We start from the raw sequence: 121896 nt of genomic DNA, 5'->3' as shown, positions 1-121896 counted from the left end.
CTTTCCCGACCATAATTAGGCCACCCACATTCACCGTCATGCGCCTCAGATGGAGACTGTGTAAGGTTTTTAGACTTAACATGCTGAGAACATGTAATGATTTATAAGAGGAAACAAAGAAAGTTAAAACTATGGGCTGAATAAATAACTTGGTTGCGTGCAGAGTCCTAGCTGTATGTTTCATTCCCTGCTGTACTGTGTTATGGGTTTTATTTTATTTAAGCTTCATTTAATATACAAGTTATTGTTTTTTTTTTAATGATATAACAATTATAGCTTTTTAAAGTATTGAATTAGAAAAAGAAACCAGGATTTTGTTTCCACCTAAGTTTTCTGCAGATGCTCTCTGGAGTGCTTGTCTAGGATATCACATATAGTATAAAATGATATCATCTTTACATTTAGATTCTGCGAAAGCAATTCTCGTCGAGTGAGAGAGCAGATGCTGATAATAAGAACCAAAACGACTTGGGTTAGCATTTCGATTGCGTGCAGAAAGTTATGTAATTTCCATAGGTTTTTACATGCTGCGTGCAAGGAGTACATGGACGGGGGAGTGTTCGTCTCTAGCGAGAAGCTGATTGGCCAAATCGAGTGACGGTAGAGATTGACAGAGAAACGGACCAATGAGCGGCCATGCTTTGTCTTACCCCTTGTTGGCCGCAGAGGCGGCGTTGTAGGGAGCATTTTGTTCAGGACGACCCGAGAAACTGTGCCGTTATGTCGACGAAGCTGTGGTGCTGTTACAGTTTGTACTGTTCGTTAAACCGGATTTAAGCATAAGCGGTGGAGTTTTGTTTTCAACCGTGCAGTTAAAGGATGTGTTTAGGGCTGCTTTTTGTTGATAGTACTCCGCAACTGTGAAGTTTGACGAAGTGGGAAGCGTGGGAAGGACTGGTTGGATTCCCCTGTGGATCTATGCATGCTCGGTATGTCACGTACTCCCGTCCAAGCTCGCTAACTTAGCTCGCAAATGTTGGTGTTAAAAGTGCGAATTTAAGAAACCATGCAACTTGTTTGGTGGCTACATTTCGGTTTTGTCACGTTCGCTATGTTTTTACTTTATAGTTTTGTGTAAGTTGCATATTTATTTTCTTCCCCAAATTATTCTGCTATGTTCCAAAACTTTATCTTTACTTTAATGTTACTATAGACAAATGTTCTCTTGTTCATAAAAGGCAACACAGGGAAGAAACTTTTCGTAAGTGTAACTTACTAGTTGCTTTCAGCTAATTGACGCTAGCGTTTACCGATAACGTTAGCAAGTTGACGCTAGCTCACTTAGCTAACTGTTAACCATTCTGCTCCCTCGACATTTTTTCCAGCAATGCTACAGCGTTTGGCTCTTTAAAACTGAAAAAAAAAAACTGTTGCAAAAACTGCAGTAGTGCTTTCCATATTCACAAGCTTGCTCCCAACATGTTTTGCAAACATTCCAAAGATGTTGTTATTTCGTATTTCGTAAGTTTTGCAGCGTGGTGAATTTAAGCTGTCGCGGATAATGCTAATGTTAGCAACCATGGGTTGGATGAGCAGCCCTGAGGTTGACCCAGTGTGCCAGAAACTGTTAGTAACACTAAAAAAAAGAGTATATAATAAATAAGTAATAATAATGATTGATATTATTATTGATGTAAGAAAATAATGGAGTCAGATGTTTTTTTACTATTGTCATTTATTGTCATCTTGCACCAGTTGCTGTAAAGAGAAGTAGTGCAATTGATCATAAACTATTACATTACAAAATAATAAATAAAACATTAACCAACGGGTTTACTGTCACATTTAAATGAAAGGACCGCAAGAGCATCAACTCCAAAGAAAATATGAGCAGCCACAAACTTGCCAAATGCCTTACTAGAGGTACAATAGGTAGTATTTAGTGCTAACAGTATTTAAGTTCTTAAATAAAAATAACTTTTACAAAACGTGTGCATGCTGTAAATAATTGAGTAAAGGCAAATATGATGTAGGAACATAAATAAATCCACAGGCTTTTCTGCAGATCTGTCACTCTGTCTTGTAATATTTTATGTATGATTTTATCTTGTGAAGTTTAGTTCACATCTGAGTGTTGAGTGTCAGTAATATTGTAATTGTCTTATACAATATGTTGCAACTGGTCTTCACTCTCACCTTACAGGTCTGGATAGCATTCTCAAGATCACAGCTGCAGGCCATTCACTGATGGGTACATACTGTGAGGCAACGCATCAAGAGAACTGCAAATCATTCAGAAAAGACGGGAACTGTGAAAGAATGAAGACAAGCTAGATAGTTTTGTCTTCAAGGAACTGCCAGAGAATACACCTGCAACTATTTGAACTAACAAATGTGTACCTGGACTAAACACTAGTCTGAGAAACCTGAAAAGTGACTTGTTTGTTGAACTGTTGAATCTTCAAAGAGAACACCTTGACACCGAGTGATCAATATGAGTGCTGAAGGATATCAGTACAGAGCGCTTTATGACTACAAGAAAGAGAGGGAGGAGGACATCAATCTGCATGTGGGGGATATACTGTTGGTAAGCAAAGGAGCCCTGGTGGCTCTTGGGTACACTGAAGGACTGGAACAGAGGCCAGATGAGATTGGCTGGCTGCCAGGCTTCAATGAAACCACTCAGGAAAAAGGGGACTTCCCTGGGACATATGTCGAGTTCATTGGGAAGAAGTGGCTCTCTCCCCCAACACCCAAGCCAAGGCCCCTCAGACCCTTACCTGTTGCTCCAGGTGCCTTCAGGACAGAGGCAGACTCCGACTCAGAGCAAGGTGAGTGAAAACCCACTACACCACTGTACAGAACTTTAAATTAATATGACTGCAACTGAAGTATTACCTTCATCAAAGATTAATCTGACATTTTTTTTCTTGATTAATCATTTGGTCTATTAGATCTTAATAGTGAAAAATTGCCATCACATGTTCCCATAATGAGATTTTTATTTCTCCACTTATTTTTGTTTAAGACATTATTTAACCGTCCAGTGATTAAGATTTGGGGGGGATTTCATGGCATCTAGCAGTTTGCACCCAGTTGAAATGTCTCCCAGGTAGAATTCCATCTGTGTTCATCGTTTAAGAGGTTTTCAGCGGGAGCCAAATTATTCACAGATGTCTTTTCCTCTCCAAAACTAACAGACCTGGTGATTAAAACACTAAGTAAAGCAATTTCACGTTACAAATCAATGTTTTACGACACACCATCACAAAGGGGCTTCTAACTAACGTGGCCTACATGAAAATGCGAATGACTCTGACGAGCCAGTGTTTGTTTTGCTAGTTCTGGACTACATTAGAAACACGGCGTTATATAATATGGTTATCTCCATAGACAAGGATCTGTTCCTTAGGTAGATGTAAATAGTTCATTCTAAGGTAGCGAAAACACAATAATTTTAATTTTCAGGTCAATATATGCTAAAGAAAACATACTTATTCTCTTGTATTCCAATTCTGCCAATATATCCCCCTAAATCTAACACAGATTTCTTGCAGAATCATTTTATTACTTGAAACTTCCCCAGTGATGTTAAAATTGTGCCTCAGAAGTGTGTTGCAGGGTCTTAACCAATAATGCTTTGTAGCTGATAGGTACCTAATTTTTCTTCCAACAGTTTTCACACATTCAAACACTGCAGTATGTAGTTTGAAAGACATGTAGTTAGAAATTTGTCATTGTGGTTTATGTCTGATCCACAATGAAACAGTTTTTGACACAGATATTCGACTTCCTTGAGTAACGTTTAGCAAAAGCTATAGTTTCACAAATATTTTGGCAAATTATTCATTGTTCTGCTATGACTATGCACTATGACACATGAAGTTAGCCATATTTGAGAATTAGTGATAGCATTTATGTATTTCCATGAATTGGCTATTGTTGAATGAATTTGTATCATTTGTCACATCTCAGATTTCAATTTGTAAAGCTTACCTGCTTACATTTGCTTTTGCGTAAAACAACACTTAGTCTCGACATAGTGAGAATTTATGTAGCTTAAGGATCAAAATATTGCATATCAAGGTGATGGAGGACTGAAAAGAGCCGTGTCAGTGAACCATATTCAAGTTTTCAAATTGTTAATTAATAAGGGTGTCACGTGTCTCCAAATCCACGATTTGATGCATTGTTTATTTTAAGCTAATAATTTGATTCAATTTTCAGTTTCTTTTCTTTTTCTCTTTTTCTACCACTGACAGCTATGCCATTGTCAAGACTATCAACTCTTGAGTGGTTAAAATCAGCAGATCATAGGTTTCATGCCTTGACAGCTGTTATTTAGATTTTAGAATTCATCTTTTAAAAAGATTGGCGAAATGGTTTCCAAGCAGGATACAACTACCATATTGTTTTGGAAACTGTGTCACGCTTAGGCCATATGGTCAGTTTGGTCAAGCTACCAGATCCTTGCTTTACCTTCATTTGTGTAGCATAGCCCACAAACAGTATTTTTTCTGTCAACAACATGGTCTGTGTTCATATTAATCATTACAAAGGCAAAATGTTGTCACATTGCTGACCTCAGGGTAGGGGGAAGATTTTCCACTTCAGTTGTTTCTCACGTCATCTATGCTATGTAGTGTTTGAAGTGTTTTTTTTCCCTCTGATGTAAAAACCGAGAAAATCGCCAATCCTGATTTTAATGTTGATGATCGAAATTTCAATCTTATTTTGCTCGATTTTCCAGAGCTTTCAGCCACATCTTGTGGCCTTAAGCATTTAATAAAGTTATGGAGATTTTTATCATGCGACTTCAGTTGGGAATTTTGGTCACGTGATCACAAAACGGCTTGGATTAGGGTTACTAAAGTTTGAGAAAGATGCTGATTTTGCAGAACAGTTGCAGTCTTTGACAACAAGTGGCTTTGCCCTGAACTGTACAGCTGCACTGGATGTGAACCAAGCTGAGTCCCAGAGGACAATGTTGGCGTTTATCCAGGCTATAGTACACCAGAGCATCTCTTGCCAGCCATATGTTACCAGTGGATATTATCTGTGTTTCTCCACAAAGCCACATCTTTAGGGAATATGATTCCCTTGTCAGTGTTGAGAAAGATGATTAGATCATTATATACTGGCGATTAAGGCAAATTGCTCTGGAAGCCTTGGGGGGGAACAGCAAAAAATACCAGGGCCCAACAATATCCCTGATTACCTAGGGAAGGAAAAATGCCAGATCAGGATAGCTCTAGAAACTCAATAGGCCAATCAGGCAAGTGGTAGAAAAGAATTAAACACATCATTACGACAGGAACATGCACAATCGACACATTGCAAAAGCCTGCCAGAAATGTGAATCATATAGTTTAATTTTGTCTGAAATTAATGCCCGTCATGCTCCAAATGAGGGAGGTTTCTCACTTGGCGAGTAAATCTAACAAAGCTGTTCTACCACACTGGCTGGTAAATGTTAAACAAGGCTTAGAGTCTCTACCATGTTCTTGCGTCATTTATGGCTTTGTGCTGTCCGTCTGTGTTGGACAGGTGTCAGAGTTTGGAACAGGGACTTAATGGTACACTCAGGTGCCCTTTCTAAACTCTGAAATCTATGATGCTTTGTGCAACAAAGCAGGTTTGCACTACTATGTACTTCATGGGGTAATCAAGTGAATCGTGTAAACTCAATAATATATACCCAAATGGCCATGACAAGAAAGTTTAGAATGTTTAATCACTATGGCATTTTTAACAATGAGATTAAATCACGAAATTCTTAAAAAATGCGCAATATGCATATATTTTGGCCAGTAAAAGTATGCATGTTCAAAATAATTTATTTCGTTTTTTATTCAGTGGATATGGGCTCTTAAAATGCTTGGTCTCAGCAGTGTGCATATTAAAGCAAAAATAAATGACAAAAAAAACCCAAAACTGTATAGCAAATATGCACACTTAAGTATTTACGTATTTATTGTAAGTCATATTGTCCTCACATTATTGGACAATGTTATCAGATTTTCTACATATCTTGCAAGCTAGTTAAGAATTGAATTCTGATTTTGCGGTCCTATATATTTTACTTGTTTTAGTTAGCTTGTCATCAGTATCCTTGAGTTACCTGGGTTTTTGTACACAATAATGTTTCAACTAACTGAGGTGCACAGGAATTTTTGTGGTCAAGAAATACTTTGGCTCAAACACAAAACTACTTCTAAAACCACCAGGCCTATATTTTATATATTTACCTTAATATATACAATATACAGTGAGTAAATGTGCAAATGTGGTAAAGTTGGAGCTCTCAGAGTCTCCGTTTGCCGTTTTGACAGTTGTAGGCAAGTACTCTTACCCTACCTTAGTGAAACACTAAGCTAAACGTGATCAGTCTCTATAGCAGACACCAAGAGATCAAATCGATCTTTTATTCTGCTTTGTGTGAGATGACAAACAAGCTGAGAGTTGAACTGTTCCTTTACTGCACCTATAAGCAGTAAATGAGTGCTCTTTCCTGTAATTATAGTTATAGAGGGTTTTTTTTTCAGCAAGTGATGTAAGTAAGATGTATTTAGTTTGTTTCCATTGTCCCATTTGTCCAATGTCTGTGAATTTCAACACGGCCGCGTATAAAAGTTCCCCTTTTGAAATTCGAATCAGCGTTACTGCTCAGGCCGCAACTCTGAACTGCAATTAAAACATGCATCTTTTTAAAGACACTGCGGCTTGCACCAGTGTGCGCTTAAGGGCTTTCTGCTCACCTAAAGAGCAGCTGTAGTTGCCAGGTTTCTAGTTTCTGCCCTTTTGTGGTACGATTGTGAAATTCTTTGCTGTGGTTTGCAGGGTGAGTGAGGAGCTGTATGAAGGGGGCATGTGTTGAATAGCTGTGTTGTGGTTGAGTGGCAGCGCAGAGCCTGGAGCGAGTGTGAATGTAGCACTGGGAGAAGAAAAGTCTCTGTGTCCTGGGCTGTGGGAGACGCAGAGGGGAGGGGGGTGGAGAGAAGGGGCCCTGAGGTTGCGGGTAAGGGAGAGAGAGAGCCCCTGTGCTTGCTATAGGGTCTGTGCAACGGATAGTGTGCAAAGGGATCAGGACTGGAGCGGGGTTGGGGGCTTGACAGAGGGGCTGAAGCAGGCGTGGGGTGAAGGGGGGTAGGCATTGGGAGGGACTTGCATGCTCAAGGGGGCTTTGAAGAGGGGCTCCGCAATGGAGGCAGGGCTCTTGTTGCTCCCAGAGTGTTTGTGATTTATTGCCCACCACCAAGGGATCTCACTCCCTTCCTCCTACTTCTCAGCTTTTTTTTCTTCCGCCTCCCCCTCCTCCTTTTTCTTTTTTTAATGTTTTGATAGTTCCTACAGTCAGCTCTGGTAGGGGGAAAAGAGGTGGAGAATGGAGGGGCCTCTCCTCTCTCAGCCACAGGGGTTTACATGAGTGCAGCAGATGTGGAGAGGGTGAGGGAGAAAAAGAAAAGAAGAGAAGAGGGCCGGGCTGGGAAACTATTCTGCCTCATTCCAGCTCTCAGCTATTTTTTTTTAAACATTAAAGTGTTGCTCCTTTTCTGGGCCTCTCAGTTGAGAGAATATACATGTGTTTGGGCCCGCCAAGAGAAAGGAACTCAGAGAATGAAACCTTCTTCTTATAGCTCCATTTGATTAAAAGTTGCAATTTTAAGTACTTTTCATGTTTGTTGTATTGATACAAAACAAAGGTATAAGTTGATACTGTTCTCAGTTCCACTGGTAAAATTTTGACCATGTGAGATACGCATTAAAATTGCCAAGACGATGGCTCAACATGGTTAAACTGTTTTTTTCTGTGCATAATTGCCGATCTTCCGACAACCAGTCTCCAAGTGAACATTCTTCCAAATGTTTGAGATAAAAGTGTTAATAACTGGTTGTTACCCGGCATGCTCTCGCAAGGTTCAGCCTTACATGCTCGGACTTGTTTAAGGAAATATTTGATGCCATCAGGCTTCATATTCTCTCTTTGGCTGGGGCTTATCATTCTTTTCAGTCTGTGTAACACTGCATCACATTGTTAACTTAAATCCCACTAAAATCATATTTCAAAGCTTTTGAGTGAATATGACTGAAGTGCATTTCAAAAGCAGATTCTTTTAAGTAAACAAACTTACTTTTTCATCACCAATTAATGTGGATTTTATAATCATGTATTTGCGGAATAGACTATTTGGAAATTTTTAGATTGATGTGGTAGTTGTACATTTTAAGAAGTGCTACTGGAAGGAAGAGAGCAAGCTCTACAAAGGAGACAGTTGCAGGGAGAGTACTCTGCATAGCTGGAGATTGAGATAATGTAGCTCTCCTTCCTCGGGCCTCTTTAGTACTCAGGCTGACATCTGCTGTACTGAACACACTCTGACAGCACTGTTGATTTTCTCTGCTTAGAATACCCTTCTTTTTTAAAGTGAGCGTGTGGAAGCTTAAGTTCTGGTTTCAGATGCATGTCACTTTTTTCCAGAAAGGACAGTCACAGATGAGTACATGGACACAGGTCCCTGGCAGAATGAACACAGCAGCAGCACAGAAGTTTTTCTGATTTGCTTTTATTTACTGTGATGTTCCTCTGTGAGGCTAAAGGCAGCTGGGGCCAGGAATGTGTTGGCGCTTCTTTGGTGGAGGGCCGCGCACAGACTGCATGGTAGACTGATTTGTAGCTTTGTGATGAATCAGTATTGTGCTAAGTGCTGATTGCAGTAACTTGGTGCACAATGCAACCGGACAATAAATGGTTTGCACACTGAATAGGACCCCAGCGATCGCTGTTTTACACTGTCATTGTTATCGGTGTACATGCTGCTGGCATGAGGCTAATTTTACATATTTAGGTTTGCGTGACTTTTTGAATTAGTATATTATTACTAGGTTTAAAGTTCTGCTGTTGTAAAATAAGTTTTGTTGCATAATTATAGTTCGGAATATTCTCAGCATTAGTTGTTGGGAATGAGTGGCAGCGGCAAATCCACTTCCTGTGAACGTAATGCTAGATTTAAATATAGTTTGGCTTGTCATAGTTTCCAACATTGGACTGTGTCTCAGAGGAGTGGTCATTAAATATTTGTCATCTTCTTTGTTATCCCTTTTTAAACTAATGTATATTGCTCATTAGTTTTTCTATTTTTCTCTGTGTTAGCAACTTTTTCCATTGCTAAAATGATGACATAGACTCATCCTTCTCTTATTAATCCCAGCAAAAGCATTTGAAAAGGAACTGCTTACCTTCCACTCCAAGTGTTTTATTGTAGATTAGGGTAAAAAAAAATGGCTATCAAAGTATGCATTTTAAATAAAAACTGATGCTGTCTCATTTGGATTTATTATTTTGTCCAACTAACAGTCCATAACCTAAATATAAATTGGTAAGTGTCTCACAAGACAAAGAAAAATGAGAAATTACTCACATTTGAAAGGGTTAATTCCATAGAATATATATAGCATTTTTGCTTGACTGAAAACTGCTTAAACAGTTTTTCATCTCACCAGTTTTTCTGTAAAAAATGGTTTAACATGTCCAAGTATAGATTTAGACCACCTTTGGGTTAAAATGCAGTTTACTCTACACTAAACTAGTTTGAGTGAGTATAAAAAAACTAGTGACACATCCTCAACTGTTGTAATTATACACTTTTGAAAAAATGCCTTCATTCAGTGATGTGACTAAGAAAAAAGAGAAGTAATGTAATTTCAGGGCTCAATAAAATCAAATGTAATTAGATTTTTTTTTCTCCTCCAAACTCTGTTAGTGTATGTATCCAGTAAGACTTGTGTGCATGAAAGCGTGCATAACAGTTTCATTACTTGATTGTGTGCAAAGACTGAAGTCTGAATTGGCAAATCTTCTTTACTAGAGTCAGAGCATGTCTGCTAGCAGGATTAAGAAAGAGAGAGAGAGAGAGAGAGAGAGAGAGAGAGAGAGAGAGAGAGAGGTGGACTGATAGATAGAAGAAGTGGTGCAATAAGACAAGAGGTGAGATTAGAGAGGAAGACAATGTCAAGGGGACCAGAAAAGGTATTTGAAATATGGGATGTATTTGACAGGGAGGGGGACGAGGTGGACTAGCTAGTGTTGCTAGGTGCTGTGTGCAAGCCTCGTGCTCTGGAGGTGTGGTGTTACATAATGCTTTGAACAAGACAGGCTCCCTTTAAAAAGCCTAGGTTTATTTTCAACTTTTTCCCCCCATAGTTTTGGTCATAATGCTGGTTAGATACATTAAAAATAGAAGCGGTTACTTCACTTAAGAGCCTTCTTGTATCACGCTATGTGCATGGACTGAAACATCAAGGAAAAACAGCAGTTACAGCACACCCTTTCAGCGCAGAACACACATTGCAGTTATGCAACTTTTAACATATATCACTCATTAGAGGCGAAAGGTCAACATAATGCAAATGGGAAATAGTGACATAGAAACCACTGTTGTTACTGCCTTTCTCTGATACACTACAGAAATTATTTTACAGTTTCTGTCAGGATCACAGATGATTTTTTTTTTTCACATCTTGAATCTCTCTCTTACGTGTTTATTTTTGCTCTTAAATTACTTGTCAGGTAAAATACATGGAAATATTTGACCCCTCAAAACCTTTCCACATATTGTACTTGTAAATAAAACCTATCTATCTATCCAAAGTGAGACCAGTGTCATTGCAATGTGACTGACATTTTTCAGAAAATGGAAATATTTTCAGATGCTTTGTGGTTTTGCTGAAAAGACCTGTCCCTACAAATGAAAAGGACTATCAATCTAAAATCAATCTAGCATTGTGGCAAAATCCCAGAAAATAACACTGCATGTCTTCATTCTGAATGCCACTCACGTCTCCCAGTTAATACCATAAGACACATTTCAGGCACATTTTTTCTTAAAGTAGTATTTATGTAGTATGCACACTGGTATATGGTGGATTGATTCCACTGATTCAAAGTTAATTGCACATCAGGAAACTGTGGTTATTTGTGCAGGTGTTATAATTCACTAAAGGTCTGCTGTTTATAGGGTTAATTGTCAGGCTGTAGCAACAGTGTCCTCATTGGCTGTTGCTTAGCTTTTGCACTTCATCTTGCACCCTGCAGGAGGAGACATTGCCTGCCCTTTTGAAACTTACTCAGCTCAGTGCCTGTGTCATGGACTTGTGCTTCAACATGCTTGTATCATGCTTGAAATGTATTAATGAGAAATCTCAGCTTTTTTTGTATGATGTTGAAGGTCTGAATAATGCTTTATCAGCTGCATTCTTTTTCATGAATGCCGCTGTGCAGACGATCCACATTGGTATTAGGATGTGTAATGTACTTTTTATTATGATGCACTTATTAATCAATAATGTGCCGTCACGTGTGGTGTGGTGTGATGTACATTCCCTGGCTTATTAGTTTATACTGCTGTCCCTCAGCTCGACCTTTTCCAGACAAGAAGAAATGGTATAACCTGAAAATGCTGGTTACTTGAGTAGACCCTCTAAATATATCCAAAGTGTGGGCTATCTTTAGTGTGTTGGTGGTGCCCCATGCCTGTCCTGCCCACAGTCTGCAGTTCATTCGGTTCAGACATACAGTTTCGGTCGGGGAGATTGTCCCCCCTACACCACAGCAGCACCAGTGGCAGCTGTATGGACTTCCTTGACCTGCGGTTGACTAACTGACTACTGGCTGGCTGGGGCCTTTTGGGATATCATGAGAAGGTCTGGCAAGCATGCAGGCCTGTAGAGACATGTCCAAGGGGCCCCTGCCTCCTTACTCTCTCGCACAAGTTGCCACAGAAACCAACTTCCATTTAAAACTGTGATGTGTGTAGACCCTCAGCTGTTTCTAAACAGAGCAAGACTGTGGTAACACATTGTGTTATCACTGTCGTGACACTTTCATAATGCAAAGAGGATTATTTAGTGTGTCTCCTTCTTTGATTATGCTGCCAGGTACTATAATTTTACTACTAATGCAGGTGTTTCTAGATGTTTTCAGTCTCCAAAGTGAACCAGCGTTTCAGCTACAGTTGCAGAAAGTACATTCATCCCAATGCAAGATGTGGTCAAATCAGCCCCACCTGTTTTCTCGACAGCAGCAAAAGCTATCTAGTTATTGCCAGCAGTATTATCATGGCTTAAATGAGCAATAGCAAAAGTTATTGGTGTATATTTGTATGTGTTTCCATGGTCATTTGCTCTTGCCAGCAGGGGAAAGTTTTCCGCTTGATCTCACACCAAGGCATTCAAAAAATCATCACTGATAGCTCAAAAAATTTCTGCCATATCTTGCCTGCCACTTGATCCAATTCCATTGGCACTGAAACTATCGCGTCGTTGACAGTACCAAGAAGCAACTCTATCTGTAGGCTGACCCGTGTCACTCATAGGCCAGCCACAGACAGAGTAAATAAATACACGAAACCCTACTTTACTTTGAAGGGTCGTCTTGTTGTAGGGTTATCACCATGTTTCTGGAGACATGCAAGGAAGATGACTTCAAATCTATTGCTGCTCTTTCTTCCTAACATTTAAAACCTCTTATAAAGACATATGTTTGTCAGAAATGTTTTCTTAATAAAAAAAAACTAGCTTTTGGAATATTGTAGTTTTCATAGATATGAACATTTGGAGCGTGGGTGGGTTTAAATTTATTTCCAGGTTGTGAATTGCGTTTCCCAGAATAAGGTTGGCTTTAGAGTGGCATCTGTGTTAGATATCTTGTCTGGTAGAAAGGTTACACTTCCAAGGTGTGCGATGGCAGCACTGCGTGTCTCGATCTCTATTTAAGGAAACTCTGGTGTTCCATCTCAGAGTTCACTGCTTCTGAGAAAACCCCCCTCTCGCTTCGCAGTTCCAATAATGTCTTCCAGATGAACAGTTGTCCTACATGGAGTTTTGTGTGTTCTGTGGTTAGAAGGACTTTGGTAATCCAGTTTCTTCACACGCAACATGCCAGCCTGTGTGCTGCGCCGGCCAAAGAGGATGTGGATTTGGATGAAGTGGTTCATTATTTGCTTGATTGAACACTCTGTGGTAAAGGAGGGTAGCTCCTTTGGTAATGACTAGCGCGCATGCATCAGTGGCACTGGTGGATGTCCGATTCCAAAAAACTTGTAATAATTTTTTAAGGTAGAAAGAAAGAAAAATATGGTTACTAGAAAGGGTTCCATTCATAGTTTCTGAGCATTTTGAAACTGCAGACTCTGTGTTAAACAGTTGAGCCTTTCAGAAAAGTGCCCTTTCAAAATACGCCTTTGCAAATCCAAATAAAATCCCTGCCAACCCCTTCAACCTTTCATGTCCACACCTGGGTGCAAAGTTCTGAGGGAAAAATTGGGAAAAAACTCAGACCTGGCTTACCTCATATCACAGGGTATTTGCTTAGTTCCCTGGTCCACCAAACCCTAACTTGAGTGCTCAGCACCTCCTGTTCTTGAATCAGGCTGTTGTAAATAAAACTTTTACTTTTGATGGCAGTCCTTTGGTCTCGTACCTGCTTCCTTTTGAAGTTCTCAGTAGTTTGTAATTCATGCAGCTAATCAGCCTTTGCTGTTTGAAATGAATGGCAGCCATTGCCACATTTAACATCATATGAACAATTATCACAACCTCTGATGACTAGCAGATCATTTAATTTCTGTTTCACCTACATATACTTTCACTTTTTGTGCCTTGGTCCATTTCCTAAATGCGCTTATATGACTTTGAACTTACCTAAACTGTAAGGTTGAGTCGTATACCTGGATAAAATCCATTGCAGGTTGATGTACTTTTTACTGTTACGAATATCATCGGCATAAATTGAGTCCATATCCATACTTGTGATGAAGGAAAATCCTCATTTGGAGAGCAGCCTTTAATCTTATACTCGTGTGATCCTGAATGATCTGAAGCTCAACACTAATTTGGTTCTGTAAACGATACAAAAAAAAAAAACATTTAAAAAGGAATGCAGCAACTACTAATCAGCCCATATCAATTTTAAGCTAAAAATAACAAGTTCTTGTTAGGTCCCACCCACTTTAGATTTAAACTACACCTGTTTTCTCAAACCCCACCCATTCTGAGTATAGATACAGATGCAGATAATTTAGTTGGTTGAACAGATACAGATAAACATGTACTAGCTCCTTCCTACCAAATTATGTAAAAGAAATAGAGGCAGTCTTTGTCACCATTCTGTTCCAGAAAAAATGGGCCAAGTGAAATCCCCTTAGAGCGATTTGTGTTGTCTAAACTGCCAGAAGGATGAAACAATAGATTCTCTTAGCCATGATTATGTCACCATTCAGACAAAACACTTCTGTTTCATGCTAGATAGAGATATTCATGCATTTTGCATGTGTTGAAAAAAAGGCTCTTAGGTGTGGAGACAGGACATAAGCATCCATCAAAGGAATGCTTTAAAATAAACTGCCAAAACCACACAGCCTTGTATTGTAATTAGAGCTGAAATGAATAGTTGATCAAAAGAAAAAGAATTGACAATTATTTTGATAGTATTAATTAATCATTAAAGGTATTTTTCAAGTCAAAATACCGAATGTTGCATAATTCAAACTTTTCAGCTTTGCTTTTCTTCGTGTCATGTGATGATAAACTCACATCTGCCCTTTTCACTATTTTCTGACATTTTATAGAAAAACCCAGTGAATCAGTTAATCAAGAAAATGATTTTAGTTAGCTGTTATGTTATCTTTGCCATGCTAACAGTTGTTACACTTTCTATTTGCATACTTTTTAATGCAAGGTCAATTAATTCAGATGGGAGAACCTGTTAGGACTGCATTCTTTGGTAGCAGATAAATTGTGTGGTGGTGACAGTGACAGTAGATTTATAGTGATCATAATGTTTCACTGGCAGTTTTATCTAATAGTTTTAGGGTATATCTATTTGATTTTTAACAGAATGTGTCGCTAACCTAATTCCAGTGGGCAACATATGTATCACGTGCCTGAGAAAGTTTCATAAGATAAAGTGTTGACACAGCGAATAATTGGTAAAGAGCACTTTTTAACTGTTTAAATCTTGTCCTCCAGGCTTCTGTTTGCTGGACCTGACAGAGCAGTTCTCCCTCCCAGAGACCAGTCCACCCATGCTGGCCAGATTGCTGGAAGCTATTGAGAGGAAAGGTGAGCTTGACCGAGGAAAATTTTCAAGTCTTTCATCTTGACATGCATCTGCACTTGAGTTTTCAATTTGCCTGTTTGCGCTGACTGTCTTTTGTTAACCACATTGGACCGTGCATATGTGGCCTGTTACACAGAACCACATGAATGGAATTGTGTTAGTTTTCTCAGTCAATAAATGGAATGATTTATGTTTGACTGATCACTTGCAGGGCTGGATAACCCAACTTTATATCGAACATTTACCGCTGGTGGTGGACTGGAAATCAGACAGTATTTTGATTGTGGTGAGTAGCTTTTTTATCAGCCTTTTTGAGGCCAGTACATTTTAAATAGTTAATTGAGGGAGACGGAAAAAAAGATCCCTCAAATAGAAACGAAAAAAAATTACTGACGTAGATGGTGGTGACAAAGAGAGATAAATGTGTGAGGGGACTGAATATGATTTGTATGCGTGCGTATACCGTTTTTTTTAAACAAAGTACCATGGTTTCTGAAAGGTTTTTTTGCATCTATGGTTGCATCTCTACATATGCATGTTAAAGTTTTGCAAATTGAGCTAGAAAAAGATTTTACTTTGCAAAAAGTAGTTAAAGTATTTTGTGTCTCCATGCTGTTTTGCACTTCAGATCCACCCTCGCCAGACCTGGATCAGGTGGAACTTCCTGTCTTGTGTGATGGTCTGCGTAGGTACCTGCAGGATCTACCCCAGCCCATCATCCCCACTGCGATACACGCTCAGATGGTCCACACTGCCAAAGGTGAGAGCAGAAGATTCAAAAGCTTTTTTTTTTTTTTTACTGTACAGTAAAACAAGAGCTGACGTCATGTACACTCTGCTATTGAACGTTCAGTACTTTGAACACAAACCACAAGAGCTCGTCAGTTCCTCATGGCCCTTCAAGAAGACTTTTATATTTAAGTCTCTTCCCCTAGTGTTTATGTGCTTTTTTATTGTAACCAAAAAGTTCTAATTAATAGGGGGGTTATGTTTGATCACGGTCTTTTTTTATTGCTTTTCACATTATATAAGAGGTCCAAACAAGTCCAACAAAAGGAGAAAAATAGAAAAACCCCTGCCTCCCCATACCAATCATACACACATAAATCCATAAAAAGAAAGGGAATAACACGGATGAAGTGAAACAATGGATAAATTGGTTGCATTGTCATTCTGTCAGCTTCAATGATTTATGTATTTTGTCACTATATCTTAACCTACTTTCTTTCTGTCTTGCTTTCTCTGCAAGCACAGACCGACTTTTCACACCACACACCATTCTGTAGCACTGCATTCTCTTGCTGTCACATGGCCAGAAACAGGATATCTGTGGTTAATAGGAACTAAAACAAGCCTGAAAGTTTATCTCTAGCATCTCTAAGCAGCCAATCACCTGCCAGTGTACCTTACGCTCATTGTCAACCACACAATTGCTCTGCGGTTTCATAACCTAACTGCACATGACGTTTATTTTTCCATCTCTTCACTGTTTTAAAGAAACATCTTTCATTTCATGCTCCTGTTCGACTCAGGCAGGAACAGCTTTTTACATCTGTCTCACTGACCTCTGGGCCCGTTCTCATCTGTTTCAACAGAGGTGGTGAATCCTGAGGAATGTGCCCAGCTGCTACGTCGCATCGCCAGCACCCAGACCCTGCCTCCTCAATACTGGCTTACCCTCCACTGTCTGCTAAGGCATTTCTCTAGAGTGTGCCAAAACGGCTCCAAGAACCTGCTCAGTGCCAGAGCCCTGGGCGAGATCTTCAGCCCCGTGTTCTTCAGACAACAGACAACCAGGTGGGTGTCAGAGCAGCCGCAGCCGTGGCGACGACAGACACCCAGGCAGCAGACAGACAAGTGTGCAGGCTCAGTCATGCAACACCAAGACACACAGATTCTCACACACACACTCAAGCTCACACACCTACACACCGCGAGAGTGCAGGCTGTCATGCACTCATGGGTTTTAGCTGTACACGGATATAGGTTGGAGCTTTTCTACTTACCAGCTGTGCTGCGCAATTAAAGCAGCTAAGCCTGATAACCATCTGATTGAAACCAGCACAGAGCAAAGCAGAGCAGTAAAGGCTGTCACCTGGGCTGTGAAACTTTATTTAACTTGCCTTTTTTTTTTCCCTTCGCCCTCCTGCAGTTGTGAACCCAGCTCAGAAGCTCACATCAAGATCATTGAGGTTCTGGTGACCAGTGAATGGAGTGAAAGTCAGTCAGCTCCAGGTAGTTAAACTTTTTTTTTTACTTCAGTCATCCACAAGGTTTTAGATGCTGCAGGTTTACTGCTCATGATTGAATAATAAGCATTTAAAAAAATCCATGACTTTTTATCATTACATTGCATTCAGTTCTGTATCTACCATTGGCTATATGTTCTGCAGGAACCTAAACATTGCATGGACTGAACACCCTTAGACATGAACTATTAATAGCTCGGAAAGCTTGGAGGAAAGGTGTTGAGACTTGCAACTGCTGCACTTGTAGAGTGCCACGGGTACAAACTGGAGATGAAATTCTGACTTTATAGTTGTTGAGACTACTTTATCATGTACTGGTCAGTGGATACATGTGTTTCAACTTACACATTTTTCCTGCTGATCTTTGTTGCAGAACAGTGGAACTTTTTGAATTAGGGTTACATCATTTTTAAAGCTTTGGCTGCAGAGGATGTTGGTTGCAAATGACCTTGTTAGAAATAAACACAGCAGTCTGTTTTTACTTTAATAGTAGCAATACCATCTTGTATAAAGACTCTCTGTTACAAGTAAACGGCCTGCCTATAAGACTTAACTTAAGTAAAAGTGCAAAAGTATTTGCATAAAAATATACTTAAAGTACCAAACGTTGTCAAAGAAATGTAGTGGACTAAAAGTACTATATTTGCACCCAACGAGTAAATTATAAAGTAGCATAAAGTGGAAATACTAAAGCAAAGTACAAGTACCTTGAGTTTATACTTGAGTAAATGTACTTAGTTACACTGTTTTTTTATAGTTCATGACATGGCACAAGAGTTCAAAAGGAATTTGTCTGATACAGAGTACAACTGGGTGTGATTTTTGTGTCTGTAAGGCTTGCATTTAGATGAAGGTGATCACTGGTGAATTTCTGTTAAACATATGGCCTTGTAGGTGTCAGACAAGAAAACTGATAAAATCTTTTGGTTTTCTAATCACGGCATGGTTTTTTTTCCCTGATGTTATTAGTTGGTAATATGTCAAACACAGAACTGCACAGAGTCAGTTTCCAGTTTCCTGGCTGGTGCAGTGGTGGTCTGCATAGATGGAGCTAGTCTGCTGGTGTGTGTGTGAGTAGAGTGCATTGCGTGGCACAGTTATGTTTTTACAGTGCTAGTTAAAAGCACTGTCGTTGGCTGGCCCAGAGGCCTGGGACTGGCGGTGGCTGTTTAAACATTTTATTACCTGTTAGGTCTATTTATAATGTTCCTGTGCATGGACCACTCTCAGCTGTCAGTAATTTGCACCTGCGGGAGCACTTTGGTGCGGGGATGGATGGATGGATGGATGGATGGATGGATGGATGGGTGGATTGATTGAAGGGCAGCCAAGCAGCCGTGCATGACACAAACGCTGAAAACCTTTTTCTTTTTTTTAAGTTCTTTTTACACACATATCTAAACACAGGACAGAGTTGGACATACGACAAAGTTTAGAAGTGGCAAACTGTGTCAGTCGCCTGTCTTGTACAGAGAACAACAGGTTCACAAGAAAAGAGAGGAAGAATAGACTACTTTGTAAACACACATGTGTGTCTGTGAATGACTCGTGTGTGTGTGTGTGTGTGTGTGTGTGTGTGTGTGTGTGTGTGTGTGTGTGTGTCTCTCTCCTCCCAGTTACTGCGTGCCTATTTTAAGTAAGCGACAAAAGGCCCACTTAGATTTGGTTGGCTGGAAAGTCGGCCTGCTCCACAGAGCACTTCTTGTTAACTGAGGGCTGCTTCCAGTTTCTAGTGCCACTCTCCTCCCCCTCCCCTCCATCCTCCCTCCGCCTGGATCTCCACATGTCCTCTCTGCCTCAAAGTGCCCAGCTCAGCAAATATTTGAAACTTTGCAAGTTAATCATAAGACTGAACTCCCCCTGCCTCCTCCTTTACAAACACAGAGAAAAAGAGAGGGGGGTGACCCAAAGAGAGATAGAGAGATAGGGAGAGAGAGAGAGAGAGAGAGAGAGAGACGCACACACATGCAGCTGGCACGAGTGGCTGCTTTCAGAACAAGCAGCACTGACACCAGAGCAGCGACCGCTAATCATTAACTATCTGCCTCCATGCGAGCAGGCCTTGGCCTCGCTCTGCTCAGAAAGAGAGAGAGAGAGAGAGAGAGCCCTTTAGCACACTCACAGCAGGAACTCAGTCAGTCAGCGAGACAGTCGCATGTTGCACCTGCCTCACACCGAGCGGATTACCTGGATTTCATTAAGAAGCGCACAAAGCTGTTATCTTTTTGAGAATTAAAGAAAAAGGAAGCCACCTCCAGCTTTTCTCTGCGGCCTTAAACTATGAAATGGAGCTTTACTGGAGGACTTGAAAGTTGGTCTGTTGGATTTAATTTACCGATTGGGATTAAAAGAGAATCTCTAAAGGAGGAATCATCGATTCACCAAAACATGCACAACTTGCAACGTAAGTTTGAAGATTTGTTAGTTGATTCTGCTCCTTTTTTTTTTTTTTTTTTTTAAATGTGTCATATGAAAGTGTGCTTCTGCTGCTTCTTTGTCCAGGCTATGACGAAAAGGGCATGCGTAAAGATAAGACACAAATACCACAGCTTAAGAAAAGACGAACAAGAATAAGAGGTTTTTGTTTTCTTTAAGCCTTCAGTCAGAGCTGTCAGCGAACACTTTAGCCTTTGGCTGCTCCTCATGCTGTACAGTTATGAACTGTTCTCACAGAGTGCTTATAAAACTCTGCGTTGGTCTCAGGCAAGATGATAAATCTGAACAGCTGAGTGAAGATTTTCAGTTTGGACTTTATCCAGACAATCTCAACAGGTAGTGTAGGCCTCAGTGGAGAAAGGCAAGTTTAAATCAAATGATATTAAATACCTTACAGATGGTACTTGTGACAGGATTTTTCATACCATTAAATGGGCAATTTAGGTGACAGATTTTGACTTTTTTCTTATTTCAGTTGTTTGTATTTAACACGTTCATTTTTTTTTTTTTTTACTTCTCAAGTTAAGCACGCAGAGACCTAGCAACTGTTCCTCAGTTGAACCTAGCAGGACTGCGTTCCCCTTGAATCCTTCTACCTTCCCAAGAACTAGGTCTATTTTAATTTCACTTAGGAAATCGAGGGAGTTATCTCTGTCATGCCGAGTGTCACACTGTGGGATTACAGGCGTATTTCAGAGCTCTGGGTGCTGCTGACCGGGCCAAGCATTATAATTTAGCTGCGTACGTGCTGCTGCAGCAGAGCTGGCTTTGTCTGAGTGCCAGCAGTGGGCCGGACTAAACCTCCGCACGACACATGCAGAGAGGAGGGGCCGAGCAACCTGCAGGAGAGCGAGCAGCCAAGCTCGACAGAGAGAGAGAGAGGATGACAGAGGAAATGCATTGAAACAGGCAGCAGGTCCTTTTTCCCCCTGCTAGTGGAGCGATGCTGCACATTTGCTTTTAGGATGGATGCATATGAACGCTGGATGCTGCAGAGAGTTTTTTTTTTTCATTTAGCTGCAGTGTTGTAAAGAATTGAAGCAGGGAGCTAAATGGTAATGGGCTTTTAGAATGACCTCATCACTCTCAGGAAATGAAAGATGCAGGAGTGGTTGGTGACAGACCCCCCGTGTGATTGGCTGTGGTAAGTGATGTAACACGTTACTGAGCAGGCTGCTCTTAATGGCTTTTCAAATGGATCTTTAGGTGGCTGTATAAAAATCACTTTATGTGCCTCTGCAGAGATATTTTTGCAATCAATCAAATGTGCGAGCTGTCTTTTTGTAGAAATCTGTTGCCAAGCTGTTGTTAAGACTGCATTGTCCTCATGAGTGGGTTCAAGAATCAGAATTTTTCTGTGATCTTTGGAGGAAACATGATCAGTTTGGAAGGCAAACGTGCTGAGAAGTGCAGCGGAAACTACGAGCTGCAGTTGCGTTGGTAGGCTGCATTTTGATTGTAAAGCTTTTGCATTTTCTGCCATGTCACAATTGTAGCTGCCTGGCAAGTGAACAGTGCCTGCGGTCTCAATGAGCTGAGTCCTGCAAGGTCCATTGTGGCAGAAAGGGTGTTAATGCAGAGGGAGTGAACAAAGGCGGTGCAGATATGTGGGATAAAAATAGCCTGCTACCATGTAGCTGGGCTACAGCTAGCCCCACTGTGAAACTACCAGCTTGTGAGCAGCCACTGCAGGTTAAAGATTTTCAATCTAGGTCCACAGCAGCAGTTCCAATGTTCCATCACTTAATGAAAATTACCATAGACAGTAACAATGAAAATCTCACTCTTAGTGCTGTAGTAAAAGGAGATTTAATGTTCTGATCATGAGTCAGTGATAATTATCTAACAACATTTGCGAGGGGCAAAACATTAAAGTGGGGCTCTATGGTCATATTGGTGTTTGCATTAGGTTTCACAGTTTTATTCTAACATATATTCTAAATGTAATTTTTAACCTTTTGTTTTCCTGTTGTCCTGTTAAAAGAAAACCGTAATCCTGCTGGTGTAACAGAATCATGATGGGTATCATTTTTCCACATGAAAAAAAGGCCAAAGAACTGTATTTGTAACTTGGAATATTAATAGAAATCTTCTTTTCTTGAATGAAATTCATTCTCCCTGACTCATGCTTCAACTCTCCTCCCCCTGCCTTGCTGTTACCGCCTCTCTGCTTGAGAGGGGCAGCATTTTTTCATTCCTGTTTGATCAATGGGGAAAAAAAGATGAGTGAGAGAGTCACAGAGCTTGTGCGTGACTCCCAGCACTGAATTCAATGTGAATTTTGCATTAATTTTTTTTCAAAAGCAAAAAAAGTGTTTTGAATGCAGAGCGAGAGCCCCATTTACTGCGTCGTAACAAGCCAGAAAATCAATCGTCCAATTCAAGCTGAGAATCTGGTTAACGTTAATGGCAGCATGTAGAGACTGTGTTTCAGTACATGTACTTAAATTCTGAATTCGCTCTCCCAGCTCTACCTCCAAAGCCACCCAAACCCACATCTGTGACTAACAACGGTATGAACAACAACATGGCGCTACAAGACGCCGAATGGTACTGGGGAGACATCTCAAGGGAGGAAGTCAATGAGAAACTGAGGGACACTGCGGACGGTACATTTTTGGTGCGAGACGCCTCTACAAAAATGCACGGAGACTACACTCTGACTCTGAGGTAAGTTTGAAATCATTTCATCTTATCAGCCATGTCAGTTCTCGGCGCTGTTAGTTTAACCGGTTTTGTTGCTTTTTTTTTGTTTTGTCCACAGGAAAGGAGGCAACAACAAACTCATCAAGATATTCCACCGGGATGGGAAATACGGCTTCTCAGACCCACTGACCTTCAGCTCAGTCGTCGAGCTCATCAACCACTATCGCAACGAGTCACTGGCTCAGTACAACCCCAAGCTAGACGTCAAGCTGCTGTATCCAGTCTCCAAACACCAGCAGGTTAGACGCCAGCTTGTAGTCAAATCTAGCACATTTATAAATGCTTCTGTTGAGCAATTTAACCACAACTTTTTTTTCCTCTTGAATCTTTTTTCAGGATCAGGTGGTGAAAGAAGACAACATTGAAGCTGTGGGGAGGAAGCTCTGCGAGTACCACCAGCAGTACCAAGAGAAAAACAAAGAGTACGACCGTCTGTATGAAGAGTACACCAGAACATCACAAGTGAGTACCAGCCAGAGTCAAACTACCATAAATAATGTACCATAATATTTACATGACGCTCACGAACACTTCTGCTTCCAGGAAATCCAAATGAAAAGGACAGCTATTGAAGCTTTTAACGAAACGATAAAGATATTTGAGGAGCAATGCCAAACACAAGAGCGGTACAGCAAAGAGTATATTGAGAAATTTAGGAGAGAAGGCAACGAGAAGGAGATCCAGAGGTAAGATTAACGCATTAAAAGGGGGCCTTTTTTAGAAGCAACAGCAGCAGATAACAAACATTTACATTATGCTGAAATTAAATGTCTTTGTTGCTTTTAGGATAATGGGCAATTACGAGAAGTTGAAGTCCCGGATAAGCGAAATCGTGGATAGTAAGCGGCGACTGGAGGAAGATCTGAAGAAACAGGCAGCAGACTACAGAGAAATCGACAAGAGGATGAACAGCATCAAACCCGACCTCATCCAGCTGCGCAAGACCAGAGACCAGTATCTCATGTAAGTACAGCGCTCCAGCATCAGAGCCGAAGACGCTGCTCAAAGCTCAGGCTCCAGCTCTCTGGAGAAAAATCAAATCGGCTCTGCCCTGGTTTCTAACGGCTTCTCTCCTGCAGGTGGTTGACCCAGAAGGGAGTCAGACAGAAGAAACTCAACGAGTGGCTCGGAATCAAGAACGAGAACACAGAAGAGTGAGCATCCTTTTTTCTTTTAATTAAAAAATTAACATCGAAATGCAAACACTTTTTGCCTCACAGCTTACACGTGTGCACTTTGATTTTTCTAGTCAATATTCTATGGTGGACGATGACGAAGACCTTCCTCATCACGACGAGCGGTCATGGAAGCTGGGCAACATTAACAGACTACAGGCGGAGGCTCTCCTCCAGGGCAAGAGAGACGGAACATTCCTGGTTCGAGACAGCAGCAAAGCAGGATGCTACGCCTGCAGCGTTGTGTATGTATCACATCTTTTTACAAACAGCTGTTACAGGAGAGCTTTACAAATCATCAGGTGCACATATGAACAATGAAACAGGCTTCGTTCCTCTATTCCTTCTAAATGTGAAATACTTTCCAAACTTAATCTGAAGTAATGTGAGGCTTCAACAGTCTTGAGTTAGACAAATTAACTGGACTTCCCCCCAAAATTAGTCTTTCTAGCAAAAAATTCTTTTTGTTACTGCACAACAGGGAACAGTGTCTGGGAATGCATGGAGTAAATTAAATGCTAAAAATATTTGTGACTTTTGAAGATAAAGGCTTGATTTTTTTGACCTTTGAAACCTGGAAATGTGCAAAATGGCACTTATTAAACAAAGTGAAATGTTTCACAAATTGCAAGATTTAGAAAAATATTTTCAAAGATATTATACATATATTTTCATAACATGTTAAATTTATGCCAATTAACCACAGTTTCAGAAACTTAAAGCTAATCAGTTTTTAACAACTCAAAAGGATGGAAAATGTTCATTCCCTCCTCGTTGTGTCTGAGCCAGCTGAACTTTTCCAGCCATGGTGGGTCAAAACCACAGGCTCTGTGTTTATTGTGTTTATTAGATCTGGGAGGATGAATAAAAACTCATGGTAACACTAGAAGGGCCAGAATTCCATATCTACTAAAATTTTTTACATTATTTAGGTGGAGGCTCCAAATAAGTCCAGTGGGTTTTCTGTCTCTCCGTGTACTGAATGTCTTTTTCATTCTTGTGATTTTTCTTTTTTTTATTATTTTGCAAAAAATATAACAGAAAAGATGTAAACATTGCTGTTTGTTGAAGCCTCCGTCATAGTACTAGGTGACAAAATTTAAGAGACATACATTTTCAGCATGATATGGGCGCTCAAAGAGAAAGTGTTACAATCGTTCCCAGTTTCCCCTACTGCCTGTCCCTCACGGCAGCGCAGCTCGCTGCAGACACAGCGGAGCAGAGCTCACCGTCAGCCTCAGGCGGATCTGGATTATCGGTCTCTGATGAAAGTTGGCATTTTCTCTTCCTCTTTGGCATATTATAAGAATCACTTTCCAATGAGGATGAAACTTTCGCGGCCGCTCTCGAAGTTTAACTTTTGACAGAGAACATGACAGTCGCCAAGCAACCAAGATGCAACTGCCACTGTGCGGAAATCTATCAAATTGACCACGGTAAAAACTGTATGATTATTATGTTCACCTGTTGTTGAAACAGATAAAAAGGATCACTTTTTCCTTTTACCGTTTGTGTAATTTGTATAAATATCATCCATCTACTCCTTGCCTGGACTCCCCGACTCTCCTGCACTCTGCTGCTCCTCTCGGCCCCTCCTGTCTCTTGAGGGTGAGCTGCAATGTTTTCAGACCTGATAAATTAGCGCCTGAAACTAATGCTCTACGAACTGGAGGAAATTTCTCAGAGGAAACTAAAGTTTACTGGAGTATAGGAAGTGTTGAAGTTTACCTTGTTTCTCTGCTTCCAGTCAGTGATGTGGACAGTCAGGCACAGCGACAGCGCCGCGACTGCGGTCATTGCATTTAAAAAAAAAGAACTGATGAAGATGTGGAATGATTATACCGCGTTAGTTTTTGCCGACATTGACCATTTTAAGTAGTGACGGTCTGGAAATCGGCGTTGGTAGCCGCCACTAAAATTAATATGCAGGTAAAAACCTGACTTACCAGCAGTAAGAAAAAAATTATTTGTCCAAAAATTGGACATAAATATGGTTAAAATTGTCTTGAAAAGATCATAAAAAGCATGAAATGAAGTGTATGTAGACACCCTGCACAAAACAAGGACTCACTGAAAGCAAGCAAAGTCTGTTTCATTGTACCTATGGGTACCTGACTTGTTTTACTGGTCGATGAGGATGATTTTAATTAGCAAACACTTCAGTCTATAAAGAAGGAAATAGAGAGAAAGAAGACTTTTATTGGCTGCAGCCACAGGACAGACTGTGACCATTGTCCTCTCTTTGCAGTGTGGACGGCGAGGTGAAGCACTGCGTCATCAACAAGACCCCCTCAGGTTACGGCTTCGCCGAGCCGTACAACCTGTACAGCTCATTAAAAGAACTCGTACTTCACTACCAGCACACGTCTTTGGTCCAGCACAATGACTCTCTGAATGTGACGCTAGCATATCCAGTCTATGCCCAGCAGAGACGGTGAAGACGATGTTTCCACACGGACACAGAGAAAAGGCCTCATGGGGAGTTAGAGATCAATGTCCTCGGACTCCATGATTTAAAAACAAAAGAAGAGGCTCTGTTTGTCCCCAACTCAGACTTGAAATCGGAGGAAAAGACAAAATAAAGCCTGAAAGATTTCAGTGACTTTTGCCCAACTACGAGCCCGAGGCGAGTCTGAATGTAGATTTATTTCTCTTTTGCTTTTTGTGGGAGCACAGAATCAAGCGGAAACTGCTGAACTCTCCCACAGCGGAGGACATTCGAGGCCTTTTCCTAATGGTGCTTGTTCTTTTTCAAAGCTTTACCAGCCGGGAATGTCAAATCGCAACAGATAAACTCTTCAAATGGAACTGTACTCACCGGCCACAACTTTATTTTTCCACTTTTTTTTCCCTTTCATGTCGTGAGTGTGTGTGTGTGTGTGTGTGTGTGTGTTTGTGTGTTTGTGTGTTTGTGTTTGTTTCTTTGTTTGTGTTTCTGCACAAGTGTTTCTGTGTATGTGGCTGTGAGTGAGCGTGTGTGATTGTCGATGTGACCAAAACTCATAGAATCAGGAAAATGTGTGACGTTGGGGGGGAGGGTGGGCTGTGTAACACATTTGCTTGTGTTAACTGTTCAGTAGCAGACCATGGATCAGCTGATAAATGTAGCAAAATGGCACTTTTTAAACAAAGTTTAATTTTTTTGAAAAGACTCCTATGGACTTTTACGAGAAGAGCAGAGGACGAGCCGTCTGCGTCCTGCCTTCTGACTGTTAGTGCAGACGCAAACTTGATCTTTACTGTGGGCAGGTGAAACTATGAATGGACTTACTATTTCATGTACATATGTGAAAATGTGCAAAGTCATGAATCAAAGTGCACCATACCAAAAAGGATCAGTTCCTGTTTAGTTATATTCTGATCTGCTATGCAATCATTTCTCCATTATTTCTTCAGAATTGTGTTTTATTCTGTTGCAACCCACAATATAAGCTTGTTTTATTGCTTGAAAAGTATCTTTTCCTGTGTAAATATCCAAGAGGATATTTTGTGTCAAAATGCCAAGATACAGTAAAAAAAAAACTGCTTCTGATTTTTAAAAGATAATAATAGCAACTTACACTTTATTATAAATTACTTTAACAACTGGTAAAGATGGAAAAGATGAGTATTTTATTAGTCTTTTTTTTTTGCTTCAAACTAATGTTCTTCTCAGGCAGAGCCTTTTGAATATATGAGCTGCTTCAGTCACAAGTACTATTTCTTACAGAGCTACATGCAGTTCTTTGTTGAGACGGACAAAGAAAGCACTCAGAGAATGGGATGATGGGATTGTACAACCCTTATCTAACCATCACCACGAAAACAACAGTATAGATTTATTTTGTTATAAAATATATATGTTCCCAGATAAGAATATATCAAAGCAGACAGGTGTTTTCAGCTAATGGATATTGTTAAAGGATCAATATACATTGTCCACTTAGTATTTTTCTGTATCAGAAAATCACTGTGTTTACATGGGTGGATCGGCTCATTTCAGATAGTCTTTAATTTCATATTTCAAAAAGGACAACATGTGCCAGTGGAATCCTTGACAGAGAAAATAATAGCCACAGCTCAACTGTATTTTTGTTCCCTCCATCTATATTCTAGCTTTTAAAAGTCCAAGTGATCGGTACGAGTGTAAACCCAGTGGACTGGTATTACTTATTCAAAAACATATTTTAAACAAAGTCACCAGAACAACCAATGAATCACCCTTGTTAAGTCTAACTGATGTGAAACACAGATCACTCAGATGACAAAATGTCTGCCATTAATAATATATATTTTGCAATCATAGATCAACCTGCAAAAAAAAAGTATTTAGATGTGATATTTTTATTCCCAGCCTAAAATGTACTCAGCACAGCTGTCAAGTTAAACTGTTTAATACATCTTTGTGTAACAAATTAGTTGTAAAAGAAAAACTTAACCTAAGGTAATTTTGATTTTTTTGATTTTCACATTTGACTCTTAATTCTTGCCCTCTTTGGCACAACTTCTCTTTGTGGAAAATGTTAAATGGACTTAGCAAACTGTACTCCACTTGTGTCACTTCCTGTTAAACAAAGAAATGTGGACAATGAATTATGCATTTGATATTGGACATGAAGAAATTTGTCAGCTTACTAATGTCTTCAGTATTATTCTCCCCTCATGGCAGAACTGTTGACCAAGCTACTAAAATGTGTTTTAGATGTATTTGACCTGATTACTCCAAGATTACATTTTTAGCACATTGATAGTAACTGTCATTTAGTCTAAGTTTGATTGGTTCTTTCAAAGCATTTGTCATGGAAATTAGATCTGTCATAGATGACATTTATTTTACTAGATCTTATTTACCTACCCAACAGCTGCTGGAATGACCTATTTGTTTTGTCAGAAAGTATTTTCTTTTTTTAATAGTTCTTGGACAATATGCACATTATTTTCTTTGCCCTGATTCTGATAACTTAAGGTGTCTTTTTTTAATTTGAAGCTCATCTTTTTGTGGGTGTCCCAGACATGATGATTGGATTGAGATTTACCAGTGTTCCCCAGTTTTGCTTCAAATCTGTATTGGGCTTTGTTAAAAAGGAAATAAAACACTTCTTTTTAAGAAACGACTCTTCTATGAGTCTTATTATTGAAGCTAATGTAACTGTTGTGGATTGCCATTTGTCTTTGACATTTGTATTCCACAGATGTTGAGAGGGTGATTAATCCTAATTACTTTGCTGATTGCCTGACTTTTTCTCTTGCACCACAGTGATGTTGACATTTGAAGCTTTTAAGAAGCTAACTATTAGTTTCTTTATTGATTCATCAGCTAGTTGTTTTCTTTTTAAGAAAATGGTGAAAAAATGACAAACAAAATGTCATCATGTATTTTGTCATAAAAGTGCCATGTAGAATGCCAAAGTGTAGCATGTCATTAAAAATCCCGTACTATAGTATAAAATGTAATAGTATAGCAAGTTGTAAAAATACCACACATTTACTGTTTTTTTGACGACATACTTTACCATTACGGTTTTGACGACATACTATATACTATGATGTTTTTGACAGTTTTTTGACAACATTCTATACTGTAATGTTTTTGGCATGTTTTTGACGACATACTATACTATGATGGTTCTAGTAATATGCAGTTTTAAGCCGTACGTAATAGTATAACGTCAAAAAAGGGCAAAAACATCTTAATATAACAGGTCGAAAAGATGGCTGAAAACAAAATGTAATAACTTGTAGAAACACTTCATAGTAAAGCATGTCGAAAAAAAAGGCCAAAAAGGTTATAATGTATCATGTCGAAAAAATTGCTGAAAAACAACAAAGTATAATATGTCAAAAAAACTCTGAAAACCATGTATCGTAGCATATAGAGACACCTCATAGTATAGCATGTCAAAAGAAAGTCCAAAAATATCATGATATAACATGTCGAAAAAATTGGATGAAAACAACATGAACACCATAGTTTACCATGTTTAAAAAAGGCCGAAAATGACGTAATATAGCATCTTGAAGAAATGGCTGAAAATTATACTGTATAACATGTTAAAAAAATTCTCAAAATTTAACATGTTGAAAAAATTACTGAAAACGATGTCGAAATATATACAAACACTTCATACTATAGTATGGCGAAAAATCTCAGATTTTGACATGATCAAAAATGGCTGAAAAATGCTCATTCTAACTATTTTTGGGACATGTTGATTTTTGCAAAACTAAAGTATGCGATGTTTGGCCATTTTTTTCAATGAGCAATATTATAACTGAGGGTTTTTATTGGCCCTGTTTTCAACATGCTTTGCTATGGAATGCATCGATGAACTATAAAAAAAATGGTTTCCAGCCATTTTTGGGACATGTCAAAATCTGAGATTTTTGCCTTACTATAGAATGTGATTTTTCGCTATTTTTTCAACATGCTATATTATTTTGGGGCTTTTTTTTGGGCCCTGTTTTCAACATGCTACGCTATGGCGCGTCTATACGAGGTATAGTTACTATAGAATGTGATTTTTCGCTATTTTTTCAACATGCTATATTATTTTGGGGCTTTTTTTTGGGCCCTGTTTTCAACATGCTACGCTATGGCGCGTCTATACGAGATATAGTTTCCAGCCATTTTTGGAACATGTCAAAATTTGAGATTTTTGCCATATTATAGCATGCGATTCTTCGCCAGTTTTTCAATATGCTAAATTGTGACTTTTTAGGCTATTTTTGGCCCTGTTTAGGACATGCTACATTATGGCGCGTCTATACAAACTATTATGAGTGGTTTCCAGCCATTTTTGGGACGTGTCAAAATTTGAGATTTTTGCCATACTATAGCATGCGATTTTTCGCCAGTTTTTCAACATGCTAAATTTTGACTTTTTAGACTTTTTTTGGTCCTGTTTTCAACACGTTACGCTATGGCTCGTCTATACGAGCTATAACATGCAGTTTCCAGCCATTTTTGGGACGTGTCAAAATTTGAGATTTTTGCCATACTATAGCATGCGATTTTTTGCCAGTTTTTCAACATGCTAAATTGTGACTTTTTAGGCTTTTTTTGGCCCTGTTTTCAACACGCTACACTATGGCGCGTCTATACGAGGTATAATAAGCACTTTCCAGCCATTTTTGGGCCATGTCAAAATTTGAGATTTTTGCCATACTATAGCATGCGATTTTTTGCCAGTTTTTCAACATGCTAAATTGTGACTTTTTAGGCTTTTTTTGGCCCTGTTTTCAACACGTTACACTATGGTACGTCTATACGAGCTATAATAAGCAGTTTCCATCCATTTTTGGGACATGTCAAAATTTGAGATTTTTGCCATACTATAGCATGCAATTTTTCGCCAGTTTTTCAACATGCTAAAATATGATTTTTAGGCTTTTTTGGCCCTGTTTTCAACACGCTACGCTATGACGCGTCTATAAGAGCTATAATAAGCAGTTTCCAGCCATTTTTGGGACATGTCAAAATTTGAGACTTTTGCCATACTTTGCATGCGATTTTTTGCCAGTTTTTCAACATGCTAAATTGTGACTTTTTAGGCTTTTTTGGCCCTGTTTTCAACACGCTACGTTATGGCGCGTCTATACGAGCTATAATAAATGGTTTCCAGCCATTTTTGGGACATGTCAAAATTTGAGATTTTTGCCATACTATAGCATGCGAGTTTTCGCTGGTTTTTGAAAATGCTAAATTGTGACTGTTTTAGGACGTGCTTTCGACATGCTATGCTATGGCGCGTGTTTAAGAACTATAATAAGCGCTTTCCAGCCATTTTTGGGACATGTCAAAATTTGACATTTTTGCCTTACTATAGTATGCGATTTAAGTCATTTTTTCAACAAGCGATATCATGACTTTTTGGGCTTTTTTTTGGCACTTTTTTTAACATGCTATGCTATGGTGCGTCTCTCGGAGCTATAACAAGCAATTTCCAACCAATTTTGGGACATGTCAAAATTTGAGATTTTTACCTTACTAAAGTATGCGATTTTTGGTCAGTTTTTCAACGTGCTATATTATGACTTTTTGGGCTTTTTTTGGCCGTGCTTTCGACTTGCTATGCTATGGCGCGTCTCTAGGAGTTATAAAAAGCGGTTTCCAGCAATTTTCGGGACATGTCAAAATTTGAGATTTTTGCCTTACTATAGTATGCAATTTTTGGTCAATTTTTCAACGTGCTATATTATGACTTTTTGGGCTTTCTTGGCCCTGTTTTCAACATGCTATGCTATGGCGTGTCTTTAAGAGCAATAATAAGCACTTTCCAGCCATTTTTGGGACATGTCAAAATTTGAGATTTTTGCCTTACTATAGCATGCGATTTTTGGTCATTTTTCAACAAGCGATTTTATAACTTTTTGGGCTTTCTTTGGCACTTTTTTCAACATGCTATGCTATGGCACGTCTCAAGGAGATATAATAAGATGTTTACAGCCATTTTTGGGACATGTCAAAATTTGAAATTTTTGCCATACTATAGTATGCGATTTTTGGTCAGTTTTTCAATGTGCTATATTATGACTTTTGGGGCTTTTTTTGGCCCTGTTTCCAACTTTCTATGCTATGGCGCGTCTTTAAGAGCTATAATAAGCACTTTCCAGCCATTTTTGGGACATGTCAAAATTTGAGATTTTTGCCTTACTATAGTATGCAATTTTTGGTCAGTTTTTCAACAAGCAATATTATGACTTTTTGGGCTTTCTTTGGCACTTTTTTCAACATGCTATGCTATGGCGCGTCTCGAGTAGCTATAATAAGCGGTTTCCAGCCATTTTTGGGACATGTCAGAATTTGAGATTTTTGCCTTACTATAGTATGTGAATTTTGGTCAGTTTTTCAACGTGCTATATTATTACTTTTTGGGCTTTTTTTGGCCCTGCTTTTGACTTGCTATGCTATGGCGCGTCTTTAAGAGCTATAATAAGCACTTTCCAGCCATTTTTGGGACATGTCAAAATTTGAGATTTTTGCCTTACTATAGTATGCGATTTTGGGTCATTTTTTCAACATGCTATATTATGACTTTTTGGGCTTTTTTTTGCCCTTTTTTCAAAAAGCTATGCTATGGCGTGTCTCTAGGAGCTATAATGAGCGGTTTCCAGCCATTTTTGAGACGTCAAAATTTGAGATTTTTTCCTTACTATAGTATGCGATTTTTGGTCAATTTTTCAACGTTCTATATTATGACTTTTTGGCCTTTTTTTGGCCCTGCTTTCAACTTGCTATGCTATGGCGCGTCTTTAAGAGCTATAATGAGGACTGTCCAGCCATTTTTGGGACATGACAAAATTTGAGATTTTTGCAATTTTGGGTCATTTTTTCAACAAGCGATATCATGACTTTTTTGGGCTTTTTTTGGCCCTGTTTTCAACTTGCTATGCTATGGCGCGTCTTTAAGAGCTATAATAAGTGGTTTACAGCCATTTTTGGAACATGTCAAAATTTGAGATTTTTGCCTTACTATAAGTTTGCGATTTATGGCCATTTTTTCAAAATGCTATGAGATGACTTATTGGCTTTTTAGTGCCCCTTTTGCAACATGCAATGGTATGGCTAGTCTCTGTGACTTATAATAAGCGGGTTTTGGACACATCAAAATTTGAGATTTTTCAATATATGGGCTTTTTTGCCTTTTTTTCCAACATGCTATATTTTGACTTTTTGAGCTTTTACTGCCAATTCTTTGACATGCTACACTATGGCGTGTCTCCACAAGCTATAATAAGCAGTTTTAAGCCATATTTTGGACAAAATTTGAGATCTTTCGCCATACTATAGTATGCAGTTTTTGGCAGTTTTTTCAAAATGCTATATTATGACTTTTGGCCCTTTTTTGGCCCTTTTTTTTAACATGCTATTCTATGATGCATCTCTACAAACAATACTAAGCGGTTTTCAGCCATTTTTTGGACATGTCAAAATTTGACATTTGACATCAATCATTCAATCAATCAAACTTTATTTATAGAGTACTTTTCATACAAAGAATGTAGCACAAAGTGCCTCACACATTGAAAATGTAAAACAACACCCCCAACCCTAAACACCCCTTCTCTCCCAGCTCCACCACAACCCCTGCCCAAACACCATGAAACACCATGGGCGGGAGCCATGGAGGGGTCAGGACAGACCCGAGAGAGCACAGAGAGACGACATAAAAAGGCCCTGAACAGAATAGCCTTGGATAAAAAACACATGGCTGAGCACAGATGAGGATAAAATGAGGAAACACCATCATGGAGGGCAGTTTGGACCAGGAGCTGACCATAGCTCACAGAGACACTGCCACAGAAATCACCGTGCCCCAGGCAGACAGAGGAGTCCAGGCCAGAACCATGAATGTGGACAGGATCCCCCCATCCAACCGGGACAGGGCAACCCCCCCGACGGCATCCCCACAGCCAGAGCCAATCACAGCTCCCAATGCGAAAGGTCCTCAGAGAGGAAACACCAGAGGTTGAATAAATAACTAAAAACAAAATAAATAAACAATAAACTATATTTAAGACTAAAAGGTCAATATGTTGAAATGAAATTACAACACCAGTATAACAACATAAGAATCTAAATAAATAGTAAATAAATAGGTACATAAACAAATAAATAATAAAGATTAGTTAAAAGCGAGATTAAAAAAGTGGGTCTTGAGCCTGTATTTAAAAATATCAATGCTCTCAGCAGCTCTCAGGTCCTCCAGCAGGCTGTTCCACAGACTACATACTATACCATGCGGTTTTTGGCCATTCTTTCCGAAACGCTATATTACAACGTTTTTTTGGCCTTTTTTGGCCTTTTTCGACATGCTATACTATGACGCGTCTCCATGAGCTATAATGATTATTTTTCAGTTTTTATTCATTTTTAGTGGTCAAGTCAAAATTTTTTGCCATACTCCATACATATGGAGTTCTTGGATATTTTTTTAACATGATCTAACATGACGTTTTGGGCCTTTTTTTGATGTGCTATATAATGACGTTTTGGGTCCTTTTTTCGACATGCTATACTATAGTGTGTCCCTACATGCAATAATATGTGGTTTTCAGCCTTTTTGTTTTTTGACATTTCAAAATTTGAGATTTTTTGCCATTCTATGTGGCTATTTTTTTAACATGCTATATCATGACAGTTTTGGCCTTTTTTACGACATGCTATACTATGGCGTGTCTCTACACTCTATAATATAAGTTTTTCAGCCATTTTTAGGACATGTCAAAATTTGAGACTTTTGGCCGTAGAATACAATGTGGTTTGGGACATTTTTTTGACCTACTATATTTTGACGTTCTTGGCCTATATTTAGACAAGCTAAACTACGGTGTGTCTCCTGGGACCCGGCCCATTAAACTCATGTCCTCTGGACATTTAGTTCACAGGCTTGTCCTTTCATTCTTGCTACTCTAACACTTCCTGTTTTACATTAAAAAGGACATCCAGGGCTTTCCAGTGATGTCATAGACTGGGATACTGGGAATTTTCTTCTTCTTTTCCTCCAAAATGGCTGCCACAGAAGTGAGCACATTTTATTTGAAGAGAAAAGGTAAGTCAGATATTTTGTATAAAGTGTTTTTATTACTGTGATAATAGTATATCTACTTGTTTATTAACATGTTAGGAAATGTGCATTTGGTTATAAAATTAGTTTAAGAATTTCTGTTTTAAAATAGTGGCCTTTTTATGAACGTCAATTATAGTGGACATCAAGATCATATTCATGTAACTACAGCTTTCTAGGAGACAGAACTGAGGCAGCGTGAAACCTTTATGATATAGCTAAGGGAGTCTCAGATCTGGACTTGTCAGATGATGACAGAGATGAGTTTGAACCTGTGATAGAAGAAGATGGTGAAGAAGAAGATGACAAAGCAGAAGGTACAGAATCAGACTGCCAGTGATGAGGAGCAAAGACGTTGTCCTTTGTGAATCAAGAGTGACATGTATGTTTAGTTCCAGGATAGTGTTCAGTTTCAGCAGTCAGACTCTTTTCATATTTTTTCATTGTGTAGCCTAAAATAAAATATATTTTGAAGTCGTAAATAGGTGATGCCATAAGATGTATGTAATGCATGTGCACGTGTTGTGCATTCATGTTACATTTAAATATTATCATCCCATGGTCTGGGCGAACACACTTTACTCTTTGTTCAACAAGTGTGCATCACAACCATTTAACGCACACGTAGTTCGACTCAAGCTTAATCACTGCTCATAATTATGAGCATAATCATGCTTTACTATGATGTGTCTCTACAAGTGGTTTTTAGCCATTTTTGGGACATGTCAAAATTTGAGATTTGAGAATGTTTTTGATGACATACTATATACTATGATGATCTCGACCCGTTGGTGACCACATACTATATCATTGACGACTTTGGCCCATTTTTGACGACATATTATAGTATGACCTTTTTGCCGAATTACGACGACATACTATTCTATGAAGTTTTGGTGCCATTTTGACGACATACTATACTATGACTTTATTGACACATTTTTGATGATGATACTACATCATGCATTCATCATAGTATAGTATGTTGTCAAAAATGGGTCAAATTCTTCATAGTATAGTATGTCATCAAATCTTTGTCAAAAACTTAATAGTATAGAATGTAGTCAAAATTGGGTCAAAAATATTATTGTGGGGCGCCCGGCAGCTCAGTTGGAGAGCAGGCGCCTCATGTATGGAGGCTGTGTGTCACAGTGTTCGCAGGTTGGAGTCCAGCTCTGGCCCTTTGCTGCATGTCATCCCCTCTCTCTGTCCCCCTTTAATGCTACATCTCTCTTATCTAATAAAGGCAATAAAAAAGCCCCAAAAAATATCTTTGAAAATTGTATTTCTTTAAAATCATCACATAGTATATTGTTAAAAATGTGACAAAAGCATCACAGTATACTAAGCCATCAAAAATGTGTCAATAACATCATACTATAGTTTGTAGTAAAAATTGGGTCATAAATTTGATAATATAGCATTTTGTCCAAATTTATCAAAAATGTCATTGTATAATACATTGTCAAAAATGTGTCAAAAACTTCACTGAAAGTCATAGTATAATATGTGGTACAAAACTGCATAAAAATCTCTTAGTACTGTATAGTAGAGCAGGTGCCCCATGTATCGGGTCTATGTCCTCCACACGTTTGCTTCCAACCTCTGCCCCTTGCTGCATGTCATTCCCTCTCGTCCCCTTTTACACTTAACTGTCATAACAAGTACAGACAACCCCCGCCCCCCCAAAAAAAACCATTAAAAAAATAAGTCATACTATAGTATGTTGTGTAAAATAGCATAAAAAAGTCACAGTATAGTATGTCGTTTGAAATAGAATAAAAATATCAGATTTAAGTAAGTCGTCCAAAAAATTACAAAAATGTCAGAGTACAGTATGTACATGTAACTTTTTACCTTGTATGTAAAGAACGTCATTTTTGTTAAAACATTTAAATTTATCAAGTTAGTCTGGCCTTCAGCCCAGACTATGCAGTCAGAAAATACTGAAAAACTCCCATACGTTAGCTCCACCTTAACCACAACGGTAAAAATACTCGCAATGAATACTTCTGTGCATTACTCTCCACTGTTTTAATGAGGCAGTGAGCGTTGTGTAAGAGTGAACAGCGTCATGAGTAAACCACAGCTGCTTTAGACCTGTTTCTGGTGGAAAGTGACTCACAATGTGGATCAATAAATAAAAATGTAGAGCAACTGCTGCTATTAATATTTCACAAAGTAAAGCATTATTTTGACTTATAGGTGGTGTTTTTGTCCGTGTGCTATATTTACAGCTACTCTCGTGTTAGATTATGGGTGGCGATTTTACAGCTGCTATAACTGTGATTAAGGGCCAAAATATAAAGGGGATATTTAATGATAGGGCTTGTTAACGGCTTTGAGCTCACATACGGACACATACAGTGGGTCGAGCTATTAAAAGGCAAATTATATATGAATATGATACACTACTGGAGCTTATATAAAAGACCTTGATTGCAGCAGCTAAAAAATATCGCCATTCTTCTTATAGTCTGCCAGCCACAGCAAGTCCATATAGTGTGAATTAGAAGACATACAAGAAATAAAGAGAAAGTACTTTTGACTTTACTTTTCTTTTGGTATGATTTCTTTCAGAAACATGGGGCTTTTTTTTTAAACTAACTTTTAGGTAATTCTCTTGTGCTTTTGTTCCCACTAATTTTTTGCGTCATTTCTGCTTCATAGCTCTTTGCCATCTTCCCAAAATTTTGAAAGAATCAAGCCAACTTGCTCAGATTTCAAAGGGTTAAAACAAGGCATTCTTCTTGTTCTTTCAGGTCAGATGCACGGACTGTAATGTAGCCACATCGGTTACAGAGCTGTAAAGGATGAGGTTTAAAGATAAGGCAACGGGTTCAGACGGCTTATCTTTAAAAACCCTGATAGAGGGAGCACAGGCTCAGGCATTGCACAGCACCCTGTTAATATTCGACAAATATATCTGAAGCATTGATGAGCACCTCTCAGAAAGAGATCTCAGGGAAGTAATTAGGGACCAAAGTCCATCGATCGTCGCCCTACAGAGTATTACAAAGCTCGACATTACCAGGTTGGTAAATTTCAAGGAAGAAAAAGTCATCATGCTTTTGCCTGTCAAGTGTGTTTGAGCTATGTGGTCTCTTTAAACTCAATCATGATATTTCTCCATCCAAAATAATCAAAATAATCTCCCTTCTTATTCTCCGTCACGCTGCCTTGATGTGGACGTTTGAATCGCATTTCATGCCGCTGAGACATGACACCAAAAAATTTCCACTGTCCGTCCTTTGAGACGAGATACAATCAAATCTGGTTTTTGAAATGTTCCTGGAAGTAGTTATCTAGATAACTTTGATGAGTCACAAAACAGGAACCACCTAAAAACTGGAACATCGACTGATCGACATCGACAAAAAGACATATTCTAAGTTAGAGAACGCAGGAAACCTGCTTCCAGGAATAGGGCCGAGTAACCTTTAAGTAAAGACTTTAGCCTCGACTAAAGGCAGTTATGGTGAAACAAACTGGCATTGTCCTCAGTTAGACATCCCCGGCCGACTGCGCCAAAAAATAATATATAGTGCAGACATACTACATCCTGTCAACTGGCCCAGTGTCCAACATGTGATCACTCTGGAGAGCCTCCAGGTGTGCAGCTGTATGAATATCTGACCCCTGAGAGAAATCATATAAACAACCTCAGCCTCCATGCTTACAGGATGTCTGAGATGAAATAAGATGATTTTAGTGCCCAGTCACATGCTGCTGAGTGCACCACACCCAGTGGCTGCCCTGCACAAGTGTGCACACTGTAAATACTCAGATTGTTAATCAATAATCAGAGCCATCATCCTGACTATGCGACTCTTGACGCTTGGAGCAATATGTGGTGTCTGGCAGATATGAAGGCATGTGGCCTATCTTGATTGCAGTTGTCTTAAGTAGAGATAGAGGTGACTGCAGGTCCTTGAACCTGAGTAGACAGGTCAAAAGAAGGAAAAGTGCATATATACATACATCTCTACTGTACATATATATATTTTTCTACATTCAACCATTTAAAATTGATTAAACACAAGAGAGATCTACACTACTGACATGACTTTCATTTGATTTCTTTGAAAAAACAACGGCAAATGGCATCAATCGACCTTGCAAGAACTTTCCAAGAAATTTCAATAAGTTAGAAAGAAAGAAAGAAAGAAAGAAAGAAAGAAATATACATACATATACATATACATCCTCTTTACATCCTACCAAAATAACAATAACATAATATAAGAAGAAGAAGAAGAAGATGAAGAAGAAGAACTGATAACTGGACTTATGTAGCACTTCACTAAATACTTAAAGACACATTACATGAAATGTGAAAAGAAAACAAACACAAATACAAAATGAAGAACACAAAATACTGAAAAGCGCTTAGATGAAACAGAAGAACAAATACAAATACAAAGAACAGAATCCAAATACAGAGGATATGACAGATCAAGTTTGGGGAGGCAGTGGGAGAAAGGTAGTGTAGGCTTATTTGAAAAGGTGTGTTCTGAATTTCAAGCCCGCACATTATGGGAACTGTAGCTCAACACTGACAGCATGAACACAATAAAAGCCATAAATTTTTACACGCATGACAAAATCAATAAATATTTTTTTTTTTATGTTGCATGTAGTATATGAATCAGATCTGATTAAGCCACACCCACACACAGTATTATACTCATATCATACCTGAAAATGTTTCTTTTAACTTTCATTTTTGCTCATATATAGTCATTCATACTAAATGTTAAAAATAAAGACGTAAGGGCTTTTTTAGGAGCTCTAAAGTAAAAAAAAAAAAGCTGCAGACTACGTGGAATGTGAATCTATAATGCTGTCTCCAGACCATGTTCAAAGATCATGCTTAGGGCGATTATCTAATTGCTAATGCGTAATATGGGTCTCTCAATAATTGACGAGGTTGGGTCCACCCAGCTGCGATGACATCAGATCTGATTAGCAAAAGTGTGTAGATGGAAGTGCTGCCGTATGAGAGCAGAGCAGGCCATAAATTGCGATTCCACAACACAAACAGCAAGAACAAAAGATTCTCTGATGTGTCAAAAGCAAAGATTCAACTTTACAGCAAGATATTAACTAGTCTTTTTAAGACAATAGTCCTTTTGTTCTATTTTTTCCCTATCACACGTGAGAGCTTGCTCCCCTTTCAAAGCTGCGCCCAAGGCTATAAAGAATGAACTACATTCAATGTCCCCTTCAGCGTATCAGTTAGAAGTCGGTCTGTTATTTCAGTGATGACATAAAGTGAATCGACTTGAGGACTGAGCATAAGCTGTACGTAATGATCGGCAGAAGAAGTGCTCCAATGTTTCAATGAAAGAGAGATCAGTTTTTTTTGAAGTGGGGTTGTATGAGGCACTAATTCATAGCCAGTATATTAAAAACAGCAGATGTCAGATGGTACATACCCAGTCTGGATAAACGGGCTGGAGTCCGACGTGGAGTCTAAATGATGAACTTCTGTGGATGGTGGTCAGTGACAAAACCTATTTAGACCACTTAAAAGAAAAGACCTACTTTAAAAAAAATTTTAATCAGTTTAAGCGTACACTATATTAAGAGTGTTTTCACTGCTTCACTTTGCTGTGAGAGAGTGATTTCCACTTGGAAAATGAAGCCGTAATATTGCTCTTCAAAGCAAGACTCCATTGAGGAAAACAGTGACTTAACATCGCTGAACGCAGGAGCTGCTGGGCTACTGCGGCTTTGATCAGTCAGTTTGTTTGTGTTATTATGTGACTCCGGCATTCAAAAGGGTTAGTTTGGATTCACTAGCTTCACATAATAACACATACAAACTACAAATCGAAGCAGCGGTCGATCAGCAGCTCCTGTGTTCAGCGAGCTAAAATGACTGTTTTTGGTCAGTGGAGCCTGAAGGCTTCAAAAAGAGTATTGATGGGGAACTGAAGCCATTTAAACCCTCTCTGTTCAAACAGGCTGTGTGACAGAAAGGTTAAGTGGTGTAAATATTCTCTATATAGCCTACACTGAAACTAATATTTTTTTTGGTGGAACTTTTAGCTGGCATAAATAGGTTTTGTTGCTGGCCCCCATCCACAGCAGTACATTTCTTAGCTTTCACACTGAACTCCAGCCTGCCTCTCCAAACTAAAAGGCTGTGCCAACTGACATCTACTGTTTTTCATTCACCTGCTATAGATTACAAGCCAACTTCAAAAACTCTGAACTATCCCTTTAAGTCCCATTTGTCATGTCTGTTAGTTACCTTTTTTGTTCCCCTTGCATTTCACTGACTTATATTTATTTATTTTTTTTTGATACTCACATCTTGTCTCCTTTCAGGTCCAGCACTTTCAGCCCTCGTGTCTCCCTCCTGTGATTACCTGCCCAGCCCTAATGTGTTGCACCTGTGTCCAAGTGTCTCCTGTCCCCCTTAGTATACAGTCTCTGTGCTCCCTTCCCTCTGTTGTTAGCTTTCTAGCACTCCCTTTTCTAAGTTTTGTGAGCCTTTGTGATTTTCACAATTTTTTCTGCTTTCGCACTCTCACTTTTGTGTCCTGCTTTTGTACCTCTGCTGAGATTTTGGGGATTTCCTGTGTACCTGCCTGGTATTGCATTAAAGGACTGGTTGTTAACTTTCCCACCTGTCTCTGAGTCTGTCTTTGGGTACACTTAATGAACACTTAATGTTACAGCTGGGCTTTTTTAAAACTATATATTGGCTTAAATGCAGTAGCTTGTGATTTTCACCAAGATATCAGTAAAGTCATATCTTCAGCCATAATAACAAGTCATCAATATTTATTGATTTTGTATTTTTAACCCTGGTCTGCAAAATAACTAAAGTTATCAAATAAATGTAGCAGAGAAAAAAATTATTTCCCAATAATGATGGAGTAGAAGTAAAAAGTGGCAGGAAATTTAAATACTAAAGTGAAGTACTGAAGTGTATTACATAAGTACTATCAAGCAACTGTGTTACTTTCAACAACTGCTTGTGGTGTAGTTATAACAGGAGTTAACGGGGATGCTAACAGCTCCGTGAGGCTCAACCACAGAGATGGTTTGAGCTAAATGCTAACGTCAGCATGCTAACCTGCTAACACTGACAGAGTTTGAAGAATCACTTCTTTGATCTTCAATCTTTGATAAAAACCCTAATGAAAGATGAATTCATGACCCATGTGAAGGCTTTAAACTTGTGGCCTGTTTCGTAATGGAAATGTCTCATCGTGTTTTAACCTCGCCTGTCACAGATAAACTGACCTGGAGATGCTACAAACTGCTGCTCTGAGGCTGAGAAATTGAGAAATAGAGAGAAATTGTGGTTTGTGCAGTTTCAGAAAGGAAGTATGTGAACATGTAGGACGGTGCTGCTGACTATTAGCCTTCAGTTTTCTCCTCTTCAGTCTCTGCTGGTTTTGTGCTGTAAAAGCTTTTAATAAGGTTATAATAATTAAATTAATAATAATTTAATTAATTTGAATTGCTATATAAATAAAGTTATCATTATTATTAGTACTCTTATTATTATTATTGGTAGTAGTAGTAGTCATGTCACAGGTTAAATTTATCAGCGCTCAGGGCTATATAAATAAAAAAGCATTTTAATAAACACTTTGCCAGAGGTGGATCAGAAGCTACAGCAGGCCTGTAGCAACTGAGAGTGCCGTGAAAATGCACTGGCAGATGAAACATGTCACCAAACAGACCCCTTAAAACAGCATGGCACTTATCAAAAATGGACACCTCACTGGGATGACAGCTGATCAAATCTATGTTTAGCTATCACAACACAGATGGGGATTTATAAACATTTCAAATGTCAAAGGCCACAGAGGAGCTGACCTCTGGGCTCCAGTGCCAGGGGATTCATTGTGATGCTAATCCTGTTTTATCCAGTCGGACCCTAAAATAAACCGAGCGCTCTGAAGAATGAGCTGTAATCCCCATCAGCGAGCTCCGGGTGCTCCTGTTCTGAGCCAGCACGTTATGTCACAGCCGGAGTAGCAGAGCTTAAGCCATCGTCAAATGAGAGGAAATACGTGCAGGTACAACAGATATCATAACGGGATTTTCAGAGCTGATTTGAAAGGTTTTCCGCAACATGAACAAAACAAGATAAGATCAACTTTATCAATCCCACACTGGGGAAAATCAGTCATTACGGCAGCTCAAGAAACAAAAGCAAAGGGGAAAAAGTGATGAAATGATTTCTGGAAAGAGACTTTGCTGCAGAGTTTTTCAATTTTTTTTTTGCCATCTAGTTCCATTATACTGGAAAGAAGACAGACATCTCTATAGCTGATACATCCAGCACTCTGAAACTCACACAACTATCTAGACTGATAAACGGCACTACAGGTAAAAGCAGAAATATGCATTTTTGATTTGGGGGTTAAACTGTCCCTTTGGTAGAAGTTAATGCTAAACACATAATGTGTAGAATGCAAAATCAGAATTCTTCTGGGCGCTGTCTGAGCAAAGCATTTACAGTCGACATCTGTGTTAAAAGGTCAATATACTAAAGTAAAACAAGTCTTTCAGTTGCCAAACAAGCTTTTTAATCTGGATTACCCCTACAGTACGACTGCAATTCTATGCACATACATGACTTGTACTATGCATTCGCAAATGTATACACTGATGGAATTTGCTTGAATTTGCTTTAAGGAGCTTTGGACCTAAAAAGGCCCAGAAAGTCCAGATGGCAACTTGATGAGGTAAAGAAATTGGGGTTGTGATCTCTGGAGTATGTGGGACTGCGATGAAGCAGCTTGGGTCGGTCATATGTGAGGTCCACAACATGCATACTATAAACACAATCCTCTTAGGCTCGGGTCCAACTTGATGTACATCTGTGTCCGTCTAATGAAATGCATTTTGCTTTAATGCTCTCAATGTAAAGCCAAAGGAGGACTGAACATGCAGTTTAACGTGAAGGATTACAAGAAACTCTTCATTTGGGCTAAAAAGATGATGGAGAGCAGAGAACAAAAGAGATCAAAACTAGCTTCAATGATGAAATAATTCAGTTTTATGTAGCTGTCAGCTCTGCCTTCTCGCTTTTCATCGAGAGGTCTGACATCTGGCCTCAGGGCTTTTCATGTAATTGCTCTGCTTTTCTGAAACAGACAATAACATCAAATCTATAAATTTGATCAAATCCTCAGTGATTAACTCAATGAGCTCTTTATGAAATAGGGATCCATTAGAGGAGATCACTCGCCCTTCTGATGGGTCATAAACCCCCCACATGCATGTTGTATGCATGTACATGTTGAGATCAGTGACCTCAACATTCAGCACACTTTAATTTTGATTACACATCAGACAGCTGTGTCCATTGTTGAAGCCCACAGATGTCAGGAGATGATCAATGATTAATGATTATAATGGGATATAATTTACCACAGTCCTTTGTGTTTATGAGTGTGACTTCACGGTATCACACACGTATTATTTCACGGGGAAAATCCCGCCGACACACTGCATCAGTTTGAACAGTTGGATTAATGAGGGGCAGTTACTATATAATGGATAGCAGTATTAGAACCTGTTTGGTGTCAAAACAGTTGAAAATCAGAATTTGTCTGCTTTTTTTCCCCCCGCAACAAATTTATAGGGACAGACACTCTTTCGGACTGCATTTTCGGTCTGTCACAAAACATATCCACTCTCTATAATGTAGAGTCTCTGTCCTTCGAATGAGTATTTTTCTTTTGTATGTACTTAATACCGTAACTAATGTTGACCGTGGTAAATATGGAGACATTTCTTCTTTCCTAATGGAAGCTATAGGTGCTTAAGTGCTGCAGGAATTCTGTCTTTTTATGGGTTTGAACATTTGAATCTAATGTTCAAGGAACATTTAAAGGATGTTCACATAATGTTCCTGTAAGGTTAAATGCTGACTGAGATGTAACGTTTTAACTGCAACATTCTGAGGATGTTTTGGTGATGTTGAGGTGACAGATTTTTTATAAAACATTACCAAAATGTTACATGAGAAAAAAGGAAGTAGGTTTTCAAAGCAACATTCAGAAAATGTTATTAAGGATTGGGATTACAGACCTTTCTTTAGATGAAAATGCAATGTAATGTGATATACTAACAATACTTTTTTATTCTATTTTATTCACATTTCATGATGTTTATAGAGAATGAACTTTAAGAGGAACGTTCTGGGAACATAAAGAAAATCTTGCAACTGAAAATGTTACTATAAGGTTTGAAAATCTGACTTTGTAGCTTAGTTTACATCATTAGTTACAATTCTTTAAAAAATGGGAGGTGTGTAAAATGTGCAATGTCTTTGTGCTGCAGTCAACATGGAGTTAAACTTTTTGCGAATGTGCTTTATACTTTTTTTTAGCATATGAACCTGGGACACATAAGAAAAACACATCAATGTAAATTTTAAAACAGTCATAAAAAAGAAAATAAAAAATAATTCAAATTACAGTATATCTACCAGCTTAAAATTACATTTTAAAGCCTGATTTTTATGCCACAGTCAACTTTAATTTGCAGCACATGCATGAGGAAGTCACTCAGCATATAGAATAATCACACTGAGCGTGAAATTACATATTTTTCAATTACATATGTCTAACAGTGGAGTGGAAAGTAGTGCGGAGTGCAGTGACAGGGCCGCGAGCAGATGATTTAGATACATGTTCACACAGTGCCAGGGACTCTGCACCCGAGAGCAGAGCCAATTCAAATATAGCACAGACTCTTGGGAAAAAGTTTCCTTGAAAAACATGATTAATGGCAGTCCAGCGTGTTTCAGCGGGGCTGCATGGCGTGACTAATGCAAACAGGTTTTCTTAGGCAACAGAGTAACCTTTGCTCAACTGGCGCATACGGAAAGCGCATTTTTATTTCGGCTCCTATGTGACCTCATGAAGTAAAAGTACAGTGTTTATGCTGCTTTCAGAATATATTTTACACCCCCAAATTCTCTTTTCTGCATGCTAAGATTTTGGAATAACAGCACCCAATCATACAGTAATAATACACAAAAAAATAAGCTAAAAAATGTAATTTAATAGTGACAAGACTGTGAAAAGGTAGACTTGACTTCAGGTCATTGCATCAGCAGGAGAGAGTCGGCTGTGTAAATTTGAGGCAGCGCTTTGAGCAAACAATGATATAACACTGTGCAAACATGCAGAGTATCACAATGTGTAGCAACACCATGACAGTTCTGAGAACTGTTAGCTAATTTTGGTTCACATGTACTGAGGCAGGTCCCTGTTAGACTGCAGCCTAACCTTATGTTTACGAGACTTCAATCAACTTATCCTTCAACTCCAAAGATGTAGCAGGATCAAGGACAAAAGTCATTTTGTTTTTTTTAAATTTGTTTAAAAAATGACATAAATCTACCCTCTACTTTCTTCTATCTGGGATGTAGGTTATACATTAGCTGACAGGAAAAGATGTGCAGCAGGTTTCTACAGGTTACTTGAACATCCCTGCATAGTGGTCCCTAGATATTAAAACAGGAATTTTCCTGAATGTTATTGTGACGTCAGAACAGTGTGTATAGCGTGTTCTCTGTGTGTATAGCGTGAGGGTGCTAAAATTTACATTCCATTGTGCAAAGATGTGTGGTAAATTTTAAAATAAATTACCCCTGAACCTTAAATTTAGTGAATTTGCTGCAAGCGATAGCCTACAACTGTTAGCACCAGTTGTGTTTTTCCAAATTGAACTAATTGTAACCCCTAGGTGTCAAATCCACATATCACTTTAGTCACACATTTCATATCACATTTAGTGTCATCTATGTAGTAATAAGAGGCTAAAACCACGCAAGCAACTGTATGTTGCTAGCATGCTCACAATGACAATGCTAACATGCAAACGTTAAGCAGGTCATGTTTACTAAGTTAAGATTAGTGTGTTAGAATGCAAACATTTGCAAATACAAAGTTCAACTGAGGCTGATGGGAATGTCATTAGTTTTGCAGGTATTAGGTAAATGAAATTGGATGAATTGAAATTTTGATCTGATAATGGACACTAGATGAAAAGTTAAGGGATCAGCTAAGTTAATACAATTCATCCACAGGGGAACATCAATGTTTGTAAAAAAAAAAAAAAAAAAACCCAAAACAAAACACAAAAATCCACCCAACAGTTGTCAGGATATTTTACACCAATCTAAACTGTGAATGTCATGGTAAGGGCAGAGGAAAAGTCAGGGGATCATCCTCTCGGTAACACGAATCAATGTACAACATTTGCTCGCAGCCCATTTAGTCATTTTTTTTCAATATTTGAGTCTGGCCTAAATTAGTGGATTAACCAACAAGCTGACATTGCAACTCAATAGTCGTGCCCGTGGCAAGCTGAAATAGTTAGCAAACCCAGAATCTAGCCATTTCCTTTGTTAGCATCAAAGAACATCCGCTGGATTTGGGGCTGTTTCACCACGTTAATACCCCTTAGAATATATACAGTACCATCTCTTAACAGGGGCTGTTATCGGCTCTTATCTGTCCTCCTGACAACAGGAAGTAATCAGGGTCATGGGAAATGTGGCACTGATTTCGACAAACACAAGAGCCAGGCTATAATCTCTTCCTAAACATAGGAGGCTAGGATTGGAAAGATTTTTATTTGAGCACGGTTACTCTTTGGAGCTTTATTACAAGGGCACTCGACTCATGACCTCCACGTCTGCATTTAGAAACATCTCAGGATGAAATCTGATCTCAGCAATTTGCATAGGTAGAAATCCAGGCCAAGAGTTATTTCTAAATCTTGAACTTGCTGTGGAAAACTCCCAGCACTGTGACAGCCTGTCCCCTCATTCCTCATTGTCATATTCAAACAAAATGTTCCAACATGTTAGACCTTTGACAGCTGAGGGTGACGTGCCTCTCAGAACAGCACGAATATACTCAGAAACACCTGCTGTGATCATGACTTGACCAAAAATTCAAGTCTGGGTCTCATTGACCTTTAGGAGGATCAGATGCACGAAGAGGCCGAAATGTACTCATTAAAGTGGACTGCAAAACAAACAAACAGTACCAGAGGGATGAGGAGGCTGCACATATGATCAACATGAGGTGGGTCTGATGACTAGCTCACCTGCCTGATGTTGAAAGACTGAAGCCACCTTATACTGCTTGCAATAGAAAAATGTAGGACACGATGAGATCAGTCATAAATCATCCCGAATTTCAAGTTCTTGTGATTTTAAGAAGTTGGCAGCATCAACCCTTGTTATGAAGGCAACGAGACAGTGTAAAGCTTATACAAAAGGTTTCAAAGGCCTCCAGTTGCAAAAAGAATGACAAAAATTTGGAACCAGAACTTTGGAACATGGAAAGAGATCCTGGTACAGAAATACTGGGCTGCACTCAAACCAGTAAGTAACTCGGTTTGTTAAAAAACATACTTTATACAAGGGCTTGGTATTAATGCATGTTTATAAAAGTCCCCAGAAAGCCAGTCAATGTGAGTGGCTTAAAGGTTTAGTTACATCTAGTGGTGAGGTTGCAGACTGCAGTCAACTAAAACTTTTCCCATGTGCCGAGCACGTTGGGGGAAAAAAAACACAAAAGTTCCTATCTAGAGCCAGTGTTTGGTTTGTTGTTCTGGACTGCTGTAAAAACAACAGCGGTGGGACCAGTTCATTGTGATGCAAGTAACAAGTGAGTCTCAAGTTTTTAAGTCAAGTCCCAAGTAAAGACAGGCATGTCTGGAGTCAAGGCCTGGTCAAGACTGTCTTAAAGTCTTAAATTTTGAGTTTAAGACTTGTGTGATTGATTAATTGATATGTTCATTTCGAACATATCGATAAAACAAGAATAAGAAAAAAAGAAAAAAGTATTTTTCTTATCTATCTATCCATACACGCTTACCTATATATATATATATATGAAAAATATATGAGAAAAACATTTTTCTTCTTTTAGTCAATTGAATTCAATGTCTTTATGATCACAAATAATGATTATTTTTTTAATACTTTCTGCCATTTGCTGTGTAAAATAAGCCCCTATACAACCACATACAGTGGATCATGCCTGACCAGTATGGTATGGAGGGTAAACACTCCCATCTGCTGGAGCTGAGGTGAAAATCATCTCAAAATCAAATCAAAGGGCTACTTAGATTCATATATTGAAAAAAAAAAAAGCTCACATACACTTTTATCAAACTAAAATTTTTATTTGTATTGAAGGTTACAGAGCATCTTTCTATCAAAATAAGTAAATCAAAATTTAAATATGAATTTAGTGGTTGTAATGGTCTCCAAATGGTCTCTTGGTTTTACAGTAAATAAAAGACATTTCATAGAGTTCCTAATATTCATTAAGATGTATCATTTTCTTTAATTATCCTGCTCAATAACTCAGTTGAAGATGGAAGAATTGAACTAATTCAACATTTAATTAACTTCCTGGTTTGTTAGGGTATGTGACTCCATCTGACTATGTGCCCTTGACATGTTACTGATCTAGTGGATCCATTTACACGCAGTTTCTCAAATGACTATTACAGATGTTTGGCCCGAAAAACGAATGTACTGTGTGTCCATTCAAGCTCATCAAACTCTTTCAAGTATACATAACCACACATACACCACAGTGCTAAACTGGGACGGTTACACAGATGATTCTTTGGTGTAAATGTTAACAGGTTCATTTTCTCACAACCAGAATTTGCCTTACATTCAGTGTGATTGTCTTTTGTTTGTGTGTATTTTAGAGAATGAAGTTCATGACCGCTGACGAGGCTCGAGGGATGGGTGTGAGTGTGTGTGTGTGTGTGTGTGTGTGTGGGTGGACATGAGGTGATGAGGTGTGGGGCTCACAAGTCTACGATCGCTTTTTTCTGCTCTCAAAGTTTCTGAAGTTGGCTGGCCTAATCTTCATCTCTGCAAATTCAATTGAGTGTTCGTGGCCCTTCCAGTGGAACCAGTTGATTCCCTGCAGACACACAGAATACAAATCATGGGAAAGAGGCTCCCGTTAGAGAGACACGTACCTACACATCATCAGAGTCATCTTTACTTACAGTAAACTAAATAAACACAGACATTTGAAATTTTGGAGAGCATGGAACTTTGGGCGTAGAACACCTGTTTTCATTTGAAAATCTAAGAATAAGATTTTTTTTTTTTTGAAATACTACTTAAAGTGCTAGAACAAATACTTAAGTGCTTAGTTGTATGGATATTTATCTCTGTATTTTGTAATTATTTAATTAAAATCCTGTTAATAGCAAGTAAAAATCCTATAACAGTAATATGGGGGAAGATGGCACAACAGACAAAGGACCAATGGCTAATAATAAAAGAACTCACCTGCTTTCTGTTTTTGCACTAGTATAAAACACTTATATTACACAGGACAATGCCCAAACCTTGCAGGAAGTGAATTTTGCGGGGAATTTTTTCCCCCCGTTACAGCATTTGCAACCATTTCCAATCATAGAATGCCTTAAAATCAGTACATTATTTGGGAAAAACACAAAAGCCAAGGATATAAAAACCATCATAATCATCCTGATCTGTATCAAAATTTTTTCTGCTGTCTATCATTTTGAAAACACACCAAATGCGTTAAGGAAATATTTTCATTCCAGCCACATAAAGATCCATAAATTGATGTTATTAATTTTAAGCTACATAACATAGGCAAGGTAGAAATTGGGCGTAAACAGTAAAACTAATCTTAAAACCTACTTTTGTTACACTATGCTGGAGCAGCATTCACAGAATGAATGTTTTGCTTACAAATATGCTACATCGAATTTTATACTAAAATATTCTGCATCGCTCTAACTGCACATCCATGACCCACAACAATGCAAAGTAAATTTTGTCTTCATTGCTTTAAACCTAATATAGTCAACAGAACACTCCATAATTATATTAGATTTCTTTCGGAAATAGCAAAGATTTGGGGCTTTTGAAAAAATGATCAGTAATGGCAATTTCCCTGATTTGATTTTATGAATGTAGAATGTACGTACCTTACTGTGACTGTTGTCACCGTATTTCCCCATGAGGTTGACACGATGACAGTTTTTATACCAAAAGGCACCTTTGTAGGACAAGGCGCAGTTGGTGACGGCAATATCGTTATCGTTGTCATAGGTGGAGAAAGGTCGACCCTGATGGTACGTCATTGAGTCACCTGGTGTGGACATTGACAAGCTCAGAATACACAGCTTGTGTGAGTTTATTTGGTTAAAGACAGTCTCATTAGATTAACCAAAACATGTCACCATGGCTTTTCTTACAGGAATAGGTCAGCACTTTTGGGAATAAGCTTGTTGATTTTCATTCAAAAAATATCTGTACAGTAAATACGAGGCTGCAGACATCAGCTGGCTAGGCTAACTCGAGGAACCAGCTTACCTGGCTCCATCCAAACACACCCACTATAGCTCCTATTATTTTTATCTTGTTTACTTAATTCTTGGAAAAGCTGAGGTGTTAAAAAGACAAGGTTTGGTTTTAAAAAAATGTTCTGTGCCAGACTATTTCTTGGCTGGTAGCCGGTTACACGAGTTGCATCTCAACCTCATTGTGAGAACAAGACTTCGGAAAGTTACTGCACCCAGCTGAGAAACCCCAACTTTAGGTTTTTGTAGAATTTAAACAAACAAGATAAAAATTATCAACCATTGAGCTTTAGGAGTGGCTGCTAGGTGGACTTACTTTTAGACTAAGCCAGGTCAGCTGTTCCACCAATTTCTTGTCTGTCATGTTACACTGTGCTATTCCAGCTAGCAGGGAACACAACACTGGCTAACATTACCTACACATTTTAATAATGTTTTAAAGGAAACACTTTAATCTAATGTTCAAAGAATGTTCCAAGGGTGTTTATCATTTCAAATAATGTTCTTATAAGGTTAAATGCTGACTGAGATGTAATGTTTTAACTGCAACATTCTGAGGATGTTTTGGTGATGTTGAGAGGGGACAGATCATATAGCATTCTTTTTATAAAAACATTCCCACAATATTTCATGGGAATAAAGGAAGAGCATTTCCAAAGAAAGCATCGGAATTTTTTTTCAGAATGTTACTTAATCCTGCGATGATGAGATGAGCATTTTTTCTGAAACATTCCTCTAATGTGATATGTTAAAATAAAAAATTTAAAAATGAAACATTCAAACTTTTTTATGTTTATAGAGAATTGTAAGAAGAACATTCTGGGAACTAAAAGAAAACTTGCCCCTGAAAACATTACTAAAACATTGCATAGTACCATTCTCTTAGAACCGAAAACTGCTAGCTGTGCTGTGCTGTGCTGTTAATACTGACTGGACAGGTGTGAAAGTGGTATCAACTGGATAAATGAGACTTGGGAGTAAAATGCACAAGTTGTGAGAATTATTGAATGTATATATATATACCATTCTCTTAGAACCGAAAACTGCTAGCTGTGCTGTGCTGTGCTGTTAATACTGACTGGGGCCTTTCTGTTGAAGGCCCCACTAATCGTTTGTGCTGTTGTTAAACATGGACCCAAATAATTCAACATATTCCCCATTTTATGTCGGGGTATGTGAAAAAAAAACAAAGTTTTCTACACAAATTCAGGGTAGCACAGTATGATTAACTGATTTACATATAATCATTCTGTGGGTGAAGTATCCCTCTAAAGTAACACATACCTGCTGTTCCACTGTACGTTCCTATGTAGATTTTATAGCGTGTTCTTGGCTCTGCGATCGTGATCTTGTCATATTGAGCGTAGGCTGACTCCCCCTGGTCCCTTAGGTCCACTCGCAGCTCATAATGACCAGAATTTGTGATTTTATGAAGGTTGGAAAGACCTGTAATAATTTAATACGTGTGAGGTGGGTAGGGAACGAGTAACAGAGAGAGGGGCGAGGTGAATAAGACTCGATGAAGAGAGCTCTTACCCAGCCAGAACTCATCATTCACGTTGCCGAATCCAGCAGTGTAGTTCTTCCAGTTCCTGAAGAACTCCAGCTTTCCATTCTGGCGTCTGAGGAAAACCTGGAGAGGAGCAAGTGTCACAACAGCTTCATAATAATCATAACAAGCACGGCCGAGGTCACTGTGGTGGCTGCCTATCATTACATGTGAAATCAATGTGAGTTATGGTTTCAAAACGGCCTTTAAATGTGATTCCAGCAGGTTGATTCACTCACCAGCCATCCTCCACCATCTGTGGTCATGTCACAGTAAACCTGGATGGGCTGGCTCTCCTCTCCGCCCACGTAGATGGTGTACAGCCCGGAGGTTGTCTCTCCGTTCAGTAAAATCTGAGCACAGTCCTTGGGCCGTCTGTACAGTTGTCCAACTAGAAGCACAGATTAAAAAGACATCACGTTAGAGACTTCAGACGATGCAGCTGCTTCATCTTCAAAACAGAATAAGTATTGTCTGTGAGTGAGGAGCTTGGAAAGAAAAGGAAAGAAAGGAAAAATCAAAGGATTTTCCGTCTTGAGGAGCTCAGACGGGAGGAAAAATAAGCACAGGTGGAGTATCCGATTAAAGGAAAGGAATTTGCGTTTAAAGAATACACTTCTAATGTGCATCTGGACTGTTGCGTAACAAATCACCACATCTTTCACTGCTTAAAAGCGTACCAGCAAGTTTTTTTTCCAGGTGATATACACAAATGATTCACAATGAAAAAAAAAGAAGGGGTGTGTGCTTGCAGGTGTGTCTATTCCTACTGGTGGTGAAGACGGTGGTCACGTGACGGCTCCTCTGAGGTCCAGCGATGGCCTGCAGTTTGACATCGTACTCTGTGGAGCCGGTTAGCTGAGCCATGCTGTAAGAGGACGCTGTCGGGCTCAGCACAACTTCCTGAATCCACACACACATATATGAAACAACAATGCATTTACAGGAAGCAAGGCCACACTCATGACTTAAGTATAATTAGAGCACATTTTGCATTCCTGTTGAAAGGGCTGTGATAAATGTCACATTTGAAACTTATATTGAGGTTTCAATATGGCTTCAAATGGCTGTCATCAAATTTTTAAACCTCATTCCCCAAAAAACAATTGTAAGAAACCCTTGGACAAAATCCTCCATTTGGATAAAACCATTAATTGGATTAAATGAGTAAGTCATTTTGTATTTGATCAACTTTCTTTAAAGCCACGGTTGATAACTCTCATGGTAACTTTCTGTCATATTTTCAGAAACTGTCACTGTATTCTGAAAAAAAGCACTTTTACATTTATATTTAATATATTTAATTTATATTAATATCAGTGCGTGCCTCACTTTGTGTGCGGCAAGTGAGAGCCAACAGTGTGTTGATGACAGTTAACACTTTGTTTAAAGTTTAAAAGAAAAATGATATTTGATTATCATTCCTGTAAACTGGAAACAATGGCTGCCAAAAACTTTGAAAACAGATCCAAAATCTGATGGCATGCTTTGGAAAATCGCCGTCAGTAGCAGTAAGTTTACGCATTTTGTGTTTTTTTGGGTTTAAACAAGAAAAACCACAAGTTTTGTCAGTGATTAAACTCATGCTGGGGGACGTACATACCCTGATTACACCATCAGCAGAGGAGAAGGTGAGTGTGTAGCCCGTCACAGCGGCCTGCGGAGGTTTCCATGTGAGAGTCGCACTGTCAGTTTGAATGTTAATGGCTGTCAGATCACGTGGAGGATCCACATCTGAAAACACAACGTCATACTGCAGATTTATCATCTAAACAGAATCAATGCAGCATTTTGCCTCAGGTCTCGTCTCTCTATAAAGCTTACCGGTGGTGAATTCAGTCACAGCAGAGTCACTCTTTTGAGCTTCCTTCACAGCATGTACTCCAACTTTGTAGTGGGTTCCTGGAACCAGGGAGCCCATCTCAAACTCCACCGTGTTCCCAGAAACAGTCTCCACCACTGGGGACACTGGAAGAAAGGACACATTAACATATTCATTCATTCATTCATTTTCCGTACCTGCTTTTTCCTCGCAAGGGTCGCAGGGGGGCTGGAGCCAATCATCAGGCGGAAACGCGGGGTACACCCTGGACAGCTCGCCAGACTATTGCAGGGCCGACACATATAGACAGACAACCATACACACTCACAGTCACACCTACGGGCAATTTAGAGTCACCAATCAACCTGAACCGCATGTCTTTGGACTGTGGGAGGAAGCCGGAGACCCCAGAGAGAATCCACACAGACACGGGGAGAACATGCAAACTCCGCACAGAAGGGCCCCCACCCATGGACCTGCTGTGAGGCAACAGTGCTAACCACGACGCCACTGTGCCGCCCTGTTTGATTATGTGGTTAACATATCAAACCACATAATCAAAGTAAAGCAAAATACATCACACACACTTTGGTAGTTTGTGGAAGGAAAACAGGAGGACTAACGGAAATCCCACTTTTCTACTGGTGATATTTTGCTACTTGAAGCTACAGTAGGTAACTTTTGTTTCAAAGAAAGTAACCTTTTTTTTATTTTTGCTGAAATTATCACTATATCCTGACGGTATTACATGAGAGAAATAATCTGTAAAAATCAGGTTCCTCTGGCTCCCCCTAATGCTCCTAATGACATTTGTGAAACTCCTCAAGGTTCTGATATGTTGTTTCCATTCATGCTGTGGATTTTTGCTAATATCATCACAAGGAAATACTGTACCTGGAGGAGGCAGAGGAGGATGATTTTTTACAGATCATCTGTCTCATGTACTACTACCAGAAACTGTAAACTGTAGCATTCATACTACTGCTATACTTGTACTATGGTATTGTACATATATTCTACAGGACTGCTTGAATCGGCTTACTAACAATTTAAACTTATTTACACCTCAGTATGTTTATTTATTTTACTAGCTTTTCAGAGTTTAGGTTAAGCAAAAATAAATGTGTAATGAGTTTGTCACATTACATGTAAATGTGTTATTAACCACCCAGCCACATCTGAATGAGTATATAATAATAGGTATATGCATACCTGTCTACAACCTCTTCTCATTCTGTATTTACATACTTTATTACTGCACATGCAGTTTACATCACAGTTCATATGTCTTAAAATCAATCACCAGGCTACCAGAGTATTAAATATTTTACTTTGTTTTATTTCTTATTATATTGTACATCTATATTTTTGCTGCCGCACCATTTTATGAATTAGATTCCAAATAGATTGTGCTGTACTTGTCTTTGTCTGCATAACAGTCTAAATTGAGGGCTAATGCAGGGAAATGAAATGACAAGAGAAGAGAACAGAGACACACCTGAATCACCGCTGTAAGTGATGGTGTAGCCTTCAACGGTGGCCACAGATGGTTGCCACAGCAACAGGGCTGAGGTGTCTGTGACATTAACTGCAGTCAGACCCTGAGGTCTGTCCAGAGCTGGAGGACACAAAAAACCAGGAACACAGTCTTCAAGGGACGAATTTAATTTTCTACAAACTGAATCGTCGAACTGAAACGTCAGTCCAGGTCAGGAGGACTGACGCGGAGGGGTTGTATAAGAGAAGAAGAAAAAAAGGGCCAACCTGTGATTACAGTGTCAGTGCTGGGGTCACTTTCCTCCAGACCCTTCACAGCACTCACAGTCACATGGTAAAGCTTGCCAGGGGTCATATTGGGCAGCAAAGCTTCAAACACGCTGCCGTCCACAGTCAGTATCATTGGACTTCCTGTGGAGGGAAGAGAACACAACATGGATCTTGCACATCCAAAATCCATGTTGTACATTTAAAAATTATAGAAACATTGCCAGAGGCGACAAGTTTTCCACTGCCTTTTCCATACACCAAAATACATATCACTTTCATTTTCTATTTATCAGTGCTTATGTTTGTCTCTTTGTGGTGCTGCAACAACCGAATTGAACTAGATTTGCTGCCTCACTCACTGTATGCCTCCATGATCCAATTTAGTTGTGGCAGTTTACATCCATGTTTGTCCAGACTCATATGTGGCCATGACAGGAGATAATGCCTCAGATATTGAGGTTGCCAGAAAAAAAACTACAAATTCTAAAAATTGCATGCTTCACACTCATCTTCACCCTGGCAGCACAGTTTTAAGATTACTGTCATAACGTCGTCCCTTCTGTCCTTGAGTATAATGTGAGTATTCATTAAGTGCTAACCACAAAAGTGTTTTTGCAGAACACTATGAAAAACCCTCACCCTGGCACTAGAGGGAAAGTCTGAAAATTATTGAAGTCTGTAGGATTCATCATCTGGGGATCAGGAATATTTGCTTTGAATTTTATGGCAACCCATCTGACATGCCATAAAACATTCAGTCTGCCATCCCGAGAGCTGTGCCACTTGATAGGCTAAAACTAGACTAAACCCTAATTTAAATATGTATCACAGAAACTAACCTTGGTAACTACATCCAAGTTGGAGTTTAAATTTAAACCTAAAATGAATGACTGCTTACCTCCCTCAAAGGGAACATAGGTGATTCGGTAGTTATCCACAGGAGAGCGAGGCATGGACCAGTGAACAACAGCCGAGGATTCGGTCACATCAGAGAAGCTGAGTCCTCTCGGAGTGCTCAGGCCTAGCAAAGCACAAGGTGAAATGCAAAGACAGGAAAGCAGGACAAAATAGTAAATTCAAGAGCAGAAAATATGGTTAACAATTTTGCAAAAATACAACGAAACTGTGAGCTTGGAGGATCCCAAAAGCCCATTTTCCATTAAATATGGAGTTAGGCCTGAACCAGAGGAATAAAGATGATTAGTGGGGGCTGTGGGTGCAGTTCTCTGAAAAAACACCAAAAAGTTTAGTGGTTAGTATAAATCTGCACACTTTGCTGTTTTAGATATACCTGTCTGAGCAACCCCAGTAATAGGTTGGGAGCGTTGGTCCAATGTGACACCGTAAAGCTCGATTTCATACTCGGTGCCGCTCATGAGGCCATTTAAAACCTTGGTCCGTTCATCACCACGGACGTTGTACTCCTGAGGGTGGGCTAACCTTTTGCTGTCTCTGATTTTAATCACATATCTATCAAACAAGTCTTCATCAGCCGTCCACGAGAGACGGAAACCATCAGGTGTGATGTCCGAGACAAAGAGATGCTCCACTTCCGGCTCAGCCTCTGGTTAGACAAGGAAACAGAACGTTGCAGTAGGTTTGGTGTTTTCCCAGAAATATTCATCAACGTCTGAAGATGCACGGAAGAAGTCGGTAATCAGGCAAGAAGGTTTCCAGGTGGCAGCCACCTTCAATTGACCATGCTCAGGCGTCCGTTAGTTTAAATCAGTTAAGAACACAGAACACGGGCTATGAAGGCAATAAAAGACAAGATGCGTTTTGTAAATGTTTATCTCGGTTAACGGGGTCACATTCCTTAGAATGGATCTTCAGCAGGCACTGGTTGAGACGAGGTCCCCATGCCTCTTCCAGGCCAGCCTCAATGCATTCAGTGCATTCAAAGATAATGAAACAAATGAGATTAGAAGTTAAATCAACTGACATTTCATGCTAAGAATGTCTCATTGATTTATCAGTGTTTTCCTGCGTCTGATTCTGTATTAGTCAGTGTTTTTTTTTTTTTGAAGCCAGATTGACAAACCAAACGTAGCACCATGGTGAAGGTAACTTTAAAAATTACGTTCTCTATTGTATCAAGACCATCTCTCCACTCTCTTATATATTCCATATGTATGGCGAATGATCCCCCTGCAGTCAGAGTACCTAAATACTTCTTTAAGACACACCTGGATGCCCCGGCCGCACTCTATGGGTCATCTATAAAGCACCTGTGCTGGCATGGATTAACTGATAGTTCAATCAGTACCATCTCCAAGAGCTGGAGAGATAGTCTCTTCACTCAGAGAACCAAGGTTACTATGTAACCACACGTTCCACAGTCATCAGTGTAGCGCCAATTGGAAATCTGAAGGAAAACACATTTTAAAATATGAAAACAAACAAATATGCTTGCTCATATTTTGGAGGTACAGAGGAAACAGATGGGGAGCTCCACATCTCTTCCTCCCGCTGAAGAAGCAAATGCTTAAAATGAAAAGAGAAATGAGATCATTCTGAAAAGGAGTTGTGTTATGGATCACAGTTAGAGTTAGGTAACTGAAGCCTCACTATCAAAACATGACAGTAAACAAAATGGATCAAGTTAATTTTGTTAAAACAAAATCTTCTATCATTTTAAATTGTCATACAAAAGCACGAATGTCAAAAAATGTTGCCATTTATAGAGCTGCCAGGTTTTGATGGTGAAACTTCAGATTTGGTTCATAAAGTTTAATTATCATCTTTGTACAGTAGTTGACACTTTTTAGTCAGATGAGGGGGCCTTGTAGTGCACTGTGAGTGGTACCTGTCACAGCCACTGTAGTGAGAGGCCGAGAGAGAAGCCCTGACTCTGACACCCCCGTCAGCCTGACCTCATAGCCTATGCCGGTGATGAGGCCCCAGATGTCCAGGTGACTTTGGTTTCCTGGCACAGTGAACTCCTGAGGCTCCAGCAGCCAGCCAGAGTCTGTCACCACTATGTGAAAACGGCTGAAGCCGCCACTAGAGGGGGATAATTCCTCCTGCTGTTGCTGCTGCTGCTTCACCTCCCACGACACACGGAAGCCGTAGGGGGTAATGTTGGATATGGTCAAGTTTTCCACTTTGGGCAAAGGAGCTAGAGGGGAGTGGGTTTGGATTTTTGTGTGTGAGTGAGAGGGGAACACATTTGGGAGGGGGAACAAGATTCCATTAGGAGGGTAATGTGTGCAATGGCTGCAAAAGCAAATCATAAAATCCATTCTCCCTGTGAGGATATCAGTTTTAAAAGTTTGAGATCTAAAAATCTCCTGAACTCAAAGGCCAAAACACATTAAGGGCAAGTTTTGCGTGCATCATAAAGTTTTTTTATACTTCTAGAATGGACTGGAAAATTCCCCATTTTAAAGCTTGGATTTGGGCCGAGAATGAATGAGGATGTGACGAACCATCACAGCTGAAATTTGTTACAAAAAGACAAAGATGTTACCCAAGTCAATTAGAATATGTACATCATGAACATCAACACAGACATCTAGAGGCAATTAGTGGTACTGCATCTTAACACAGGTGTAGGATTTAGTGGCATCTAGCAGTGAGGTTGCAGAACTGAAATTTTTTGAGTCTGCTAAGTGTGTATTACGACTATGGTGGCTGACACAATGGTGTAAAAACATGAATTGACCGACTTCATAGGTGGATACAAAGGGCTCACTGTAAGATAACAAAGACACTATTCTCAAATTTAGGTTATTTTAGGTGAATGAAAAAATAGATAGAAATCTGATAAAATATTAGTTCATAATAGTTCATCCTTAAATGTGGTAATTTGAGCCAAATTTGAAGAAATTCCCTCAAGGTGTTCTTGAGATATGAGACGGATGCAAGGTCACAGTGACCTTTGACCACCAAAATCTAATCACTCCATGGTTTGGTCCATGTGGACGTGGTTCCCAAATTTAAAGAAATTCCCTCAAAGTATTCCTGAGATATCACTTTCACAAGAATGGGACGATACACAACCTGAAAATGTAATGCCTAGGGCCACGGCTATTGCCAATGCGAGGGCACAACAAAAGGTGGTTACTCTCAAACAGAACAAAATAAAAATAAATCCTTAAAAAATCCCTATCCTTTCTTTTATGTCTGACCTCTTTAGAGTTAATGAATAACATGAAAACAGTTTCATGCACCAAAAATGCAACCAGATTGTGGAAACAGAACTGGCTAATGATGCATGCCAAATTTGCTCATAATGCATTTCAGGCTTTGGATCTGAAGATAACATTGTCTCCAGTTGCAATAAGTATCCAAAAGTTGCTTTAGTCCATTAAAAGTTTTGATGCAAAATGTCTTTACAAACCATTTACAGCTACAAGTGATGTGAGTTTAAGATATGAGTAGAATAGGTAGTACCTGTGACGGCGTGGGCTAACACAGAGGGAGTGTGGCGCCCATGAGAAATACCGTACAGTTCAATATCATAGCCTGTGGCATCCATCAGGTTAGAGATCGTAATGTTACGGGCTTCACCGGGCAGTCTGAACTCCAGCGTATCAGACTGCTGCACGGGGTCACTGACCCGAATAACAAAGCCATCAAAGTGGCCTGACACAGTGCTCCAGGACAAGCTGAGGTTATGTGGGCTCACAGATGAAGCTGTTATGGGCCCCAACTGTGGGACATCCTCTGAACAGAAAAGAAAAGATGACTTCTTAGTTATTGTTGAAAATCACAGTGTTTGCTACATGCAGTGTCATAAAAATGCATGTAATGAGATACCTGTTGTAGCTACAGCAAACAGGGGCTGCGTGCTCTTGCCGCCAGTGCTGGCGTACAGCTTTATGTTGTAGCTTGTGCTGGCTTTGAGCCCTGCCATGACTGTGGAGCGCATGTCTCCGGGCAGAGCGCGCCCCATTGCCTGCGAGGGCAAAGCAGACTCTCTGACTTCTACTATAAAGTTATCAAAAGCCTTCTCTCCTGTCCGCCATGACAGAGAAAATCTGTCTGAGGTAATGTTTGAAACAACTAGCCTGGACAAATCAGGCGCTTCAGCTACAAGGGGAGAGAAACATATAAAACAAATTGATATACTGTAAAAGAAAGCATGTATTTATCTCTATGTATACAAGCCCAAGTCAACTTTACAGTGCAGATACTTAAAAGCTCATAATAAACAACCCTATTCTTTGTAATACAAAAAAATCATAATACCTGTTGATGCAACAATACTGACAGCACTGCTTCGGGAGCCCTTGTATGTCCCATACAAATAGGCTACATAGTCAGTGCTGGGCCTGAGCCCTGTGACATCATGGGACTTTACGCTGTGGGATATGTTGTATTCCTTTGGCTCCGACAGCCAATCAGAATCAATTATCTCCAGGATAAAACCATCAAATTGTCCTTCAGTGCCGTTCCAGGAGATTGAAAAGCTCTCTGATGTTAAGTTTGAGATATATAGTTTGCCAAGCACTGGTAGATTCACTAAAGAGAGAAATAGTTATTAGACTTTCATTAAATTTAAAAAAAAAAAAACAGAACACATTCTCATAGAGGTAATAAATCACTGATAGCTGGTTGGTTTGATATATGGTATAAAAATGTGCGTAGTGTTGTGAACTCACCACCATTTGCTCTTGATAGTGTGACTGGCTTAAAAGATTAAATACATGCAAATGCTTTTAACTTGAATTTTTTTAACCAGTTACACTTATTTAATTTCAGCCCCAATTCTGAAAAAATTGGGAAGGTGTGTAACATGCAAATAGATAAAGAATGCAATGATTTGCAAATCCTTTTTGACCTATACCAGAGATGAAATATTCAATGTTTAACTGATAGACTATGGATCTATATTAAATTTAATCCCTGTGGAAGATTTAAAAAAAAAAATTAGAGCAGGGGCACCAAGACTGGGAAAGACTTTTGAAGTGCATCCTAAAAAGGCTGTTATTCACAAGCAAGGATGGCACGGGGTTAAGCACTTTGTGAAAAACTGTGTGAAAAAACAAGTTTCAGAACAACCGTTTTCAACTCACAATTGCAAAGAATTAAGGATTTCACCATCTACAATCCACCATATCAAAAGATTCAGAGAATCCAGGGCACCTGGTAGCTCACCTAGTGGGGCAGGGGACCCATAAACTGAGACTGCATGTCACCCCCCCCCCCCCCCCCCCACCCCCCTCTCTTCATCCACACCCCGTCTCGCTATCCCCACACGCCAGCCGAGTCTACCATGCAAGGTGAAAGCCAGATCTCAACAACATCCACCAACTTCCAAATTTATCTGAGAAGAACTGAAACAAACTGGAAACCTGTGCTGTGGTCCGACAAGTCCCCCCCAAAAAATTGTGTTAAAATTGTTTGGAAATCATAGACATCATGTCCACTGGGCTGAAGAAGGAAATGACAATCCAGACTGTTACAAGCTCAAAGTTCAAAAGCCAAAATCTGTGATGGTATGGGGCACATTAGTGTACATGGCATCATGGGAAACTTGCAGTGAAAGCACCATGAATGCTGAGAGGTACACACAGGTTTTGGAGCAACATTTGCTGCCATCCATCCAACGTCTTTTGCAGCAAGACTATGGCAAGCCATGATTTGCACGTGGTCCAACAGCGTGGCTCTGTAGTAAAAAAAATGCAGGCACTTGACTGTCAAGCCTGCAGTCCTGACCCTCCCATTGAACGTTATGACACACAAAATACAACAACAGAGACCCTGAACTGTTGAGCAACTACACATATATCAAGCAAGACTGGGAAAGAATTTCACTTGCAAAACTTCAGCAATTAGTGTTCTCAGTTTCCAAATGCTTTCTGAGTGATGTTGAAATTCAGAACACGTGAACATTACATTTCTTGTCTTTGTGCTGTATTCAATTGAATATAGGTCAACAAGGATTTCCAAGTCACTGCATTTTTTTAACCTTTTACAAAGCACCCCAACTTTTCAGAACTGAGGCTGTAAAAATATGATGATAATTAGATGGAAAAACATGTAATGCCAAAGAGAAAAACACAAAAGCCTTCATAGTGAATAGCTGAAGAATACCAGCCTGCAAGTCTAAATGACTGAGGTGCTGATTCTAACATGAAAATGTGGCAAAGGACGAAATATAAAAGGACTGCAAGTGTCTTTCATGCATGTGGAGGAAGATCTGATCATGCAGCTTATGTGTTAATACTGAGGACAAGACAAACTCTGCATAATATTGAACCAGAGCAATTCAAAGCAGAACAGGACAGCTACAGAGAAAATTAAACTTAAAGACCATTGATCTTTAACATGGAATGAGAAAGATGCATGCAAACATGCAACAGATAAATTAGATGTCATTCAGATGTAAAACAAGGTGGCCATACAGTTAACCTCAGATTATATTATCAGCTTTTTACCTTGATAACGACAAGAAGATTTAATCATTTGCCACCTAGTGGTTCAAAAGGAAATGAGGATATTTACTTTGACGTTTTGAAACAGAATCGACAAAACTGTCTCACACAACCTGCTCAAAATATCGCTAAAACTCACACATGTGAGAGCATCCATGAGCAAATGATCCTTCAAGGTTAATCAATTACACACTGAATGAGTGTTGGTGGGATGAAATGAGATGGTCACGCTGTCATGGTGTGACGGGCGTGTCAGGGTGAATGTTATTGGTTTTGCTTTTGCAATCATTGCAGCACATCAGCATCAAACCTCACCACGATGCAGGGGATGGTAGAGGAGGGGGGAGGGACTTCATGCACTTTGGTAACTGGGACGAAGGGAGCAGTTCGGGGTAAGGGTGAATGTTTGAGGGGCGTTTGCTTTGCTCAGTGATGCGGCACAGGTCCCCATCACACTGCCCTCTCTCAGCGAGACAGAAACAGTGGCTGGAGGGTAAAGAATGGTTCATGGCATGTTGGTTAAGATGAAGCAGTCCCCTGCGGTCAGGGGGGTTGAACAGTGATGACAAAACAGAAATTAGGTTATTATGTTGTTTTCATTTCATGCAGCGAAGTGTGGACGCTCCACTGTGAGTGGGACAACAGAGCGTCTGTGTGTGCATCACAGACACCGACTGGAACAGGAAGTTAAAAATCAAAAAGGAGAGAAAGTTAAAGAGCTAGAGAACAAAATCGCTGCAACGCTTTAAGTTGCAGGTACCTGTAGTGGCGTCAGTGTACACGGGCTCAAGGACGGAGCCCTGATACATCCCAAACAGGCCAACCATGTAGCTGGTGTTGGGACTGAGCCCAGAGATGCCCAGGCTGAGAGCGTCTCCAGACAGACTGAGGTTCTGGCTCTCTTCCAGATTCTCCAAGTTTGTTACCTCAATGACAAAGCTGTCAAAATCCCCACCGATGGGGCTCCAGGACGCAGTGAAGCCGTCCCATGTAATGTCAGAGATGGTGAGGCTCACCACCATGGGATTCAGCTCCGCTGCTAGATAGACAGATCAGAGTTGGGTCAACTGAATGGCAAAATGGAGTGTAAGAATAACTGACATAGCTACTTGATTTTTAACATTATTCACTGCAATATGTACGGCAGAATATTTGGGCCACAGTCGGGGGAAAACATTATATAGATTTCAGGATAAAAGTCAAACTATTAGAAAAATAAAATAAAAAAATACCAGAAAAAAAGTCAATATTTCAGGAAAAATAATTAGTATCTTGTGAATTCATTTTGAAATGTATGAGAAAAACTAATATTATGAGGAAAAAGAAGATGACTTGAAATCCTTTTTCCAAAATATCATGTTTGAAACTTTAAATATTACAGCTTCATTCTCCAGATTTAATGACAGTAATCTAAAAAAACCCCCAAAAAACACGTTTTCTTTTTTGATCTTGAAATGTTAGGATTTTAATACTGAAATATTCCTTTAAAAAAAAAAATATATATATAATATAAAATAAATAAAAAAATAAAATAATAATAATAATAATAATTAAATAATATAAATTTATATTTGACTATATATCTAATACAAGTGTTAATGTGTTAAAATGTCAAACGTGTCAAAATATTAGGACATCTGAAATATTATGACTTTAATCTTCAAAACTAGCAACTTTTATTTAAAAATATGACAACTTCTATCTAAAAAAATCACATTATTTAGAGATTGATATTTATAATATTTAAAATATTATTGTTTAGTCTTAAAATAATAAAAACTGTACATGAAATTACAAAGACAGTTGTTTGAAATTTTACAGCTTTAATATTAAATTAATATGGCTATTTTCACAAAATATCAAGACTTTAACCTTGAAATATTATGATTAAAATATTACAGCTTTTGTCTAGAAATATTATGGTCATATTAAAATATTACTAGTTTAATCTTGAAATTACAAAGACAGTTGTTTCAAAAGATGAGAACTTCAATGTTCATTTCATTGACAATTTTCATGAAATATTATGACTTTATTCTTGAAATATTATGACTTTGATATTTCAGTATTATAAATATTATGTTTTTTAGCTTGAATTATTAGGATTTTAATTTTGAAAGACAATTTTCTGAAAATATTAGGACTTAAATCCTAAAATATCATGACTTTAATTTTGAAATATTTCAACGTTTTTCTTTAAATATTAGGACTTTATTCTTGAACTGTTAAAACTTAATTTTGAAATGTCATGACTTTAATATTGAAATAATACTACTTTTTTCCACAATATAACTTAAGATATACATATAATTTTCTCTAATAATATGATTTTTAATCTGGATAGTTTTTTTCTTCATGAAAAAATACTTTTACTTCAAAATATGACTTTAATCTTGAAATACCTTCCCAATTTGTGACCCCAATACTCTACCATAAATTGGAGTCACAGTCTCTGCAGCCATCCTGAAATATTTAGGGCTTCAAAAAATAAATGTGATGATAAATTGTTGGGATGAATGCCTAAAAAAGAAGAAATTTTCATTCCATGTACCTGTAGTAGCAAACACTTTGAGGGGTAAAGATCGCTTCCCTTCCACCAGCCCTTGCAATGTAATTTCATAGTTTGTGGAGGGGGACAAACCCTCTATTTCAGCCCTCCTTGCACCTCCTGATAGTGTGATTATATGAGCTTGTGTCGCCCCTGACGGAGCACTGAGCTCCACCAAAAAGCTATCAAAAGCCTCATCAGGCGCCAACCAAGCCAGGCTCACGCTGGTGGAGGTGACATTAACTGTGAGGTTCCCCAGTACATCCAGACTCGAGCTTTCAGAGCTCTTTATACCAGTATCAGAGGTGTTTAAAAGATGGAGGGGATCTGGGTTTTGAACTGCTTCATTATCCGGAGCAGTTGTTGGGGTAGTTGGGGCATCTTTGATGCTCAGTGATAAAACATCTGGAGAGGTAGGCTTGGGTGCTACAGTGAATAAAAACAGGTTAGAGATATATGCATATGTTACCGGCTCTGCTGATGACTGAAACACAACCTGTGAAGAGGAAACATGGTTAAAATACAAGATACTGTAGAATTAAGAATGAATAAATCTGTCCTTGATATACCATATTTTCTTATTTTCCCGCCTCTTATTATCACAGTTTTCCAGGACTGCGGTTTATATCATCAAGCAACAGCGAAAGCATTAATGGCACTTAAGTCAGCGCCATTAATTTTTTGAAGCATCCGAGTAGTCCACCAGAGTGGAAGTACACAGTTGTCTTCAAATAGATGATGAAGCCATGCACAGCCCTTTTTGTTGCTGCTGTCCTGAAGAACGATTGTTCCGAGTCACTTGTTTGACATGCGAGTGACATACTATGTAATTTTCTACCGACTGCCGGAGAATCATTTCATTGTGTGAATAGGTTTGAGGATGATGGATGATGAAATTAGTGGAGATTGCTTTCAGGGAGCAAAATGGTTGCATTTAAAAGCTCAAATGCAGAAAGAAATCAGCCAGTGTACTATGACCTTTTGTGTCAGACAGTATAAACCACCACTGTCAGGTAAGCAGGTCATGATTTCTGGAAAGAAACACTGCTGCTGGGTCTTTCAACCTAATTTTTGTTTGGCACTTTGAAAGCCAAGTGCCATCTAGTTAGATTATACTGGAGATCTTTATGGCACAAACACTCCACAACTCACACCAAACTATTCAAACTGACAAGTGGCACTGCAGTTAAAGGGGGTTCTGCTAAAACATATTTTACTTTAAAATACTAAGCAACCTAGCCTACCTATCCTTGAGTAAAGAATCATAATTCTTGAAATTCTAAAATAATAAATTATTTATAAATATTAATAAATATGTAAAGTTTTATGAGTGCCAGTGATCTATTTGCTTTCTGATCTTCACAACTGGGCATTATCAAAGCTTTTTGGCGATGTGTGCACTGGTGTTTTTCAACAACTTCAATGGTAAAATGTTATTACTTTAATATTGTAATATTATGACTTTAATTTTGAAATATTACAACTTATTTTTTAATCACATATTAGGATTTTAATTCTGAGATATTACGCCTTCAATCTTGAAATGAAATGACTGTTTTCTCTAAACACTGTGACTTTGATCTTGAAATATTTTACTCTTATCTTGAAATGTTTACAACTTTAATCTTGAAATATTCTGACTTCAATTTTGAAACATTAAGACCCTTTTTCTATAAGTATTTTAATGTTAAACTTAAAATATGACAATTTCAATCCTGAAATAAAGAAACTGTTTATCTTATGAGGATATACATCTTGAAATAATGATAAAATATTCAAGCTTTTCTGACTAAATATTATGACTTTAATTTTGATATATCATAACCTTAATCTTGAAATAATGTATTTTATAATTACATTTTATAATTCTAATCTTGAAATATTCCAACCTATAATTCTTGAAATACAAAGATCTGAAAACCTGTTCCACCACTGAGGAGGATGTAGTTCTCACTGGAGATTTCTTCTTGTATTTGAATTTTAGGACGTAACATTCTGCCACAGTGCCAAAGCCTCATGAGATGATAAATGGGATGAGATGAAAATGAGATGGGGTTTTTTTGTGGAAACACAATCATCTCTAATGGGTTCTGTCATCAAACTGCGTCATGCCAACAGTTATGCAGATGACGGATGCAAGAAAGAAATATTCCTTGCTGGGAAATCTCCTGAGTAAAATACCAGCATGCAACTCAGTTTGCTTCTGTGATCTAACTCTATAAAACAGAACTTCAATTCAACTGAAGAGAGAAGCTGCTAAAAAAACAACGGGATAAAGTGTCTCTAATGAACTAAAAGAGAAATCTTATACCTGTGACTGAAACAGCTTCGAGTAGCGCAGATCTCTGGCTACTGGTTTTTCCATAAAGTTTAATTTGATATTCTGTTGATGCATTCAGGCCCTGGATTCTAGAGCCAGTCGCATCTCCGGGAAGCTGGACCTCTCTCGTGTCCCATAATCGCTGAGTGTCTTTACATTCTACCGCCAAACTATCATAGACACTGTTAGCCTCTAGATTCCACGAGAGGTCGAATCCATCAGGCGCGATGCCTGAGATAGTCAGTTTCCCAAGCTCATCCACGGGCTCCATCCCAATGGAGAGATGGGACTCGGGGGGGTCTAAATACACAAAGCTAATGACATTGTCCTCCGAGCCTGTGGGAGTTGTTAGCTCACGGTCGTCTGAGTCGGCTAAATAAAAAGTAAAAGAGGCTACAAGAAAAACAAAAAGGCACAAATCAAGAGAGCATTTAGGTGTTAGTGTATCTCATTTTCTTAGTGTCTGTTGGCTGCAGATTTAGTTCCAAAAACATTAAAACTCTAATAGTAAATCTATACTGAAACGTGGGCAAATTGGATGTTCCTTAAAAAACATGGGAAGAGAGCAGTGAGCAGCTTCAGAAGAAATGACCTGAAAATTAGCAAGAAATTTCTAAAAAAGTACCAAAACAACAAAAACAAAAATTGAAAATTAGAAAACCAAACAAAAAAACAACCAGCCAACCAAAATGGTAAAGTAAAAAACAACAAGGTAATGACCTGAAAAAAAAGGTTAAAATTTATGTTAATTCTGAAAAATAATTTTGAATGTATAAATACGATTATCATAAATACAGTTCTCTGGATAGTTTCCCTTGATTTAAAAAAAATAACTTTCGACATTTCTTGCTATTTGCGGGATATTTCTTGCCAAGTGGCTCAATGCTTTTTTCCCATGTTTTTTTTGAAGAATTAAAACCAAGTTGCTCAAATACCATTGAATTGTGGGTGAAAGCAACACAAGAAAAGTGATGTTAACGTTGGTTTCAAAGATTCAGGTTAAGTAACTGTTGTACATTTAATCAAAATATACTATCTAAATACTGATAGACTTGAAGTGAAGAATAAGAACAATTACTGAGCTCTAAACTCCAAACATTAAACAGACAGAGGAACCTAAGAGAGGAACATAACATCATATTTTGCATGACATATCAATTTTTATCCTCCATTAAAAGCGTGTGTTATCATTATTTAGAGATCATGTTGTGGTAAGATTGTTCCCCACCCACCTGTAGATGCCGATAAGGTGACAGGTGCGCTCCTCTTGAGTCCCCTCTCTGCAGCCAGAGTCAGGGTGTAGCTCATTCCAGGGGTCAGGTTGGACAGGACGTAGCTGGTGGCCGCGGCTGGGACCTCCACCTCCTCGGCTTGCCCATCTCTGGCGACGTATGCCAGCCTGTAGGCGCCAACCTTGGCCCGAGGTTTCTTCCACCTCAGTGTGAGGGAGGTCTCTGTGGACTCCACTTCTTCGAAATCTCTGGGAGGATCGATATCTGACAGAAATATTAAGCGTGTAAAATTGACAGGCGGCAAATCTATCTTCACATCTGTTGCATGCTCCACACAAATCACTCGCCATTACTGGTTTCATTTCATCAACCAATTTGTATCAACAAACATGGTCGTCTGTGTGTTTATGTTGGGGTGCGAAGGGCGAGCGTTTGGACAGCTGCTCGGCCCGTGACTCTCACCAGTTGCTGCATTTGTAGTAGCGGGGAGGCTCTCTCTCTCGTTCTTCACAGCGGTCACACCGATCCCGTACTCTGTCCCTGGCTTTAGTCCTGCCACACAGAGGGAGAGAGGGAATATGACGCCACATGATATGACTAACACAAGTCATGTGTGGTCTTTTAATATATGTTTGACCTTCACCTGTGATTGTAGCTTCTGTGGTGGCTCCTGGTCCTCGTGGGAACACCTCCTCACCATGAGTCGCTCCAGAGATGGGACTGTATTTCACCCGATAGCTGCTGACATCGGCCTCACTGTTGGTCCACTCTAGAGTGATGCTGTCGTCAGTCTGGGACACTGCCTGCAGGTCCTTGGGGGCGTCCAGGGCTGATAAAGGTGGGTAAATATAATTAAATAACATACCAGAAGTTTTTTCTGCTCACAAACGTAAGATTCGCACATAGAACATATTATTCTACTCTTGATTAAAAATTGGGCATCTTCAATTTGGAGTTTGCAAACTGATGTAAGCACAACCCAAATCATCCTAAAATATAAAATACACCCACACACCAGCATGTTCTGCGATACTATATGGTTTTACTGTAGCTGTTTGTGGTGTTTACATACATGCGCTCTATGTGAAATTCAGAGCGTATGAGTTGTCTGCACACGGATGTCAACATCAAGCAGTTAATGATGCTAAACAACGTCAACAGTACTAACAGAGCTGATTGTGTTAACCAGGTGGAAACAGGAGGGTGGGCGCTACACTTCCTTGGTGACGCTGTCCTGATATCAGCGGTAACCGGTGTATGAGCTCAGTGCAGAGCAGCAGCGTTGAGCTCGCCAGTGGGATACACAGATGCACTAAAGTCACGTTGCTCTACTGGGTATTTGTGGAGCAGGACGGGGTATGTGGGATTAAATTCAAATAAACTGCAGAGTGTGTGTTCACGCTAATGAAGCAACATGTCAGTCAGTGCAACACTGTGGCTCACTGATGGGTTTCCTATTGTTTTTGGATGACAATGGTGCACTATGTCATATAGATAGAAGCTGTATCAGGCCCTGATAGACAGAAAACACTTGTTAGTTGGATACATTTATTGTTTTGATCCTTTCATGGGTTTTGATGACAATACAAAAAATACAGAATATGCAAACCATACATACAGTGGATGCACCTTTAAAATAACTGAAAATACAAAATCTGCACTTACTGCCTTTACAAGCCTACCTGTAGTGAATGTGGTGGTGGCGGGGTCACTGGTGAGTTCTCCGCTCCTGGAGATAAGCGTCACCTTGTACTCAGTGTCTGGCCTCAGCCCGTCGATGCTGTACTGCTTGTCTGGAGGGGAAATCTCCACACTGGTTTTATCTGAGGGGTTGGAGGTGGGCCCGTAAAATATGGTGATTTTGTCCATGGGAATCACCGGCTGAGACCAGCCGACCAGAGCTGAGGAGTCTGTCACGTCCTTCACCTCTACCTGCCGGGGGCCATCAATCTCTGTGGTGAGGCAGAAGTGAAAAGATGCATAAGAAATTGCTTCCATTTCACTGGGATGATCAAATGGTGTAATGTTGATCAAATTATTGAGGCCAAAGGACATTCATTTTTGAAGTGCTGAAGAAACAATGTCCAGCATTGAGCTGATGAGTTGAGAAAATGTTGCACTTTTCCATCATGTTTTGTTGGTTTTTTTTTAAACAAAGAAGTGTCGGCAAAGTTGTTCTCAACCATCAAAAATTTAATCCATCTCTGTGGGAACAATTTAGCTTCTAACGGTGAAATTCACAAATCAATCAAGACAGAATCCGAGTGGGTGTGAGACCAAGATGTTTTTTTAGCCTTTACACAAAAAACAGCATGTAAGATTTAACTTGGCTCTCTCATACGACAAAGCAGTAACTTGGATTAAACACAGGAAAGGCTATTCTAAAAAAAATGTAATGTGATTCCCTTTCACTCGGAGGTTATGTTTACTACCTGATTATCCTCCTGTGTTTACATGTGGAGGAAACATCTTTTCTCCGTGTTTTGAAGCTGTGCTGAAAGGACCTCTGAGGGTAAAAAGGGTACGAAAGGTTTAACTTTACTCCTATCATTCATGTCTGGGAGCTGCCTCTAGTTTCAGCCTGCACAAATAAATGACATCAGGAATAAAACAGCCCGATACCCAGGGAGTCCATCGACACCCACTTGTAAACGGAATGGTTTTTCCATGCACAATGAAAGTTGTTTGGCCTGGCGTGCCTGATCGATTGCATAAGCAACTGGACGATTTACAACAGCGTAACGTATGGAGTAACACTGCAATAAAAGCTTCAGTAAGAGGAGGACAACCGCTAAGGGGAAGATTAAGTGAAAACGAAAAAAACTATTACATGGTCACGCTAGGATGACATGCAATGTGTCTGAATTATTACTCTTTAGCTAAAAATCTGTTAGATTGGACTACGGAGCCAGCAGGGATTTCCTGTTATTACTCTTCTTTTCATTATGGAATTTCACTCTTTGACATTTATGTATTTTTTTTGTCATGTGCTAGAGTGAAGTGAAAATACCAAACTGCTAATAGCTGCCAGACGGAGCAGGAAATGACCTAATCATACCACCCTGAGCTATTCTTAGGTAGAAACTTCACTCTGAATAAATGTTTGTTAAGAGTTTGAGACTCACTCGTAGTGACTTTTTTGGATGTTGGGGGTCCTCGGGTGTTGTTCTTGATTATGTTAAGAGAGACTTCATACTCCTGTCCGGGTCCAAGGCCTGACTGGAGGAATTGATTCTGAGAAGGTGGAAGGGTGGTCACCACTTTTCCATTTTCTTCTTTCTGCAAGGACACAAAATGCATAAACTACTGTAAAATGTAACCTTAATTCCTCACTCAATTAAGTTTACGTTCAGCTGGTTGGTATTTAGATTTCTCTCATGCCAGATTATTTTAACAAGTCCAAACTAATGATATTTTAACTTAAAGGGACAGTTGACTCCAAAATTAAGAGTGCATATTATTCTCTTACTGGTAGAGCTATTTATTAGTCTAGATGGTTTTGGTATGAGCAGCTGAGTGTTTGAGATAGTGGCCGGAGAGATTTCTGGCTTCCCTCCAATATAATGGAATCAGAGAGTGCCATCTTCCTTTAAAAGTGTTTCTGATTTCCAGGACACTTAAGGAATCAGGATATAGAAAGTTTGGAACTATGCTGCATGCAAAAAACTGAGCACTGATCTGATCTGTGTATGCATGACACAGCAGCTGTCAGTTTACACAGTACGGGAGAACGTGTGAGATGACAAACTACATCACACGGTCCATTATCAAAACTAACAAGAAGGTCAGGAAAGAACATTCAAATTTAAAAATGGGTCAAAACTCTGCAGCAACTGCAACATTTAAACGAGGCCTCTGACTTATCAGCTGGCACAGTCATTTCCTCTCAAAGAATTACTGGCTGGGATTGGAGGCGGCAGATTTACCAGCAGGTCTATGACATCCAGACTTGCCCTCACTGGGGGATTTTTTTCCCCATATGTCAAAGCAATTTTAATGGTTAGCACTGAAATAAATCCATGTTTTGCTGAAACTTCCAATATGCTGGCATAACTTTTATCACCTCTCACTTTTTCCCCCCAGTCGCTTATATAATAGAATCCTGGGCGAGACTTTAAAAGTGATGGGTAGACTGACCGTGTTGCGGAAATAGATCTCCCAGCCAACAAAGGAGATGTCCAGCTGGTCCCACTCCACCTCCACTGAGGTCTCTCTCACTGATTTGAACTTTAACCCCTCTGGCTGTGGAAGCGCTGCAAAAATGGAATCAAAAATAAACATTATAGCTAAACCACAGCAACCTTTTTATGGGTACTCAGAACGGTGACATGTAACTAAGTACAGGTATTCTACTTAAGTACAATACTATATATACATATATATATATATATATATATATATAATTATAATTAAGTACAATTTCAAGGTAGTGCAGGCCTGTTTCGACCTCTGCATGTCATCATTTGTGACCTTTTCATTATTTCCAATTGTTGTTGACATTTTATTTTGGAGTGCCAATATCGCCTTCCTGTTCATCCTGTTTTTTCCCAATTTTCCAACAGTACTCAACACATTTTTTTTATCCTGGTTTGAGTAAACAGAGCAAGCAGTCATCCCTTTTTTCCAACAATTCTGAGATAGTCAAACTTGAATATTTCCATTTTCTGCAAGTTTATGCTTCAACTTTTGGAATATTGCAATTTTACACTTGTTCGACAACTTTAGTTACAAGTTTGATTTAGATTAAAGCTGTAGTTAGCAACTTTTATTACAAAAAAAAAACTTTTGTCATATTTGCTGAAACTGTCACTGTATTCACACAGCACTAAATGAGACAGACAATCTGTGAAAAAAATCATACTCCTCTGCCTACTCTATTGCTTTCCAGCACTTTTAATGGCCTTACTTACTATAAGTGAACGAAGACAATCAGTCAGAGCCGAAGCGTCTCTAAAGCAGCTGTCAACCATGTCAATCACCGCTGATGAGCTGCAGTCTAACTGTCAAACTATGCAGCGCTGATCAAACATGAATCAAGATTCTGTTATTGTACTGTATACTTCTTGCCTGATGTATTCATATTTTAGTGTACTATTTAGCTATAAAATGAGAAAGTCGTTGTGGCCGGTGGGAAGTTCTTAGTACTTCAAGTGACTATTTTCATCATGCAACTGGGACACTAAACTTCTCATTTAACAGATAAACAGTACACTAAAATATATTTCTGAAAGCATTTCTAAAAACATATCCTGAAGGTCCTGGCTCATTAAATATGAATCAAGATTCTGTTAAAACATTGCCTATTTCTCACCTCAGATGTTTTCAGTAACAAATTTTATTGTACTGTTTAGCTGTAAAATTGCCTGTGTGCAATGCTCAACATTATCCAACATTGCAGCCAGGTCACAAACTTTCTAATTTTACCGTACACTAAAACATGTTTCTAAAAAACATTTGAGGTGAAAAATGGGCAATGCAGTGACAGAATCTTGATTCATTAGATATGAATCACGATATTCAATCAGTGCTGCCTTGTTTGACAGTTTGACTGTAGTTCACAAGCAGTGACTGACATGATTGACATCTGTGGTAGAGACTCCTCTGCTGTGATTGGTTGTTTTTAATGTGGTGTGATCTGATCCTTGTAAATACAACTAGAGGTAGTAGTAAGAGGAGGAGAGACATGATGTTTTTCAGACTATCCATCCTATGTACTTCATTCAGAATACAGAGTTTCAGCAAATAATTTTTTTTTCTAAAAGTTACCAACTGTAGCTTTTAATGATACAAAAATTAATGCACTCAAAATGGCAATTATGAGGTAATATTATGGATTAAAACAAAACGTTATCACTCTCTGGGGGGAAATACACACACTACCAAGTAGCATAGAAAATAGGTCAAATGAGCTCCACTTTTACCAGCTGCAACATTAAAGTGATGAATATATTAATGCACCAATAATTACAATCCAGTCATAAAAAAAACATTATGAGAAAATGGGTCATTCTGCATATAGTCCTTTTGCTTTTGGTAATCTAAGATGATGTCTAAATTGATGCTGACTCTTTGTACTTTTACTTGTAAAAGAGTATTGTTACATTGTGGTATTGTCACTTTTACTTGACTGAAAGTTTTGAACACTTTTTTCCACCAGTGGGTATTGACAAAAAAATAGCATGGAGATAATTGGGATGTACCTGTGGCCACCCTGGCGCTGACAGGAACACTCTTCTTGTTGCTCAGAACCGCATAGACCTTGATCAGGTACTCAAGGCCAGGTTCAAGCTCTCTGACGGTGGCAGCAGTTTTGTCTCCTGTCACCGTGAACTCCATTTGAAGACCACCTGGTTGGGTGGGTACATACGTCACAAGGTACTCGGTCACCAACATCTCGTTGTTCCAGCTAAGGTCCACTGTGTCAGTGGTGACCTCGCCGACAGTAAGGTCCTTTGGAGGAGACACTGGAAAAAAAAAAAAAAAAAAGCATAGGAACTGTGCTGAGGATGTTGTCTTGATGAGTTTCTCATGCCTTCAATCACACCACACAGACAGAGCTAATGAAAACTCCAGAGCCACATCTGGCCGTGGCGTGAGGAACTGCCAAAAAAGTGTGAACAAAGTGCAGACACACAAACCAAAAACCTCTTTATATTCACTGACATAGTTTCTCTAAAGATGAGTGGTGAGTGAAATTTGAGAACAGGAGGAAATGACATCCCCCCTGGTTTGATTTTATAGTACAGCTAGTTAACACATGGAAACTTTAAGGATCTGGGAACTGCCAAAACCTTTTATTCTGTGTTTCTGCAAAGAGCTGAACAAGGGTTATGATATTGTAGCCCTAGTTCTATTAACATAGCCAGAGACCTCTACTGGACTCCTTGGGTAAAGTGAGGAGCCCATGTGAGATAGAACAAAGGTTATGCTTCGTAACTCTCATTCTAATAGCACTTGAGAAGCCTCTTTTGGAATCAAAGATATTCCATAACAGAAGTCAACTCATTACAAGCTGCAAGAGGTTAAAGAGCTCCAGCAGCTTTTGTAGTTTTAGGAACAACTTTATTAGATCTATGTGTTTTAGCCTTCATCAGGGTCATCCATGATGATCCTGATGAAACCAGCATGGCACAGACACAAGAAATTAATCTAAAGTGGGCTGACTCAGTTTATTCACTTTCTCTGCTGGACTGTTTGGGCAGAGGGTGGAGCATGTATAAGACAGAAGAATAGACATTTTTTTTGTATTATTTTAACCCAAGTTCTATTAATATACAAGGGGCCTTCTACCTAAACATGGAAGAGGGTGGAGCCTGTGGGGGACAGAACCTCTTCTTACCTTCTGAGCAGTCTTCTCCAATGTATCCCTCATCACAGACGCACTGACCGTCCACACAGCGTCCTTTGTCCTGGCAGTTGTTGAGGCAGCTCAGCTCCGCACAGCTTTCCCCTTCATATCCAGTCTCACACACGCACCTTCCATTGATGCAGCGCCCCCTGTTGTTGCAGTTACCTGGACAGGCCTGCACAGAGCAGTCCTCTCCCGAGTAGCCTTCCTGACAGATGCACTTGCCGTTGACGCAGTGACCCCGGGCTAGGCAGTCATTGGGACAAGCTTTTTGACTGCAGTCCTCCCCGGAGAAACCTTCATCACAAACACACTGTCCATCAATGCACCGGCCGCGGTTTTGACAGTTGTTGGGGCAGCTCAGTTCGGCACAGTCCTCACCGGTGAAGCCTGCATGACACACACAACGTCCAGCAACACACTCGCCACGACCATAGCAGTTTGAGGGACAGGTCCTGACGCTGCAGTCCTCACCAGCAAAGCCTTCTTCGCACACACACTGGCCGTTAACACAGCGTCCCCTCTGTTGGCAGCTGTTTGGACAGGAGAGCTCAGAGCAATCCTCTCCCTGGAAACCGACATCACAGTCACACTGTCCGTTTATACACTGGCCTCGATTGTTACAGTTGTTCAGACACGCTAACTGGCTGCAGTCTGCGCCTTGGTAGCCTGGATCGCAGATACACATCCCGTTGAAGCACGTACCTCTGCCGTTACAGTCGTTGAGGCACGTGAGCCGAGAGCAGTCCTCTCCGCTGAAACCAGCGGCGCAGACACATTTGCCATCCACACAGAAACCGTTACCATGGCAGTTGTTGGTGCAGGTGCGTTCGCCACAGTCCTCCCCCGTGTACCCCTCATCACAGTAGCAGGTGCCGTTCTCACAGCGTCCACGGTCGTAGCAGTCTTTGGGGCAGATGAGCTCAGAGCAGTCGGAGCCAGTCCAGGGTTCATCACACACGCAGTCTCCGTCTTCACAGTGTCCGCGGCCCAGGCAGTTGTTGAGGCACTTGGTTTGAGAGCAGTCTTTACCGAAGAAACCATCAGAGCAGATGCACACTCCACCCACACACTGGCCATTTGCTCCGCAGTCCACAGGGCAGACCTTGAACATGCAATCTTTTCCGGTGAAGCCCTCGAAGCACTCACACTTTCCATCAACGCAGCGTCCTTGTCCCTGACACTTATTGGGACACTCAGGTTCAGAGCAGTTGGGTCCCTTCCAGCCAGGCTCACACACGCAGCCACAGGTGTCAGTGCTATAGTTTCCATGACCGTTGCAGTAAGGTTTGGTTCCCACGGCACCTTTAATAAGAAAATAATTTTTTGTTGATAATCATCACTGTGGTATTTTTTTTTGTAACACAGCACCATCAGTTTTATGTTTTTTAAAAACATATCATCTTGAAAATTTCTGCCATTATTCACATTCTTGAGAGTTAGATGAGAAGATTGATCCCACCCTAATGTCTGAGCGTGATATCGATCTTCTCATCTCTAAATTTTGGCAAGCAAACAAAAAAGCTTATTTCCCAAAATGTCAGTCTCAATTCTAAGCGCAGTGCGTAAGATTTAAGGGGATTTAACGGCAACTAGCACTGAGGATTGCAGATTGCAACCAGCTGAAACATCTCCTGGTTAGAATTCCTTCTGTTTTTTTATTGTTTGGGTGGTTTTCATCAGGAGCTGAAATATCCACATAGGTCTCTTTCTCTCAAAAACAAGCAGATCAGGTGATTAAAACCACTAAATCACTGCAAGCACCGGCAGTTTGTTACTTGCAAAACACGTAGGACAGACAGCCTGCTAGCCTAGCACCTGTTAATGGGTGTTCACCTTTTGTCTCTGATTCTTAGGATTGAGACATTCAGGAGTTTTTTTATGGGTAGCTGAATTATCTGCCTACACAATGCAATACAACTTTAATGTCAGTTTCCTCAGACAGCCCTGCAAAAGAAATTCACACAAGTTAGACGATTAATTACACAAAGCAGCACATCACATAAAAGCATACCAAATACAGATGACCATGGACACATCATTAATTTCCTAAGATTCCAATCTGAATCAGCAGCACATTAATTTTTGTTTAGCAACAGGATAGACAGATGTATAAACAATTTTTGTTGTGTTTAAACTGAGGGACTGAACTGCCTGTTGGAGGTTCAGAATTTGGTATTCTCTGATAAAAACATGTGAGGGGTCAGTGGAAATGCTAATAGAAACATGAATGTCCCTATTTAGAGCCATTGTTTTGTTTGTCCATTCTGGGCTAATTTTAGCGTATTCTAAGGTTACAAAAACACAATGATTCTTATTTTCAGGTAATTACACATTAAAGAAAAGATACTCATTATATCTCATCTCTGCCAATAGATCTCCCTTAACCCTACACACTGGACCTTCAAGAGTGCAACTACTAGAAAAGACGACTTCCTACAGTCATTGATATTCAGCAACTGTATGTCATGGCATTTCAGCCCAATAAAGCCCCATTCAAACTGGAGAGTTGTTGGGAGTATTACTCCCCCACAATGAATTCCTTAACTCCTCAACAGATGAATGGAACAGATGTGCTATGTGATATTCTTAGTGTAGCACTTTATAGAGAAATATTTAAGGCTGTGATCTACATTCCAGACAAAGCATAACAAAATCACGCCTACCTGTGACCTGGGCACTGCAGCAGGATCCATCAGTGGTGCACTGATCTCTCAATGCTGAAACCTCTCCCTCGAGCATCTCCAGCCGGCTCATGAGGTCTTTGAGGCCCGGCAGGTCGTCGCTACAACCACAGGCCTGTCGAGGTATGTTGATGCGGTGGGTGAAGACGATCTGGTTCTCCCCATCGAGGGTGTGCTCAGTGATGTGATGGCCTGAAGGGACTGCTGCATCTTTGGGAAGGAGTTTCGTGCTCTCTGGAGCATCCAAGTCCACCGAGCACAGGGAACTGGCAGGAACATTGATGTTATAGACGTGGTTGAAAACCACAGGACGGTCCGCGTTCGGTAAGGTGATATTCTTGTCTTTAGGGGACTCCAGAGTCTGTCGTCGGTGCCGTAGGATTTTCTTCACGAGCCCAGCATTTGATACGCTGAGCAAAGCAGTCAGCAGGAGGCAGCCCAGAACGCCTCGTATACCCATGCTAGATGTGGGGCGTGGATTTGATTAAATAAATATCGGTTTGAACCTCTAACTAAAGGCCAATCGTCATTAAGGGTGGAGGTTTCTGTAAAACAGAAAGAAAATGGTTCATCACACAAATGCAATTTTGTTGTATTGCAAGAACTGCAATGATTTGTCCATATAAAGAAAGATAACTGACAACTATTTGGGTGGTTGATTAATTGTTTACGTCATTTTTCAATCTAAATTGCTGATGGTGCTTTTCTTGAACTGACATTATTGAAATCAAATATTTTGAAAGTTTTAATAAGGTCAGACAAAACAAGACATTTAATGGTTTAACTTTGTGTTCTAGGATAAGGTATATATATATACACCTTATATTCAAACTCTGTATTTGACCCATTCTAACTGAGCAGCTATTACAACAACCAGCAACTAAGTGCAGTGGTTTTATGAACAGCAATGGCAGAATTATTCATAGTCCCTAAAATGCATCATTTTCTTTTGATGCGAGAAGAAACTCAAACATGAAGAGTCTGAGAATCATTTACCTGCAGTGCTCCTTATGAAACAATGAGCTGCTATGAAGCTACCCTATGACAGCTTTTTTCCCCATTTTTTGGAAATTTTACTGCATTTTTCCAACTCCCAGTACAGCGCTGAAACAATCGCATTCAAATGTATTCAACGGAACAAACAGCAGAGGTCAGTCAGAGGATCCCTTCACACAAGACTTTTTTGTATGTGCGAGGGATTTTTTCACGACTTGTGCCAAGTGTTACCTAAGTCACTGCACTGACAACAGAATACAACAAACTAGAGCCCTGCATTGGGATCGGGATCTCGCAGGTCCTGCGTGATCCAACCCAAATCATGCGAGAGTGGGCAGTGTTAACGTTGTTGCAGGCGGGGGCGGGCAGTCAAAAAATAAACAGCAGGTCCCGGGATTCCTAGCAGGATGGAGACACCGAGTGGAGTTGAAAAGAAAATCAGTTTTGTTTTTCGTTGTATTGTTGTATCTCTAATAAGAAGCTACACCAACATCTTTTTAAAGATCAGCTTAGTGTGTGATTAGAAAAGAGTCGAGTAGGAACAAAACTGATCAGCGCAGATGAAAGCCCACACACTGCCACCTGAGTCGGGCTCTTTGCACAAGTTACCGGGGTATTTGTGTAACATTAACGAGCAATGCAGCTCCGCGTCTGGCACTGAGGAGATGAGAATATTTTTAAATTGTATACCGGACCAAAAACAGCTAGATTAATGTGGTGCGCAGAGTCTCATGTTCACATGTATTTTTTTCCATGCAGAATCATTCACAGCATGCTGAGGACAGCTGGGAAGAACAGCTTGAGCCATGAGAGAAAAAAGATGCTGCAAATGATTTCATGTATAAACAGCAGAGGCAAAAACACAGTTTTGCATAATGCAAGTTTTTAAGACAAGACAGTGCTTCAGCTGGGAGTGGAGGGGGGGTGAGAAGATTCAAGTAGTTGATGAGAAAACACTAAATAAGGTGGATAATAAAGTATAATTAAGGTGGATAATAAAGTATAATTAAAATGCTGAACTGAGAAATCATTAATTAGAGATAAGGTAATGTACAGTTTAAATAGAGAAGGATCTATTTGTGGGTGCAAGCGGAAGTGGATACACATATCCGGGTGCAGGTGGGAGTGTGCAGGAGTGGGAATAAGAAAACATTTCAGCACAGGGCCAAAACAACAAACCACTGTGGGTATCGGGTTTAAAATGTAGTGATATTATTCATCTCTGTGTGATATGGCTACAATAAACAAACCGCTGTTGCTTTGCTAATTATCTTCGCATTTGCACAAATTTTAAAAGGTCAACAGACCAAAAAGTCAGACTGATTATCACATCAGATTTAATTTCCACCTATTTCTTGTAGAGTTAACCAGAGAAAACAGTGTATGCTCTACTTCATTTAAAAAAAAGGCTTTAACACCAAGCCACAGTTGTTTTGGCACATCAAGTTCTCTCATGGCCGTTTACAGTACACCCACCTATTAGCCAAAAAGCCTGAAATATATAAGAGAGTATACCCACTTCCTACTCACCAACGTACCCATCTACCTAGAAGTACACCCACCTCATCAGCTACTACTACTGCATCCGAAGGATTCCTTTTCACCTACAATGACTTCATGAACTGGACACTAAGAACGCTAAAATTTGTGGGAGCTAAACTAGAACTAATAAGAAGCTTATTCCTCAGCGTGGGAAAGCCTGCTTGTATTGCAAAGTGCTTAAGTTTCCAAAGGATCTCAGTAAGCACTGCAGCATACTGAAAATCAATAGAAAGGCCCACAGGCTAACTGACATGTGCTGTTTGTGTGCTCTGGGCTCTTCCTCACAGGATGTATGCCCTCAGGATCATGTCTGCTGCTGTGTCTGGAGGTTTTACAGACCTCTAAAAAAGGGGCTGCATCTCTGTCAGTGATGCGGGATTTCTTCCAGATTTTGTGATTGGTAGCGGCTGATAGATGCTTGCGCATGCAAACCAATGAAAAATGATTTCCAGAGGTGAATCGCTCATGTAGTGATAGCTACCATGAGACGTGTGGTGCACACGCATTCAGATTCTCATGAAAACTTCTGGAAAGTATTTATTGAGACAAAGCTGATACTTGGCTATCAGGTAATGAAAGTAGATGTTTAACAACAGTTCAGCTTTGGTGTTTGTTGCATCTTAATATAACCATGACTGCACCTGCTTGATTTATGAATAGGACATATTTTATAGGCTACTCCAGATGTACAAAATCAAAGCGGATCATGGCACCCTGATCATAAATCCAAGCTTACGTTCCAGTCTACACCTATTAAAATGCAATGAAAAACAGTGTAAGACATAAAAAGGCCCACATATGATGAGTTCCACAACAGGAAAGGAAGGAGAAGAAACTGGTAATAATGAAGAAGAATAACAAGCAAAGACATGTTGGAGAAAAGCATATTAGGGGTTGTCACATAAGGAAAGAAAAAACAAACCTTTATATCCTAGAACAAAATCAATAATTCAGCAACTTATCCACATTCAGACATATCTTACACCATAAAATGACCAAAATATGAAGAAAAAAGGCTGAAAATACTCAAAATTTGCCCACAGCTTTGCCTCTTACTGCACTCTCAATATTACCACCCTTTGGCCCCACATTAACGGATTAATGTAGCATTCATAAATACGTTAAAGAGCGTTTAAGATATAAGCTGTGATCACGACTGGTAAACTCTAAAATTCCTAATTTGACACTTAGTGCAGAAGTGCCTGAAAAACCAACCAAAGATGGACACTTTATATCAGCTGTACACCTACATTCAATGTTATTACACCAACATTTAATATAGTGTCAATCCACAATATTTCACAGTAATTATGCAACTGCCTCTTGACGTGAACACTGCTAAACTCATACCAAGACAGGTGTAAAGAGCCTGTTTATACCTGGTAGTTGCATGTGTCACTGATCTGACACACTGCCGACATTCCCTATGCTACAAGGTCAAAGGGCCCTGCACACAGTTATTACATCAACATGCTCGCTAGCTGCCTGCAAGTTATGTTAGCGGCTGTGTCGCAACAGCGGAAATATCACTGCCAGCAAAATTCAAAAGGTCAAAGGCACAACGGGCAGTCATGCATAGGGCTAAGTATTGTTCTTATTTTTTTATTTTCAAGAAGAAATTAATTTTCTTCATTTGCCTTTTCTGCTCTATTCAATGCCCATTATGTGAACGGAAGCATTTAGTTGCATAAATTGTCATCACCACTCCCTACCAGTGCACAAATTACTACAACACTATCAAATACACTGTGCTCGGCTGCACAACACCACAGAGTGTATAGACTGTAGCTGCTGCTGTATGACAATTCGAATGTGAACGCTTGCGGTGATTGGCTGTGAGTAAAACCATACAAATAGTATGTTTTTTCTACATCTGGGTACAAAAAGGATCAAATGCAAGTATCATTTGACTGGAGAAATTTCGATACTACTTGGCAATGGGTTATTTCAGTCAATACCTTCAAAGGTATTAAGTATTGATACCTCGCTGCAGTCACGACTTCATCCAACTCAATGTAAAATGCGTCCCAAGCCACCTTTACAAGTGGATTGAGCGATCGGATCAAAAAGCCTTTTGGTAGTCGTTCGTACTTGTATTTAGATCTGTCGCTGTCAGATCACCCACGACGCATGATAATACCTGGTATAAACAGGCTCTGAATATCTTCCCGTATATGAGAATCTCAGAAGATTTTTAAGTGACAAATTGCCACTGTTCCACATGGGTTGTCTTTGCTGTTAAGCTTATAGACAGACGGGTCCAGGATTAATGAGCAGCTTGAGCCTGTGTGTATTCATCTGGGGTCCAAAATATGAAGGAGCTCTGCACATGCTGTGATAAATTTTCCTGTGAGGGATGCCTCAGATTTATTTTTAGGAAAAAACACTAAAACACAAGCAGGAATAAAGAGAGCACAATGTGACAAGATGCAGGCTTTTGGCCAACAGTCTCTGTATGTACATAGTGAGATGAGATCAGAGGAGACCACCATAACGACTGAATACCACCTACATTTTTATTAACTCTTCCTTTTTGTTATCCCCACCAGGTGTAAACTTTGGCGGGCCATGAGTTTGGTTGTTTGTGTATCTGCTCATATCTGTTTGTCCACAGGTAATCCTACAAACTAGTGGTCCCATCAGCCTAATCATTTTGGTGCACATTTATGAGCTAAGGATCTTTAGCAGGTTTGATGATTCACAATCTTTGAAAAAATCTAATCTATTGAACGTTTCATGGCTTCAATGACTGCTGACACCTCACTCATCTTAAGCGGCCTGTAGGAACTGAAAGTGATTAAATCACTAAAGCAGCATTTCTCACAATCAGCTGGGCTAAAAACAAGCCCTATAATCTGTTGCAGGCCACACTTTTGGCCTTCATCATGGCTCAGCAACTGACATCAATAGAAAAGGCTGGTCTTATTTTGAACTGCAGGATCTGCAGACTGATTTCACACCAAGTAGGCTTAGACAGTATCACAGTATACCAGAGTATTTAAAAATCCCATAGATATAATTTTCAATACTGTCAAGTACAGACCCTCCTCTTTCTAATAAACTCATATGGAGATGCTGTATTGTCACTGTATTGTGTGTCATGCACATCATGCACCACCAAAGGTCAGTTTCTACTGGTTAAAAAAGCAGCTGAGTTTAGAAACATGGCAGTTGTGAGTAGTGGAAATAACACTACAGGAGTGTAAATAGCTGGCCCTAAACGACACAGAGAGAGTGCAAGGAAAAACAAGTATTTTCATATGTAACTGTGGATTTAGAGTATATTTTGTACAATATTAAGTTGCTGATTGTTGGAACAGTGGACTAACTAACTGCAACAATAATAAAACTAATTAAGACAGTTTGGGTAAGGTTTGTTGCTGTTGTTGTTTCTGTCATGTATAAATGAAATGTCTTTTACGATGAGTTAATGAGGCAATCAAGCCAATGTTAATCTTAGTTCGGTGTAAAACAGAAACTTGAATCCAGAGGCAGGCGGTTGTATTTCTGTGTTTAGTAAGGACAAAAGGTCTGAGAAGGTCTGCAGCGCATAAATGAAGTAGTGATATTGTGAATAGGGCTGGGCGATATTGAAAAAATCTTATCACAATAATTTTTTTTCATATCAGTCTATATCGATATATATCACGATACACATCAAATCACTATTTATGTCAAGCTTTAAGATTCCCTTTTACTCCTAAGTGAGATATGAAGATATCATAGTTCACTGACACTGTTTCATTTGACCATGGTGTGTTGGAGTGTAATAAACATATGATTTATTATTATTTATTAAACTTTCCAGCATTATATAAAAAATAAAAGTTCCGTCTCAAACAAACTTCAGGTAAATTTAAGCACATTGTGCTGATAAATGCTCAACCTCTCCTGACTGCAGGACTCATTTTACTCGGGGAAAAAAACCCTTTTGAGTAGGCCTATTTTTCATATAGCTGCCAACAGCTTGCCAACATTCCCACTTTGAGAAAGAGTGAAAAAATAAGGTCATGTGCTTGTGGCCCAAGGCCCCCAAAATATTACATCTGCCCCTGGTGATAGTAACGAGAGCTCAGCGCAAGCGGCTCAATGAGACACGGAGCAATGTGTCCTGGTGTTTCTAAATAATTCATCCAAAGTCTGATTAGACCTGAAATTAACACAAAGTAGTCTGTAGATGTCTAAAGAAGGAACTCTCCACCTCTGTAAATTTGGCTGTTTCAGACACTCCGCTCTGTCTGTCTCACTGCGCTGCTGTGGGACCATCAGCTGTTGGATCCACGATAATGAAACGCTGTGGAAGCACATACGACTCGGCTGTCAAAACACTCAGCTGTATTCTAGAGTCAAAGTCGTTCGCTGAATTTGGTCCGCCACAGTGCTATTCGTATTATCACTGGCTGTTCATGCTGTCTGTCAAAACATGGCTGGAATGCGTTCAACATCGACATTCTATCAACGACGTCTCATATTTCAATCGAAGAAAAGTTATTTGTAGTTTTCCCGCCCAGCCCTAATTGTGAACATTATTAAGTTACAATTGGGAAAACTCAGGACACTTGAGCCTCATTCCCACTGCACAAAAAAACCTACTAATATCTGCTAACATGGGGCTTTTTACTGTTATGGGAAAGGTTACAATTGGTGTTCACACCCACATTACATGACTGTGCAGCAGTCACGGGTATTTAAGGCCTCTGGCTTCACTCGGTATAGATGGAAACAACACCCAGGTGAATGCGATAATATCAGCCCCTGGTGAGATTCAATGATGCACCCAACAAAAAACACAATCTGTCTCTGCCCAAACAGTGCTTAAACAACAACAATTTACTTTGCACTGAGTTTGAAAGATGGACTGAATGAGTAAGAGATATATTAAAAGAAGTAACCGTCATAAAGCTTCCCCCTAGTGTATATGAGAGAGAAAAACAAAAAAACAACACACACACACACACACGCACACAAAGGCACACTCGTCTGCTGCAGAGCAGTGTAGACAGCTCTGCTCTGTTGACAACAGGAAAAAAGTCTATAACCTATTTTTAGCAGGTTTACCTGTGTTTAAAAAACTCACGTACATGTGCTAATTCTGGTGGAAAAGTGGTATAGGTAACAATACCATTTCACTATTCTATGCATATAAAATCTGCACTTTACTAGTTTGTTCTTGATTTGATTATATTTGGATTAGTCGCTGCATGATCTATTCCCTAAATCAACTTGATGGGTATAACACATATTTTCCATTGCTATCACTACGGTGCCTTTTAACCCTCGCTCATCAATCCTGTTTTCGTTCCTCTACTGTCCTGACCTCTGATCTGACCTCTATCTTTCTCCATGCTGCCCCGCCACTAGCATTTTGCACCCCTTCACCTTCACACAGATATAAAACTGAGTTTGAGTTTCACAGGTTCACACACATCTGGTGAGTGGTAGCATAAAGGCAGGTTATGAGTGGTGTTGTAAATCTGAAAACCAGGTCTGTCAATATGTTTTTTTATCTTCTTTGAGAAAACTTTACAAGACTCAAAGACTGATAATTTGCAGTCTTGGAGGTGGAGAATGAATCTCTTAAAAATCCTGAGCATGTGTTTCAGCTGAAGATGCTTTAGGTAGCTTCAAAATGTAGTTTAAAGGTGATTTTCTGCAATTTCTGCAACTGGAAAATTCCTAAAATATGATTTTTAAGCAAAGTTTGATATTGAAGCCATTGAACTTACAAAAAAAGCCACAAATGCATCTTTCAAGGCAGACCAGGGGTTGACCAAGGACATTTTATTTAACTATGGGACATGGCAGGACAATTTGGAGAAAAAATTGAAATAAATATAACCTGTTCACTAAGCTATAATCCAGAATTGCTGTAGCTTTAGTACTCTTCCCCCATGCTGGCAGCAAGAAGGGAACTTTCCCGCGTGGAAAAGAGAAACTGGGAATGTTGGCCCTCGACTGGGAACATCTGTTTTGCTTAGTCAAAGACAGAAAAAAGCCACCAAGGCACTTGTCCTCCACTTTCAGCAAAACTGAAAGTACCACTTCATGTGTTATTTAATGTTTAATTTATAGAGTCTGTCTGTGCAATCAGCCAGTTTCTGGTGACAAGACACAGACAGCACCGTCTTCATTTCACATTCATGAGAACAATACGAGTGCAGCACGTCTGGACACACTTCTGATGGAAAACATCAGTGTCTTACAGCAACGTGTCCGGACTCTGGTCAGCGTGCATCTGCTTGTTTATTCATCTGGGTTATTTTAGCTTTTTTTAAAATAATTTGGTAAAGTCTGATCGTCATAGCATCTGGAACAGCTGGGAATCATCTCAAGAAAAGTTAATTGGACTAGTTACTGTAGCCGATAGAATAACAGAAAATGCAACACCCCATTAGCAGATTGCAAATTTTCCCACTGCGGCACACATATCCTGAAGTGGTCCTTTAAGAATAATAAACCTGAGCTTTATGTGTTCCCGTGTGAGTCTGAGCAGGATGCAGACTTCAGTTTCAATTTGCAGTCACAGGGTCTCTCCTCAATCAAGAAAAAAAAGCTAAAGATTCATTAAAATATATATATATAGTTTTTTCTTTTTTTGGAGCAGAAATGATTAATGGATCAAACAAAAACATAACCACTTTCATAATCAATTACTTTTTCCAGGCACTTTTTTAAGCAATTATCCCCAACATCTAATGGTTTGTGCTTCCAAAGTGTGATAATTTGCTGATTTTCCCCATCATATGTGTTAGTAAACCGAATATCATTGGTTGGTTACACAAATCAAGAATATAAGAGTATGTCACACTGGCGTATGTATTTTATTACATTTTATTGGCAAAATGATTGATAAAAAGGTGGCCTGTGTGGTATTTTCTTCTTTATTAAATATCTGTGAAGAAGTTTTTAAAATCCAAAATTGTTCACAAGTATGTTTACTAGTTTCAGTCTTTGTTGGCACATCGGGGCATACTTTGGTGTGTTACCGCCACCTGTTGATTAGTGGAATAATGTGTCACCAATGGCAGAACTGTGTATCGCATTACCTAAATGAGAACCAAAATGAAGATCCCCTCGTAGAAAAATAGCCCCAAACTACTTCTAGAGGTTTAAAATTCCACAGGGACCCTTTAACATGCCGAAAAAATAGACCATAGATCAATCGATACTGGCACAGTTTGCTAGTTGCTAGTTTTAATTTTTTTATTCTCTGTATCCTTGTGCATTGGAAGCTGTGTAGGATACTAGAAAATGTTCCTCTACTCCTTAATGACCAAGCAAATAAAAGCAAATTTTAATAAGCTAAGAATTTAACTTCTTAGAACAGCCATCTGTGCACAGTCCCCCTCACAACCAACACACCTGATTCTAGACACTCTGGCAGATTTACAATGTTAAAGAGCAAACACTGACCCAGTTTGAGCTAATACACACCCTGCACGCTTATATAATCATATACAGGTATTTGAGTATTATGTGCTGCAGGAGGATGTAAACCATGAGCTAATGCATTTCTCTGATTTAGGAGAAAGAGATGCCTGGATCATTGGACAAAAATTTGCTGTCACAGTTCCCCTTTAACCGTCAGTGTCACTCTGGCCACAGAAGCTGAATGAAATGCAAAGACATGTGATGCTGAGTTATGGTCAACCCCTGGCTCTTTGTGTGGAGATCACACAGAGGGAGACAGTGGAGGACGAGCCCGAGGGGAGCTCCAGCTACTAAATCAGCTGTCACCTCTGACAGAGGCTTGTTTCATTGACAACATCTATATGCACACTAATATTCCACTATTATTCAGACAAAATTCTTGATTTGAAATAGGTCATGTAAACTGCATAACAATGATATTTTGTGATTTTCAGGTAATCATACTCACAAGACAATGGAGTCAAGCATGCCAGGTCTTTTGCTTGAGACATTCTGAATCAGGCCTTATTAAAAATGCAGCATTTTCTTATAAAGACATGTGCAATATACTGATATTAAGCGGGTTTAATGTTAGTAAATAAAGTAGGTATGGGTGGTGGAGCTAAAAATAGTAAATTAAAGCTATGCTGACATGTACCTGAAGTAGCGCTCCTACTTCATGTCTCCCTTGCATAAATCAGGGCCCCAATTTGGCATTGGTCACCAATCAAACTAATTTGCATGCCTTTGTACTGTGGCAGGAAGCCTGATATCCAGGAGAAAACCCATGCTAACGTGAAGAGAACGTGCAAACTCCACACAAAAGTGCCCGTAAATATGCTTTATTGACTGTAAGCTGGAAACAAACTCTCAGCTCTCCAGTTCATATATTAGTAGTATTTTCAAGTCGCATTGGTGCTCCCTGGTGACTAAATAGTCGGAGTCTGGAGCTCTGCAAAAGCCCTGCTTTTTGTGTGTGTGAGGCAGAGAGCAGTTAGAGAGAGAGAGAGAGTCTACTGCTGCTGGCAGAAAAAAAAAGAAAAAAGATTATGACAATTTATACTTGATATTTGAGATAGTCATTTTATATATCCAATGTGGAACAAGCCATGATACATCTGATATATATTGCCCACCCCTACTTGGATATCAACAGGTTTTTAGATATGCACAAATAACAATGCAGACCTTGAGGCTGTGTTTGCATGGTCCAACAAGTCTGTTACCGGCAGGAAAACTTACAAAAAAATTCTATTTTGACACAGAAAAGGAAAATGACACACAAATGTACCCGCAGCTGTTGCACTTGTTTATATTCTGATATGATAACTGACATGTTAGGGCATCGACCAAGCACAGAATGGCGTCATAACTAAAGCAATGCATGGCTGCTTGTGAACTGGATAATTAGCGGAATATTCATTTTCATTAGCCATCTAAACATCTCAATAAAGTAAAAAAAATTACAATATTTGGAATTTGATATGGGTCATGTAAATAGCATGTTCTGTTTACAGTCGAGTCTTTGCGTTGTCCTGGATATGTTGTACATAAACCATCTCACCAACAATTTGCAAGGCTGATGTAGAGATGCATGCCCAAAAGAAAAGCCGACATTTCTCATCAAAAGGAGAAACACACCTATTTTTAAATATTATGAAAGACTTGGATATCAACTGGTCTTTAGAAATGTCTAAATATCGCAACATTGACCTTCTCTAGAAGATGGTTGAAGGAATAAAAATAGCAAGGCTGTGTTTGCAAGGTCCAACAAGTCCACTGCAAGTATAAAACTTTGAAAAAAAACAAAAAAACTAATTCATATGCAAATTAGCAAATTGACAAGTGACTCCAGATGTTTTTTCTGTCAAAATATAGGAAAGTCTAATGTTAGGTCACTTTGATCGGAGTATGCACAGTTGCAGGTAAACGAGAATATTAGTAGAATATTAATTATCATTATCTATGTAAACAGCTTGGCAGGAATATTTGCATTTTTTGGAAAAAAGGGCAAAAACCGGAATATTTTCTGTGCATTAACGTAGTCACTGAGATATTTTTCCCACCGTGTGGCACAGACACACAGCAAGAGAAGCTGTGAAACATCCCACACTGAACAGCTGTGGACAGGACATGATGTGCATGCTGATATGAGTCGTGGGATCAAACAAAAAGTTCTACATGCATCAGAGAAACTAAATGATTACCATCTTCCTCCCCTGAACCATTCCAAAGTTAAAACCACCGTAAGCCAGACCTGAGTTTCAATTAGGCAGAGCAAATGGACTGAATGGATGAGCTACTTTTTTTCCCTCCTTGCCTACACTGGCAAATCCTGCCACCCACTTTTCCCTTTAATTTAATCTCCATGATGGAAAAATGACACACAATGAAAACTGAATTGCATTGCCGAAGGTAACGTGATGAATCATCAGGCTGCACCAGGCACAGGGATACTGGATACACTCACTCCTCATGCACAAACACACTTGCAGATGGGCAGTTTTTATTTTTAGAAGTTTTGATGTACAACCTGACAAAAAATTTGAGAGAATTTTTTTTTGGCATGAGGCGTTGCTGGCTGCTGGCCCTTTTCTTTGCTAAGACGATCAAAGCTTCCACATGTTCACTCCCTTAGCACTCATCATCATCTCTGATCCTGCATTGGCTGCTATGTGAGTTTGACTGAGGAAGAAGTTGCAGCATACACCAAGAATGCACTTCCAATAAGCTATAATGAATGTCTTCTGCTGTTGGAATGACCTACGCTAGAGAGAAATCTACTGCTAAAAAGAGGTAAGAAGAAGAGAAAGCTCGGTACCACTATATATACACCTCTATTTTGAGTACAATAATTCAAGAAAAAGTCATAAAAAAGTCAGGAAAATTGACTTTTACCACATGAAATGCACTGAATTTTTTTCTCAGAAATACACAAAAAAATCTTCTTACCTGTACTAGTGCAATTTGGTTGTCACAAGCTCGTGCAGGTAAGATGAGGCGCTCCTCCGAGTCTTCACACCTTCACTGAAGCCAAGAAAAACGATGCTTTGCTCCGTCTTGCAGCCTCTCCAGCAAGGTGGCAGCTCCGTCTGTCTGTCTGTCAGTCCTCCCTCAGCAAGCTTTTTTATCTCCCCTCACCGTTCGCAGCTCAGACTGGAGTTCAGCTCCTTCACTGACAGAGAGAGTGAGTCAAAATCACACACAGACAGCGAGAGAGAGAGAGAGAGAGAGAGAGAGAGAGAGAGGGAGAGTGGGAGTAAATGTCTTTTAAAGTGTGAGGAGTAGTTTAGGTCAGACCCCCATTTGCTTCAACTCCAACCCTTAAATAGCCGTCATTTTCCCTCCCTCCACAGCCTGTCTTCCCTCCCTCTGCTGTAACTAATGGATGCGGAGCTGGGCTGCTGCCTTTAAATGAGATGCCAGTGTTACTGGGAGTCATGACAGAACGAGCGGTGCTTGTGGTTGTGCAGGAAAATTAGAGGGGAAAGCTGGGGAATGAGAGGAGAGTGAAGTCACAGTGTAGACACCAGGCAGACGCTTCAAACATATTAACTTTGCAATAATGATTTATGATTGTCTCCTAGAGAAATACAGAATAATCTAAGCTCAATTTTACTCAAAGATGTTATATCTGAGGACATCCCCTCCTCGATCATTCATCATCACTACACTTTATTTCCATACTTAGCTCTGATCCCTCACAGTGTGAATCTATCTGCAGCGCCGTCACAGTGATGGATATCTACAGAAAACAAATTTTTATCATGCATGCAAAGCGCTCTTAATTGAATAAATCTGTGCCACGTTCCCTGATTGAACAGTAATCATCCAGCTGATGATGCATGAATAAAAGAGACTAAAAAGTCGATGTTTAAATGCAAAGCCAATTCCTGCAGGAAATGTTTCCTCGCTCAGACACAGTCATTTCTTGCGCAGACACACTTCCATTTTCATACATTTAACAGATGGGATGAGCAGGAAACAGATTCGTAACTGTTAGCATCCAGCCATGTTGGATTAAAATGAAAGCAAGCTGTAAAGGAGTCTGTCATTTCAGTTGTTCCCAGCCTGAATGTTCAACTGCGAGACGAAAAGGGGAAGCAGGCTGCATGTCAACATACGGACGCAGCCGCCACAGTTTAATCTTAATGTGATTAGACGAGGATAAGGCTTAAATCTTTAAAGTGAGGCTGGTTAAGACGTTCACAACAGGTTTGTTTACCATTTGTTGTGGATGCAAAGTGTCAAACAGCCTTAGATTGAGTGGGATCTTTCAGATTAGGCAACTAATGTGTAGGCCTGTTATTATAATAATAATAAACTTTATTACAACAACATATCCCCAATACAATATGTACACAAATTAATTAATGTGCTGATGTTTTTTGTTTAATTGAGAAATCATTTGGTTTATAAATGTCTGGAAGTTGTAAAGAAATGTTAGGAAATCACAATTTCCTAAAACTCAAGGTAATATTTTCAAATTGCTTGTTTTGTCTTACCAACAGTGCCAAACACTGTTTTGTCACATAATATTAAGAAAGTAGGAGATCTTCAAAACTGGGAAGATTTTTGCTTAAAGATAACTTAACAGTTAGTGTTTAGTTTTTACTTAGTTTTACTTTAGTTTTTCTCTCTTTTTTTCTTTTTTGGGGATATATATTTAAATAAACTTTCATAATCTGTTTTCCTTCATTTACTCATCAGGTTGTGCATTGCTTGTGTAATCTTTTGTTAGCTTTGCTATCACTGCTTTATTTTATTTTTGACAGAAGTAGTATATCAGGGTGGGATCTTGCTACATATGCTGATTTCTATATTATTTTGTGCAACTGTATATTTTGAAAACTCAATAAAGAAAGTTGAAAAAAAAAAAACTTCATTAATCAACCAACTGTAAACCTAATGACTTTTGCAGCATCAGTTCTTTGTGGTTTTGGGGGAATCCATCTAACTTTCATGCATATTGCATATCTTTCAATTAATATCAAAACATTGTGTCAAACCGAATGGACCAACAGGAAGTTACTGTACATTTACACTTGGATTGTTCATACAATAGTGTTAGAGGTTTTACCTTCAGTGTATTTCAGAGCTGACAACTTTTGTATGTATGTTTAAGTCTTTTTAGGGGAAAGAGACAATGTCTCATCTCCTTCCATTTTATTGTTTTGAGTCTTCTGTTTTTAACTCAAATGTCAAACCTGTCTTCCTCCCAACTACCGCTGTACAAAAAGCAAGAAAGTCTGCATACAGAGGGAAGGTGAATGGGTAAACAAACCAAAAGTCAACCAACTTTTTCTAATAACATCGGTGTGTGCTCATTTGTGTGGCATACTACACTAGTGAAAAATGTCACGTGACATTACAATACATTCGTAACGACCATATCTATTTTAGCTAAACTATGGTGACTTTTCTAATCCTGACCATGTGCTTTTGTTGCCTAAACCTAAAAGTTAACCTAAATATGTCGCTCAACCCTACTGTAAATCCTAAATATATTCAGTTTTCCATCACTTAAGACAATGGAAGGCTGCAAGTCCTCACAATGTTTTGCATTTTTGCCTGAAAAATGACAATCCATTACCAAAGCAGATAAGTAATTCTCTGCCTAACTGTTTATGATAATAATAAAGGTAGAAGGATTTTAATAAAGATTTCTGCATTATTAAAGAGAAAAGAACCCTTACAATCAAAATGTAAGGTCCGGTCTTGTGTTTATAAACTGACAAAGAGAAGTAGAATCAAACTAAAAAAAATAAATCCTGACTAATCGAACAGCACAACACAGATAAGTAGCTTTGTCACTTTCCATTGGTCGGTTGGTCGGGTCAGGTAAACTAGGTCACAAACACAATAAGTGTCTGTAGTTTAAGATCTTGTAATGCAACACAGGAAACATATTCCTGTCTGAAACAGAGTTCAAGTAGGTGGTGAAGAGGGTCCATTCTCAGCGAAAGGGGATAAACTCATAAAATGTGTCACCATTCTTTAAATCAAATCTTGTCCTAGGCGTCAGAAGACCCCGGGGTTCTGCCCAGAAGAATGAGATAATGTGTGCACAACCACGTAAATAGGTCACACTGACCCCCCTTCAATTTAGGGCTCCACATGTGTTTCACATGTACTTCACGCTGCAATACAATGCATGTGGCTCACGCTCAAGACATAGAACATTTGCAAGCTATTGCCACTGCAGCTGTAAACAAAATGGCAGATATGATTACAAGACAATCTGAAGAACACCGCTGGAACAAAAACACTTATGTAACCGTGTCTGCCACTTAACAAGACTAGTCTGCCAAGCTAGGCTCACAATGACAATGTTTACATGCTGATATTTAACACGTATGTTTGCCATGTTCACCGTAGCCTGTTAACATGCCATTTATGCCCAATAAGTACTGAATACAAAGTACAGCTGAGGCTGATGGAAATGTCAGTTTTGCAGGGACATGGCCATAAAGTGTTGGAGAAATCACACATTTGACTTGATGATGGCGCTGCATACGATGTTAAGGCTTCACCAATTCTATTGCAAGTTTTCCTATGAGGAATACAAATGTTTACCAAATTTGATGGCAATTCATCAAATGGTTGTCAAGACATTTTACTCATAACACAAATGTGAATTTGGTAGGTCATTCTGATGGATGGCGTAGGTCATTCTGACTCTCACTCATAGTTTCAGTTACAAATGTCTCTGAAGGTGGGGCCTGAATTTCAGTGCAGGATTGCTGGTATTGCACATAATTTTACAGATTGCTGTAAATCTAGCACTTTTGTGTCAGTGATGTAGATGGTAACAGTGATAATCACAAGGAACCTCAAATACAGGGCAATGCAATTACAAACGTGATGCACCAGTAAAAAGACACGTTCAGGACATCTGGCTCAAAATAGGGTAATATGAAGGGATGACTTCTACTGACCAGTGTCAGTAAAATTAATCCTCTGGGGAACATAAATGTCTCATTAAATTTTGAGCCCAACAAATCGTTAAGTTACTTCAGTCTTGCAATTCATACAACCCCAACACTGGCATGGCTAAAATGTGAGGTAATACAGGTAAAAGAATATAAAAGTCAAACACATTTCTGAGTAAATCTGCCATGCGTATGGCTCAGACCGAAACCATCCCATAATCTCAAACACCTGTGTTGGTTTAACAAAGTAGGTGTTATAGATACAGATCTTCCTCAACTTAAAAGTTCAGGTCCTTATCCTGAGCTTTGATTCGTTACAAGATACAGAGATAATCAAATCCAGTGAAACATTGTGGATTACAGTATAAATATGGTTATAACGACAACAGAGACTTTTTTTTGCAAAGTTTAACAACACTTTATGAACCACACAAATAAACCAAAAACAACCCTCCAAAAAAATTTTTAAAAACTCTTATACCTTTTTGGTTCAAGGTGAGTAGATTCTATTGGCCGTTCAACAGTTGTTGAATCTTTAATTGTTTGCATTATTTCTTAACCAAAAATTGCCAAAGATTTACTGGTTTCATCTTGATTCACACCAAGATACAGAGAGAATAGAGGCCAGTGAAATAATGTGGACCACAGTAAGAAAACATAACTCCAAAAACAACCCTTCCAAAAAAGTCTTTGTCCTTTATGGCTTAAGTTTAGTAGAGTCTACTAGCCAATCAACAGTTGTTCATCTCTAATTCTTTTCATCCTTTCTTAATCAAATATGCCAAAGCTTCACTAGTTTCAGCTATTCAAATGTGAATTTTTGCGGTTTTCAAATTTTCATATGAAAGTACCTGGAAAGGTTTTTTTAGAATTGGTCCGGGTTTTGACAGCGTATGATCTATTCTAACTCCCAACTAATGGTTTGAGTCATTTTCCATACAAAAATGTCAACTAATTCCCCTTCTGCTTCTCATTTTTTACTATAACTCACTATTTGAAAAAAAAAACAAAAATCTTCGAAAAATCTTGGACATTTTTTTCACTATTTTATAACATTTCCCTTGACCAAAAAGTTGAATGATAGAAAAAAAAAATCAGCAAAATAACAATACTTCACTTGAAGGGAATAACAGCCATTCAAATCACAAGTTATTCAATTTAATGAACTGGTGTGTGAGACTCTCCATTTCTTCTTCAAGAGACTGCATGGGATGGGATGGGATTCTATATTCATGCACTGAAATATTTTTTTCATCTATGTGCTTTGAAAACTTGCCTAACATTTCGCATTTTTTTGGTAGTTTACAAAGTTTATACACACTTTTTTGAAATTATAGTTGTGTCATGTTGTTCATAGAGTTGCACTGACGTGTTATTTTGTCCTGTCCTTTGTCATCTTAACAGGCTGAAAGCGGCACAAAAAGAAAAGCAAAGTGTCTCCAGTCTGACCTTTGGACAGGGTTATAATCATACAGCTCAATGGCCCATGGTTAGTTTGGGTTTAACTGTTTACTTAAAACCATGAGGTCATCAAATGTTTTATTTTCTCAAACATCAATTGCAGCAAAAGTTGACTTTGGCTTTTTTCTTACTCGACACGCTCACTAAAAAAAAAACTGACAAAACGTGCCAAACAATTTTATTTGTTTATATGTTCAAAATACTATGTTATATGTAACAATGTGGGAAATGTTGAAAGACTTGTGCAATGAAAGAGTCATTTTTTTTTGTGTAGACATGGATTACGATGAAAAATTTACATAGTAACCCACATAATGTTTAATTATGAAGCTCTACGATTACTGGGTGTTTTCTCAAAGCTTTAAAGTAGGAGGTAAATGTGCTGTTTGATCTTTTCTAGTTAAAGAGTAAGGAAGAGTCTGACCTGAGAATAAGGTCAAAATGATTGTTATTGGAAAAGTAGTCAAAAATACTGAATAGTATAAATAGTACGTTATATTTGGATTGGTAAGTGGTGAAGGTTTTTGTTTGGAGCTGTTGAGTGAATTTGAGAAGACAAACTGATGTAATTTTGTAATGATTCAACTTGTTCTATCAAATTCAGTTTAAAATTTTAAGTGTGTTGGATTTGCTTTGAGTTTTCCACAGCATTGTCACCTGAATGTGGGCCATCCAGATTTACTTGTAATACAATTAATTAATCAACTTAGGATCATTTCGTAAATATCTGTTTGGTTGAAAAAACACAATTAGTATACTATACATATATTCTACAGTGTAAAGCAATAAAAATATAAAAAACTTGCAAAGGGATTGAATATTTACAGGCACTGTTATTGCTAATTTCAATTCTTAACCCTTTGAAACCTAGATGGACATCAGTTTTTCTTGTGCTACATTCAGGCACCTTTCAAAAGCATTTAAACCTTTGAAATCTGAGCAAAAAGATTTAATTCTCTTCAAAAACATGGAAAAGGGCACAAAGGCAAGAAATTGGTGACCAAAAGGTGACCAAAAAAACTGAAAGAGTTACATGAATTATATATTTAAAATAAATTACAGAAAAAAAAAAAAAAAAAAAAAAAATATATATATATAATATATATATATATATATATATATATATATATATATATATATATATATATATTATATATATATATATATATATATATATACACATATATGTGTGATATATATATATATATACACATATATATGTGTGTGTGTGTGTGTGTGTGTGTGTGTGCGCGCGTGCGTGCGTGCGTGTGTGTATATATTTGGAATTTTTTAGCACTTTTTCAAACGTTTGTTTTTGTTTTGGCTAATTTTCAGGGGAGGGGTTTTTGTAACTTTTTATGAATTTATTGCCAATTTTAGTGTCATTTCTCTTGAAGTTGCTCACATGATTTTGAAAAAAAATCAAACTGGTTTGCCCAGGTTTCAAAGACTTAAACCTACAAACCATATACAACATATTAATGAGGTTATAGTCCAAGATGACACTGAACCATATCTGTTTCTCTCAGACTCATAGATTGTGTGGTTTTTCCAGTGCGGGTCACCAGATTTATTACCAACAAAATATCAGTATCTCATAAACACAGCAAAACAGCGAGAGGCTACTTCTTAGATGACCTCATTAGTTTTTAATGACCCACTATAAACTTGTGACACTTGCAAGACACTTGTATGGAACTTTATCTGCCAACAGTTTGTTTCATAATTACAGCTGGTCGTAATCATAGTAGTACATGATTTAACTGTAGAATAAATCAAACACTCTCAAATGACAAAACATTGGCAGTGAGGAGAGAGTTGCGCATCAAGTATCCAGTGGTGGAAAGGAGATTTACTCATGTACTGTACTAAATTTTAAATATAAAAACATTAGAATTCTAAACAGTTTTCTGCATTTCTTCCCTATTTATATCAAATTATTTCCTAATAATCATCCTCTCGTTTTTAAACTAATTTTTGGGTAACATTTCTTAAATTTTGTGGGACATATTTTGCCAAAATGCCCATTGCCTTATCCCCTCTGTATTTAAAAGAAACCCAGAGCACAAAAAAACTGATGTCGACAGCCACAACTGTGGAAAAGGCAAAGAATAAAAGACAAAAAGATGGAGAGCCGTGAATCCTCAAATGTGATGCTACATCCTCATCGGTCTGACTCTGAGTCAGCTACAGGCCATCTGCAGACACTGAGCAGACCAGAGATGTCACAGCTCACACAAACATGAACTAATATGGCTCCTAAGGCATCACAATCCCTCTCAGGTCCCTCCCGGGCCTTGCCAGCCCATCTGCTGGGAGCTTCTGATTACAGTTACTACTGGAAGAGCGGCTTCGACCAAAACCACAGACAGCAAACTGTGCATGGGGATCGCTGCCCTTTGTTGTCTCTGTGTGGTAGCTCTAATGAGCTTGTGCGCTTTACAGATTAGAGGCCTGCACTTGCAGGCATTAGTTTAAGGATTATAGTGACACTGGTGAATGATGCGTACTGTATGTGACCCTTTGTTAACAACTATGTTTGGCTGCGTTGAGTCAGAGCTTCATCAGCCACGGGACGCGATAATCTTAATAAGATCAGTGATCAGTCATTCTGCACTGCGGTTAATGTCAGAGTGATGAGTGGGATTACAGGGCTGCTTTCATCTTTCATACAGCAGACATACATAATTTAGATTATAAATGTATTACGTAAGTCCAGCAGTTAGCTGCATTTCATGGAACTTGACTCAGCTGTACCACACTAACGTTCACACTAATGTTGCACTAAGGTTCACACTTCTGTGAAGTTACTTCAGACTTTCTATGGAGATCAATTTGTAGTTTTTGTGAAAGTTCAAAGTAACACTTTAAAGCTGGGCATACACTGTACATTTTTTAGAAATATTAATTCTGACTCATACTGTGTGAGTAATTGTCTGCATAGTAAAGGCAAAGCTCATGATTAATGTGCTCACACCGCAAGGTCCGATTGTCAGCTCACAACCTGAGAGCTCACACCGTTGGTATAAAAAACAGCCCATCAGTCCCTGTGGAACGTCCTGGCAATTGTCAATAAAGATTAGTTTGACAGCTCCCAGGCAGGTATTAGCAACAATGCTAACAGGGCAGATGTGTGCTACCTTGATAATCTGTGCCATCCTGTGTAGCTTGGAAGACCTGGAGAACAGCAAGCTACTTTTGCTATTGTTAAATGAATAGCTAACATTAGCTATGCTAATATTTCTTGTTGTGAAGCCTGGCCTCCACATTTTCCATCCACTGACATGTTGCCATGGCATTCCCAGATGCTCTATTGGCGACTTTGCACAGGCACAGGGAGAAAAAAAGGCACTGACATTGGGAAATTGACTGATGGCTCTGCTTCAACAACGTTTGCTTCGACCTAAGTTTCTGAAATGTCAGAAATTCATCCACCTGTCCAACAGCCATTCGGGAGCAGATGATAGGTCCTTGCTCCCCCCAGTACACTGCACTGCAAAGTACCCCCATGAAGCTGAAATTTGGCCCGACTCTAAAATGAGTCAGTCGGCTCAAAAATCGGGTCTATAACAGGCTAAAATTGTACAATATATGCTGGTTCTATTGGAACAGACAAAGGCTGTTTTCAAAATTGCAGATTAACATACTATTATTTACATTAAAGGGATACTTTGCCAATTTTCAACTAGCTTTGCGTTAAAACAATGAGGGTAGCAGTGCCTAGAGTGCCTTCATCCTCTAAAGAACACAACTGTTTGTACAGAATCTTAAGACTATACATCCAATTAGATATTTCAGTCAGGGCCAAAGTGATGGCTAATAAATGTATTATCTTATTTAATTTTAGATAAGGAATTCCACATTCATTGTTCCAATAACATTATTACTACTTATTTGAACACCTGAACAGATTCAAAACACTGCCTCAACATTCAACCTACAAAAGGAACATGTGTCTCGTGTTGTAGTCGACACAATCCAATTTGTCGAGTTAATGGTCTTATTAAGCTGGAGGGGAAATTATCAGTGTCAGTTAAAACAGACAAAGAAAAATAAAAGACGCGCAATGACTGCACTAGGAGAGTCTTTTGTTCATGCTGCATGCCCCAGTGAACTCAGTGTTGTAAAGTGAAGATGTTCAGGGGTTATTACCCGCACAAAGAGTGTTCTGAAATAAAGAAAGACAATTGAGCAGTAGATATAATCTGCCTCTGGGAGAAGTTTAGAATGAACCCATTACCTCTGCCTGCTTTTGCCATGATTACTTAATTATAAATAACTTAATAATCTTTACAAAGATGGATTTCATAGCTCTTATTCACTAGGTTTTCCCCCTGAAAATTTCAATTCGAAATTATTCCAAGTATGCACACAATACTATTTTCACAATAAAAAATAAGCTTGCCAAATCCGGAAGACACTGGAAAAATGTATTTTCCCCTCAACGAATCCTCTTAGGCGTTCAGAATGAGCAATACACATTGTCCTGAAATACATCAACAAAAAAAAGTCCAGCACAACAAAGCCATGAATGTTTCAACTCATATCATCTGTAAGCCAACTTGTCTCTACTGGTGTTTACATCACTGCATTAGACTGTATCCTCTCTCGGGTGCTGATGACATTCATGCCAACTGTGATCCTGCTACTTCTCCGTTTCTGTTTGGAATATTGCTGTGGAACTATTCAGCTTCCAACTGTTAAATAACAGTCTGATGGAGCAATATTTAAAAATCTCTGAACACATTAAACAACTGTTCCGATATCTTTCTGGCTTGAGACTCTTTAAATAAAAGTGATGTCTGCCTTTATTGCAGGCTGAGTCTGGAAGAGAAAGGACTATCAGGTGTTTACTGGAATTGTTTTTGGATCATTTTCCCGTAAAGATTAATCCTTACCTTCCTTACATCCCTAAGATTTATTTTGCACTCTTTTGGGAGATACTTATGCACTTGAGATATAACTGTTAAATTTTGTTTTGGTACATCAGGAATATTAAATTATCCTCTTAGTAGTGTTGTCAAACATAGCGATTTACAATTACATATTGATTCTGAATATTTGAAACTATTTTAATACTCCTTTTTTAACAGTATTGATACAACGATACCGGCTGCGCTTTCTCTCACTCTCCTATTGTTAATGATACCTACAGTCATTCTGCAGTTCAATGCAGTTCATTTAATAATTTGTTTGTTAGTAGTAATCATTAGTTTAACAGACATTTCAAAAGGGAGAAATATATTGTGTAATAATATAAGTAATTTTGTTTTTAAATTTGTATTTAAGACATTTTGCTACTTTAAGGACCTCTGGCCACCCTGTAGTATCACCATCAGAGATCCAGTATGAGACAGGCTACAAAATGATGTGCACTATCTTTTGTATCTTATAAACAAGTGTAACTGAAATTACAGGGTAGACATCTTTCTGGCAGTCAACTGAAATCTGTCTCTTCACTTTGTTCATGCACTGCTGATTCTTCTGTGTTGGCAGCTTAATATTGTGGCTCCAAGCATGTCATTTTGTGCCTTTAAAAGTTATGGCCTGCAGCTGAAATCAGTCCAGGGTAAGTTATAACACTGCTGGTGCGCTCTGCTTGAGCTGCAAGGCCTCCCCTCTTTCCAGGCCTGCCTCATTCCATCCAGCTGACATTTCCCCACTGTGGGAGATGGCTGGTCTTCACAGAGGCCACTGAGTCTGGCCTGAGTTAGCAGCTACTCAGCGCTTTCATGCACACAGCTGCAGGAACTCTGTGGTCTCCACTTGGACGAGAACATATGGAAAATGTGTGGGAGCATGAAGCGATCGTTCTCACTCCTGTGACGTCTTTGACTGTGAGGTCCGTCGGTTTTCACCATGTGAGAAATAGTCTAATAAAAATCTCTGGTTAGTCTATAAAGACATGTTGAATGATAAAGATTTTTTGATGTGATCCCTTTTCCTTATCTCAGGCTAATTTCTAACATTTAGCAAGACATTTTGTACTAACATACTAAGTAAATTTGGCTCAGTGGAGTGAAATACGGCTGCACTAACTGACACCACCTGCATCACATTCAACTGAGAATACACAGAGGTGAATTATTTCCTCCGACGTGCAGATGAGCCGGCCGAGCATCAATACCTGTCAACACTTGCTCTGCTGCATCGAGGGCATGACCCAGCCCAAAATAAATACATTATGTAGATACAGTATATTTCAAACTGTCAGGTCACACTGAGGCAGCGCAGCACACCATTTCTCTGTGCAGATGACAGGAAGGACAGGGGTGTCTGCAACTGATCATTATCTTTCGGAGCTCCTTTCATGTCCAATTAGAAGAAGGTCGGGGATACATAAATGAGATGTTGTGTCAGATGAGATGAATGAAATTTGGCTCATCTGTGTAATTAACAATGGAAACCAAAGCCTTTTTATAATGTGGCTAACAGTACATGGAGATGATGTTTTACAGCCACTGTCCATCTGCAGGAAAGACACTGACTTCACACATCATCTGCATCACCATCACTACATCCCTCACAGTTACTCATGTACTGTACAAATACATGCACTGAAGTCACTGGAGTCAGACGCTTCACACACTCACACACTTATTTATGTCAACTTGGGAACTCTAAATCATATCTGACTTCTGCACTGTGAAACACTTAACTTTGAACACAACAAGTACTGGGAATGTTTGTACTGAGGAAAGCCATTGTTACAATGCATGGTGCTGTACAGGCACAGGTGGAGTTCAGTGCTCCTCTCCTATAATGTAAGCCAATGTGTGGGTGATGGTACAATGTATCCACAAGATACTTCAGTGAGTATGTTTACATGCACAAAACAATTTTGTGTTTGCTTTTATTCTGAAAAAGACAATATTTCTACGAAGGCAAATGAACATGAATTTTCCACTAACAATCCTGTATATGTACAGCCGTGCATACTCCAGTTAACGTGCACTAACATGCCATTTATCACATAAAAATATGGAGAAGCAGAACAGCTGGAGCCAAATCATTCAAAAGCAAATCATTTTGCTTCTTTGCTTAAATATAGGATTTTTCAACAGTTTCCTACCGGTGGCAGACTTCTTGGATCATGCCAGCTCAGGCTCCCTCTTTCCTTCCTGAAAAGGTCGGTGATTCTATATTTGCGTGTATCCAAAAACTGTTATATAAGTCTTTTTATAAAGTTTAAAAGGCAGATGTGCATCACCTTCCAATCAGAAATGTGGGATTTTCATTTGCATGCATCTCTACCCCCGCCTGCACACTATTGGTATGTTGGCTTGTGTACGATGTATCCATGGCAACACACAGTGTCGACCGTAACAGACATGAGGCCATGTGTCGCAAACTGCAGTTAAAAAAACTAGTTGAGAAGCATATTTCGAATTGAAGCATACATGCCCAAACAATGCTCCTGAAACCCAAATAATACCAGCACTTCCCACATGTCTTCATCAGGAAATGCTGAAATCGTAGAAAGGCCTAATTCTGAATATTTAAACAGAATATGCTATTTATATGACCTGCATCAAATTGAGAATATTGTCATGTTGGCAATAACAGCTGAATATTTGTGTGCATGTAACAGTAGCCACTGTTGTCTTGCAAAGCTAATTATCGGAAATTCTGAAATAGAGCACTTATTAACATCTACTGCAGAGGGGCTGTACGTTAACTGTCTTTTCACTTAGCACTGCTGCTACAGAGGTTGAAAGTTTTGCAGCAAACGAGATGTTTAAGATTATTCAAATTCTGTATTGTGGGAGTTTTGGGGATTTTATGTGACCTTCCAAAGGAGGTTGCAGCAACCTGAATCCATTTAGAGTCATGAAAATTTGTATAAAGATTTTGTTTAGGCTTTCTTTATTCTTTTCTTTTTAAGGGCCGATATATCTTGATCTCATTTTTCAAATTCCAAATTATCAATATCAGTGTCAGCCTAGTGATCTTTCTGGCCGCAGTCTACCGAAATCCTTCTCTTCAGTTCATTCATTCACTGCTGATTCTATTTAGTTGGCACCTTAATATTGTGGCTTCAAACATGTTATGTACAAACTTTCTACAGGATCTTGAAGGTACCACAGAGGAGGCTGCAATCTGAATGAGTCAACTAGCAACAGGAGAAAACTTGTGTACTGTCGAGTCGATGGTGTTTGTGGTCGGTGCCACAAATATTTTTTTGCTTGTGATTCTTTTTGTATAAAAAGTAGCAGGAAACATTAACAACACAAGGCACAACCAAATATTTTCCACATGAGGTCAGAAAAAGAAAACTATGTACCAAACGGCACCCCCCGTCTCTCCTCGCCGCCCCAACAAACACATCCAGAAAGCTATTTCAACTCCACATATTTTCACCAATGACTGATGCACAGTCACCATTATTAGTACAAAAAAATGGAGCACTATAAGTCAGCTTGGTATTCATGAACGATATTTTCACCTTTGGCAAGCATCTCTGTATCAATTCATTTCCAGTAAATTTTGGACAGTCACAAAAAATGTGTTTATAATCCCTCCAGCACAAATTTGTGTTATTGCTTACACATTTTCGAAAATGGAATTTCACCATTTGAGTCGGTCACGTGATGCACACTGGCCCAGAAAGACTTTTCCCCATTTGCTAACATGGGGAAAGAGACATCTGTAAATCAGTAAATAATTTTTTGTGAGCATCAAAACCCCTGCAAAACATCTTCTATCCCTGTCTGGATGTAAACTATCAGGTTCAATAACATTTGGAAAGTCTAAAAAAGCCACAAGATTAAATTTTTTAGATCACCATTTGAGCTGGCCGAGGCGCTAATCCGGAAGTCGGTCGCTTCGCCGGTGGGAGTTAACCGCTCAGCCACACTCGGCCGCGCTTGGCAGCTTTCGGCTGCCGTTAATCTCTACTATGCATGCTCTATGGGCCAGTAGATCCGGGTATTTTACACATTTCTCAACCTGGAAAAAGAGCTTTCTCTGCTTCATGCACCACTGAGCAGCTCTCCTAGGAATGAACGAGGCCCTGCCCCCACAGCTGTATCCAGATTTTACTATAATACATCCATGAGATACACACACGACAACATGGCTGCAAGCGTGGATGGTAGTGGAGAGTACATCCCCCAAAAAAGATGCAGTATCTTCAGTCATTTGGAACTGGTTTGGTTTTGCAGCATCAGATGTGGAACAAACCACAGTCCGCTGCAAAGTTTGTTCAAAGGCTGTTGCGGTTAAAGGCAGCAGCACAACGAATTTATTTCAACATCTAAAACAGAAGCATTTTGCCGAGCGAGAGAAATGTCTCTCACTCAGAGATCCAAAAGACTGCATCAGCCCACAACCAGTCACTGAAAAGCAGCCGACATAAGCAGAGTCATTTTCCCAAAGTGTCCTGTATGACAGGAAAGGGCCCCGGTAGAAAGCTGTTACTGATGCCGTCACACTGCATATCGCTAAAGATATGGTGCCCGTATATACTGTGGAAAAACCTAGGTTTATTAACATGCTGAAAACCATGGACCGCAGGTATGTGCTTCTAAGCCGCAAGTATTTTGCTGAAGTTGCCCTGCCTCATCTGTACAACCGTACACGGAGAAGATTGCTAGAGAGCTGGAGGGGACGTCGTTTTATTCCACTACAACAGACTTATGGTCCAGTCGAACCACGCAGCCCAATCGTCGGCCCACTTTATCAATGACGATTGGGCTCTGCAGAGTGTCTGCCTCCAAACAGCTTACTTCCCAGAAAACCACAAGGGTGAGCCAATCGCCCAGGGGCTAAAAGATGCAGTGGCCTCCTGGAACCCTGCTGAAGACCTAAATGTCTGTATGGCAACAGACAGCAGCACCAACATGAGGAAAGCCCTGAAAGAGAACAACCTCCAATGCTTTGGACACAACCTGCACAACGCTATTGGTAAGAGTTTAAATTACTAAATGCATAATCTATCTACCCATCTATTGACCCTCCATCACAGCTGTTGCTTGGCTTACAAGAATAAAATAGGGTGGTTTTGAGATTGGTCCGTATCATTAATGTGTTAATGTTAGTAATAATGTTAGTAAGGTATAAGGGTACACATGCCCTGTGTGTGTGTGTGTGTGTGTGTGTGTGTCTTTTGTAAGCATCAATATCATTTTGAAATGTGAAAAATAGAACATTTTTAGTAGTTTTGACATATTGACCAATATGTGTGTGCGTGTAGTCACAGTGGTGATTGTTTTGTTTGTATCTTTCTTTTATACAGAGAATGGTGTTAAAGACTGACGGACTGAATGTGCCACTGGAGTTTGTAAAAAGGTTGTTGCTGCCTTTTCCTACAGCTGGAAAAAAAGAAGAGAAATGGGTGAGGTTGGTCTACCCCCTCATCAGCTGGTAACAGAGTTCCCGACCAGATGGGGTTCATGACAAAAAATGATTGAGAGATTCCTGGAGCAGGAGAAGGCCATAGCCCGTGTCCTGGGGTCGTAGAAGAAAACAAGACATCTTCTGTCCACTTGGCAAGACACTGAGGATTTAGAGTCAGTAAATAAAGCTATCAAAACACTCCAAGACTTTACCAACGCCCTGTCTGCGGAGGCTTATGTCAGTGTTTCCTGCATCAAACCAGTGCTCCATTTGTTCAAACTAGTCTCCTTCAGCCAGAGGAGGAAACAGAGCTCACTAAAACAACAAAAAAGAAACATACTGGCATACATTGACGACAAATACAGTGACCCTGTGAAGGATGAACTCTTGGACATGGCTTCACTGATGGACCCGAGGTTCCGCACAACCTACGTCAACCCAGACAGGGTGGAACATGTTAAGAAAAGAGCTGTCACAGAGCTGCTGTCTCTGCCAGTGCCTGCTAACAAAAGAACACCACGGCCTGGTCCAGCAGGTGCACCAAGAGAAATCACAGCCTGAGCCCGAGCCCAAACAGAAGAAGACTCTTGCTACCTTCTTCAAGAAGAATCATGATATGCCTACTTCCCACCAGTCAGAGCCAGTCAAAGTAGAGACTGAGCTGGCCACTTACCTGCTGTCCCCTGAGGCAGATCCAGACACTTACCCCCTTCAGTGGTGGAAGAGCCATGAACCAAACTTTCCGAGGCTTAGTAATCTGGCCAAGAAATACCTCTCTATCCCAGCTACAAGTGCCCCGTCAGAAAGGGTTTTCAGTGTTGGGGGGGCATTATTAGATGTAAAAGGGCATGTCTCAGGCCAGAGGCTGTAGACAGGCTTAATAAAAGAAATATATGTCATGATGTCTAATTTTGATAACACATCTTCAGGGACATGAGACACGTTTCCACAAATCTGCAAATCTGCAAAAAACAATGTTTATTGTAAACTATGTTTGCACTATATAATTTCTGATGGGGAAATTGATCTATTTTTAATGGCATGCAATCTGCCATGTTATATTTTTGTTTACAATAAGTGTTTTATATAAAAGGGACACTTTTTTTTCAAGAGGAGGCACTTTTATTTATTTTATTTTATTATTTAATTGTGCAAGCTCCTGCACAGTCGACAACACGGTCCTGTAAATGTTTCAAAATAAAATGCCTTGTATAAGCAACTGATGGGATTTGGTCCACAGAGGGCTTTTGTTTTGAAAGGGAAGGAGGGAAGTTTGGGTAAAACAGCCATCTTTGTATTTCCTCATCTCTGTGACAGGGAGAGATTGCAGTAAAAAGAGGTATAGAGTCAATATAATCATCAAAACACCATATTCACTATCTATTTCTGCTGACAAGCGCGCACATCACACTTAAAAATTTGGCGAGCCACCATTTCTCTAGATGTGCTGCAGCTGACACGCAGTGGAGACGCTCCTGACAAGCGCTGCTCAGGAGAGCGGTGTGCATGCTCTAACTTGACAACATGGGTGCCAAAACAGGAAAGAAACAGAACACAACGGTATGTTGTAAAAGCTGTCAACATTTCATTTTTGAATTTTTTCATATTTGATTTTGTAGCTATTTATTATTTACAATTTGAAATTATTTTGACAGCTCAGGGATGTTCAAGCAACCGCCCCTTTATGCACTGCACTTTTGCACTGTTGTCAATGATAATGTTTTTGAACAAAGTGATGGGAGAAAAAAATGCTTATTTTATTATGATTTCTATTTTTTTCTTTAAATCTGATTCATTGATTAATCGAACAAATAATCGACCGATTAATTGATTATCAAAATAATCGTTAGTTGCAGCCCGTATATTTTTTATTTAAAAAAATTCCGTCCTTGGAAGTTGGAACACATTGTCTGAAGCTAGAAAGCTAGTTTGAAAGGTACATTTCCACTGTTGTTTACAATGGCGAGTGTAATATTTTGTTCACAAGCATATTTCTAGGCTTGTGTTTTGCACCAGGAGCCTCAAAATTAAATTCAGTTTCCTAAAATAAAAACAAAACTTGTTCTGAATAATTTCTTTGTCATTTGTGGTTTGTTTTTTTTTTTTTAAAAAAGGGGGAAAAAAATCAATAAAAATCGTGAACCGGATTGGTGTTAATAAATCAGGGATTTTATTTTTAGGCCATATCACCCAGCCAGAGACATGGTTAACCCCTAACATCCCGGATCAAGCTATTGCAATGGATGGGCGGACCTTGTTGGGAGCCATAAGGTAACAAGATTCTGATGCAAATTCAAAAAATGCACTGCAGGAATTGAAGGATGCCATCAGCAGCAACATGCCCAAGCAACCAGGCGCACACTTCATAGTAGCTGGTGATTTTAATCAACTCATCTAGCAGGATCAAGTATAAATGTGATTTCACCAATAAATCTACCTTCTCCTTCTACCTTCTACTGCCTGACACATGTAATTATTAACATTTTCATATTTTTGACGCGATTTTTTACCACTCTTTTCTTACATTATCCTTATTAGGAAAAGTTCTATGGCAGTACGAGGGTGCTTAAGAGTGTTCCATTCCCTATGTGACATTAGATAGTTTCCTAATTGTAAATACACATAAAAATCTTTGGAGCATAAACCAATGTCACCCTGCAATTGCTTATTTTTCACTTTCTAAATAACTCTTATTCAGGAAACTAGACAAATGACTTCAGTTCTATTTTTTCAAACAGTCAGTTTAATAAAATCTTTCTGTTTACAGGAGAGACTCTTTTCCTTAAGAGCCATTTCATTTACTTAATACTAAATACCAAACTGACAACTCTAATAATTTCCAGCAGACTGTCATCAGCCACTATAGTGAGACATACGAGCTGAGATGAAGATGTTTGATAGGACGTATTAAACAGTGAAGTCACTGAGTTATCTAGAAAGCAGCTGTTGTGTGATCTAAAAACAACAGCCGGGAAGAGGAGAGGTGATGTAATGCTTATCAGGCTACTGAAAACATTAGATCAGGTCAAACTACTGGATAAACATGTCTACGTTTAGTTAAACAACGCCATGCCAAGTGTCCATTTATCGGATTAACAACCGGAAAGCAAATGGAATGTAATCAAACCTTCATAAACAGCCAATGTCACTCTGCTGTCATTTAGAATGATAAGAAAGGAAAGAGCTTAAAGGATAGGTTCACATTTTTGTTTTACAAGAAAAGAGTTATTGGTGGCTGTAATAATTCCTCCTGTCCATATTGGCAGTGAAGACATCCTTTCCTGATGCTGTTCCAGTGTAAGAGAGCAGGGACAGAATCCACAGTCCCAAAATCCAATACCAGTGCTAATAAAGTATTTATTTTTAGCCATAATGGAAGGATGGAAAAAGAAATGGCAAAGTCAGTCGGACCAAACTAAAGAATCTCTACAACCACTGGAGAAATTACTGGACGTTTTGTGCAGGCATTGAAGGTCCCCGGACGACCAAGCCTTAATAATTTTGGTGATCCCCTGACTTTTCCTCGAGTGCTCACCAAAGACACAGACACTGCTAGTGACGCGATAATTGCACGACACAGGAATAATATCCATTGGCAACTGTCTTAATAATTGATTTTTAGTCATTTTATCGCTTCAGTGTTGCAGCCCTTGTTTTACTTGCCCCTTCAACTGCATCGAATGAAAGAGAACAGGAGCCGATTATTTACCAGTGCTAATTCTGCCCATGTCTGACCATACCGCAAGGCCTTGTATGCTCATCAGTTTACTTTTACACTGAATTTTGTCATTAAATGAGGTGTGTGGATTTTGTCCCCCAAAGAATCTCTTTACAAGGACATTGAAAGGAGAGAACTATTACAGTACCCAAAAAAATCTTTCAATGTACATAAGAGCAGGTCATTTTGTACTAAGACAGACTTGAACCTATCCTCTGAAGCTTAAGAAACCTTGATGTTCCAATTTAGACATTTTTTAAGGCCAAATCAAGCCTCGTTGCAAGGAGGGGAATGCAACAGTGAACATGCCATAGACTGTGGCAAGAACCAAACCACCGAGTCTTCCTGCTGTAACCGAGTGAAGTTCTTCCAGAGATGAAGTCAGATGTTTGGTGGTTTGAAGTCCTTGTGGAAGAGATCTGTACCTCAGAATGATAAATTGTAATCCTCTTCAAAACTGTCCAAATCATGAGATGTGGCATTTACCACAACCAAGAAGCCCTACATGTGTGGTGAAGTTAATTTTCTGTTTGACAAACCTCTCCTCAAACTCCATCTCTGGCTTACTTTACTCATGCTTCACACTAATCAACCCAAAACAAACTGCAGCCAATAAACACTTTTTCACAATTTAACACACTAAAAGGAGTCCCCTATTCAGCAACATCCATTTCAAGTCTTTTGTTTCCATTGTTTTACTGTTATACTTGCTGAGTATTGCCAGGAAAATGCTTTACTTGTCACAATTCACAGTTCAGAGGATGACCCAAATGCAGAATACGAGACTGGCAGGATGACTGAACTAAAAGTGAGCTTTCATGGCAAGCTGGTCCCAGAGGACAAAAACAGGCTGGCAACGAAAACTGAAGGAACAGACTAAACAAAATCCAAGAGCAAGGAAAAATATACAAAACTAAACTAGGAACAAACCAGGTTGATGCAAATCAAAGCTGCATTTCCATTCACAGAAACAAAATGATTAAAATTCTGGAGAAATGCAGAGAAAGAGCTGGTGTTCAAAAACATGCTGCGTCAGTTATATGGGCATGATAAGGGACAAAAAAAAAGCTGAATGTAAAAAGTGTGTCATGTATCGCGATATAGCATAAAAATTTCACAGTATTATTTTAAAGCCATATTGCCATGCCCTGATATAGATTGAAAAACTTTAATAAGGATTAATTTCAAGAATTATGATTAGAACATAATGAAAATAATAGCTGGAGCAGTAAATGGACTTGCACAACCACTTAAAGTGCTCTTACACTAAGTCTCACATCAACACATTCACACACATTCATACACTGGTGACCCAGGTTACCATACAAGGTGCCACCTGCCAGACAGTTTTTAAACAACCCCACACACTCACACACCAATGGCAATTTAGGGATCAGTATCTTCAAGGATACTTCAACATGCATACTGGAGGAGCAGGGCATCAAACCGCTGATCTTGCTATTGGTGGACACACCACCACCTCCTGAGCCACAGCCACCCCTTAAATATTACCTGTCCTTTGCTTGCTAACACTATCTGGTCATTTTGATCTAATTTACTACATTAGAAAATAATATGATACAGAACACAACAAATAAGGTAATATTAAAAATGTAGCAAATTAATTATACTTGTGTTCAAGGCATAAATAATTCCTGTTTCAATAATGTGTTAAATGTGTTAAGACACTATTTGAACACAAGGATCTTTAAATAAAAGGTTAAAGTGCTGATATCAAAAAGACATACAGCACTTTAGTAAACTAAGTTAATCTAATGTATTGTTCTTAGTTAATTAATTAATTTCAAGTTTTATTAGTGGAGGATGTCTCAAATAGTACTTTCCATGTAGATCATGTCAGTGAGTCCCATTTCTCCTAGAGGAGACATTTTTGATGACAAAGTGGCCTCTTAAAAATGTCTCCATCATTAAAAGCCTCAACCTCCCCCACCCAAACCACCCAAAACAATTTGCTGCTACCATGACAACTTCGCTGCTGCATTCAGATGTGGGTGACTGTGGGAGGTGGAACATTTCTGAAGATGTTACTCATAGATGATCTTCACACAGTCACCCTACTTACAACTTGAACTTTAGGGAACTGTGGTATTGCATTTAACAGACAATCAGCAACAAGTTCCTGAGGTTACAGCTGCTGTGTGGATGCTGACTAAAAGGGTGATAGTGACTTTAGTGGCAATTTTGCACATTAAGTAACTGATTACAAGTGGTGAATGATTGCATCAAATTGATGAGTTAATCAAATGTGGATCTGCTGCTTTTCACAATTTTACGTCTTTGTAATTTTAATATATTTGTGTTTTAGACTGTTAGTCGATCAAAACAAACAACAACACTGTGGCAGTATTGACATGCTTATGTTTAAGCACATACAGAGTGTTCCAAGGATGACTTTTTCCTGTAGACCAAAACACAGGTTAGCATCACCCTGGTTCCCTCAGCAAAAAGCCAATGGGATTTTCCCACTGGATTCTGAATCATTACAGAAAATAAACTCTGTGGCAAACAAACACTAATTATACCTAGACGTTTCATTCAGTAAGATAATCTTCATGAATGAACACCACTTTTATGATTTTGAAACCAAAATGTAATCATCACAGGTAAAAAGTTAATGTTAGGCTATAAACAAACTACATGACGGTCACATGACCTAGCATCCTTACCACAAGGCTGTAAAGATGCTCTGTTGTCTCAGTTAGCCACTTTCAAGCAACCAACTTTTTAAGACACATAAATGACATTTTTCTGACATTTTACAAAACTTTGAGAGAATAACTACCCCATGAATCCAAAATGAAAATAAGCATTTGTTGCAGCCTAGCTATTATTGTTCTTTTAAAAAGCCCAGTCCTGACAAGTTCTTTTTTTTCCTGCAACTTATCTGTCCCATGTTACCAAAATGGTGTGCTGGTAAAACACGGTTTCTATTACTTAATTAAAAACAGTCTACAAGTTCTCGTTCTGTAAAAGTGTCACAATGACAAACTGGCATCTGGTCCCTGAGGATACTGAGATTTGACCCCTACAGTTTGCACTCTGACATACTTTCTGAGTTACATTGAGCATCAGTTTGTGCTGGCCTCAAACTGTCGTCCATCTCCAGGAGAACGGCTGCTGTCTCTAATGCCATGGTGAGGAAAACACAAACATCTCAAACAGAGAGAGTGATGAGGGAAAGCTCAGTGAGGCGGGGAGCCTGAACGGACAACGTCGTTGGTCTAAACCAGATGTGCCAAACACATCAGCCAGCTGCTGTTTTCAACTACTCCTAAACAATAGAGAGAGTTACATTACAGCTGTGGGCTACTTTCCCTTGCTTTTAAGTGCTGTAAAACTCTGTTTTCCCTAATCCTGCTCTTTAAAAATGAAGGATATCTTAAATCATTAATATGGACATTGGATAATGATGCTGGCAGATTTACTACTGCGTTTGTCTTGACTTAGATAATAAAACTAAGTGTTTACTGTGTATGAAATAATAAACCTTTCAACCTAAGGGGCAAACTGTTTTTAAAACCACTTTGAAGGGAGTAATCTAAAATAGATCCAAGCTTTCCGAGACAAACTAGTGTGCAGTTTAACCCTTTGATACCTGAGCAAATTGGCTTTCAAAATTTCTTTCAAAATCAGGGGAAGGCAATAATCAGCTTCACAAAAAAAAAACACAGTAAATGTCCTTAAGAAAGTGCTACAAATAAAAATAATAAAAATATATTTTTAAAAAATTCTGAAACATATTGTTAAATATACAATTAAAAAGTTAAAACATATAATTATATTTAAGATAAGTAATTGTTACAAGGAATAACGTGTCACTGGATCAATGCATTAATGAGTAAACGTAGTGCTGCAGCAAGTACAGGTGGAGCTTTTTTCATCTACTTCATTTACGTCAGACATACATTTTGTTATATCTAATTAATAATATATATAATTATATATTTAAAATTATGTTACAGAAAAAAGAAAACAATATTTTAATTTTCCTCGTACATAATTGAGGTCTTTGTGTTTTTTGCTTTTTACTTTCCCGTCTTTCTTCTTCTTTCTTTTTGTTCTTTTTTTAGGTAATTTTCTTGTTACATTTTACAAATTTCTTGCTAATTTTGGGCCATTTTTTGTTAGGTTGTTTGTCACCCTCTGCCAATGTTTTTGAAAAAAAAAATCAAAAAAAAAAAAAAAAAAAAGCTATTTACTTAAAGGGTTAAGTCCAACATTTGTGTAAATGGACTTGGCTCCATTCCACAACTGACAATAACCACACACTTACTAATCTGAAAATAAAGACCAATTTACACATTTTTGCAAAGTAATAACATGGTATTAATATGTCTGCTGAGTAAGTATATAATAAATTACATGTATTTTGTCTATTTACCCAAAATAGCAGAATATATATCAGGAACAAGTCAGTCAGTCATTAGCACTTACAGTAGGAGATGTTCTGTCCGCTTTGGCTCAGATTCAACTGGAGCGGACGTAATTAAGTCCTCCAGAAGAAACCTCGATCAGTAAAGCCAAAGTCTTACACAGAGTTAAATCCAAGAGTATCACGCATGATCCAGTGTCCCAAAAGTAGACATTTTATCCATTAAGAGAGTATTCATTCTGATGTTAAAAGCAAAAAAATTAAAAAACTATTACTTAATCTTGAGCAGAACAAAACTATAACGGTTGTTGATGTAGCCAACATTAGCTGATATGTGCATTGGTCATCTGCCGCCCTGCAGGAAGTCTGCAAAATAAAGGAGCCAAAATCAATACCGGTAATAAGCCATCAACTGAACAAAAGAGGTCAGTGCTTCCAGACAGCGAGGGATTAGAGCTGGCACGCTTGTCTGGGTACAGAGGTCTGAACGCTGCTGTCCTAGACTTGGAGGGAAGTTTTACTACCAAACATCTCTACTTTTATTGGACACTCAGTATAAACTACTGTCTTCACTAGTTTACTGGGATGGTCTGTAAAAGATTGCCATTTTCTTTTATTTGTTTACAATATTTAATAGATTTTCTCACTTTGTCAATAAATACACTTCGGGGGTTGGCAGTGAACAGGAATGAATAAGAACATCTTTCATTTAATTTGAAAATCTAAATATAAAACAGATAAACTAGTCGTATTTCTCATTAATGACATTTACAGGACCAATATTTCTCATGTGCATGTAATTATATTTTGGACTTACTTATAGCTGCAATATTGCAGCCAATATTGCTGCATCCATAACCATTATAACCAACACCTTTTATACACCCCATTATTAGGTTTAAAAAGAAACTTGTCTTCTTGAAACAACATATCAATTTGATTTTGTGTATCATGAAACTTTATCATTATTCTACAAAATCAAATCTATTTATCCTCCTTATTTGTTTGAAATTTAATCCAACAGGAAATATACACAAAATTAAGCTGAGGTGCACAAAACGAATAACAAATAACATATTAGGTATCTTACCCATCTACATTCATGCTTTTTGATAAAATGAATATGTCAGCTTTTTCTTAAAATATCATACTAATTTAGCAGGTTATAACAAGTCCCTGCGATACCAAAGTATGAGCATTTTTAGCTTCTGAACTGTGATATATTTTTAGTTTCTAAGGAAACATTATATGAAACAGTGTACAGTTACAAGAGGGATTTGAATCTAATCCTCAAACTTGATTGGACCACTAAAAAGTGGGCGGGCTTAGAGTCAGTGCAGTAATATACTGTATGACTGGTGTCTCAAGCTAGTTGTCCAAAGACTCATTTGATTGGATGAACATTTTAATAAACACCCCTGAGTGCATAATCTGAAGCTGTTTTACCTGGATTTACAAAAAGAAAAGACAGGGATTTTGATGTAAAATTACTGTGATATAGTTTTTGAAAAAAATATATTTTGCATATGACAAGATAAATGGTCAATTAATACAGACCATTAGGATTAAAATTAGGAAAATCTGTTTTTCATTTTATGGGGACTTGAAGAGTCTTCAGTTATAATGTTAAAAGTTAATATTTTAAATGCAAATGTTTCTTGTCTTAATGAAATACACTAATTCTGTGAAATAACGATAAAGTTTTATACGTAAAAAAGACAAAGTGATGATGTGGTAATAACGACTGAAATGTGTTATTAAAAGATTAAAAATATATTGTGATAGGATGAAAAGGATTTCAGTAGAGCCAAATTGTTTCATCATTTATGCACTAATACCCTGCCGAACAAGATGACGTGAATAATATGACATGAATAATTTACCACATTGAATAATGTGGGAAAATAAGAACTATTTCATCCAGAAATACATATTCTATATCTATTCTGTTGATTGCAGTAGCATCACTTTGTATAAATTATCTAAGGCCATCAATGCTGATAATTCTAACTGAGCATAAAATACTTCAGACTAAAGACACTGAATGAAGACTAGAGTTAATGGTCAGCCAATCAGAGTCTTTTAGTTAAAAAAAAAAAAAAGATTCATGGCAAAAAGGGAAAGAAAAAAAAAGTTTTTACAACACCAGCTGACCTTTGGTTTGACCTACCACCCACCAAACATTAAAACACATAACTTCAGTGTTCCTGAAGAGAAAGTAGGTTATTGAATGTCTGAGTTAGATCTGGCTGTGTCTGACCTGTTAGCAGGTCAGAGGTACAGCTGACATGGATACCCCCTTGGCGTCTTTGATCCATTTCCTTTGGTTTTCTCCAAAGGAGTCCTTTGAAAACTAATCTTTTCTTGACAAAAAAAAAGCTTTGGGAAATCCTTAAAGCTTGTTTGCAGTGTTTAACACTTATGTAATTTCCAGGACCAAAACACCAAAAGAGGAATTTTCCCCTCTTCTTCTTTCACTGAAAATGTTGGATGTTAATTCCACCTTAGGGGTTATCTGGAGACAGGGAGGTGACGAGTAAATCAGGACTTTTTCACCAGTTTTCCTCTCTCTCTTGAAATCTGAGGATGTTAAATGTTACCTCAGAGTATCATCAGTTGACTTCATGTTCCTAAAAGGAACACTTGGACAAAATTCAAGCCTATTTCCATGCATTAGTCATGATGTCTCTACAGTATGACGCCCATCATACGTCCCAATTATTTCTCTTCAGCAGACACTGCAGCAGACACTGAAAAAGCACAGAATGGCACCAAAAGCTCAGTAGTTTTTAGTTTTGTTGATCAATTAGGATTTGTGGCTTTTCTGTATTTGACATTATTGTAAAAAAAAATAAGTAATTTATTTAATGACTGTAAGTTGGACAAAACAAGCAATTTGAAAAAACTCTTGGGAGTCCGCCAAATTGGGAAATGCATTTTCATAATTTTCTGCCTTTTATTTACTCATACATTAAAAAATTACTTCGGCATGAAATACTGATGTTTATAAGTCTTACAATACATAAATACTCAAGTACAGGTGATTGAAATCTAAACTTACTGCAAACAAATTTGAATAGGCTAAGTGCTAGAGACTTGCATAACTTAGCAGTTTTGAAATCGGCTAATTCAGTGATCATTACTGATCAATAACGAACTTGAACTGGAATAGTCAGGATGACTGAGAATTTCTCTTATTTCAATATTTTGTACAAATTAATTTGGGGTTTTTTCCAACACGTTTATTTATTTGTGGAAACCCATACGAATTTTATATTATTGGAGGTGGACCGCTGATTAGTAGGACTATTGGATTATATATGAAGCTCAGTTATTTCTTACTCCACACTCTAGAAGCACAGAGCTACCGGGCATAGACTGAGCAGCAGAACTTCAGCTGCAGTGAAACTAAAACTGAATCATTCCTTCTGCTGGGTCTAATGCCGGATTTCCACCGCTTGCATGTGCGTTGCACTGTGGCTCCGCTGCGGTTTTGCTCCGTGCTCCGTCATCCGTCAATCCCCAACGGTTGCGTTTTGAGTCCGGCATTGCGCAGCGCTGCCGGATCAGCTGGAGCGGCAAGACAGAGGAGTTCTCGCAGTAATTACAGAAACACATGCAGTATATCAGTACAGAAGAAAAAGTAATAATTCCATTCACTCCATGAATGTATTATAGTGAAGTCGATTCACTCCCATAACTCCCAATAAGTTGTTCCACCCCATATCCTTTCTGTTTTGTCCCCATTAAAGAATGTGTGGTGTCAAAAAGTAATTTTGTGATTTTCCATCTCCATAATTAGCTTCTCTTCGTCCGTGTTGATTGTAATGACCTCCGAAAACCTCTGACCTGACGAAAAACAGGCCTGGATTCCCTTATTGTGATGTTTTGTTGAAGTAGTTAAGTGAAATACGATCAGACGTACACGCAGAGTGTTTTATTTTGAAAATTAACCAGATGTTTTAATGTTGTATCGCTGTCTGATTTCCTGTCTGCTCTGTGTTAAATTCGGCTGAATTTATGCGAAGTGATCCGGCGTCCCGCAAAAACACTGATGGAACTAAGATGGAGTCGATACGCAACGCAGCGGAGCCAGTGGAAATTAACACATAAACTAGAGTGTAATCTTTTTGCTCCATCTGCTGTGAAGGAGCGGAGCTGGACCGCACACAGATCTGGTGGAAATTAGGGGTAAAAAAAAAAAAAAATTCACTCATAGCCGCTGCTCTTCTCATCCATTGATCTGATCAGCTCTGAACAAATCGCCAAATAACATTTCCTCACTCCAACTCCAACTCCAACTCCACAAACTGCTGCTGAGGAATAAAAGCACTCAGACCTTTGACCAACAAAATTTAATCAGTTAATTTTCAAATCCAAGTGACTTTTGTGCCAAATTTAAGGAAATTCCCTCCACGTGTTCTTGAGATATCATGTTCAAAAATTCAGGACACACAAACTGAAAAACATATCATCATGCCTCTGGAAATGGCTGACACCAGCACAAAGACATGAAAAAGACAAACTGGTTCTTCTTTACAAGTAAACACAAATAACTACTGGTAGGTTTCAATACTGCAGCTATGGACATATTTTGGAAGAGAGTTACAGTTTGATTTGGTTAGTTTGAGAAGAATTTTCTGTAGAAAATCAGTTTCATGCTGAATCATTCCATGCATTTATATGTTTTTATTCTAACAATAGAAAGGCAATATGCATGACGATCCATTAGCATTATGTAACGACAGCAGAGTCCAGCAACAAAACTAATACTGCCCGTATTAAATGCCAAAAATGTCACAGTTGAGAGCAAATCATGGAAAAGCCTATCCTGGGTGGACCTGTTTGTTTATGGGATGTTGTCATGTTGCTTTGCCTTAATAATGGGAACAATGGGAGATGAACGCACAATT

At 39.0% G+C, this 121896-nt stretch overlaps 2 protein-coding genes across 5 annotated transcripts; one reads left to right on the top strand and one right to left on the bottom strand.

Moving 5' to 3' along the window:
• The first annotated feature begins 701 nt into the window (after positions 1–701).
• On the top strand, positions 702–26510 carry pik3r1 (phosphoinositide-3-kinase, regulatory subunit 1 (alpha)). The gene is made up of 15 exons (XM_042508856.1): positions 702–929; positions 2144–2771; positions 14965–15057; positions 15267–15341; positions 15684–15815; positions 16651–16852; positions 17208–17290; positions 22209–22410; positions 22505–22685; positions 22783–22908; positions 22990–23132; positions 23233–23409; positions 23526–23600; positions 23696–23866; positions 25870–26510. Exons 2-15 carry the CDS (start codon positions 2435–2437, stop codon positions 26057–26059), a joined length of 2187 nt encoding a protein of 728 aa, XP_042364790.1. The 5' UTR covers positions 702–929; positions 2144–2434; the 3' UTR covers positions 26060–26510.
• Positions 26511–49341: 22831 nt separating this feature from the next.
• Positions 49342–93337, bottom strand: tnca (tenascin Ca). Of its 4 annotated transcripts, XM_042509279.1 has the most exons (27): positions 93094–93337; positions 80176–80738; positions 77501–78814; positions 76362–76625; positions 74299–74414; positions 73287–73440; positions 71844–72113; positions 70805–70990; positions 70624–70713; positions 70162–70425; positions 64822–65100; positions 61873–62145; positions 61441–61713; positions 61075–61347; positions 59486–59797; positions 57971–58243; positions 57578–57700; positions 56677–56820; positions 56411–56530; positions 54915–55058; positions 54694–54824; positions 53861–53993; positions 53330–53481; positions 53078–53174; positions 52826–52987; positions 51167–51330; positions 49342–50118 (listed from the first exon to the last, which is right to left on the bottom strand). In XM_042509279.1, exons 2-27 carry the CDS (start codon positions 80651–80653, stop codon positions 50008–50010), a joined length of 6300 nt encoding a protein of 2099 aa, XP_042365213.1. In that variant the 5' UTR covers positions 80654–80738; positions 93094–93337; the 3' UTR covers positions 49342–50007. The 4 variants fall into 4 exon arrangements, with proteins under 4 accessions (XP_042365213.1, XP_042365214.1, XP_042365215.1 ...); XM_042509280.1 differs by lacking the exons at positions 61075–61347; positions 61441–61713; positions 61873–62145; XM_042509281.1 differs by lacking the exons at positions 59486–59797; positions 61075–61347; positions 61441–61713; positions 61873–62145.
• Positions 93338–121896: the final 28559 nt, after the last annotated feature.

This window comes from Plectropomus leopardus, chromosome 20, assembly GCF_008729295.1.
Source record: "Plectropomus leopardus isolate mb chromosome 20, YSFRI_Pleo_2.0, whole genome shotgun sequence".
NCBI classification, from domain to species: domain Eukaryota; kingdom Metazoa; phylum Chordata; class Actinopteri; order Perciformes; family Serranidae; genus Plectropomus; species Plectropomus leopardus.
The sequence above is the reverse complement of the archived record's forward strand: the minus strand, read 5'-3'. Positions and strand labels throughout refer to the sequence as shown.

Coding starts and splice junctions, on each gene's coding strand:
- tnca (XM_042509279.1), bottom strand. CDS start 80,653: ATGGGTATACGAGGCGTTCTGGGCTGCCTCCTGCTGACTGCTTTGCTC. Junction 65,101..70,161: donor CACCTTATCGGCATCTACAG/GTGGGTGGGGAA, acceptor CTGTCTATCTAG/CAGCGGAGCTGAATCCCATG. Junction 58,244..59,485: donor CACTACAGTGGCTGTGACAG/GTACCACTCACA, acceptor TTGTCTAACCAG/AGGCTGAGCCGGAAGTGGAG.
- pik3r1 (XM_042508856.1), top strand. CDS start 2,435: ATGAGTGCTGAAGGATATCAGTACAGAGCGCTTTATGACTACAAGAAA. Junction 15,058..15,266: donor GGAAGCTATTGAGAGGAAAG/GTGAGCTTGACC, acceptor GATCACTTGCAG/GGCTGGATAACCCAACTTTA. Junction 22,909..22,989: donor AGTACACCAGAACATCACAA/GTGAGTACCAGC, acceptor TTCTGCTTCCAG/GAAATCCAAATGAAAAGGAC.